Genomic DNA, 127485 nt, shown 5'->3' with positions numbered 1-127485 from the left:
CAGATGACATGGTCTTAAATATATAAAATCCTAAAGATTTCACACACACCTGTGTGTGCGCACATACACACAAACAAATGTTACAATGAATAAACAATTTCAGCAAAGTTGCAGGATACAAAATGGACATACAAAAATCAGCTTTGTTTCTGTACACTAACAATGACCACTCCAAAGAAAGTTAAGAAAGCATTCCCACTTACAATAGCATCTAAAAGGATAAAATATTTAGAAATAAGCTTAATCAAGGAGGTGAAAGACTTATATGCTGGAAACTACAAAACAATGTTAAAAGAAAACAAAAATACAAATAAATGGAAAGACATTCCATGCTTCAATATTGGAAGACTTAAAATTGTTAAAATGGCCATACTACCCAAAACTATCTACAGATTCAATGCAATCCCTAACAAAATTTCAATGGCATGTTCCACAAAAATAGAAAAAAAATCCTAAAATTCATATAAAATATCAAGGACTCTGAATACCTTAAACAATCTTGAAAAAGAACAAAGTTGTAGGCCTCACACTTTCTGATATCAAAAGATACTATAAAGTAATAGTAATTAAGATGTTGTGATACTGGCATAAAAATAGATATATAGACCAATGGAACAGAATGGAGACACGAGAAATAAGTCCTTGCACCTATGACCAAGTGATTTTCAACAAGGGTGCCAAAACTACACAATGAGAAAAAAAACTGGGCTCTTCAATAAATGGTGTTGGGAAAACTGGATATCCACATATGAAAAACAGAAGTTGGACCATTATCTTATCCTATATAAAAAAAGTAACTCAGATTGGACTAAAGGCCTAAACATAAGACCTAAAACTACAAAACTACTAGAAGAAAATAGGGGATGAGCTTCAAGTCAGTAAAAAAAAAAAAGAAAGAAAAAAGAAAATGGGGAAATCGTCAGAATATTGAATTTAGCAATGATTTCTTGGGCATGACACCAAAAGCACAGGCAGCAAAATCAAAAAGAAATGGACTATCTCAAGTGTAAAGACTTCTGCATATCAAAAGAAACTATCAACAGAATAAAAAGACAACACACAGAAAGGGAGAAAACAATTGCAAATCATATATCTGATAAGGGGTTAATATCAAGACTATACAAGGAATTTCTACAACTCAACAACAGAAAACAAATAACCTGACTAAAAAAGGCAAAGTACTTGAATAGTTATTTCTCCAAAGAAAACATATAAATAGCCGATAAGCACATACAAAGATGCCCAACATCATTAGTCATTTGGGAAATGAAAATCAAAACCACTATGAGATATACCACCTCATCGGGATAGTTACTACCAAAAGAATAGAAAATAACAAGTGTAGGTGAAGGTACAGAGAAGTTGGAACCCTTGTGTGCTGTTGGTGGGAGTATAAAATGGTACAGCTGTTAGAAAAACAATAAGATGGCTCCTCAGAAAACTAAAAATAGAAATGCCATATGGTCCAGAAATCTCACTACTGGTTATGTATCCAAAAGAATTCAGAGCAGGATCTTGAAGAGACATTTGCACACCCATTTTCATCACAGCACTATTCAAGATAGCCAACAGGTGGAAGCAACCCAAATGTCCTTCAACAGATGAATGGATAAAGAAAATATGGTATATACATACAAAGGAATATTATGTAGCCTTAAAAAAGGACATCTTGTCACATGCTACAACATGCATGAACCCCAAGGACATTATGTTAAACAAAATTGCCAGTCAGAAAAAGACAAATACTGTATGCTTCCACTCACATGAATTATCTGAAGTTCAAAATCTTAGAAAGAAGAAAGGTGGTTACCAAGGGCTGCAGAGAATGGAGAGGAGGAATTAGTATTTAGTGGGTATGGAGTTTCAGTGCTGCAGGATAAAAAGCTCTAGATATCTCTTGCATAACAGTATGAATATACAAGTACTTAACACTACTGAACTGCACACTGAAAAACAGTTAATATGGCAAATTAAATGTTATGTGCTTTTTTTTTTTACCACAATAGAACAAATGGCTCAAGATGACTTGAGAGAGGTTAGAAATGGAGCCAGATTCTGCAGGGTTTTACAGACCATGTTAAAAACTTTGGGTCTTATTCAAAATCCATGGGAAGTCAATAAATAATTTTTAGTAGGATATATTATAATCTGATTTCTAAATGCAATTTAATATAATTTCTACTAAGAGCTGCCTTGTAGAAAATGGGTCAGAGGAGTCACAACACCGTTAGGAGTCTGTGACAGTAAATGGTGACCAATGATGTCTTCTTCTCCTCTGTTTCATCTTAAGACTTTTTAATTTGCCTTTCTTCTCCTCATGAGTTTGGTTTTCTAAGTCTAGAAACTGAACATTTTCCTTTTGCAGAAGAGGGTTTAGCTCTCCTTCCTTCTTCTGCGTTAATATTAACACTAGCCAAGCGAAACTATTAACCATTTTCTAAATACCTTACACTTTTTGACACCGCTCTTCACCTGCAATGCCTGCTAGATACTTTAATTTTACCACTTTTTTCTTTTTTGGCAGCTGGCCAGTCGGGGATGTGAACCTGTGACCTTGGTAGTATAAAGAAATTTTACCATTCTTTTGTACCCACTTTAGATATCCCCTTCTCTCTTTAAAATCTCAATATTCCAAATTGCCTTTATTAATCCAGAATGGCATGTTACAGATACTGCATAGCATAAACATTTATTAATTTCAAAATTGGCTTCAAACCATTAAAAATGAAATTGTAATAAAGAGTATGACACAGAGCATCAGGAAACAAAGTATTCACCAAAAAAAAAAAAAAAAAGTTATAGTTAGCGTCTTAATAAGCTGGCTTTCTCAAACATTCTCTGCATTTACCTTGGCTGACTTTCCACCTAGGAATCTGAGGAGCTATTTTCTTTTCTGGTTCATTGACTAGAGATAATTTGGTATCAATTAAATCTCTCTCAGCCGAGCAGTTATGGGGGCTCTTCTTCTGCTCACCTTGCCTATAAAGCTTCCCCCCCCCCCCCACTTTTTTTTTTTTAGGTTTTTGTTTTTTGTTTTGGATTTTGTTTGTTCGTTTTTTGGCGGCTGGCCGGCAGTGGGATCTTAACCCTGTATTTTGAATACCATTTTCTCCTCGGATAAAGCTCAATGATTTTCAAAGCAACTTTGGTAAGCATTTTTATTGGATCCTCATAACTTTAGAAAATAATCAATGAAAGTGTTACTTCTCCTCCTATTTTATAGATGAGGAAAGAGGCTATGAGGATGAGAACTGAGACAAAGGTCTCTAGAGGCTTGGTCCAAGATTTTGGTTCTCAATTGTCCTGACTGATGGAGCCACTAGTTTCTCTCACTCTCTGAATAGGTTTTCTTTGCCAGTCACCCAACCCCGCTTTTAAATAAGCAGTACTGTAGAGGGCAACAGGAACTCTCAGAAAAACAAGCTCTTGAGGTGTTCAGATTACGGTGGGACAATCAACCAGATCATAACATGGCACAGGGAGCTGAAAATTCAAGGGAAGTAGAAAAATCGAAAGAACAAAAAAATTCTCAGCTCCTTCACTTCTTTTAAACCTGAGTACTGAGTATGTCAAGAGCTGTACGGTTTTCATATAACCCAGGCCACCATGACGAGGTAGGCTCTATTTGAGAGGAAGTTAAGTGAAGTACCCAAGGTAGGTTTTCAGCGAAAGAGGCAGGTTGAATCACCCAATTTGCATCTCGAAATTTCACAGCCTCTACAGGATCTGTCCTGCGGGTCGGGATTACATGAAATAACTAGCCTCTGCGTCTGCCAAATCTCACCGCTCAGCCGCCTAGCACCTCCCCCAGCCGGAAGCCGCTCAGCAGAAAGCTGGTCTTGTCTGCAACCTGCTGTTGGAGCCCAATCAGCCGCCGCTTCCGGGCGCCGGCCTGGGCATAGTCACGTGTCAGCCAAAGATGGCTCCTCTGCGGCGAGTAGAGCAAAGGTTGCAGTGAACTCCGGCGTGGTTGAAGAAGACTGGGGGAGGCACTGGCTGCTGGGAGATGAGCATAAGGTACTGGCCTTCTTGGTAAAGAGGTGAAGAAAATGTCCCGGTATCAGGGGAAGGACGGCGAGGTGACACGCTGAGCACCGGCAGAGCGGGAATAAGACAAGGGAGGGAGTTGGCCCCACAGTATTGACTGTCTCGTCACTTTTCACCTAGAAGGAATAACCTTATATATAAATTAAGCCAGTAGAAGAAGAAAAAATGTCTGCGATTGAATTTAATCGGGTTTACTGCCAGTTTACAGGGTGACCTTGGCCAAACTTAATTTTCAGAGGCCCCACTTTACACATAGTCCGTCTCTGAGAATTCTCCCAAGGCCTCACTTTACACATCGCCCATCTCTCGAACTCTCCCAAGAGTGACTTGAAATAGGTAATGCAAAAACCTTTTGAAATGTTTGTAGTATTTAAAGGTGGCATTGTGTTTGGTAGGGATTTATTATTAACAAGGACACAATGCCCCACGGGAGTTGCCCAGGCAGGACTTTACCGAATTAAGAGTGACTCCTGATAGACACACTATAGAAATGGCTATTTCACACAACTCGGAACCTTACCAGTGTGCAGAGCATAGAACAGAAAAGTAGTGATGGCATTGGACTGGACACTTTGAGGAAATAATTTTCGACATATATATCATACATTTTCTCTATATAAGCTCAGTTTGATTACATATATATTCCTCTACCCCATACACAAAATCATTCATAGCTCTCCTGTAGCAGCAGGTGTTGTGTCTATCATGTTATGGTAGACAAGGCTGTCAAAATTTAAGGCCTGGGAACCTAAACCTGAATTTCTAAGCCTTCGTTGTACCTATTAATTTTAAGTCTAGAGATTCGGAATTTTAGTGCACTATTTTCCAAATGACCTCATATATATAAAACAGGTACCCAATAAATGTTAGTTCTGTAAATTAATCATTAGAAAATGAGTACTGATGGTGAACCAAGAAAATCTGATTTTATAAAAACCAGGTTGTCCTTTGCTGTTATCCTTGAACTTTTGCTTTTTTTAACTGTTACCCTGAAATCTGTTGTTTAATAAGCTAAATCTTCATGCTAAAACTCTTCATTCACCATTCCCCTAAACTGACATTCACCATAAGTGCAGAGAACAACAAACTACTGGCATGTAGGCCAGATGCAGCCTACAATTAGTTCCTGTGTACTCAGCCAGCTTATTCTTATAGAATAATTCCTGTATTATTATTAAAGAGTTGTTAAAAGAAAAAAAGAATATTCAACAAAGACCATGTTACCCACAAAACCTAAAATATTTGCTTTCTGGGCCTTTAGAGAAGTTTGCTGACCTCTACACTAGGGTATTCCTAGAAGTGAAATTGCTGTGTATTTGTGCCTTCTACCTGCTAAATAATACCAAATTCTTTTCCAAAGTGGTTGTACCCACTTTGTGTATAATTTACACTTCCACCAGCAGCAAGTGAGTTTCAGCTGCCCCATATTCTTGCCAGTAATTAAAATTGTCAAATCTTAAATTATAGCTAACCTTTGGGTACCTATTGGTGTCTCACTATGGTTTTATTTTTCCCAGATTATAATGAAATTGAGTATATTTCTATGTTTATTGGCTGTTTGACTTTCCTTTTTCTGAAGTGCCTTTTCACAAGCTGATCTTTGAAGACAACACAGGCAACTACAGTTCACTTCCACAAAATATTCTTAGACTTCCCTTTGCAGTTAAAAAGCTCTCTGACTAGGTTACATCTAAGCTTAAAATCTGATACCTTCTGTTGGGTTGCTTGTTTTTTTTGTTGTTGTTGTTGTTGGTTTGTAATTCTGTATACGTTCTGGGTACTGACTACTCCGTCAGTTGTATTGCAAACATTTTCTCCCATACTAGCTTATCTTTACAGTATCAATTAATGAACAGGAGTTCTTAATTTTAATATTGTTAGTTTCATGTCTTTTATGTTTAGTGCCATCTGTGAATTGTTTAGGATGTATTTTTAAGGTCTATGAAGATGTATTTCCTAGAAGCTTTTGTGTGTTTTCTTTTCTGGTTTCTGTTTCACTTAAGATTTCTTCCTTTGTTGGTATGGTATACATGCATTGATTTTTCAGATTATAAACTCAATCCACAGCTCTTTTAAAATTAAATATGTATGGCCTTCAGAGGCTTTTAAATTTTTTATTGTTTTTCTATAAATATAATTATTAAAAAGTTATTTTTCATGTTTTAAAGGCTCAAGATGAAAAATCATGGACCAGATGATACTGTCAAAGAAAACTTAATTTTAGATATCGCAACCAAAAAAATTAATCAACTCCCAGAAGCAGAAAGGTAAGACCCCTTCTTTATTTAAAAATATCTTTTACTAGGCAAATTTTCATCACTGATTATCTCAAATTTATCTAGTTTGAGTGTAAACAACATAGATATCTAAAGGAAACTGAGCCCTTTTCTTTTCTTAATGACAAAGCCGAGGCCCAGAGAGATTAACAGTTTTGCTCAACATCACACAACAAACTGTGGAGTCAAGGCTAGAATTCATGTCTTTGGATACATGTAGTTGCATGATAATTGATTCAGCTTAGAGTACAGGAAGATATAAATATTTATGGACTCATTTAAATAACTTTAAAATAACTTTTGTCTTCTTTCTCAATTCATTTCTATCAGCATGCTTACCAGTCTAAAAGGGTACCATGGAACACACATAGCTAGACGTGGAATGTCAGAGAAGTGGGATCATGGCTAAAGATCTTTAAGATATTTATTAAATATTTATTAAAGAGAAAAAAGACAATATAGGGAACATGTTGACCTTTGAAGACAACACAGGCAACTACAGTACACTTCCATAAAATGTTCTTAGACCTCCTTGGCAGTTCAAAAAGGTCTCTCTGACTAGCTTTACATTTAAACTGAAAATCTGAGACCTTTAAAAGAATGAAAAGGAGCCAGCCTAGGGAGGGGAGGACGGAATCTCAGGTAGAACAAATGTTATGTGCCTAGACCACAGGATAGCAGATTTGTCATACTTAAAGTTACTGAAGTACTAGAGAAGTGGGCATAAGGAACAGGAAGATTTAAGCAGGGGAATGATGAGATCCTGCTAACATTTTTAAGGAAGATGCTAGCTGCTTTGTGGGAAATAGATTTAATATAGGAAAGAAAGGAAATAGGAAGACTAGTAGAAAACTGGCACAGTAATCCTGTTGAGTAGAAATGGTAGGGTGATAGCAGTTGAGATGAAAAGACAGTAGATTTTAAATATACTTTGGAGATACACTCTTACCGTCTTTAGGAATGAAAACCGCACAAATTCTACTCTTGCTGCTACTTACCATCTCAGCAAGGGAGAACCTAAACCAAAAGCAGTAATAAGAACTTGGTGAGATTTCAAAAGTTCTGTATCCCCAGCCAGTGCGTGTATACACACACATGCACACATCCTTCATTGTCTGATCTACAGAATAATTTCATGTACCATATATTTCATTGCCATTTGCTAAATTTGGTCTTATATTTCATGTGTCTAGTCATTTCCTGTGTATGTCTTGCCAAAAAGTCATGAGTTTCTAGTTGTATAGGAAATTTTTTTGGAAAACTGGCAAAGAGCTGCTAGATAATAAGTTTTCTGCTAACTGAATTAGTGACTAAAAAATTTTACTTGAGCCATAGGAAATTAAAATCTGGTTTGGAGACGAACTTTGTTATTCACATTCCATTTGCACTACTTTTATTTATTCATGTATATAAATCATATATAAATAAATGTGGCCAAATTATTTACCTGAGTATTGGTTCCTGTTACTAAAATAAGGATAACACATAGTTCACATGGTTGTCACGAAGATGAAATAACCTAATATTTTAGAGGACATGCTCAAGTTTCCAATCCCCTCAATCCCCACACACAAAAAAATAAAAAACAGGCCTTTCATATTTGTTTTCTGTAGTTGTTTGGCGAGTTCTCTAGGCCCTCATCACTCAAATATTATCTTATGTACCCTAAATTCCTGTACTGCTGCTGTCTTGTACTGCTATTACAATTTTCATAGACTTCTATTGAATCATTTACATGTCTGTCTCCTCCAATAATTGTCAACTACGAAAACCTTAAAGGCAGAAGATAACTTTTTGTTTGTGATTTAGCACCAAGTCTGCTGTATGTATTAGGATCTCAATGAATGAAATGACAGGCACCATTATGATAGCAAAGTGAAAGGTAAGAAAAGCAGTATCTTAAACAATGTAGGAAGCTTAACTAGGAGTTCCTAGAAAAGTTATTTTAAGATGAGTATGAACCACAAAAATTAGTGTGGCTAGCTTGCCTAGTTAACAGTAATAAGAAATTTGAGAGGATGACTATGTTGGAGATGGTAACACAGATGGAAAAAAAGCTAAGTGGTAGGCTGAGAAGTTTGAATTGGAGTATTTTCAATATACAGCTTAAATATTAGGTATTTTCCCCAAATTAATAGAACATGGTTTATAAAGTCACACATACCTTGCCTTTAAATCCAGTTCTGCCACTTACTATATCAAAACATCAGTTTATTCTTCATCAGTGGGTTGTTTTAAAAGTACCTACCATAGAATATTGCTTAAATGTTAGTACTCCCCCAATCTCCAAGTCCTGACACTTAATGCTGCAGGGAAGAGTGAAAGGGAACACCTTAACTCCACACTATTGAACACTTTCTGTGTCAGGTGCTACAGAAACAAGTTGAATACACCTTTGTATCCATTATCTTCAAGTTGTTTATAGATTAGTGGGGAAGCCTAAGTCAATGATTTTAAGATAGTACCACCTTCTAATGTGCTGGACTAGAGACGTAAGTATTGGGTATTGTAGGAATTCATACTCTTCAGAAGCTGTTCCCTACTACATAGTTGAGGGGGAAATTTGTATACTAATGTCCTTTGCAAAATCACAAAAATGTAGCAAAATCTAAATGTATCACTGTATCCTTAAGTATTGACCAAATTCAAAAGCCTTTTAGAATAAAAATCCATATGTAAAACATAATGATTTTTTAAGGTTTTGGTTTTATGGAGCAATGTGGGATAGATGTATCCAGTTATTCACAAATCCTGGGAAATTTTGTAACATATGCCAGAACTGGAGAGCTCACACACATAACAGAGCCAAAAAAAGTTATTTTTTCTCACCCTTTCAGGAATCTACTTGTACATGGATCAACATTTATTGGGCTTAATGCTGCTCTCTGTGGCCTAATAGCAAACAGTCTTTTTCGACGCATCTTGAATGTGACACAGGCTCGTATAGCTGCTGGCTTACCAATGGCAGTGATCCCATTTTTGACAGCACATGTATCTTACAATGGCTTTATAAGTTTACCTTTGAGTACAGGTAAATTATATTTCAGTATCACCAGAGTTTGCCTTGGTATATATTATTTGCAACTTTAGTTAATACTTTATTAATATCAAGGAGCTATATGCTGTATTTCAGTGTTTGAGTACGATTGAGTTTTGCTAGCCTCTCTATATAATACAGCAACTGACTCATATTAGCATGGTCTCCCAACCAAATAAGGTACAAATACATACACAGAAGCTCTACACACTTTCCTTTATCTAACTCTTATCTTTCCCAGTGCTCATGTAGAGGAAGAAATACTTGGAAACCTTATAACTTTTTAAGGCTAACTCCCTTATTTTTATGGGAATAAGACTATTTAGTAAATCTCCCAGAGCACTAAATGCATATACAAGATTTTGATTTCCTTTTGAAAATGTACTACGTGTGCTGAGTGCTTTGAGCACAGCTAATTACAAATGATCTATTAATGAGTTCAAATAAAAATATCGTGACCATGGGGCCTGAGGTGGGCAGGCCATCTGAATTCTTTACTGTTAAGTGCTGCTCTAAGTTTGTTTAAATTCAATGAGTATTTCGTTTGAATTCCATGACCAATTTGGAAAGAATTTTTTAGATCAAGGGAAACCTATTGCCCAATGAACCGAACAGACTGAGTGGAAATGAAAGTACTTCAAAAACTTCATGGAAAGATTCATATTATCTTTTAATTCTATTTTTCCACAAACTTTTCTGAAGTACCTTTCTGTTAGCCCAGGTCTGCTGATACAAAAGAAGTACAGAAAGCTAGCAGCAGCCCAAACCCTGAGATTATATCTAAGTTCAGAACAAATTACAAAATTTTTTCCTAAATGGTTTTATCAGTTATTCCTGGCTATTTTAGCTTAACTGTATATGTAATTGTACCTTTCAGCATGCCTTGCAGAACTGCATTTGCTGTATTATTGCCTAAAAATTAGATACATGTGACACATGTAAAGGGACCTTGCATTCTTTAAATCATGTTTGCTTGATTACCATGACCTTCATTTCCAAAATTTATTTCCTAGGTTATCTGAATTGTGAAACCTGTACAGTAACACGAGCTGGATTGGTTGGTCTCACTTTTGGTGGTCTGTACCCTGTTTTCTTGGCTCTACCTATCAATGGTGGCCTAGCAGCCAGGTAGGATTCTTTGTTTTCTCGTCATCATTAAAAAACTTTAATATATGTGATTACCTAGAAAACTCAAAACTTCAACAGCAAATATGTTTCCTAAGGCATTTAGACCAAAGGCAATGTTACTTTGATTAGAAGTTATTGACTTGTTTTTCCTTATAAGTAATCAAATTTTACTTCTCAAGAATTTGAAAGCAGTTCTAGACCTTAGTCACACTGTGCCTCTTGGTGTGTAGTTTGGGTTAGTAACCTTAATTTTTGTTGAATGCTCACTACAAAGGTGTCAACAGTACTATGCCTAGCATGAAAGCTATATTATTACATAGTTTTCTCAGAAAAGGAAAATTCCATCAGAGATATCTAGCTGTAAGCCTGCTACTCCAAAGTAATCCTGGTTATTCCTGTTAAAACTGTTACATCAGCAGTCTATGCTATATGAGCCTCCAGAGGCCAACTGGGGAAAGAGGAAAAGAAAACAGGACATTTTTTGACTAGAAGACACTGAAGAAAGCCGCATTACTTGATCTTTATCTAGTTTTTATCTTAAAACTTCTAGGACCAATATATATTGTACACAGGTTTTCCACTTGATACAATAATCTTTTCTAATGAAATATCTCAATGTTTTCTAACAGGTATAAATCATCCCCGCTACCAGAGAAAGGAAACATCCTAACTTACTGGATTAGAATTTCTAAGCCTGTCTTTAGAAAGATGTTATTTCCCATTTTGCTCCAGACTGTGTTTGCAGCATACCTTGGGTCTAAACAATATAAAGTACTTATAAAGGCCCTTCAGTTACCTGAACCTGGCCTAAAGATTCACTGACTTAAATATGTACACCAAAATAAAATGTGAATATAAAAATAACCTGTGTCTAATGTTATGAATAAACATGGACTTGTAATTTCCCACATGAGGTACAGTTCGGGGAACAACAACAAAAGGCTACACAGGGCAATAAAGGCTGAATCCCGGTACAGGCTACCTACTAAAACAAGAGCATAACTTCCCTAGTTTGCACAATATTGTCTCTTCTACCTTGCTCACTCTGCTCCTTTACATTAGGCACTGAGTTTGGTCTATAACACAAGAGGAAAAAATAACCATACAGCAATTTTCACTGAAGACTTCTCAGAACCAAGCAAGAATGATGAAAAAAAGTATCAGTACACTATAGCAAATGTTACTTACACTTCATTTCTCAAAGTGTTTCCATAGGTATTATTAATCCATAGTCTTAGAACATATCTTAACAACATTCCTCACAAAGACATCAATCCCGATCTTCCTAACAGATAGTCATTAAGGTTCAGCTTGAACTATTATATGAGCTGTTGTGCTCAGCTTGAGCTACATATTTCAAGTGTCACCTTATCTATGATCCTCAGAAATTATATTTTTAGGTTTAGGCAATCTTTGAAGCTTCCATTATGGGATAGTTCTTTAGAAACGCACAAACATAAGCCTCTTTTTTTTTAGCTGTGTGGTGCTAAGCAAGTTTAACTAACCTCTGTGACCTTCAGTTTCCACATCAGTAACCTCACTCAAGGTTGGTATTATATATAAGTTGCCTAACAGCACCTGCTATATCAGGCACTCAAATGGTAGCCATCTTCTTCCTATTGCTCCTGGTTTTCCTTTTTGAAATATCCTAGTCAATTCATTTCCTAAGAAAGATCATTAAAATTTTTGAAGGGATCTATTGTGTTCCCCTTCCTGAATTTCTTCTCATCCTAGTTCATTAAACCATTTTCTTCTGTGACAGTATCTGAATCATTATCCAAAAGAACTTTCTGTGATGATGGAAATGTATATATCGCACTGTCAATGTTAGCCACTAGCCATGTGACCTGAAATGTGGCTCAATGCAACTGAATAACTAAATTTTTTATTTTAATCAATTTAAATGTGGCTAATGGCTACAATACTGGACACCACAGGTCTAGACCAACACTTTATTAGGCAAGCCAGTCATCACAAAAAAATACCCAGCAAAACCCTAAATGCCATCCTATACCACATTCCACATTCGTGAGCACCTTAACTATTCCTTCCAAGTATAGTGACATATCTGTTAAGTAATCTTAAAATTATGAAAAAGGACAATTCAGAAAAGGCAGCTTTGCAAGTGAAATAAGCTTTCAGCCTCTGTTTAAGAATAAAGCGGTGCTGCCAAAATTCAAGTGAAATTAGTATATTTTTCAGAAAGCAAAGATGGTTTGTTCTTGCAACAGTCACATAAAATGTATTCTCTACCAAATTTGTATAAGAAATGATCCAATTATGATGCAAAAGAATCTATATGCACAAAAGAGACTGAAAGGAAATATGCCAAAATGTTTACTGCTGATATTCTCTGGACTATATACAGAGTTATGGATAATTTTCTTTTCTTCTTGATTCTTTCTGGATTTTCCAAGTTTCCTATAATGAATATGCTTTAATTTTTACAGCTAAGGAGAGAAATAAATATATATACGTAAAATTTAAAAGGCAAAAAAATTAGGTGTTTATTTTACAAGCTAAAATATCAAGATTAAAAGTTCTATGACCCAAAATTATCCATTTTATCTGTATTCCGTCACTTTTTTTTTTTTTGACGGCTGGTCAGTACAGGCATTCTACCACTTACTTAAAGCAAAGTTCTATATATCACAGTGAAAGAAACAATGAATTCCCGACTTCAAAAATAAGAAACCCAAATTACTGAATAGACTCCTTAAGAATACAGAATGGTTTAATCAACTTAGATCATTCAAACCCCACTGATATAACTAAGTTGTTTGACAATTTAGTACAGATTGTTTCCTTACTTATCCTTAAACATTCTCAGAGTATTTACTCCCTAGCATATCGTCTATAAATGGGTATGAGTTTACAATGCTTTCTGTAACCAAAAAGGATTTCTTTCTAATATCTGTCCTCTGCCACATATTTCTTAAATCATCTCTTCAATTAGTAGAAATGGGTAAAATAAGCTTTGTAAAGCATTTTAAGTCTGTTAATACAAAACCACTTTACCAAATTTTCGTTCAGAGGGAAGATACATGTGAACTTGCTGTGATCAGCTTTACAATTTAAGGAAACAGTCATTCGTAGCTAAGACCTAAAAAACACTGCCAGTCAGAAAAATAGTTTTTAATATTTCAGTGCAGTCATAGCAGACAAACTATTTAAATCTGTCTTTTACAATCCACTTTGCATATCTGGCTTTTTAAAAAGTGTATTATATTATACTTCACTTATTAATATATTTCATAACCCCCAAACTAGAGTACACTAAGAGCCAGAGGAGTCTAGGAAATTGACCTCAGTGGGTATACAGAAAAGATACAGAATTTGGAGGCACATTCTAAAGAAGTTGGGCTACCAATAAAATTTAAATCAGTATATTAACAGAACTACACAAATGTTTAAAACACAATCAGTGACTAGATTTTTAAATCAGTTCATTATGAAAATAGAGCAAAATATTTTCAACAAGTAATTTTGGGTCAACAAAATTAAGACAACGGGGAGTGACTGAGAGAGTGTTGAGGCTACATATAAATGTATTCAAATTTAAATATATGAAAAATACCATGCTAATCAAACAAAATACTCTGCAAGTTTCTAATGGAAGACTTCCCCTTTCTGATCACTGGCTTAGATGGTAACTAAATGAAAAAAAACAGAAAAACAGTAAAAATATAAACATTTAGGAGGTTCTCAAAGCTTTGCATTCATAGTGAGTCTGGCAAGAAAAAAACACTTGTTAATATCTTAATACCTATTCAACTTCAAAAGTCATCAGATTATTTAGCTTAAAAATTTTACTAAATTAGTGAGACCTTAAACTACACCTTCAAAATGCTGAACTAGGTAAGCATATTAAAGACAATTACTCATTATCAATGAATAATCCACTCTGTATTCATCAAAGTAGTAGTTATGGTCACCAAATTGTGTTGGTGCCTACACCTCTGGTTGTGAAATTATAACCATCCGTACTGTAGGAGCATCAGCTACTTACATATAAGCTAATGGGAATGCTCTTTGCCGCCTGGCTTCACAGGCACTGTATACACTTAGATTATAAGAAACGGGATTTAATAAGTTTTGAATAGTACCATACAATAACCAGCTGTATAGTTATGATGAAATAAGAGCCTACCCCTTCCCTCTTCTATCTACCCATTTCCACAAATGAGTCAAACAGTAAGATAAAATGACTCACTCTAGACCAGGTGAAAGAGTGTATTAACATAACCCAAAGAAAATGAAATAAAACAATCCAGAGTTTTTGTGTTTTTTCACACTTGTAATAAACCAGAAAAATATTTCTATTAAGTAAAACCATATACCACGAAAAAAGCCACTCCCATCATCCAGAATACTAAAGCCCTTACATAACACTAGAGAAATTTTAATATAAAACAGTAGAAACTAGTATACCATTCATTAGAAACTTCAAAATATTCAAAAAAACAGTGTCAAGTACTCAGAAAGCTCAAGAAGCCAAAACCTCAGAATCCACACATCCTGGTATTATCCTAAATTGCAATTAACTACGCACACATTTAATCATAATCAATTTTTTCAAAGATATACAGACAAATCAATGCATCTATTTAAAAAGACTACTCTTTATAATTAAGGACTTTACATTAACTTTTATACTCTACTCAGTAGGGTCTGTCTATACTCCAAATTAGCTCTCATGTTCCAAGAAATAAATACAAAACTCATGATATGCCTTGTGATCACTGATGGCCTGTTTATGTAATTCTAGTTGACTAAATGTAAATCCATAGAATGTGCTCTCGATTATGTAAAGAATCTAATATTTCTTGATGAACTACTATAATTCTCTTCTCCAATGGTTACAATTTTTAAAAGGTATGCAAAGAACTGAGTATCACTCCCATGAAAGACAAAAAATTTGTTCCAAAATTAACTTAGTCTCATGTATTTCTATTAAGTCTTTCAAGGATTCCAGAGAATCTTTTCATATCTCCATTTCTGGAAAGTGAAATCAGTACAGAAGTAATTTGGGAACTTGAAAATGGCAATCATTTTTTTCAGCAGATGCCAAATTTTTGATCGACATGGCTCCCACAATTACTTTGTTACCATCAGTCCAGTCAGTTAACAGGTTGTAGGAAAAGATTCGTTTTTGCAGACACTGCTAAGCTGTTTAAAGAGAAGAGAAAGAGATTAATTTAGTGATGATAAAATGTACAAATATTTTAAATATTTTGAACACTTTTTGTTGGATTATATAAGAAGTGTGACTACATTTTAACAAATGTGGACTTTTTAGTTAGGTCTGGTCAAGGAAGTGCAGAAACAGTAAGTCAATATGATAGAAACAGCAGGTCAATATCATGTGTTAGTTCAATTAATGTATGAATTCTTGCCACCATCAGAAGACAAATATTAAAAAGCTACATCTTTACTCTATTTCTGTATCATTTTATCATAGAACCACAATTAGAAAAGAAAACCAAAAAGGTCCCCCAAATACTAAATTGTTTTCAACCATTGCAATAAAGAGTCAAACCTAAAAAATTTCAAAACAATCCATTTTATATTCCAGAAATCTCCTTTATCCAAATACTAATCATTTCAGAACACAATTTTCTAAAAATAGTGAGACAACAGTTTCATATTAATAATTTTTTTTAATTAACATGTAGTGAATAGGACACTTTAAGATACTGTTTTCTACATACTGAAATAAACAGATCTGTTGTAAATTCAGAAACCCAAACATTTACAGTAAAATGTGCTTACACATAAGTATGACCAAATTTATTTAAAGCCCCTATTAGGTCCTAAATACATGCAATTACCATGTAAAAACAAGACCATGAAGTCGATGTAAAAATGACAAAATCACTAAGTCACCAAAACTAGAAAAAAAATAATGAAATGGAAACTAAGAAAAGACAGTTAATAAAACATAAGAACCTAACAAAGCAGCTTTAAAAAATAGTCCATACTAATCTTTCCATTTTCAAAAGTTCTTAAGTAATTCCAAAAATTGCCATTTATAAAATGACATTCTAAAAATCTACACTTGGAATTTCAAAGCATTCCAATTCAGAAAGCTTTGACTACTGTTTCTCCCCCGCCCAAACTTTGCAGGAAAAGCACTGACGTTAGGAAGAAAATATTCCAAGGAAATAGTATAATTTTTAGAAAAACGAACTTACTGCTTCCAGAACCTTTTGATTAAGACCCACAGTCAGCATTAACAACAATCATTTTTCCTATTTCATCCATTATTTTCCAATGTCATGTTAAAGATGAATAAATTCTTTGAGCCCATAACTGAAAGATCAACAAACCTGGTTTTATTATGACACCATATTTTTGTCATTGGTACTGCACAAAATTATATACAAAGAAATATATACAAAATGTTCAAGTATTAGTTAAATTTCAATTCAAGGCTTCTGTTTCAAAAAGCTACATTTAACATATTTCATGAAGATAGCACAAATTAGTCATTTCAAATAATTTTTCCAACTACTTTTGGTTTTTATATATATATATATCTATATATATAATTCAGTAGGCACTAAAAATCCATGCAGCTGCATTGTGAGGGGCTTGCTCCTGCCCTTAGGTATAAGCAGGTTCATCACTCCAGGTTGTGAGTTTGGCTACTACCCATTCATGCTCAAGTGCAGTAGATGATTATACAAAATATGCTGTGATGCACTGGAAACCAGAGACCAATTTAGGTCTCAAATCGTATCATCTAGCAACAAAACATTTACAGTTGTGCAAGAACAAGGATTCCATTTTCATAACCAAACAACAACAAAATAAAACATTTTATGTGTGAAATAACTTACATCTTTGGACTGCTGGAAAACTTTTTAATTATGAACGTTTTAAAAATAAAAGACAGCAGAAGCCCTGATATTACCTCTTTTTCCTCATTTCTTATACTACCTTTTAAAATAAAGCAGGAAATGTGGCCAGCAGCTGGTCCCGTATCTTCTGCCCCAACAGCTGTATCCACTTTAGCACAAAGAAAAACAAGGATGCTAAATACGTATATACTTTATCAAACAGTGATGTTTCACAAAGAATTTCTTAATGCCTCTTACACTGAAGGACACCATAATTCAATTTACACAACTGGACAATAAAGTAACTTCAAGGGAAGAGTATGTCCCATATTTAGAAAAATAGTGTCAATCATGTCATTTAAGTGGCCAGAACCTCTCAATTTTAAAAATTATTTTTAAATTTGACAAATACTTTAGACATATGAACAAAAAGATTCTTTGTGAAGCCTCACTTTACACGTTTTCATTCACATATCACAACCTTCAATATCTAATCATACACAAATTTAACCTAAATTTTTAATACAACAAAAATAAAGATGTTCAACAATTTATTCATACTCAGTGATAGGATAATAATCACTGTGCTGGTCCTTAAAGAAACATTTCATTAACCATTCTTATTTTTCCTCCAATTAACTAAAACACAGGAGTCTGACATGCATGTTAATTTCCAACTTCTCTAATAGTGAGATTTATTAAAATCTGTTACTCTGAATAGACTGTATTTCTATATCTTCTACTGAAAACTAAAAGGCATTCTTGAATATCTAAGAGATTTCTGTCATCTCCAGCAAAATAACTACCACATTTGTGCATGCCCCAAATACTTATTGTCAACCTCTGAAAAGTTGCTCTAAAATTGGAATTCCAATTTGCACCTTGTACAACTCGGAACTTCCATTCAACTTCACCTGTTTCACTGTCTCCAAACTGTATCTCTATAAGCAGGTTTCAGTGTACAGTTGGAACCGATGTCATCCAAGGCCATGTCCACACTGGGGACAGAAGAGCTAGGTACACGCAAGTCTGAACAAGGGGACACATTAACAGCTATTTCAACCAGAAGCAGCATCTTAAATACATTACTGACCAGCACAAGTCTGTTTCCAGGGTGGACAGGGCCCAAATTAGATTCCCCTCCCACCTTCCAAAAGAGATTTAAAAAAAAAAAATCACACACACACAAATTGAGATGTTGCCCATTAAAGTAGACTAAGCAGCAGAGCATGAGCGTTACGTGAAGAGATGGATCCTTACCAGGTTGTGAGGCGGGAACGACTGTTCTGTAACCCCTACAACGGAGCCTGGCAGGAAGGAAATCACCTAAAAAAGAAACTGTCAGAGAGATTTAATAGTCACATGTTATCATTAGGAGTTGGTTACAGTGTCACATTCATGCTTTTAGCTAAACACTTAAAGATTCAATATTACTTTTTTTCCTCCTCTGAAATGTGTCCAGTGAAGATGTCCCACTAAGGTTTTACATGGTGTAAGGGAGTTGAAAGGGGTAAACGCGGATAAAGAGCAGATTACTTGACCCTACATTTTAAGAGAGGACGACGCCTTCCGGGCGCACGCCGAGCAGAACTCCACCGACACCTTATCCTTGTCCACATGAAGACACACTCCTCCCGCTGAGTCGTCCTCTTCTATCAGGTCCTGCTGCTGCTTTCCCACCGGCAGAGCGTAGTCATGGTCACCGGCGGGCGAGTCTCTGAAGAGCGAGGTGGTCAGCCGCAGTCCCACGCCGCTCAGCCGGCTCAGCAAGCGAGCCAGTCCAGTCTCGTTCGCTAAGACTGCCCGTAGGTAGCGACTCTCCTCCTGCAGTGCTTGTACGCGTTTGCCCAGCTCCCGATTCTCGGCCCGCAACTCCTGGTTCTCGGCTGCAAGACCCCGGACTCGACTCTCCAGCCCCATCACGTATTCCTTCTTCTTCAGCCGATTAAGACGGGCAGCGGCCGCCGCCGCCTTCCGGGGACTCTTTGTCGCCGCCTGGTTGTTGTCGTTGCCGCTGCCGCCACCGCCGCCTCCTCCCGGGGACTTTCTCCGCCTCTTTTCGCCGCTGCCACTGTCACTGCCGCTGCTGCAGCCTCCGATACCGTTTAACAGCCTCTGCAGCAGGTCTGAAAAACGCTGCATCTCAGCAGCCGCGGCCTCGTCGTCGTCGTCCCCTCTCCACAGGCCGCCGCTATCTGAGCCTCCGCCGGACGAGGAGAGAGGCCCGGGCGAGCTGAGCCCGGGCTCCAGGTGCCAGTCCGGTTGCCGGGGGTCCAGCAGATCCGCCAGTTCCAGCCCGGACAGAAAGTCCATGTCTTCCGTCTCTTCCCCGGGGACGCTGGCGACAGCCTCCTCCTCCATCTCCTCGGGCGAGGGCGCGCGCACGGCCACGCCGCCGCGGCTCCCCCTCCCGGCCTCCAACTCTCCCTCGTCGCCGGGCGGCTGCTGGCGGCCGGGAAATCCGGCCGCCGCCGTCTCCTCCTCCCCCGCCGCTGCCCGGGTCAGGTCCGGGGACAGCGAGCAGGTCGCGGCCGGCGCCGGGCTCTCGCTGCGGGTTGGGGAGTCGCTGCCCGAGGCTGCCAGCAGCTTGGTCAAGCTATGCCTCATGGAGCCCAGCGGCGGGCCGATGTAGGCCCCAGCCCCTCAGACTGGGCCTCGCGGGCCTCAAGGACCCCAGGCCCCAGCGCGGGTAGCCGGGACGCTAGCCGACACGAAATGGAGGGAAGGATCCAAGTCGCCTCCCGCCTTAGTTGGCTGGTCGACCCCCCGCACCGGGGCGGGGGGGCGGGTGGGAGACTAAAGCGGCGAGGCCCAGCGATGACTCGACCGCGCCACCCAGACAACGGCCGGGCCGGAAGTCACTCGTTCTCGGCCCAACCCCTCCCACCGCGTTTTGCGCGCCACCGGCTGTACTGTCGCGAGATTTCAGGTTGCTTTGGCGTGGTAATAATTCCAGCTTTCTAGTGATGTCATAGGAACAGCGGCAAAAATCATAACAAACCCAGGTTTATGCCCCTTCATTCGGTGGTACTACCCAATACCAAGAGTAGACAATTCATCGTTTACCATACTGCTTTATCTATAAGTTTGTAAACGTTTTTTGAGTTTTTTTGCTGAATCATCCCAAAGTTGCAGACAAAACCCCACACCCCCACATACTAAAGTATGCATTTCCATTAATAAGGACATTCTCCTTCATAATCACAATACTATTATCAAGTCTTGGGAAAATTAATAATCATTTGCTAATGTTATCTAATACCCGGGCATATTCAGATGTCCTCAGTTCTCAAAATAATCTTTTATAGATGTTTTGTTTTTGGGGGCTAGGATCCAGTCAGGATTCACTTACTACCCTGGGCTGTGATAAGGTTTGGTTTTTGTTTCGTTTTTCATTTCACAAACTAGAACAGCTCCCTCCATTTTTTAGTTTTTCTTGGTATTGGTTTTTTGAAGAGACCAGGTCAGTTGTCTTGAAGAATGCACTACATTCTGGATTTGTCTCTTTCTTCATGGTGTTGTTTATCTTGTTCCTCTAGCCCCACAAGGGATTGAGATTTGAAGCAGTTTACAAACACATTAGAATTCAGTGAAAACAAAACAGTTCGTTTTTATAAAGCAAGGCTAATGAAAATATAGATAAAATGGTTATTATTGGAATAGGATGGACACAATATCCACAATGCACAGTTTTCAAGAGGGGCTAGATATAAATTAAGCTTCCTGGCAGCCCAAACTAAAAAAATTGAAATAAACTTTACTTTGTTCAGGAGTAAAGTGCATATAAATTATTTAACCACGTTTCTTGTTCTTAGGTCTTAGATAAACTTCTCTAAGGGATACTGAATAAGGTAGCAGATAGCCTCAACAATAGTTGTTTTTATATGGCTGTTTCTTAGAAATATAGAAAGCAAGTTCCAGGAAAGCAGGACACTGGTAAGTCTCAAATATCCAGAAATGTGCCAGGCGCTTCAATAAATATTTGTTAAGTGATGAATGAAGAAAATCTACAGCTTTGGCTGAAAGCATAACACCACAGCTCAACTGAATGGGAACAATTATGCAAGGGGCAGCAATGAGTATGATCTATAGTAGCTAGAAGAATAAATAAAAGACCTCCATGTCTTTCTTAACTGTCCCATCAGGAAAGGTTTTACTAAAGTAAAACAGCACATAGTTCAAAATGATATATACTCTGGCCTGCCCTGAATACAGGTGTTTTCTGTGGCTGGTAATCCCATCCAACTGCATTTTCTCCTTGGGCAAAATTCATCATGGATTGATTGATTTATTATATAGTTTTCCTAAATTATAAAATTTTGGTTTGAATATACATGGTTTAAGAACCTGTCCAGTTGGATTAAGAGAAAACCAGAAAATCGAAAGGGAAGGAAGTTTTTAAAATGTGGTCTCAGAAGAGAAAAAAGCACCTAAAGCCAAGAGTAAACCTCCCAGAAAATGTCTCTTGCTCCTTCTCGCTCTTCCTCCCTTTAATTCTCATTTTTTTTTTCACTCTTTCCTCACAGCTGTTTTGTTTTTCTCTTTCTGGTTATGATGATCATTGCAAAAGATTCAGATAATGCAGAAATGAATAATTAGAAAAATATTACCCACAATCTACCCCAAAATAACCTTTATAAAAATTTTAGTGTATACTGCCAGAGTTTTTCTATGTACAGGTATACATTGTTTTATTTTATTTCTTTGAGCTCCATTGTTTTGACATGAATGTATTGTGGACATCTTTCATACAACTAAGTGTAGATCTGTGTGTGTATATATTTTTGGCTTAACTTTATCTATAAAATGCAAATATTCTTAGGAGGGATAACAAAAAGGTACAAATACTAGTTATATTTGAGAACAGAGAAGTATAGAAAGAGCAATGCATAATTGTTCCCATTCAGTTGAGCTGTGGTGTTATGCTTTCAGCCAAAGCTTTCTATATTTCTCTAGTTATATAGAGAACAGAGTTACATTTCAATACATGTATACAATGTGTGATGATTAAATGAGGGTAATTAGCATATCCACCATCACAAAAATTTATCATTTCTTTGTGATGAGATCATTTAAGCTCCTCTCTTCTAATCATTTTGAAACATACAATAAATTGTTAATAATAGGTATTTAGCACTACTGTAGACCCCTGGAACTTATTTTTCCTGTCTAGCTGTAATTTTATATCTATTAACCAACCACTCTCTATCCCCTCCATCCCCTCCCCTTCCCAGCCTTTAGTATTTTTAATGGCTGTCAAGAATTCCATTTCATGGATTTTCCAACTTCTATTCAATCAGTTCATCATTTGTAACACTTAGGTTATATTGAATTTTTCACTATTATAAACCACACTATAAATTTGTGAAAACATCTTTTTTCGCTTTTCTTATAAATTTCCTAGGATAAAATCTTAGAAGTATAATTTCTGGTCATAATTGTTATACACACACCCAAAAAGGTATCTCTCACTGATGGTGTATAACAGTATTTACTTCCTTACCACATTTAGTGACAGTAGATTATTCTTTTTAACATGTGTCAATCCAAAAATAAAAATACCATTTTGTGTGAATTTGCATTTCTTTGATTATTGGAAGGTTGAATGTTTTTCACATGACCAATTGACTTCTAATATGAATAGCATTTTCACTTCCTTAGCCCATTTTTCTTTGAGGTGGGGAAAAATATTTTTCAGGGAAGATGTTTTTCTATTTCCTCATTGATTTACATGAACTCTTTGCATTATGAGGAAAACATCCTATTGTCTCTCATATGTTCCAACTTTTTCCCCCATTTTACCATTTACTGGGGTGAGGTGGTAAAGTTGCTTGGTAGGTTATAATTTTTACATAGTCAACCTACATTTGTTGTTTCTGGCTTTAATGTTAAGCCTAAAAAAGCCCTATTAGCCTGAATAATACTAATATTTATAGCTTAAATAATACTAATATTTACCTATACCTTTAGCACTTTCTATTTATATTTTACCAGGAGTTTTTTTGCTTTTGTTTTTGTTTTTCCCAAAGTGAGTGTTTATTTCATTTAGATCCAAGTCGAGTTTACCTGATATAAAATGTGAGGTAGGAGTATAACTTTTCAAAAAGTTATCTGCCACAATACAATTTATTGACTAATCCATACTCACTCCACTGACTTCCCACCATGTACGCCATATATTAAATTCATACATACACTTGGATCTATTTCTGGTCTTTTTTTTTTTTATATTTCATTGATCAGTCTAACAATTCTGGATGCAAAGTCACTCCATTTCTTATTGCAGTTTTATAATACATTTTAATATCTCATACAGCAAGTCTCTGTTACTTTCACTTTCTCAGATTTTTGTAGCTATACTTGAATATTTATTCCTCCACATAACTTTAGAAAATTTTCTGAGCTCAAAAAAAGCTAGAATTTTCATGGAGACTGAATTAAATTTATATATTTATTTTTCTGGTTATTTTATGCAAATTTTGCTACTGGAATAGACTATTTCTTTTTTTCTATTTTCTAAATGGTTTTTGTTGCTATATAGAAAAACTATTGATTTTTTAAATTAAATTTTCAGCTGACTGCCTCACCAGACTTTCTTAATAGTTTTTATTTTCAGTTTATTCAAATTTTCCTGGTAGACAATTATATAATCTTATTGTATATAATGAAAATTTTGTCTTCTTCTTTGCAATACTTGTTATTTTATTATCTTGACCAATAATGAAATACTTCCAGATTGATGTTAAATAATCGTGTTGATAACCAACTTCCTTTGTCTTATTCCTGACTTTAACAGGAATGCCTCTAGTGTCCAGCTGTTAATTTGAAATGGGTAAAGAAACATGCTCCTATTTGTATTTTTTTTTTTTAATTCTTTCCCTCTTTCTTTAGCCACTGGCTGGTATGGGGAACAAACCCTTGACCTTGGTGTTACAAGGCTATGTTCTAACCAACTGAGCTAACCAGCCAGTCCCTCCTATTTGTATTTTACATAGAGGTTTTAGCAACATAAATGGTTATTTATTTTTTTAATTGAGTTGTGGCATGAGTCAAGATTCAACTACACTCTAAGTCTTTGGAGGGAAGGAGCTGATAGAGCCAAGTAAGAATTCTGTGAGGTTCACTAGCTTAAGATGATTGTGAGAGAAGCTAAAACTGTATAATCCTGTACATTGGGAAAATGTTGAAGGAGATGACGAGAGGTTGACCAAATATACTGAGGATCTAGCTGAGCGTAGACTGCGTCATTCAATTCTCAACTGCAGGAAACAGAAACCAATCCAGTCTGCTTTGTACCCCATGAATATGAATAATCAATTAAAAATACATATTTTAAAAAATAGCAATTTTAACTGGAGTGAGATAAAAAACAAAAAGAAAGAAACTAATTCAGCTATTTTAAGCAGAAAGAAATTTAATACAGAGAATTAAGTGCTTACAAAGCCATTGGTAAGACTGGAGGAGTGAGCATTAGGCTAGGTGATCAAGAATGCCTCTCAGTTCACAAATAAGCCCAACTGGGAGCTGCTATTCCTGCCCTGATTGAGAAAGTGGTAAAATAGAAAGCTGGAATGCTGGCTTTAAGAACACTCTGCTTTAGTTGTGATCCTGGAGCTGTGGTTTGAATGTTTGCCCTTTCCAAATGTGGAAGCTTGATCCCCAGTGTGGCAATGTTGAGAGGTGGAGCCTTTAAGAGGTGATTGGATCGTGAGGGTCCTACCCTCATGATAATCTCATGGTTATCGTGTATGTGGACTGGTAGCTTTATAAGGAGAGCACATAAACATGCTCTTGACTATCTTGCCATATGATATCCTGTGCTATCTCAGGACTCTGCAGAGATTCCTCAGCAAGAAGGCCCTCACCAGATGTGACCCTCGACCTTGGACTTCCCAGTCTCCAACCCTGTAAGAAATAAATTTCATTTCTTTATAAATTACCCGGTTTCTGCTATTCTAAGAAACAGAAAATGGACTAATACACCAGGGATCAGGAAAACTACTGCTGCTGCCAGAACTCTCAACCCCAAGTATTAATTATCTATTTCCTAACAAGTTATCAAAAACTTAAAAAGAACAATAAACCAACAATAAACATTTGTTTGTTGTTGTGGCTTAAAACAAGAGTGAACATTTATTATCTCTCTTTTTTTTTCTTTCATTAAATTTTTTTTGGCGGCTAGCTGGTACGAGTATCCAAACCCTTGACCTTGGTGTATTTCACATTTTCTGATGGTCAGAAATTTGTAAGCGGCTTGACTAGGTAGTTCTGACTCTGGAATTCTCATGGGGTTTAGTTAGATTTTGGCATTGGCTGAAGTTTTCTGAAGGCTTGACTGGAGCTAGATGATCCCTTTTCAAGGTGGCTCACTCACAGGACTGACAGGTTGATCCTGGGCTGTGGCTTCAGTTCCTCCTCCACATGGGCATCTCCATGGGGCTGTATGAACATCTACACTACTTGGTGGCTGTCTTCACCCAGAGCAAATGATCCAAGAGTCCAAGGAAGAAGCCAATATCTTTTATGACCTAGCCTCAGAAGTCATATGTAGTCACTTGTGTAGTATTCTGTTGGTCACAGAAGTCAGACCTTATTCATGGTGGGAGGAGACTACTCAAGGATGTGAATACTAGGAGAAAAGGATTACTAGGGAGTTTCTTGGAGGCTAGCTACCACATCCTCTAGAGTTAGTGAATGAACATTGGGATGCTGGGGCAGAAAAAATCCAGTGTCTCCAAGAATGTGGTTGACAGCAGCAACAGCCAAAGGAGGGAGAAAAATGACCCTGCCTCATTTGCACCTTTCAAATATAGCCACAGAGTTATCTGGCAAATGTAGTTTGCTTTTGCGTTTTGTTTTACCTTTTAAGTTTCTGCAATACAGGAAAGCACACTAAAAGGGGGATAAAAATAGATGATAAGTACCAGTCTATCAGATCTTCAATAAAGACCATGACTTTATGGTACTCCTGCACCAATACATATTCACTGGATTTTCTATAACAGAGAATTGGAGCAGAGATTGGTATCAGGGTTTTTCTGAGTGGATAAATCAGGATAAGTGTACTATAGAGGCCGGAGTATTCACTTTAGTGTAGTTTGCCAATTTACCCACGAAGTGTAATTTGTAAAGGATAGTGAGAACACGAGTAGATCTATGACTGGATGAAAAATGAAGAATCAGGAGGGTGACAGTGTCTAGGGCACTGTTGGATTATGTTTACAAGTGCCACACATTTGCATGGATTATGCACAATTCCCAGTGAGCTAGCTGTATTTCCATTCCTTTATCCCTCTCTCAAGAAAGCATTTCTGAATGCAGTTGAATAAGAGTTATACTGTGGTGGACTAATTTATTTTAAAATAAAAATCAACCAGCTTTTGTAACTACTAAAATAGTGACAGATTACTGGTATATCTCCTAACTAATCAAACCACACAGTTGCTACCACTGAAGTTGAGAATTGCTGCTTTGATGGGGGAAAGGAAGATCAGGTGTAGAAGTTTGAGCATGAAAGATTTGGAAGGGTAGGAGGAGAGCTTTTCATGTTCTGAGAGCAATTACTTCACGTCTCTCGAGTGGAAGTTGTTTTATCTCTCACCCCAGGGGCACTTGAGAGCCAGAACTTGGCTGTGGTGTTCTTCTTTCCCATTGCCAATTCCAAATCATTTCTCCTCCTCTCTCCTTCAGAAACCACAGCCCTTTTAAAAATTTTAACCTTTTAAATATTGAAAATTTTCAATTATATGCAAACGTGGAGAGAATAGTATACTGAATCCCTATATATCCATCATCCAGATTTAATAATTATCAAGATTTTTGCCATATTTGCTTCATCCCCCTGCCTTTTTCTTTGCTAAAATATTACAAAGTAAATCCTAGACATCGAGTCATTTCATCCCTACACGTGTTAGTGCACACCTTTAACTATAAGGTCATTTTTCTATAACCACCATTATAACTAATAAAATTATTATGGATTTCTTGATACATATTATGGAACTTGATACCCAGTTCATGTTCAGTTGTCTCAGAAATGTCTACCTCCAGATGACTTGACTCAATTGGGATCCAAACAATTCTATACATTACATTTGGTTGTTATGTCTCTTAAATTTCTTTTAATCTAGGAAATCACCCCACCTCCACTTTTCCCCAAGGCCACTTGTTTGAAACCAGGTCAGTTGTCCTGTTGAATGTCCCATATTCTAGATCTGTTTGTTTTCTTGTGGTGTCATTTTACTTTTCCCATTATCCTCCACGTTTCCTGCAAACAGGAAGTTAGTTCTTAGGGCTTAGTTATCTTAAGGTTGAGCTTTTTTTTTTTCTTTGTTCTCTGGCCATTACAGGATCCAAACCTTGGTGTTAGAACACCGTGCTCTAACCAACTAAGTAACTGGCCAGCCTCGGGTTCAACATCATTGGCAGGAATACTTCTTAGAAAGTGCTAGTCTGTGGGCTGCATCACATCGGGAGGCACATACTATCCAGCTGTCCTGTTTTTAGTGACACTAAGATTGATCAATTGTTGCTTTGCCGCCCGTGGATTTGTCACCCCTTTTCCCCTGCATGATGGAGCCACAAAGGATTACTCAAAGCCCATCTCTTCCGAGCAGTGAGAAGCCCTGAAGTGGTTAATCTCCTGGAACCCTCAAGAGTGAGGCATTCCTTCCATTTAAGAAATTAACCATGAATTGGGGTTTTCTTCCTGCATTTATTTTCCAGACCAGGAAGTTACAGGAAGAGAACAGGAAGTTATAGGTGGGGTTATAGTTTAACAATATAGGCTGGTAACATTCAGTAAAACAAGCCAGATGACATTCCATAAGGCAATTTAAGTGATCCATCAACAAAAGCCTGATCTTAGCAAACATTCCTTCTACCTACAGAGGCTTCCCAGTATCTTTACATATCAATCAGTAACTTGTCTGTCTTTGAACCAGCAGCCTTGCTGTGTTACAATTCTTTATCTTACAACAGAGACTATATAGCCTGGGGAAATTTTTTCGTTTTTTGCAAGGTCAACATTTTATATGTACTTTTAAGAAGTTAGACTAAACCTGAAAGTACAAGAAACTAGGCCCTGTGAAATATATTTGCTGTATGGTATACTCCACAATCAATGTTTTCAAATGGTGACAGTCTAATTCCTCCACGGTAATATTCTACTGATGGTTTTATATAATGATCAGTGCCTAAACTAATTATTTCAGTAGAGGTTACAAAGTAATGATTTCTAAATCTCTGATTCCTTTACTTTTATTTTCTGAAATTCTTCTGTGAAAAGCAACTTTATCTCATCATTTATGGGCCTTTATGTTACCCTGAAATACAGGTGTCCAGCAGGAATCTCAGATTCTTCTGCCCCTTCCTGTGCAGGTCATGAGTCAGGTAATCGAAAGAAGATACTGGCAGCTTCATGCAAGGTAGACATACTTTGTTCTTCAGATATGAGCTTCACAGATATACTTTATTCTTAGATATAAGCTCAGGCTCTACTCCACTGACCCTCTATGCTCTGCCCTCCTTCCATGCTCCACTGACCAGCAGTTCAGAGCAGTTACCTTTATATTCTTAGTACACAATAGTGACTGCAAGCCAAGCATTGCATAATTACAACTATCATGCTGAATCAGTAATGGGCACATATGCGCAGTTACGCTACTTTATAATTTGTTTCTAGTGAATGTGCTAAATCTTGCTCATTTGTAACAGATGTGAGGTGAGTGAGCCTGACTAAACTTTTCTACTTTCTTTACAACAGGGAACAGGAAAAGTAGAACAAATGCCTAGTTAATTCCCTTTAATAGCCAATTTTCAGGGTAAGGAGTTAGTGACCAATGAGTCTGTGTTTGTTTTGGTTATTGTTATTGTTAGGCTTTCTTTCTTTCTGTGACATATCATAATGAACTCATACATTTAAAAATATTCAATGTGTTTCATTCAGTTGTGATTATTACTTATCTTTGGCCTCTGAGAGCCCCTCCAATTTAGCTCTCTTGTCTTTTTGACAGAACCCCATTAGTCTTTGATAGTTTATTTGCTTTCTGACACAGCTAGAGGTATCAGGTTCATTTTGTACTTTCCCTCTCTAGATCTGGAATCAGTCTCTCCTCCAAGGAATCTTTCTTTAATTTAGTGGAAAATAGTTTTTAGAGTTCACAAATAGGGCTCTAGGAATGCTCATTGCACTAGATTGTCATCGCTTTTAGGCCTTCAAGTTGACAGAGCTAGAATATATGTATTTTTTAAAAGAAAAATTGTCATGCATTTAGGCTATTTTAATTCAAATTTAACATTAAATGGTCTTTACTGAACTTATAAAATATCTGCATTTAAGCACTGAAAACTTTGTCCCTACCAACATTAACATAATTATTTTTTTGCTTTAGCCTCAATATATATAGTTTTAACATAATACCAATTTATAACTAACAATAAGACTGATAAATGAAATTTACTAAGATTTCTTCACAATTCTATTTGTTTTTGGAATATATTTCATTAAGGATATTTATTGAAAATACTGTTTTCTGAAGTCATTTGGACCATTCTCTTTTCTGTATGGTTATCCCAGTGTGAAATTCATGCCATGTCCTGTTCATATCTCTCACTCACAGGTTTTAGCTTTCTGGTTTCCTCTCTACTCAGTAAGACCTTATTTAAGGTTCCCCGGGCCGGCCTGTGGCTCACTCGGGAGAGTACGGTGCTGATAAAGTTCCTCAGTAAATGACAGTCAGGATTTGAATCCAGTCAGTTCTATGTCAATGCATCCTTTCACGCATTGAACTAATACCTTGGCTAGTTGCTGATCATAGATCTGAGTTTCCAAAGGGCCCATTGAAAGAGTTTGAGCAGGACTGTGGGTGGGAGATGGAAAGGATTGGGTCAGATTATGAAGGCTCAGACTTCTGACAGAGACTAAGGTAAATATGGATGTGAGCATAATCAGATTAATCTGGCCAGAGAATCTCTTGAGTCTATTGTGACTGCTTATTCTGCAGCCCTGGATGGTATGGTTGTTAGGAAGGGTAGTTTTCTTAACAAAGAACAGGAGATGCTGTGAAGGCTTCTGAATTACTATACTCTCATCTTTCTTCTCTTGGACAATGCTTACATATTATACAAATGTTAGCTTAAACCCACTTCTAGCAAAAGCTTTCTCTAACCTCTCCTACATTAGTTTGGGGACCCTGCTATGCACTCCCATGTCATCCTATTCTTTGGCATTTTTTTTCACCCATTAGAATGCAAATTCAGTGAGGATAAAGTCTCTGTTGTGCTCACAATGTATCCCAGCACTTAGCATAGTGCCTGGCCAATAATTGACTCTCAATAAATATTTGTTAAATTAATGTGATATATTAAATGAATGAGTTAATAATTAAGATTGTGAGATCAGAATGACTTGGTCTGACTTGCCTCTTCCATCTTTTGTTTGTCTATTAGTGCAAAATCAAAAAACAACACCCAAGGCCCAAAATCTTGAGTATGTGAGAAAATAGGCTCTCTAAAATCTAAAATTTATATAGATGTGAAAATCCATGAAAGAAGCCAATTCATCCAAATCTTTACATTTAGGAGAGAAATAGTAATCATTTCTACTACTATTCTAATCTGTAGGGTAGAAAAAGATACTGTCATTAGCCATATGTCATTGAACATTTGTCAGAGCAGCAGCTTCCAGCTGAAATGGCCTGACCCAGATCTGTCAGGCCATATTTAGCTTTATCTAAAATATGTCTTGCCTACCCCGATCTTGAAGAAAAATCTGCAGGCTTTGGAGTCACATACACAGAAATAGGGCTTACTGAAAAATTAAACAGATATATGAAAGATTCTTTTATTTTTGTTTTTAATTTTATTACCTTTTGAATAGGTAATATGAGAGCACTTCAAAAGTTTTGTGGAAAAATGGAATTAAAAGATAATAGGAATCTTTTCATGAGCTTTTTGAAGACCCCTCATATACACACATGGTTCAAAAGTCAAATGACATAAAATAATAAACATTGAGAAGGTTCCTTCTCACTCTTATTCCTAACCACCTCGTTCCTTATACCTCTCCACAGCACTAAAACCACTTTTATTTGTATTTTCTCCAGTGTTTATTACTGCAGCTAGAAGTAAATGTTTGCATTCATTCCCCTCTCCCTCTCCCTTTCACAAAAAAGATTGTGTTCTATACTGTTTTTTTTTTTTTTTACATGTAGCCTGAAGATATTTCTATATCAATACATAAAGAACTTTCTCTTTTTACCATTGCATTGTATTCCAAAATGTGAAGGGGCCATAGCTTATTTAACTTGGTTTTTATTGATGGTATGTGAGTTATTTCCACTCTTTTACTATTACAAAGATGTAATGAATAACCTTAAACATGAAAGGGAAGATTAGTTTAGACTAGTATAAATAAGAGTGGATTAGAGCATTAAATAGGGATAGTCTGGCAAGTAGCTAAGGCAGAATCCCTTTGTGGGACCGGGGACTAGGGATTGTGGGGGCTCTATAGTTGGTTGAATGTATAATGAATGACCAGACAAATCTAACCATGGAATGTTTTTTCTTGGATTAATTTTTCCAAGTGGGATAAACAGATTTTGGAGAGAACAGCATCACATAGGGAGACTCACCTGTATAGCCCTAGGCCCTTAAGTTTAATAAGATGTTTTTAGTGTTTGGAAAATAACATACAGTTTGTCCTTATGAAGATAGACAATGATTAGAAAAGCCTATTCTTGGCCGCTTTCCCAAATTCCAACAACTTTTTTAAGAGGCCAAGACTTGTGATTAAAGATTAAAAAAAGACTGCCTGCCTGATAAAGCTCTAACAATCTAAGTAAATGTAGTGCAGCAGACATTGTTGGTGGCCCACCCAACATCCATCCCCTTTCTTTCCTCCTGGCAGAGCCCTGCCTTTATCAGGTAGTCCCTTCCACTATGTGGCATAGACTGGCCTCGTTCTCATCACAAGGGTGGATGCCAATTGGATCCATGGTGGCAACGTGCCCTACTGAAGATGCTTGGCTGAAGTATTTTGGCCAATGACACTGGAAGACAAGCCATCTGGAGGGGCAAGATAGGCTCTTCGGAGAGCAGTTAGAATTGTGGTCCTCTTTCTTTTATTTAAACGCCAAAAGGTGTTACCTCAAATGTCTGCCCAGTTCTCTTGGTCTTACCATAGTGGGGAGCAGAGAATCATTCCCGCCCTGACCCAGCCCCAGCTACTCCACAGGTATCTGGGACGACGAGGGCTGGGTAGAGAAGCAGGCACCTGGGTAGGTTCTCCTTTGGTGTTCTTTAAATAATGGTTTAAGTCAACTATAGTGTAGTTGGGGAGACATAGATTTTCTATTAGTACTTTGTTTACTGAAAACAAATTAACTTATTTTCACTAACTGAAACAGAGTCAGTGTTCTGAAAATATCAGTCAGTTTACTTTTCAGGTAGTTCTCTTTTCAAGCTCTTTCACAATTTGGGGGGACCCGACAAGTTCTTTAGGGGCTCACTGAAGGGCTTACAATTTAGGTAACGCAAAAGATCTCACCTATCAGCTACACAGTACTACTCATGCATTATTTGGTTTTAGAATCTCTATTCTGCTGACTTTCCTTTTAGGGCTACTGCTGGTGGATGTTACAGAAAAATTCACCAGGGATTTAGGTCTGCTTTAGAAAGGGGTTTTGTTATCTTGTTTTTTAAATTTCCCCTCAAAGGCAGCAGTTTGGAGGGATCCAATTTACATTTTGTCACTTTGTTCCGGTGATACACATCACTTTATAGAGAAGCATAGCGTAATAGCCAAACTGGTTGCTGATCCCTGAATGAGGTTCTGGGTCATAGATTAAATGAAAAATGACCACTGAGAGAGCGGAATACAAAGTGCAGTGGAGCACAGAGGAAAAAAACAATGCCTTTTTGTGGCTGTTTAGAAGGTCGTTTGTATAGTGGTAGAAAGCAGGGGTTTTAGAGCCAGAAAGGAGGCCCAGTTACTTAATTGGCCGCACCCGGCACAAAATAAAAATGAGGGTCCCTTGTTAAAAAATTATGAAGAATTTCAAGACAGCAACGCTGGAGCATTATGCCAAGTGCCCTCTGTGCAGGTGGCACACCCATGAATTGATCCTGGTCAAGGACCTTGGATTCAAATATCACTCCTGCCTCTCCAAAGCTTCCTGGCTTTGGACAGGTCACCCTGAGTCTCACTTTTTTCATTTGTAAAATAGTGATAACCCAACCTCCCTTGAAAAGTTGGTATGAGGGTGAAATGAAAAGCACTTGACACATCACTGGTGCACATTCCTCCACTTTCTTCCCGTACGTTGTGGGCTCTTTTCCTATTGTTCTCTAGGTAACCATATTTGACCTTCTATTCTCATTTCCCACTTTGCTTTCAAAATCTTTCAAAAGGATATTAGAGTGAACCTTATAAAATGGCCCATATCCGACTATTCAGGATCTACAAAACGGCAATTTTATTTGGATCAACCTTATGCACACTCCTTAGCGTGGCTTTGAACAGTATCATGGTTAGACCCGGATAACTGGGCTCCTTCCCTTGCACCCGCGTTTTAGGGGACACACACCCCTACCCGCTACCCTAACTACCCCCGCGCTCCTCCAGACGCACCTTTGCTCACTTAATTAGGAGTCCCCAGGGCCAAGTCCCCTTCTAAATCATACTCCGGTACCATGGACCCCAGGATACCCTACCCAAATGGCCCTCAACCCGCTTCCAGAACTGCCCGGCCTCTGCCCAGAGGCCTTCCCTCAGGCAGGGCACAAAACGCAGGTTGCAGGTACAGCGCGGGGATGCCGTTTGGGACAGTAGGAGGAGCTTGGATGTGCAGGTTGGCAGGGGTCTGGGGGAGGGGTGGAGGAGGAAAAGTGTTGGCACGCATGCGCACTACGTCCGGTTCGGAGTAGCCTAAATCCGGGTGGCAGGAGGAGGGCTGAATCTGTGGTTTCCTATATAAGGGGCCAGCCTGGCTTTTAAGGTACTCTATATTTTGGTTTCAACCTGCACTTCCACTTTTATCTATAGACACGCTTCTCTGCACCCGTCCCCAACTACTCCAAGTATTATGGGAATTTTTTAAAACCTCTGCGCCTTCTGCATGGTGCAGTCTCCAACCCTTCTCCCTTTTATCCACCTGATGAAATTCTACTAGTTCTTTAAGAACCAACTTATTACGTCAATTCCTACGTTAATCATTCCTAGGTGTCCTCCCCACCCCTTAACCTCAGGCAGAGTTAGATGCCTCTGGTGCTGTTTCCTCCTTGTGACCTCATAACAACCCCTGTGAAAACACATCAGACTGTACTTAATTTGTTGTTTGTTTTGCCCCTAGACTAGACCGTGGGGTGGCTTTTCCAGGGCAGAAAACAAGCTTCTTTCTTTGTGCTTATTCTCAGTGCCTACCCCAGCACCTGGCACTCAGTAGTCAATAATTAAACTTTCAGTGTGGTGTAGTAGACATTAATCCCAGGTCCCCCAGTGACCAAGTGGCCTTAAGAAAATGACTGAAACCCAGTTTCCTCCTCTTTGAAACAGGAATGAACATTAGTATCCTTCTTGAACGGCCCTAAGGAGTAAATAAAACAATTCATCCAAACTGCTTCAGCACAGTGATAAATAGTATGGGCTCAATAAAAGATAAATGATTAAATTAGCTCCTATATTCTGATTCTTGATAACCTGTAAAAGGAAGTAAATAGTCCTCTGAAGGCAGCAAGTGGTTTCTATTTTGATGAGAATTTGTATTTAATAGCATAATCTCAATAGAAGTGTGAGAAAATAGGTTTAAAAATTGCCTGAGATTAGGTAACACTTGCTTGGGAATGGTTTATTAAAAAGGAACCAAGTAATATTTCTTAATAAATTCAATTTGCTATGTAACTCTTGGCACTCTTGGTACCAAATGAGTGAGAAAATACTACATTACAATCTGTTTTGAGAGGTATTCATAATAATGTTTATATATCAATAAGTAAATACAGAGAAATAAGATATAAGTTACATTTTTATAACTACTCTTAAGAACTTTGAATTAAAAACTTCACTTCTTTAAGAATTTTCATAAATATATGTAATAACTATTATATGTTTTTATAACTATTCCTACAAAATTTAGGTATTCCTAAAAAATGTCACAAGTAAACATATACACATTCATCTTGGATTTTTTTTTAAAGGAAAAAGTTAATTACAAGAAAATATGCTAATAGAAATAGAAAACTATCTCTATGAGTTACAATATGGATCATCCCCAGTCTTCTGTGACTCTTTACTCCAAACTGGGGCCTTTTATTGCATATTTAGCAATAATAAATGAGACTACTGCTATTCAGATTATTGCACACCTAAATCCTGTCTTTATTAAGGAGAAAACCAAGAAAATAGATTGTGATCTAAGATTGCAGGGAAATTAAAAATTGGTTCATTCAACTTATTTGAATCTTAGTGTTCATACAGAATGACTATAAAATTGGACTGCTTTAGTAAAGAAAATGACCTCAATCTTTGTTTTTCAAGCTAATGCAAAATAAAAATCAGACCCATTTTTCTGCAAAGTATCCATGCTATTGTTATCCTAATATATATTTGCTTACATTCTCAAGTATTAGAGACTGTGTGCCTACTTATCTACAATATTTAATTGTGCTATATATTTTTTCACAATGTCACATCTCATTGCACATATTGGTTCACTTAATTCGTAGAAGCTGCTCGTTTAAAATCTTAGGATATATGAAGATATCTGAGGTCGAGAATAAATAAGTTACAGGGTGGGGAAGATACTGATAGCAAATTTAGGAAGATTTCAAGGGCAGAGAAGGAAATCTGGTAAATCTTGTGTATTCTAGCTGGTAGAACTGAAAATTAAGTATTAGCTTTACAATAGTAACAACAACAATATAGTAAAGTAGCTCGTCTTTGAGTTGCTTTTTGTGCTTAAAAGTATAATAAATGGAATGTCTGTACTCTTGCCATAACGCTAAGGCACAAATATTTGAATTCTAAATTGGAGGAAACAGAAACTTCCTTATGGAAAGAGATGGCGGAGTTTGGCGTTGAGTTCTCTCTCCTTGCTTAGAAGATCCAGGCTGTGCTTTTTGAAGGCTTCTGACTGCAGCCTGAGTTCATCGTAGGCCTTCTGGATCCCATCTACCCTGCGCTGAAGCTCCTGGACTCTCAAGTTGCTGTCCACGGCCACTGCCTCTTGCTCAAACCGCTCTAGCACATGCCTCCTGGCTACCTCTGCTGACTCCAGCTTCTCCTCAAGCTGGCGGATCTCTGCCTGTTTGTTCTGAAGCATCTTACCCCTTTCCATGGACAGCTGCAGCAGCTCCTGTTTCTCTCGAGTGATGGTCTGCAGTCTGGCCTGCAGTTCCTGGCTCAGGCTGCTGTGTGTCTCCTGGGCCTTAGCCATCTGCTCCATGGCCTGTTTGTGCTGCTGCTTGAGGCTGTGCAGCTGGCTGTGCAGCTGCTCTGTCTCCTTGGCATGGGCACAGGCCTGCTGGCTCTGTAGCTCCAGCAGCTCCTTCTCTCGGGCTTGTGCTTGGTATGCATCCTGAGCACACTTCTGTTTAAGAGTCTCCAGCTCTTTGGTGAGGGCCTTGCTCTGGGCAGTGAGCTGCAATACTTTGGCCTCCTCATCCTTCAAAGCCTGGCTGAAGAGGCTGCTGTTCTCCAGCCTCAGCTTCTCATTCTCCTCCCTCAGTTTGATGTTCTGACCCTTGTGCTCATCTTTGAAGTGGATCATCAACTCGTGGTTGGCTGCCAGGGTCATAAAGCGTTCCTCCAGCTTCTGAACATGTTTGCTCTGAGCCTTCAGCTTCTCGGCCTCCTGCATCCTCTTCTCCTCCAGCTCTGTGTTAAGCAGCTCCAGGATCTGGCAGCGCTCCAGGGCGTCATCCGACCTCCGCTTCAGGATGCAGATGAGCTGGGACTGCTCTTGGATGCGGGAGCAAAGCATCGCCTTCTCACTCTTCTCCTCCTCAGACAGTCCCCGGAGGTTTGCCAAGGCTTCCTTCAAACCATCCAGTTCCTTAAACTCCATCTCCTCTTCCTGGTTTCTCAGTTTTTCATTTTGCTTACCTACAGGTTCTTCAGGAGGTGGGCTGTCCATCCTGAGAGCCTGCTCTCCCTGAGGCATAGGCACGCTCTCCTCCACTAACAGCTGACTTCACAGTCTTTCCCCCTCAGTTTTCAAAAGCCACCGGGTGTTGCTAGGGACTCTTGGCACTCTCCAGCAGTTGGTTTTTCCAGTAAGGAGCCCTGTAATTGGTGGACAGGTCTTCAGAATGCTGTGAAGTAACAGGGGAGTCTGGAGGAGTCCAGAGCCAATCTGGTCAGGTTATTCTTGACTTTCTAACCAATCACAGCTCTCGGCTCACAGCCCAGTACAGCAGAGAACTGAACCCCATTCGATTTTCCAGCCAGCATAAGGGAAGGAAACCTGACTCCACCTGATTTCTGGTAGGAATAAACAAATCAAGCTGGCAGTGACATGTTTCTCTTCTCTCTTTCCCCATCAGTTGTCATGAGAATAAATTACTGTCTGTGGCAACACAGTTGGTTCCTCAAAAATTTGCAGTCTATGAATACAAAATAGCAATGGTACTCTGAAAGTCAGGACCAAAAACGGCTGGGAGTCTGCACCTGTAGTGTTTGGCACAGCTCAGTTTTGATATTTAAATATTAAAACAGCAAACCCCAATGAAATTTCTTTTGTTTCCTTTAGCACTGTCCCCATTTGGGAATAGATACTCTTTATTAGATATTGAGCCCTCCCTATTTTTACCCATTAGCAAAATAAGGTTACAGAAGGAAGCTTAATGAACAATATAGATGTCATAAACATTAAAACAGGGAAAAAAAATCTAAATGAGGCTTACCATCATATGCCAAAGTCAATTCCAGATGGATTTAATAGTTAGGTGTAAAGTACAATAAAATCAAAGTATTAAAAATCGAAACTAGAAGAAAATGAAGGTAAGCCTCAGATCTCTGGGCCAGGAAGGATTTTCTTAGCTTAAGCATTATATAAGAGATCAGAAAGGAGAAGCTTAATCAATTAGGCTTCACTGAAAATCTAAAGACATGTATAATTTTAAAAATTATGTGACCTCTGAGGTCTCTCCAGCCTCTTCTTCTCTGGACTTGCCTGACATTTTACTCCCTAGATAATCCCAACTACCGAAGTTCCCCTATCCAATCAGGTCCCTGGCCCTGTCTGTAGGTGTTGCTCTGCCTTGAATGCCTTTTTCCATCTTGTCTCTTGTCCTTCTAGTAATTTACTTAGCTTTTTATACTTAGTTAAGAATCATTCCTTCTGCATAGTCTTTGCCTGGCTCTTGTATGTAGAATCAACCAATTACCTCTTTTAATGCATTCGCTATAACCTATTTGTACTTCTAGTGGAGCATGTGAAAGCTTTATTGCAATCATTGTTTACCTGCCTGCCTGACAGAGTTTGGATATGTTCTCCCTGCCAAAACTCATGTGGAAATCTGATCCTCAATGTGGCAGTGTTGAAAACTGATTGAGTCGTGGGGGCAGATCCCTCCCTCATGAATGGATTAATACTCTCCCTAGGTGGGGGGATTAATGAGTGAAATCTCGCTCTATTAGTTCCCATGAGAGCTGGTTGTTTAAAAAGACCCTGGCACCTCCTCTCGCCTCTCTCTTGCTTCCTCTCGCCATGTGATTTGCCTGTACCCGCTGGCTGCCTGCCGCTTTCCACCATGAGAAGAAGCAGCCTGAGGCCCATGCCAGATGCAGCTGTCCCAGAATCATAAGCCAAATAAACCTCTGTTCTTTATAAATTATCCAGTCTCAGGTATTTCTATTATAGCAACACAAAACAGACAAATGCACTGCCTCTCCCTATTGTGAGACCATTAAGGGCAGAGACTGTGTCTGTTCCATCCTTGATAATTAAACCAGTGCTTGGCACACTGGGGAGATAAATGTGTTTTCAATGGATGTTGAAGGCAAAAATCAAATCAAGAATAATGTCTATAGTAAATATGACAGACAATATATTTGTTTTTTTATAAAGAACTTGTATATGTCAACAAAACATTAACATCTTAAAAGAGAAATGAAAATTACATTCGCAGACAAAGGAACGGAAATGGCCAGGAATTGAACCTCAACAGTGATCCAATAAATACAAGTTAAAATTAGACATTATTTTATCTCTCAGTCAAAATTGTTTCCCCTTATTTTAAAACTAACCGAGACTGGTAAGGGTGTAGTGAAATGGGCACTATCTTGTAACATTGGGGAAAGTCAGTTGACAGTACGTATTGAGAACTTAAATCATTTTTATGCCTTTTGAACTAGTAATTGCCCTTTTGGGAGATCTTTACTCGGGAAATAATCTGAAAGAAAACATTTTGCCCAAAGCTTTTCATTTTAGTGTGGTTTATAATAACTAAAAGTTGAAAACCAAAATGCCAAAAAAAGGGAAATGTTAAGAAAATTATGGTATATTTATACAACAGAATATTGTGCAGCCATTAAACATTATCATGTTTATAGGTGATTTTTAATGGCATGGAAAATGCTTATGTTAGAAGGATTACTGAAAAAAGTAAGATATAAAAATTAAAATTCAGAATGATCTTAATGCTATGAAAACTTGAGTGTAGAGAAAAGAGTTGACTTTTCCTGTGATCATTACTTCTGGTGGTCAGGTCATGATGACAAAGAAAAGGCTTGTGTGTCATTAAAAATATTGGATGGATTATTTATTTATTTATTTATTTATTTTAAATTTTATTTTATTTTGTCAACATACAATGTGGTTGATTATCATGGCCCATTACCAAAACCTCCCTCCCTCCTCCCTCTCCCCCCTCCCTCCCAACAACCTCCTTTCTGTTTCCTTGTCGTATCAACTTCAAGGAATTGTGATTGTTGTGTCTTCTTCCCTCCCCACCCCAGTTTATTTGTGTATTTATTTATTTATTTTAAGCTCCCACAAATACGTGTGAATATGTGATATTTCTCTTTCTGTGCCTGACTTGTTTCACTTAATATAATTCTCTCTAGGTCCATCCATGTCATTGCAAATGGCACTATTTCATTCTTTTTTATAGTAGAGTAGTATTCCATTGTGTAGATATACCACATTTTCCATATCCACTCATCTGATGATGGGCATTTCGGCTGGTTCCAACTCTTGGCTATTGTAAAGAGTGCTGCGATGAACATTGGGGAACAGATATACCTTCGACTTGATGATTTCCATTCCTCTGGGTATATTCCCAGCAGTGTGATAGCTGGGTCATATGGTAGATCTATCTGTAATTGTTTGAGGAACCTCCATACCATTTTCCATAGAGGCTGCACCATTTTGCCGTCCCACCAACAGTGTATGAGAGTTCCTTTTTCTCCGCAACCTTGCCAGCATTTATCATTCACAGTCTTTTGGATATTAGCCACCCTAGCTGGGGTGAGATGGTATCTCAGTGTGGTTTTGATTTGCATTTCCCGAATGCTAAGTGATGTTGAGCATTTTTTCATGTGTCTTTTGGCCATTCGTATATCTTCCTTAGAGAAATGCCTATTTAGCTATTTTGCCCATTTTTTAATAGGGTTACTTGTTTTTTTGTTGTAAAGTTGTTTCAGTTCCTGTATATTCTGGATATTAATCCTTTGTCAGATGTATATTTTGCAAATATTTTCTCCCACTCTGTTGGTTGTCTTTTAACTCTGTTAATTGTTTATTTTGCTGTGCAGAAGCTCATTAGTATGATATAATCCCATTTGTTTATTTTTCCTTTGGTTGCCTGTGCTTTTGGGGTCGTATTCATGAAGTCTGTGTCCAGTCCTACTTCCTGAAGTGTTTCTCCTATGTTTTCTTTAAGAAGTTTTATTGTTTCAGGGTGTATATTTAAATCCTTAATCCATTTTGAGTTGATTTTATTATACGGTGAGAGGTATGGATCTAGTTTCATTCTCCTGCATATGGATATCCAGTTATCCCAGCACCATTTGCTGAAGAGGCAGTCCTTCCCCAGTGTATAGGCTTGGTGCCTTTGTCAAAGATCAGATGACTGTAGGTGTGTGGGTTGATTTCTGGATTCCCTATTCTATTCCATTGATCAGTCTGTCTGTTTTTATGCCAGTACCATGCTATTTGGGTTATTATAGCTTTGTAGTATAGTTTAAAGTAAGGTAGTGTTATGATTCCAGCTTTATTTTTTTTTTGCTCAGCATTGCTTTGGCTATGCGTGGTCTTCTGTTATTCCATATAAAAGTCTGGATAGTTCTTTCCATTCCTGAGAAAAATGTCATTGGAATTTTGATGGGGATTGCATTGACTTTGTATATCGTTTTGAGTAGTATGGACATTTTCACTATGTTGATTCTTCCAATCCAAGAGCATGGGATATCTTTCCATCTTCTTGTATCCTCTTTAATTTCTCTCAACAGTGGTTTATAGTTCTCATTGTACAGATTTTTCACATCCTTCGTGAACTCAATTCCTAAGTATTTTATTTTGTTGGTGGCTATTGTAAATGGGCATGCTTTCTTGATTTCTCGTTCTGCATGTTCACTATTGGAGAAAAGAAATGCTACTGATTTTTGTGTGCTGATTTTGTATCCTGCTACTGTGCTGAAATCATTTATCAACTCCAAGAGTTTTTTATAGAGGCTTTAGGCTGTTCGATATATAGGATCATGTCATCTGCAAACAGGGACAGTTTGACTTCATCTTTTCCAATCTGGATGCCCTTTATTTCCTTCTCTTCTCTGATTGCTCTGGCTAGCACTTCCAACACTATGTTGAATAGGTTGAGTGAGAGTGGGCATCCTTGTCTAGTTCCTGTTCTTAAAGGAAAAGCTTTCAGCTTTTCCCCATTCAGGATGATATTGGCAGTGGGTTTATTATATATGGCTTTAATTATGTTGAGATACTTTCCCTCTGTACCTAACTTATAGAGGGTCTTTGTCATGAAAGAATGTTAAATTTTATCAAATGCTTTTTCAGCATCTATAGAGATGATCATATGGTCCTTGTGTTTGATTTTATTAATATGGTGTATCACATTTATTGATTTGCATATGTTGAACCAACCTTGCATCCCTGGGATGAATCCCACTTGATCACGGTGTATAATTTTGCGTATGTGTTGCTGTATTCTGTTAGCTAATATTTTATTGAGGATTTTTGCATCTATATTCATCAAGGATGTCGGCCTGTAGTTTTCTTTTTTAGTTGTATCTTTACCTGGTTTTGGTATTAGGGTGATGTTTGCTTCATAGAATGAGTTTTGGAGAATTCCCTCTGTTTCAATCTTTTGTAATAGTTTGTAGAGAATTGGTGTCAATTCCTCTTTAAATGTTTGGTAAAATTCTGCTGTGAATCCATCTGGTCCTGGGCTTTTCTTTGTTGGGAGCCTTCTGATAACAGCTTCAATCTCTTTTATTGTTATTGGTCTGTTCAGATTTTCCACATCTTCTTGGCTCAGTTTTGGTAGCTTGTGTGTGTCCAAAACTGTATCCATTTCCTCCAGATTTTCAAATTTGTTGGCATATAGTTGTTTATAGTAGTCTTGAATGATTCCTTGTATTTCAGATGTATCAGTTGTAATATCACCTTTTTCATTTCTAATTTTTATTTGGATCTTCTCCCTTCTTTTTTTAGTTAGCCATGCTAACAGTTTGTCAATTTTATTTATCTTTTAAAAACCCAACTTTTTGATTCATTGATCTTTTGTATTGTTTTTTGGGTTTCAATTTCATTAAGTTCTGCTCTGATCTTAATGATTTCTCTCCATCTTTTAACTTTGGGTTTGGATTGTTCTTGTTTTTCTAGTTCTTTAAGGTGAAGTGTTAGGTTGTTCACTTGCCATCTTTCCATTCTTCTGAAGTAAGCATTTAATGTGATAAATTTCCCCCTTAGTATAGTACTGCTTTTGTGGTATCCCACAGGTTTTGGTATGATGTATCATTATTTTCCTTAGTTTCAATAAATTTTTTGATTTACTGTTAGATTTCTTCTTGGACTCATATGTCATTAAGTAGAATGCTGTTTAATTTTCATGTGTTTGTATAGTTTCCAGAATTTTGTTTGTTATTGATTTCTAATTTTAAGCCATTGTGATCTGAAAAAATACATGGGATAATTCCAATTTTTTCAATTTTTTGAGACTTGATTTGTGACCTAACATGTGATCTATCCTGGAGAATGATCCATGTGCTTATAAGAAGAATGAATAGTCTGAGGTTGTTGGATGGAATGTTCTGTAGATATCTGCCAAGTCCAATTGGTCTAGAATATTTTTTAGATCTTGTGTTTCTCTGCCAATTCTTTGCCTAGATCATCTATCCAATATTGACAGTGGGGTGTTCAGGTCCACTGCTATTATGGTATTAGTGTCTATTTCCTTCTTTAGGTCTAATAGAGTTTGCTTTATAAATCTGGCTGCTCCGACATTGGGTGCGTGTATATTTATGATTGTTATGTCTTCTTGATGGATCAATCCTTTTATCATTATATAGTGTCCCTTATTATCTCTTTTTATGGTGTTTAGTTTGAAGTCTGTTTTATCAGATATAAGAATAGCTACTCTGGCTTGTTTTTCATTTCCGTTTGTATGGTAAATCTTTTTCCATCCTTTCACTCTTAGTCTATGTGAGTCTTTATAGGTGAGGTGGGTCTCTTGAAGGCAGCATATAGTTGGGTCCTGCTTTTTAATCCAGTCAGCCAGTCTGTGTCTTTTGATTGGGGAATTTAATCCTTTTACATTAAGGGTTGTTATTGAAAAGTGTTGATTTAATCCTAGCATTATATTGATTTTTGTTTGGATGTCCTAAGTGTCTTTTGTTCCTTTCTTTCTGATTTACTATTTGTTTTCTGTATTTGTTGGTTCCTTGGGTTGTAGATAACCTTTTTTTTATGTTTTCTCTTCATTGTTGCCAATTTTATTTTACTAGTGGCTTTTGATTTTTCTTGGGTTTTTATGGCAGCGGTAGTTGTTTTTCAGGTACCAAACCCAGTACTCCCTTGAGAATTTCTTGTAAGGGTGGTCGTGTGGTAGTGAACTCCCACAGTTTTTGTTTGGCTGAGAAATATACTATTTGCCCTTCATTTCAGAATGATAGCCTTGTGGGGTAGAGTATTCTTGGCTGGCAATCTCTGTCTTTAATATTTTAAATATATCATCCCATTCCTTTCTGGCTTTTAGGGTTTGTGATGAAAATTCTGATGTTAGTCTGATTGGGGCTCCCTTATAGGTGATTTAACGCTTCTCTTTTGCAGATTTTAAAATTCTCTTTCTTTGAGTTTTGCCAATTTGACTATAACATGTCTTGGAGAAGACCTTTTTGGGTTGAATGCGTTTGGGATCTTTGAGCTTCTTGAATCTGAAGGTATGTGTCCAGCACCACAGGGTGCGTGGTCTCTGCAGATCTTCCACTTGTCCAGCTGGGCACCCCCAATCCGCATGCACTCGGCTGGACTGGGGATGGAATCGGGCAGCAGCAGCAAGGCCTACCTGTTGGGCTATGCATCAGCACTGCAGGGCACATGGTCTCTGTGGATCTCGTGCTTCTCCGTCTGGACGCCTTCCTGATCTGCGCGCACTCGGCCGGGCTGGGGATCTTGGATGGATTTTTTAAATGCTTCAGATTTCAGATTTCACTGAGAACAAAAGAGATCTGAAAGGAGAGTTTCAGATTTTCACTTTGGTCTCAAAGATCAGAGTCTCATGTCCCAAATCTTGAATCTCTTATCTATACTGTACAAGAAAAGCAAGGTTAACTGAGAAAATTTCCTAAACTGAAATTTTAACAGCTACTTAAATTATAGGATATTGACATTTAGTGAAAGTGAGTTCTAAAGACATAAAAATCTGAGTTACACTTATTTGTAATTTTTCCTTTTTTTTTTTTTTCTTCTTCACTTTTCCTTAAATTTCACGCTTCATATGCTGAAATGGAACTTGTAAAGTCAAGGCTCTTGATTTCTTCAGTGTCCATGTCTACACAACACCCCATTCTTCTGATAATGAACCATCTTCCCCGGGGCACAGGGTGGGCACTTTACCCAGGCTGTGCAAATCACAAGATCTTACTCCATCCACTCCTGGCCACAGTGAGGGGGACACAAGCCTGGCCACTCTTCCCCAGAGATCTCTCAAGGTGAACCTAAGAAGGAAAAGTGCTTTACCTGAGAGGTTGAGATGGTGGAGCTGCCTAAGGCCTAAGTCCCACTCCCTGAGGAAGAAGACAACATCTGAATTCCCGCTTCCAGCCTGCAAGCCTCCAAAGTAATCTAGATTCCTGCAGTGCTTCAATTCAGTGGGCTAACCCAGTCTCTTTCTAATAAATTCCCTTTTTTGGCTTATTTCCAGTTGGGTTTCTGGGAATAAAATCACTAGGGGGGAAAAAGCCATAAAACATGCAGTTCAAGGAAATGCATTCAGTTTAATAAAATATGCTTTGAAGTTTTAGCAGGGTCTTTGCTTAAAAGTCACACATATTGGCTTAAAAGCCTGTGGCTTGAGTTTGCTGAAGAATTCAGATGGCCTACATTTTATAATGCATGAAGTTCACCCTTAGCCTTTATAGCCAGATAAGATTAAATTTACTGTTTATTTTCTTTTAAAGAAAGAAATGTGGTGTGAAATCCCTATAGACTTCCTGAGGCCAGTTGGGAGTGCTCTGGACAGATGCAAGGAAGGTAAGTGATTCTATTGTCTACTCTGGTGTTTTGAAGGTGAGGGACCTGGAGATGAGAGGAGGCAGGCAGTCCTGGTTAGGTGAGGGGATACCAGAACCAATCTCATTACTGCTCTAGAATCAGCTGGATGCTGGAAGGTGGTTGAACAGGTAATTGATAGGAGGGCTGAGAAAGCAGCTTGTGCCATGAGGTGGCACAAGCCAGAACTGGGTTTGCACTTCTGCTACTATGTTCCAGGCTGACCTTGGAGGTGTGCCTCCACTTAGTTCATCTTGCCCTTCCAGAAGACAGGGCAGGAAGAGAGACTACAGCTACACTGAACACTGTCCTAAAAGACCTAGGGAGACAATGGAAAGGGCATTGTTTTCGATGATTTATTAGATGCCTGTTGTAAGATTCTATGCTTGCCTATCACCCAGGCTTGTTTTGAGAAAGGCAAGCTAGTTGGGTCCAGTGGGGGAGTAATGTTTCATATGCTGAAATTACCCCAAAAAGTCTCCATGGGAAACCTTTTAAGAATAAATGCTAACCTATCTTTCAAATTTTTCAACTATCTTTTTAAAAAAATTTTTATTTTATTTTGTCAATGTACAATGTGGTTGATTATCGTGGCACATTACCAAAACCTCCCTCCCTCTTGCCTCTCCCCCCTCCCTCCCAACAATGTCCTTTCTGTTCACTTGTCATATCAACTTTAAGGAATTGTAATTGTTGTGTTCTTCTTCCCCCGACCCCCAACTATCTTTTTTTAATGTAAATCATTTTTTTTGGCAGCTGGTTGATACAGGGATTGAACCTGGACCCTGGTGTTATCAATCAACTACTTTTTAAAAAAATAAAAATGGTACTCAACAACATAGACAAAGCTACCCACTCAGAGGAAATAATGCCCAGAGTTGCAGTAAAGACTCTAGAGAAATATTAACCCAGCAGAAGTTCATTAGCCTTGTTAGAGAATTTAGACTTTAGGATCTCTAATATAAAGCATTTCATTTAAAATAAGAATTCAGGCTAATTTTCCAATATGATTTAAATCATATGATAATTTACTCTGACTAAGGGTTTTTACAAAACACTTTATGAAAATTACACATACATAGGAAGAACAGAAAAATTGAAGAATTTACATTCTAATTAAAACTTTGTTGCAAAGCGTGTCTGTGACTACTCTTATGCTGCTTTTATATAGTAAAGTCATAAGGAAAACAATCATATATGCAAGTTTTTTTGTTAGTTTTGTTTTTTACATACTCTATTATAAAAGCAGGCTTGAGACCTGTTTTAGGATAGAACCAAGCCAAAACAAGCCAAGAACTGACTTCCACTTACAGCCAGTGGATGGCGCCAAAGTATATTTGAGACTTTTTTGTTTTAACACTTTGGAAAAGGGAAAGCAGTTTCTGAAGGTAGAAACGTGCGCAGTAAATTCAGTGTCATTGCCCTAACATGGAATTCCATATTTTATTAAAGATTACAGAGTATATAGCTTCCTTATGGTTAAATTCTTTATTATCACTGGTGTTCTTCCTTCCTCCGCTCCACCAGTAGTATCTTTCTGTTTTTTTTCCACAACCTACATATTCACAAATCCTGCAAGGGTTTTAGATAATCAAGTAGCAGGCCCTTTTCACGGTGGCACAAGATTGTGATGTAAAATATATGATGGCAAACTAGAACATTCAGCGTGTTAACAATATCCCACATTTTAGGACAGCTTTTTTCTTTGAAGCAGCAGCAATGTTCAATTTTCCTAGCTTGCTCAAATATCTTCTTTAATATTGGAGTCACAAATAAGTTACAAATTTTGTCATTATTTAATATTCCTTGGGCCTTGTAATCGAAGATGCAGCACATGCAGATTGACTTAAACATGCTGTGTAGTATTTGCTAGTGGCAATAGATAGAAAGTGAGGATCTTTGTCCATGTAGTCAAATTTTCAGGATCAGATTCGGCCTGTTTAGTAGCTTTCAGTGGAGAAGCCAGTGGACTTTGGGCTCATTTGGCAATCTTGGCAATCACAAGCATTCTGAGAGGCAGCGTTGCTTCAATCCAAGTGTTGGGGGAATTTACCATCTTCTCCCAGAGAGCAACTTCTTCTGATGTAGAGTCCATCCAATCCACGTGAGTCCCATAGCTTTTACCTAAAAAAAAAAAAAAAAATTTGTATTTAGGAAGGAACAGCTCATGGGGAAAAACAATAGGTCATTCCTTAGTTATAATCACCAGTGGAAGGCAGCTAGGAAAGAGTTTTAAAATCACCAGAAAGCAGATCTAGGACTCGATACAAGGAAGAACTGTTTAATCATCTGAGCAACTCCATTATTGGGATCACTTCCAAAATTCCCAGAGTAATGATTTCTCTTCACATTAATGTGAAAGCTAACAATTCATCAGGGGCATAGGGGAGGAATGGGTTGATTGGGTTGGGAGGATTCTGTATTGGATTGGAGGTGACACTAGATGGTCTCTAATGAAGCATGGTGAAGACTTTAGTGTCTAACAGACTCAACTTCAAATCTTGACTCTGTCACTTAGTAGTTCTGTTACCTAATTTCTTGGAATACCAGTTCCTTCGGGGAAAACATTAGTGACTACCTCATAGAATTACTGTGGGATTAAATGAAATAATACAAATAAATCATTTAATACAGTGACTAGTACTCCATAAGTGTTATTTACTACTATTATTCAAAGCACAAATTTAGCCTTGAAGGACCATAAATGTTTTTTGGGGAGAGAGTAATGATGAAGGCTTTTCTGTTCCCCCCCGCCCAACATATGCACAATACTTTAAGCTCTATAGGAACAGACACTGCACCCCGTTAATCCTCATATCTAGAGCCGCTGGCACACAGTCTGAAATTTCTTCACTCATTCATTTCATTATATTTAACTGAGACAGGATATCTGTTTTCATCAGGAAGAAGCAAAACAAATTCTTCTAGTGTCTCCAGAAGAATTTGACTCATGGAGAATTAAAAATATAAAAAAAAGTTACCTGTTCCAAAGCCAATCCGAAGACCTCCCAAAAACTGGTTGGTTAATTTGTAATGGTCCCAGACAGTGAGCTCTACACAGGCTTCCATCAGATCTTCGGGCCTGAACCCATCATAAACCATGGTGTGGTTGAAGACAGGATTGGTGGTTTTCCCTACAGCTCTCGTCTTCTGGCGACTTTTCCTACTTGTATCTGGAAGGATGGTACTACAAAAAGAGGCATTATTGTAACAGCATTTTAGTAAGATAGTGGATATTTATACTTTCAATACAATTCAGCACAGCTACTAAAGACTGGCAATGGAGAAAAGAGGAGTGTGAAGAGGAGGTGGGGTGTCATGCTGCAAAGATTCTGGACGTAGAGTCAGCCAGACTTGATTTGAATCCTGACTGTGCTACTTATTGGCTGTGCATTCTAGGAGAAGTTACTTAACCTCTCAGACACTTGCTTCTTCATCTATAAAATGGAAATGGTGATGTTCACTTTGTAAGATTTATATTAGAATTAAATAACATATGCAAAACACTATGTTCAGTGCCTGAATCTAGTACATACTTAATATGGTAGCAATTGCTTGAGGATTCCTATAAAATTTGGAAGTATGGCCTATTCCTGATTATCTGTGTAAGCCTAAGGAATTAGTATAATACAGAATTGAAAAAGAAGACAAACCTCTCTAATTTGCTAAATTTGACTTTGGAATAAATTATATGATATTTTTTCAGAATCATTTATGTTTCATTTATAATAATAATTGAATGAACTTTACCCTCCTATACCTCTTTTAAAGGCAAGAAGGTCTGAGAGTGGTCTCAGAATGGGAGAATAACCTGAGCTGAAAAATCTTGCCAGCTGACATCTATGAAGAATATGTACAGGGAAAAATCATAAATAATGTCATAGTACTTTAATATATGTCACATATATTTAAATAGCTACAACTGGTCTTCTGGTAGTATCTATATAGGTAAAATTAGAGGGAGCTAGGAGAGCATACTAATATCTGTCTAGTTATATTTACTAGATGCTACTTACTTTATGTAAGGATACTTCAAAAAATTCATGGAAAGATTTGTATTATCTTTTAATTTTGCCTGGCCAGTTGGCTCAGTTGATTAGAGCACAACTTTGTAATACCAAGGTCAAGGGTTTAGATCCCCACACTGGCCAGCTGTCAAAAAAAAAAAAGATCTTTTAATTCTATTTTTCCACAAACTTTTTGAAGTACCCTTGTATGTATAACAGAGAAAAAAGTTTGTCATTTAAAAACCCAAACCGTGTTAAGCTCTTATGGCTAACCCTTAGTAAGGGTTTGTTTGGTAAGTAATTTTTCAAATATCTGCAGTCTGATGCAAAGACCTTTTGCAAATAGGCCACAAAACAGGTGGGACAAAGGAGAGGAGGAATGCTCCCTGCTCCACAAAGGATCCAAGGGGTGTGACATCCCACTATTAAAAATTTGATAGACCCTTTTGTACTGATTATTGCCCTCACCAATAGATGTACCCCCTAGAAGACTTTACATATCTAAGTATGAGGTCTCTAGTTTCATTTGTATATATATGACTTCTTAGCTTTATGATTTTAAGATTAACAGGGAGTTCTTATTACAGATTCCTCTCATACATGTCTCCATTGTCCCAAGTAAATTAATTTAAACTATGAATGATGAGTTTCAGCTTCACAGATATGGATAACTAAAATCAACCAGCAAAGGCCAGGCTATAGTAGAACTGAGAAAGGTAGAATCATCAATGCTGTTACCATTTAACAAAAGAATTTAGATGGTTTCCCCTTAGCAATGGTAAATCAAGGCATTCCTTCACCCAGATGTGTACTTCTCCAGTTGTAGGAGGCTTTTTACCTGTAATAGAAAAAAAAGAAAAGAAAAACATTTTACTACTATTTCTATCTCGGCAATACTGCATCCAAAGATGTCAGCCTAAAATTGGTTTGGCACAGGGATACAGGTACCAGCTAGTGCTAGATGGTATTATCCTAGTTAGTTAACTCTATATGTTCTTAACTATATCTTTCATAATCTGGCTGTCCTAAGCTCAGATAGCCCTATAAAAAAATTCATATTGATTTCAAGTACAGAATATTACATCCCTCTTTTTGGATTTTGCTTGGCTCGGCAAGATCAGATATCAGGGATGTGAATCATCCATTTATAGTTATATTCAAAACATCTCAATGAAATGCATACACTTTCAAATATTGATACAAATATCAGTTGGTGCTGGTAGAAGCCATTTTAAACATATTTGAGTATAAAATAACTAAAACAGGTACTGGCTAAGGTATAGCCACTCCTCTTGTTAAAACTGGTTACAGATTTTATAAGGTTATTGTATAAACACTCATAATAGTTAATGTCATGGATAGGAAATTACTAAGAAGTTGGCTTAGTCTGAAGTTGATGTCTAGACTGAGTGCACAGGAACAAAGGGACATGGCCAGATTATTCTGAATGGGTTAAGGCCACTCAGTCAACCAAACAGTATTTGATGAGCATCTACTATGTGCTCATTCTTTCAACTAGGAATGTCCTTAGATCTACAAGGAATAAAAGAAATAATCTATGCCCTTGGGCAATGTTTACAGTTAAGCTAAAGAGAGTATTTCAAATAGAAACTATAAAAATGTAGAGTGAAATGTCAAGTTATTACTCTGGTGTTCTAGAAGATGATATGATCAGTGAGAGCTAATATAGTCAGAAAAAGCTTTATGGAGGAGATGGGACTTCATCTAAGACTTGTATAGGCTGAGAAAAAAGGAAGCCATTCCAGGGAAGAAAAACTACACAAGAAAAGAAGACCTGAGGCCCAAATGTCAAAGATGCAATTAGTAGTCTTGAGGAAAAAGCTTTATCTCCTAATGAGGTCCTGAGAGTGAAGGACCAATGAGCTCTAATTACTTAGAGACTTCCTATGAATTGTTCTAATTCCCTGTGAAAAAGGACATTAAATTCCATTCTTATCACAACACTATCAATAGGTCCAAATTCTGAACACAGTAAAGACCATTCACATTGTGCAGATACAAACTTTTTGGAGAGTGAAGTGAAAGTTAAAACAAGGACTGTAAACTGGACTGAAAAAATGAGAATTTTCTCATAGAAACAGAAAGTAGAATGGTGATTACCAGAAGCTGGGGGGAGGGGAAAGGAGAGTTATTGTTTAATGGGTATAGAGTTTCAGATTTGTAAGATGAAAAAATTCTGGTTATCTGTTTCACAACAATGTGAATATACTCAACACTATTAAGCTGTACATTTAAAAATGATTACGATGGTAAATTTTATGTTGTGTCTTTTACCACAATAAAAATATAAGAATTTTCTAGTTTACAACTGTGAACTGACTCATTTGGTTTATATAATTACTGGCTTAATAAGTTTGCTTATATTTCACCTTTGAAAATACAATAGAACCCAAATAAATCCTTGGAAAGGGAAGGTATAAGGAAAGAGAACGAATCTGGATAGAAAACCATTACATACCAGGGATTGGCTCTGGGACATACTGCAGAGCTAGCTTCATTTCACCTCTGTTTTCTACTTCAAGGGCAACTGGTGCTGTCTGAAAAATGAAGGAATGTCAGCAGGTGTGAGACACAGACTTTTTATCCTGTTTGTTGGTACTCTGTTACAGGAAAGTATCTATCCCATTTCTGGGACTGTATATCACTCACGAGTGCCCTGGAATAAAATTTACCTCTGCATCAGAGCTAGATTGTTGCTTTTATGTCTGAGAAAGCTATGATAAGTATCTTAGAAAACCTTGCAGGGTACCCAGAAAACATTTCAAACCCTTTTGTCTCAAAGATGGTGGAGAAATTAGCATGGCTTTCTTGGAGATAGGAGAGGTATCCTGGGATGCTTTAATTTTTATCAAAAAACATACATTTTGTTAGTCATTCAATCAGCATACATAACAATTTATTTGTGTTCCCTCTCTTTGAAGGAGTATGAGAAATAGTGTGGGAAGGTGGGTGGCTGGGGGATGCCAAAAATTACATTTTCAAAGCTGCCTTAACCTTATTATTTTAGACCAAATGCAAAGAAGACTGTCAGAATAAGAAAGACTGGACAATAATTTTAAAATGTGTATCTGTTATTTTCAACTATAAGAGAGATGGTTTTACTTTCAAATTCTGGTTCCTTAGAGCTTTATTTCTAAAACATGGGTATGCATCAGAAATGTAATGGGAGCTAGTTAAAAATGAGATGCTTTTGACATCTTCTGAAGAATTCAGATCCAGCATGTTTTGGGTAGGAATAGAAATAAGTTCTTCAAGTGATTTTGATGTAACATTTGGGAACCATTTCTTTAGTGGAACTATTTTATTGTGTAGATACAAAATAATGGTTTGTATTGATTGTTTATATTTATTACTTCCAGCTATGATGGACTAGCTTGGACCACACCAACCCTCACACTGAGAACAACAGTAACAAAAGAGCAAGATTTAAAAAATTGATTTAAAGGTGCTAAAGAATTATTAAGACAGAACTCAAGTGGACAAGATCTTGTAAGCCTGACATTCTTCTCTGCTTTTAACTTTGAGGCATTAACTGATTTTTAAGTAGTGCCAAACTGAAAGCATAAAAAGCCTAGCAGAAAGAAACTGACAAGCTGAGCAGGGCTTTTAGCAGTCTCATGGGGCTGGAGAGACAAAAATTGGAGTCCATGGCCTGCCGAGGAGGAATAACACTAGAAAAAAGCCCTTGACCAGTGGTTCTCAAAGTATGATCCCTAGGTCAGCAGCATCAGTATTGCCTGGGACCTGTTAAAAATGCACATTCTTGGGCCTACATCTTAGTTAATCAGAAACCTTGGGAATAGGGTCCAAAATTTGTGTTTTAACATCAGGTGAATTAGATGCATGCTAAAATTTGAGAACTACTTCCCTAGGCTTTTGACTGGAACCCATTAAGGGCCATAGCCTAGGAGTAGGGGCAAACAAAAACTATACCACACCACATGAAAACCGAACCTGAGCTTCAAATCAGTTCATTCCCAGACTAGATTAAAATGGTCTGTCCTTAGTCAGAAGCAAAAGTAAAACCTTTCAAATTACCCCTAGAATTTTTTCATACACAATGTCCTACATGTGATAAAAAATGAACAGGCATGCCAAGACAAAGGACCAAGTGACAAAACAGATTTTTTAAAAAGTAGATAACAGAGACTCACAAATGTTTAAGATACTGGAATTTTCAAATACATACTTTAAATAACTTTGGTTGCTATATTTACAAAGATAAAGTTAAGATAGAGAATTTTAGGAGAGAAATGGAATCAAAACAGAGTCAAATGAAAATCTGAATCTGAAAAATTTTTATATTGTAGATGACTTTAAACTATAGATGGTTTTAACAGCAGATTAGACACAGCAGATAAAATTACTGAACAGAAAGATGCCAGCAAAATATAGCTTAAAGCACAGAGAAAAAATAATATAAAATATAGAAAAGAGCATAAGATATATATGGGACAGAGTGAAAAGGTATAACATACAAGTAATTGGAAGTTCCAGAAGGAGAGGAGAAAAATAATGGGGCAAAAGCAATATTTGAAAAAATACTTGCTGAGAAATTTTCAAAGATGATGAAAGACACCAAGACACAGATTCCAGATGCTCAGTGACCCTAAAATGGGATAAATAGCAAAACAAAAAACAAAAAAAAACCCCTACACTTAGGTCATTATAGTAAAACTTATAAAAATCAAAAACAAAGAAAAAAATTCCAAAATCTGAGAAAGACAAAAAAAAAAAAAAAAAAAATCACCTTCACAGGAGCAAAAATAAGATTAATAGCTGACTTTGCAACAGAAATGACAAAGTCAAAATGCAATGGAATGACATCTTCAAAGTGCTGACAGAAATAACTGCCAACCTAACCAAGCAAAAATATTCCTCAAAGATTAAGGTGAAAAAGATGTTGTTATACAATGAAAATCTGAAAGTATCCATTGCCTGTAGATATTCTCTAAAAGTAAAACCAAAGGGAAGTCTTTAAGCAGAAAAAATAACTCCACATAGAGATCCAGGAAGGATCTCTATAAAGAGTAGTAGAAAGATAAATATGTGGTTATATCTAAATGAATAGACTGTATAACAAAATAATAATAATGTCTTATGGGACTTAAAATATATGTATAATTTAAATATGATGGAAAATAGCACAAAAAATGTGAGAACCAGTCAATGCAGTTAAAATGTTCTTGGTCCCTTTCATTGTCATGGAAATAGTAAAAGTCCTAATTTATATTAGAAACCTTTAATTCAAGGATGCATATTGTAATGTCTACAGTAACCAATAAAAAAAAGAAAAAAAACTATAACTGACATATTAATAGAGAGAAAAATGGAGTAATAGAATAACTGATAATCCCAAAGGAGGAAATTATGGAAATAATGAGAAAAAAAGGACAAATATTAAGATATTAGATTTGAACCCAAATGTCAATAATTGCATTAAGTGAAAATGGGCTAAATAGTCCAATTAAAAGACAAATATTTTCAGACTAGAAAAAAAATCAAAACTATTGCTTATAAGAAACATATTTTAACTACAAGAATTTAGAAATGTAGCTCAGTTGGTTAGAGCATGGTGTTGTAACACCAAGGTCAAGGGTTCAGATCCCCAAACTGGTCAGCTGCTAAAAAAAAAAAAAATTAGAAATGCTGAAAAATCAATGGGTAAAAACAAATTTCTAACCAAAAGGAAGCTGACAGAGCTATACTAATACAAAGTAGACTTTAAGGCAGGAAGCATTACTAGAGATAAAAAGGAAAATTATAAAATGGTCAATTCATCAGGAAAATATAACAATTCTGAATGTGTACATACTTAACAAGACAATCTCAAAATTTCTTTCCAAGTGACACATGGAACATTCATCAAAATTTGACCATATAGTAGGCTAAAAGTAAGTCTCATATTTCAAAAGGTTGAATTATTTAAATGACCTTCCTGAAGTCCCTGAAACATTTGGGTTAAATGATTTAAACATTCTCCCTGTGATCTTTTTTACCCTTTCTTCACTGAATGTACAGCTAAATAAGTCCAACCCTAGTTTAAAATAATCCCAAACTGCAGTTCAGCACTCTGAGGTAGATGCAATTAAGCTTTTTCCTGCACTCATGCCCCCAACCAACCAACCAACCGAAAAACTCTGAACTTACCTTCCGCTTCAGAGGGTACCACCTCAATTGTTTATTCTGTTTGTTGTCCCAGTCCCATGTTTCCAGATCAAGTTCTACCTCTCCTAGGAAACTATTGCGCTTAAATGTATCCCGATGCCAAACGGACAGGTTCAGCTTCTGTGTCTTTAAGATTTGCTTTTCAATTTTATACTGCAGTTCAAAGAAAATCAAAATGATGAATAACATTACTTTATGCCAAAGTTATGTCACAGAGATGAAGAAAAGTCATCTGTGTAGACCAGATTTTCTCATCTGTTAGGTTTCACATCTCAAAAATATTGCAAAGTCATCCTATTCTAAGTGTCTTGTTTCAAAGAACTAAAATCCATCTTTCACAAAAGCTGATTTTCTTCTCCCCTCTGGAAAAGCAAACTGTGGTTCAAATATCATAGCTGGTAATAGTTCTCTAAAAACAAAAGCCAATTATTCAACTTTTGCTGAATGTTTTTAGACTGGATATCAATCAAATTCAGTCTAAAAGTAAAAATCAAGTTTAATCCAATTCTCTATTTTCTACCTAAGAACAGGATTTTGTTTTGGGGGGGGGGGGTTAGACTACTTTTTCAGAGCAGTTTTAGGTTAAAAGAAAACTTGAACAGAAAGAAGACAGTTCCCACATACCATCTGCCCCCATATACACACACCTCCCCTACCAGCAACATCCCACAGGGATAAGGTCTATTTTAGGAAAAGATAAAGATGTTTTTTTCCTGCTTCATATGGTCAAGTAGAAAAGATTTGGCATCTTAACAGTTTTTCATCTCAAATGTAGTCACTCTTTGATTATATATAATCATGGAAGGGATAATAGTGCTTCTAATCTAAAAATAATCTCGATTTGGCTTTATGATCTACTACTTGAATGTCTATTTTGGTTGTAGCAGACTGCCTTTCTCTGAGTTTACCATTTAAATTAGCTGGCTTTTCCTGAGTATAGGGTTGAAATAGCTGACCCAGAAATAGCTGGGGTACTGGGATATATCATGGTCAAACAGTAATTAAAAACTTGCTTCAGAAAATCCACAGGTGGCTGATTCAGCCATGGATGACTAAGAGTTGATTTAACTGCTTCTTCTTTTCCCAGAGGATAATCAGATACTTAGAGTTTTCAGAAACAGGGAATGGACAACATTTCTTATATTTTTAGTTTTAAATGATCCGTTAGTCACGACTAAGCATGATGCAGTTGGCTGGGGGTGTGGGGGTCATCTGTCCATCCATCTATCCTTCCAATAAACATTTTTTTGGGTACTTATCCTAGACACTGTACTACAAGTCAACATTTTTAAACGTTTAATGTGTGCTAATCACTTCACACATATTAACTCTTTTAATGTTCACTACTATTGAGGTAGGTATGTAAGTACTAATATCTCCCTTTTGCATATCTGAAAACTATCATCATCCCCATTTCAAAGATCTCTGGTGCAGATATATTAAGTCTTTTGCCCAAAGGCACACAATTTGTAAACAAGATTTAGTTAGTCCCTGCCCTCAAGGAACTTAAAATTTAGTGGCAAGGTAGACAATTGAACCACTAGTTAAAGTGCTAAGTGTTAACATAGTCTATTATAGAGCAAGGTTATTGAGGCAGCAGACAGAAGGGGAACTTAGGAGTTAAGAACCATCTCTCATAGGAACAAGCATTTAAAACTGTATAGGAGGTAGTTAGGGAAAGAATGTGGGGAAGAATATTCCAGCTTGAAGGAACAGAAAGCCCCAGCAGTACAAGAAAATGTACTTCCTCCAGAGTACAGAAAGGAATACAGGGTGACTGGAACAAAGACTGAATGGGGAAAGTTGAGGCGGAGTTCAGGTTGTGAAGGGACTAGTGTGCATGTTAAGAAGAATGTACTTGACTCGGAGAGTAATGGGAGTAAAAGGTTTTAAGAAGAGAAATAATATGATCAGAATTGTGTTTTTAGGAGATCTTTCTGGGCTGGCCAGTTAGTTCAGTTGGTGAGAGCATGATGTTATAACACCCAGGTCAAGGGTTCAGATCCCAATATGGCCAGCAACCCCCCATGCCCGCAAAGATGATCTTTCTGGTTGCGACTAGCAACTTTATCAGCTGTGTATCCTTGAGCAAATAAGTTTCTCTCTCTAAGCTTCATTTGCCTCATCTGTGATATGCAGATAATGATACCTACCTGGAAGGGTATGTATGGGGAGCGAGTGAGATAATGTGTATAACACCTAAGGTATGTCTCATACAAAGCAGATTCTAAGAAAATTTTTATTCCTTTCCTTCTTCCCTTTTGGTGACTGACTACCTGTAGAGATATACTACCTAAGAAGACATGGTTATTTAAATGCACAGGTCATCATTTAGGATTTTCCTTTATAGATATTTCATAGATACCCGCAGGATCTCGTTATACACAGGATTCAAGGTTTTCTTCGCTATGAGTGTTTTCTTCTTGCCCATTTTGCCTTTGTCTGGTAACAAATAGGTCTTTACATATCTAAAAAAGAGAATTGAACAGACAAGAAGGTCAGAGAAGATAAGTGATGTTTCCACCTCTACTTTTAAAAATGTATTGAAAACTGACAGCAGAAATAATTATTTCACGACACTGAGAAAAGCAGTAAGTAATAAATATTCCCACTAACACCTTCATCTTAAATTTTTAAAGGAAGTTTTGTGGAATTGATTGTTTAATATTGTTTTGAAGATTTTTAAAGGAAATTTCCTGAGTTCCTTTTTCCTTTGGCCCTACCTAATTAATATGTGTGTGTGTTGGGGGTGGAAGTGGGGAGGGGGGTGTAAAAAACAGACCTCTAACATAGTGCTTTATATTGAAGATTTATTCAGAAAAGGCTTTGGTGCTTGGAGTATTTTTTTAAATGCTTTCGTTACTGTCTTCTGAAAAAATTAATAGTACACATCTAATCAAGCCATTTTCAATGTAAAAAAAAAAAGATATTGATCTCAGTTATTTTTATAAAAAGAATAAAAGAAAAAAGGATTGGGCTTGTCCAGAAAAATGAGAACAAGACTTCTGCATAGGGATAAGTAAGGAATCCCATTCAACTTTTACAAATAAACTGAATGTTGGGAAAATAGAATAATTTAATCAAGCCCCCTTGCCTTGGGTCCGGTTGGGGGTGGTGCAGCACATTCTTTGTAAACAAGTTGTGTGTGGATAGAGTTAGTGTGCATGCACGGTGCCTCGACATGGCTGGTGTTGACTGCTTCAGGCAGCCGCTGTGCACAACCATGCTCTTGAACCTACAGCTCCAAGGACCTTTTGGCTGATTACCTAGCTCATAGACTGTGTGTGAGGAGTCTGGGGACCCAGCCTGGCATGTGAAGGGTTTGTGACCCAGTCTGGACAACAGGCTTGAGGGGTCTGTGAGCTCCAGACCCAGCTCTAGCTCGACAATTGGCCCAGTCGAGGAGATAAAAGAGAGCTATGCTGAAATTTCAGCAAACCTGTGATTTAAAAGACGAATTAGTAATTCCCCCTAAAGTTCTTCCATAAGATATAATTTAAATATGGAAACTACCTCATTCTAGAACCTCAACTATGTTTACACAATTGAACATTATGATGTGTACTCCACATGTTCCTAATTTTGAAAAAAGTTTGAGAATGTGGTGGAAAGATACTGGGGTTCAAGCCCTCATTGCTCTTTTGCTGCTATCTGAATTTATGTATATGGGTTACTTATCTTCTCTGGCTCTTGCTTCCTTATCTATAAACTGAAGGAAGTGGACAAGGTGACCTCAAAGGTCCATTCCAAGTTGAAGCATTTTATTCTTCTCTATGATTTTTATAACTTAGTTAAGTTTGGCATGTGAATTTATAAAGTAAATAAAACAACATTTGCCTCCAACTTTTCGAACATTCCTTTTAACACAGTCACACAGATACCCTCTCTTTGATTACTCTCTTTCTTTCACAGTTCCTACAGTTGGAGAACTAAGAGAAAGTAGGTGACTCCAAAATGTACTTACGGGTCTGAACGCTGTTTTTTAACATCTGCTGCTGCTAAGTCCTTACACTGGGCCACAAAAACATGCAGCTCCTTCAGTGATTCCACATAATCAATTGCAAACTGAATATTTCCTTTAACTTCCAGATTGCCGAAGTCTCCACTATAAACACTCATCACACTGCCACTCACCTGAAAGCACCAGAAACACACAGTGTTTGTCTCTATCTCATTCTTGAACCCAGCACAAGGATCATGGATATAATCCTTGCCTGGCATTATTTCTCTAGCTTGCATATAAAAGCAGTTAATATAATACAGCACAAAGACAGATCAACACAGACAACATGACATGATATACATGACTAGTGTTTTTTTAAAAAAGCCTCTAAAAGACATAGATGAAAAGTCAACTGCAAGATGCTGGCTTATTTCAAAACAGGGTGATTTTAAGCTAGGCGGCATTCAAAGTTCCACTTTTAGGCAGGCTTAGTATTTAAAATGCTAAAGAAAAAGGATGTGAGAAACCCCAGGCACAGAAATCAAAATGACACATTGCTCGATCAAATTTCCAAGGCACTAAAAAGGAATTTTACCATGTTACTCATCTGCTGAATCTAGGAAAGTGCTTACTGAGCCATGCCCTTTTAGAGGTCAGGAAGGGTAGAAAATGGATGATTGATGAAGGAGATTTAAAGCCTTCCCAAGGGTATGCATTAGATTATTATCAGCAGAAACTCAATTTAAATAGATTCTAAAAAAGGTTTCAGAAATGCAAGGCTTATAGAAATTTAAGCACAGCCTTACCATTTGTTTAGCATGCCTGATGAGACATATGTTTGTGTATGTACATCGGAGAAATATTTGAGTAAGTGTACGTGGATATATTTACATATATATATATCCACAAACATACTACACGCACACACAACTGCCTCACTTTATGCAGGAAGTTCTACGTAAAGTCAAATTCTCTTAAATCAAATCTGAGCAGCTACACTTGGGGAGCTTTCTTTTAAAAACCTCTTCTGAATCCTTCTGTGAGACAAAGAATCACTTCTCCTATTCTTTTACATGAATCAGTATATTTATTCATCAGGCTTACTAAAAGAGAGGTACAATTCTATGCTTGCTAACAGTATATAAATCATACCTGATATTCTGATGTAAGCAGATTTTATAATAGTTACCCTGTTTGTTGCATGGAAAAAGTTAGTGGTTCATATTGTTGACAATTCAGATTTATTTCTGAAGTACTTACATCAAAAAAAAAAGTACACAAACATTTATTTATAATGGATATGAACCCTTTTTTGTTTAAAAAAAAAAAAAGGAAGATTTAGCTAACCAGAAGCTAATTATGGATTAGAGAAAATGCTTGTGCCCTTGAAGTCTGAGAACTACAACTGGAGGCCGTTTTACAATGAGCAGGAGCATGGCAGAAGGAGATTCAGAGAAGCAGAGAGATATTAACACGGAGCCTTTGTTTACATACAGAAGACAAGGACGTCATGCCAGAGGAGCTGCTAAGATTGGTTAAAGAGCTCGGGCTCTTCTTATGTCTGCTGAGCTGGTAACTGCTTTCTGATGTTGTATCTGTTTCTCTGTCATCACTCTACAAAACATCATATAATATGCACAGGATTTAAATTCAGAATGAGTAAAGGTCAGAATCTCTGTTTAGGCAAAGATGATATCTTGGTATTCCACTGATTTATGACATTTCCCAAGGTCAATGGATGCTAATGCTAATTGCCAGGGAATGGGATTCAGGATGGAGTGGGTGGTCTGCACTGGACCTACCTCACCTAGGTAGGAGGGCAGTGCTTAGCTACTGAAATAACAAAGTGATTTTTTCAGCTACAAGGTGGCCCCAAGGTGCTACAGAAGACAGCACGATTGTGAGCTTTCTTGTTACTGTTTTAATATTATATATTTATGTTGCCTGGAGAATTTAATTGAAATATACATGAGAAATTAACTTCACCCAGACGTTAAAAAGTCTAAGATCTGTCAAAACATAAAATGTCATGCTTAATTTCTCTCATTATGAACATAACCTTAACTTCCCTAAAATCAAATCTTGTACTTAAGACACTATTAAAACTAGGGAAAAAAAAATACTATTCTGATGTTTCAACTAAAGTTTATATGCATTTTTTTTTAATTTAAACAATCCCTTATGTATTTCTATACTGCTATTGTGCTTATCCTTTTCTTGCTATAGGGAAGTATATTAAATTATACATTTTATTCACATTAGATTTTAACATATTTCTAAAAAAAAAAAAAAATAGCTATAAGATACTTATTTTGAATATGCTCCAGGAAATATTTACCTGGGACAAGAGAGAAAAGTGGCAATAACAAATTTTACTATATTTAGATCTAAAGTTTGTTGAATAGTAGCTTAAAAAATTCATGATCCAGAATGGTCTCCTTTTGGGGTTAGGTAGCTTATGGAGCAGATCAGTGGCTCCTGAAGTTAGGGGAACACCCAGAGGAGTAGTTAGTTCATGCCAACATATTCTAGGACCATGCAATTATGCATCAGTATAATGTATGCCAATTCTAATGCAGATTAATAAAGGCGTTAAAGAAAAACAAAATTAGTAACTTGCATGGATGAGAAAAAATACTTTCTCAAGGATTAAAGAAAAATCCATACCTTTTAAATGTCTGTTGTCATTCTCTCTCCCACATGCTTACAGTCCATTTCCCTCTATTGAAGTACATACTATATGTTCTACCTAGTATATCAGATCAAAATGGGGGATCCTATCTTGTTGACCTGGAACAGTGTTTTTCACATAGTTGGCACTCAACAGATATGACTGATGCTAAGTCTCAAATGGACAGTGGACAAAGGAGCAAGGCCTGATTTCATCTCTACTTCCTTTAATATCCAGTTTGAATCCACATATACCATGTGAAATGATACAGCTTAATTGGGGTATCTCTAATACACAAACTCAAATGATTTGAATTCTCCAGTGCGGAGTTAAGAGACAGCAGGTTAAAACCGAAGGGAGGAGAAATTAAAAACCAGGAACTGATATTGTTTCTCAAATTATTACATCGTTCATTCATATGAACACCCAAGACCAAAGCAGATTTATAAAGGTATAAAAACACAGAAACTCCATGGGGTTCCTACCATTGGCACCCACCTAATGATTTAGTTCCAAATGATCTTTGCAAAGGAAACTATAATGTAGGCCCTTAAACATATGCAAGGGCTGAATATTTGCAGATATAGTTCATCTAAGGCCCAAGAATGGATAGAAGGGTGTCCAGGACAATGGGGAGGAACGTAATTTATGTGTTGCCCAGAACTTTCCTCACATTCGTCTACTAAGCAAATGCTTGGGGATGAAGCCTTTTATTTCACCATCAGAGATTGTACCAAAACCACAAATAGAAGCAGCTAACATTTACTGGATACTTACTATGTGACAAGCACCGTGCTATGTGTTTTCCCTGTATTATCCACTGATTCTCCACAACTGAATGTGGTAGGTGCTGTGAAACCAGATTCAGGGAAGCTAAAGAATTTGTCCATGATCACACAGAAAATTAGTATCACAGCCAGGACTGGGAATGTCTGACTCCAAAACTCAGGCTCTTAACTACTGACTGCAAGAACACGGGATCTTAATTAAATCAAAGGACCTACGATAAAGTCCTAGAAGTACTTTTTAGTAGCTGTTGGATTTGGGGAAAGTTACTGAACTCTTCTTCTCAAAACGGTTCAGTAACTTTTATTCTTTTACAAAATGGAGAAAATAGTACCTATCATGTATAGTTAGTAAGAGTTGGATATCCAGAATGAATATTAACTGCCCGGCATATATTAGGTACTCAGTGAATAGTATATAATAGTCATGTTTTTCCTTAAGACAATATGGTATACTTGAGACAGCATGGCAGTTGGATCTGGGCTCCAGTGCTGATTCAATTCTTTCTAACCATGTGAGGTTACTTCATTTCTCTTAGTCTCAGTTTGCTCACCTGTAATATCTAGGGATAATGATGGTGCCTACCTCTCAGGGTTGTTAAGAGGGTTAAGTGAGATAATATATACAAAGTGCCTGGCACCCAGTAGATACTCCTTAAAGTTTGCTGTGTCACTGTTACTTTATTATTTTAACAAATGCTTTCAAGCTAGTCATGCTACCTAGAGTAAGCTTTCACAAATCAACTCTACTCTAAATTACAAAGGAGTAGTTTATCCATGTCAACATATTTCTGCCTGGATTTCTTATTTTGTACCTACTTTGAAACAAAAGTCACATTCCCAAATCTATGCAATTTGACTTCACTGACCAAAACCAGTTACTGTTTGAGTGAAGTGAGATGCAGTTTGCCTCATTCCAGGATCAACACCACCACCTCTACTGACTTGGAAGGCAAGGATCAATCCTGCTGACCTCTTTAGTCTCTGCCACAGCGGAATAAAAACTCACAAACCTTGGCATAGCAAATCCACCTGTCTGGCTCCGTTTTTATCAAGGTACAAAAGACAAACTTGCCTCATCTTGGAGAAATGCTGGAACAGACTTGCTCATCCTTTTGAGTTTGTCGGGGTGGGAAAACTGATTATCAGGTTGTGAAGGCACTGTGGAAACTAAACAGCAGCATTTCCATTTCAAAATTATTCTTAGAATTGTCAAACAACATTAGGCATAAGTTGAAAACACACTTTTCTCTCCTCTATGAACAGACACATTTTTGTAAAAAGGTCACATGCACAGGATCATGAGGTAAGTAACATGCAGTTTTTATACATTATATAGAGAAAGAACTAGCAAGGAGTTGAACCAAATAAAGAATAAAAATTAATTTAAAAAATACTAGTTTTTACTGAAATGGAACTAGACTTGAATTATATTAAAGAATACTGTATGTCAATTGGTTTTAACTTATTGGTTCACATCAGAGCTTTGAACCATGAGATCTATAATTTACTGGTTCATCTCCTCAAGATACATATATCACAAACATGCTGCAGGCTGAAAAACTATTTCATCTGGACAGTAAGGATCTTTGCACACAACTTGATAAAAGTATCCTGGCTACTGAGGGTCTAAGAGCGGGTTTGTCTACTTAATGATCATGGGGATTACTTTTCTGATAGTGTTTATCACTCAAAATTATGGAAGAGTATAATTAAAAATTTACTATTTTTTGAAAATAGAAATTATTTAGATACCTGTTAACTCAGAAAATTTTCAATATCCCAAGGCCAATTTTGAATGGTTCAAGTTAGGATAATCTAAGAATTTAATATAATTAATTCTTATGAAATCATATTTAATAACATATGCCTTATTATCCTATTAAATATGCCTTTTTTTTCTGATATAGTAAATATATGTGTAGAAGGCACAATTTCAGGATAAATTCTAATCCTAATTTGCATATCTCAATTTTGAAAACTATTTTCTTCTTTAAGTATCACAATGTCAAGCTTTTCTTATGGTGAACCTCAGCTCTTACAATGAATGAGTTAATATTTTTCAAGGCACTTAGAACACTGCCAGGCACACAGTAGGCTCTATGTAAGTATTTTCTAAATAAACATATATTATCTGATATTGAATATTTATAGTGTGAAAATGATACAAACATATTGGATTGGCTTTATCATTAAAAGAGATATTAGGAAAATAAAACGTCAAATTATATTTGTATATATAACTCAAAAGACTCAAAATCAGTCCTAACCATTAGCTAAATTCATCTTTAGTTAAAAGAAACCTAACAAAGGAAAAGTGAAAATTGAGCTACAAATACAAAATATATGCTTGTTCACATAGCAGTTCTCATCAGCCTTAGGCTCACAAAAGTTCATTGTACATCAAAATACATTTATGGTGTCTCACTAGAACACCTACTCTCACTAAACAATTGTGTGTGTGCGTGCAGCGCATGTGTGTACGTACTGTGTAGTGGGGTGTTATATTGGTAGCAGTGTAAGACTAGGTCCCGTAGTATTGCCCAATGAGAATGCAAAAATCTTTTTGTTATAACATTGCTATCTATTATTTTCAAAGTAGATTTGTTGGACCAAATTCCATTTACCCACTACTCAAATGTAGTGAATTTTACATTTTTGGCTTTCGTTATTTATGTTTTGATCCTGTATTTGATTTTGTCTTGTGGTAATAATATACTCTTTACTAGTGAAAGGGCACTGAGAGTTTTTTTGAAAATATCACTAAGAAGGGAAAAATTAATTTACTCAGAGATCAGTAAATGATTAGCCTGTTTGCCTTGACCAATAACTAAGCCAATTAAGAGATCATGGATGAAGATAAAGATACATAAGCATATATGTCTATGTATGTTTTGCTTTCACTCCTCAGGTTAAACGTTGAACAAAACACAGCAAGATAAAGTAAGATGCACCAAGGTAAATATATACCAGCTCAAAAACAACTCGAAAAGCCTCTTTACCCAACACTCCTTAAGGACAGAAGTCTTGTTTCCTCTGCAGCAGCCAGACTGAGAGCACATACTCACAAGGGCCAGAGCCTGGACTGTCTTCTTTCCTAGGCAGTTCTTAAGAATTTGTCAAGTCATGTGCCAAAGCTCAGCACCTTCACTGCTGTCAGGAGAATCTCATGAGCAAAATTTCATATTTCATACTAGATGTTACTGACTTCTAGCATCAGCACATTGTTTATCTAATGGCTCCTTTATTTAGCTTCCTTCCTCATTAAGGCCTTTTAGCACATCCAAAGACTGTTGGAAAATTGTTATTAAAAATATTGTGGACTCCTCAACCAGCCAGCTGCTCCCCCAGGAAAAAAAAAAAAAAAGGAAAAATATTGTGGACCTGAGGGCAGGCATAGGTATTATCATTTTCCTGTCTTCTGTGCCCAGGTTGATAAAACTGACTGAAACGGGGCAGCTAAGTCAAACATACATATCTGCATACTTTGCTAGCCCCATAGCACGTTTTTAATGGATTATTTGTCCTTAAGACAGTAGTCATAGCTAAGTAGAGTTATCTTAAGATTTAATAGAAAAGAGTAAACAAACATTATCTTTGCTTGGTGGTGGACATTAATTAGTCACCACAAGTACACATTTATTTTTTAGATCCAGATGTTCACTTGCTTTATACATTGAATACATACTATTTGAGTCCAGTTTTAAACCTCAAAGTTTAAACTCTGGACGTAATAAAATTTGCATTTATAGTTACCTATAGAGGCACATACAACCATTCTACATACTGTCAAAATACAGTTCTTTCTTAGATCCAGATAAGTTATAAATTGCTTCACGTCTACAGTCTCGTCTAGAAGGCACAAGAGATCCTATTCTTAAGACTATACTGCAACTTAAAAGCCAAATGAAATTAGAAGGTGCCAATTTGATTTTAAGCAAAGACTCAAAGAGCAGAGAGACTGACAAAAGTACAATAACACTCAGCAATAACATGTATATATATTAAAATATATAGCTCTCAGTGGAACCACAAATTATTCTTTCAACACAAACAGTAGTAAAATATTTTTAATAAAACCCTTAACAGAATGAAATAGTTTTGCAAGCTGCAGGAGTTTAGTACCCATAATAAGTGCTGCATTATTAATGGGGTTAGTTATTTCAGTATATTTAACACCACATAGCGTGGAACATTTAGGCATTAGTAAAAAAAGATCCTACTACTCACTTCCTGGTACGCATTCATTTGTATCTGGTTCCTGATCTGCTTTTTGATCTACTCAGAAGAGCAACACTGAGAATAAATACCATTTTACCAGAAGGATTAAAGAAACATGAAAGTAAAGCTCAAATGTCAGTTTCACAACTGAGACTGCACAATACATCTGACAGGTTTTCTGCTTGCTTTCACCCATTCCCCAGTATAACTCTTCATTAGCCTCTTTGAGGTCAGCTAAAAATCTAAGATCCAGCATAGGAGATATGTAGCATCTTTTCTTTAATTCACGAAACCACAGTATGAAAAATGAAAAGGATCCCTGGAGTAAGAGTAATGAAGCTGAGATTCTATTCCAGCCCTGCAGCTAACAGACTAGCTACCGGATCATAAGAAAAGCTCAGAGAAATTAGGTGACTTTTCTATCTGCAAAATGAAGATAAAAATCCCTGTCCCACCTACTTGAATGAGATTGTTGTACATACAAAATTTGAGAAAGACAAAAACTATTACATAAAAGTAAGGAATGACCTTAGAGGAGCTCTATTGCTGCATTTTATATGGGAAAGCTCAGGGAGAATACCTTTTTATGATTACAGTAAAGGCAATTTAGCAAAAAATTTAACAAATATAAATTTGCATAAATTCTGAACTATAAAAATCAGACTCATTTCCATCCCTCCTCCCACCAAGGCACTATTACCCTGTTCATTTTATAACAGAACCAAGTAATATCTAATCCATTGACAAGCTTCAAGATTTTCTGGCTCCTTAACATTCAGAATCAATTAATTTCACCCTCAGTCTATATTTAGTTATTTAGGGACCCTTTCCTTTGAACTTAAGGCTTTATCACACGTGCCCAGAGAGATGTAAATGCTGAGACTTGAGATTCAAACACAGGAGTAACTTATCCCAGGAACCCACTTCACTCTTTCTGCCTTCACAAGGAGTTCTGCAAGTCAGAGTAGCAAAAATCAGCTCATACCCACAGAAATACAATTTCCTATTTATAGAAACCCTTGCTTCCCAAGGGTCTCTGATGAGATCCTCACAATAGTATCACCAGCAGAAGCCTTAAGAATACAAACAGTATTAAATGCACCAAGTAAGAACCATTTTATGATAACATAGGCACTATTCACCACATAGTTGTAAATGACGTTCTTCTATTTATCCAACAGCTGCGTCCCAGTGACTGCCCAAATCACCCCAGAACTTAACACACAGACAGACATGCAAATACATAAAGATATTTACCATCTTCAGCACTACGTACTAATTCTTCTGGCAGATTATTTACTTTTGCTTGATCTGTTCAGGAGAAATTAACAAATGGTTAACATGGCTGACCCTTGGAGAGAAAAGAACAATGAGATTGTCCCTGGAAGCCCCCGGAGTTGGAAGCAATTAGTCAAGATGCAGTGAGGGGTGCAACCAAGATGTCTTCCCCCAAATACTTTCTCTTTAGATTAGCTACTTGAGCCAGTGCCACAGCCGGAGCTCCCATTTCAGTCCCGATGCAGCTCACATCAGCACACTGCTGCACACTGACTCCCAAGGGTTAGAGGGTTAGCTCAGAGCAAGCGATCGCCTGGCAGCAGGAGAAAGCATGGGGCTGCAACAGCCTCTCTATTCTTCTGAAAAGGGTAAGATGCTAGCCATGACTAACACCTTCCCAAACCCATGGTCATTAACAAATATTTGTGTGTGTGCATCATCGTTTGCATATGCCTCTGGGAGGCTTGCTTGGGAAGTCAACTGAAGAGATCTAACTGGGGACCAGCTGCTAAGTGGAATCTTGGCAGGCTACTGTGAGAGTGGGTATCGGTATTTGGAAGGGAGCGTGCAGGAATACCCGTCAGCTGATGGTGATTTTTTTTTTTAACCCTATACATTCCTGAGTAGTTTAAGGCTGCACCATGGAAATAGCCTCATGCTTTACACGCAAGAGGTTTGCTAAACCGGACAATTGTTGTCGAGTGTTTTTCTTCCTCAGGGCCCAACCCCAACATAAGGAAGAACAATCAGTGCTGCCCAACAAAAGATTGGACTCGCCTTCTCTGGAAGCATTCAGGCGGATGTGGGGGCTGGCCACCTGTTGAAAAGGCTTTAGAGGGAATTTCTGCATTGAGGGGAGGTTGAAATGGGTGACCTTCAAGGTCCCTTCCAATCCTCAGACTCCAAGATCCTTGAAAGGGTTAGGACTAGGACTGCATTCCAAATCAGAAATACTGTCTTTAGAGCTCTGGGAATTCCTGAATTTTAGGAATTGGTTGATAAAGTGGCTTTCTTTTTTCTTTTCCTTTTTAACCTCTGACTTTTTAGTATCAAATTGAGATGCATAAAAAATATCCTAAACATGACAATGGTCAATTATCAATTATATGAGTTTGGCAGGGGTTAACTTTCACTTAATTTTTCTCATGCAAGGGGATGCATCTTAGCTTAAAAACAGTAAAAACAAAACCCCTAGAAGTCATGGTTTCTAAGTCCGTTTGTCTGACCCAAAGTCTCAATATACATTGTTTTCTGTTAATACTCAAGAAATTCTTCACCAATTAAAGAAGCCACCAGTGAGGAATGGTGCCCCTAAAGTGTTGCACGTAAGGTAGCCTTTGGGCTTATAGTTCCAGTATCCAAAAGAAATGTGTGAACAGAAAAGAAGAGATAAAAAAGAAAGGAACGTCCTTGAAGCCAGGGACTAATTAAACTCCAACATATCATGTGAAATTCTTCAGACAGCCAACGGTGTCATACATAACATGTCCATTTCATTAATGCTCTTGACAGTAGTCTTTTAATTTTGAGTTCAAGGTCTGCTATGTGATACTAAGCAAGTTATTTTACCTCTCTGAGCTTCATTTTCCTCATCTGTAAAATGGGGATAACAACAATTCATCTCTCACAGGGTTGTTTGTGCTGGCTAAATGAGATAATATATGTAAAGCTCTTAACCAAGTTTTGGCATATGATACTCAATAAATGTTAGCTATTGCTAGTAGTTCCACTGGTACTACTAGTTACCACAATCTGTTAAAACTCGTTGTACTTGAATAAACACTCAAACTAGCATTCTTTGATTTAGGGAAACCTAGTGTTCTAGTAACCAAACCTCGTGCTTAATTTTAAAAGCAAAGTTCCAGCCACTTTAGGGCAAGCCTCTTCAGCGCACTTGGGAAAGGTTATTCTCATCTGTTAACCCCCATTCGGGGTTTCAGTGCACAACAGCAGGCAGTGAGGCCACAGAAGAGCACATAAGCATTTTAAAGCTTAGACAGGACATAAACAGTGGGGCAAACTTTATTCTCACTTGATGAATCTGATGAAATGTCTTCTAGACTTTTGGAAGGCATTTGCCTAGCAGCACTCCTTTCCAAAGTTTTCAAAACAGGACTGAGTTCTTCTGAACCTGTCATAAGACAAAACTGATGAACACTGCACAATACACACACACAAAAAAAACCCTCTTAATAACCAATGGATATTGAAATGTAGGTTGAAAAGAGACATTTATGCCATAAGCCTCCTTTCTTTTACACTAAGAAGCACTTACTTCACAGAAGAAAATAAAATTTCTCCATTATTAATATACCCTTTAAAAAATAGTTTTTCTGGTCAAGAAATATTTGCAAACATAAACCATATAGAAACAAGATTAACACATTAATAGAAATATGATCTCTTAGTTGTTTACACCTCTATTTTAGGCAAATGATTTCTTCTATGCCAAATGTCAAATCTTCCTACTTAACATTCTTGCTTTTGAAAACAGCCACAAAATTATTTTAGGAGCATTAAAAAAATTAGCTGAAAACTATGGAAGACAGAATTCAGATGTTTAACATCTGTGTATAATTGGGTACGAAGACGGGTAGGTTCTCCAGATTAATGGATGTTGGCTTTCTGGGGTTCATGATCTAGTAAAATTTCCAACAAAATGTTGGGAAATAACATAGGGTAGTTAACTTTTTATTTTACTAAGGTATCTTAAAGTGTGTGTGTAGGAGGGCGGGGGGCGGGGCAGAAATCCTATCATTTACCAATGCCTTTATTTTATAAAAGGAAAGGCATTTTAGAACCAAAAGCGGGGTGGGGGGAACAAGGCCATAATCTCAGAATAAGGACAGTCCTTATATTAAATACATCTAAATTTACAAAAAAAAATTCTCTAAATAGTCCTTAATTTTTCTGTTTTGACAGTAAAAACTCCATCATGGATAATCCCTGGTCTGAGTATTGACATTTATCACTGTTGTATGCTCAGAGCCTGGAACAGTGGCTGGCAATAGGCACTTCAGAAATATTTGCTGAATTAGTAATGAATGAGTCAATTAATAAATCAATGAATTTAAGAATCACTTCTCTAGACAATAATTTCCTGAAATTCATTCCAGCTCTGGCCCAATGTTAATAGGCATTCCACAGCAAACAGATTGTAAAATGAATTGAATTTGGGATGTTGTTTGCTCAAATTTAAAAGGTTTCTTAATGCAGTCCTTCTCAGGGACTTTAATATGCTAATAATGTGCACAGTCTCCCAGCATTTCCAAAACTGGAATCTTTTTTCCCCCCGAAGGAGCATATTGAGGTACTGGTTGGTTAAGTGTTCAGCCACAAGCCAAACATGTCAGATTGCTCACCAAAATTGTGTTACCCTTGTAGTTAGGCTCCTCCCCAACTTTCACCCCACCTCTACCACAGTTTGTTTTAAAATAATAGTTTGGGTTAGCAAATATAAAACCATGATTGCATCATTTTATACTTCTTATTTGGCTTATAATGTTAAAATATCTTCTCTGGGCTCTAAGTGATTATTTAATATTATTTCTTTTTTAGAGAGACTTTTGCCATTCAATCAGTTATGCAGGTATACTATAAGAGCAGCTATACACATTGGGTGATAGTCTCTAAGCACAAATTTTCAAGCCCTCCTCCTCCTACGGATCAATTTACCCTAGTAACTCACAAGGCAGTTTAGTAAGAGTCTACCTCACCACAAGTTTAATTTGTTGGCTTTTTTCTTGTATATGTCTGGTTTCAGAAACTGGTATTTCATTTTCCTTTTTTCTACCAGCAACATTTATTAAAGGGGCTTGACCTTTAATTAGAATTAAAGGTGGATTCTCTGGTCAGTGTTCAAGAAGAGACCCTACAGCTACTTAACTGAAGAACCTAAGCCTCACAAGTCAGCCATTCAGTAAAGACTGAAGGGAGCTAGAAAATGATAATTATTAAACTACAAAGAAGGTGATCAACATCAATTGTGCAGCTTTGGTTAAAATGTCCCACCAAGAGAGCATCCTCTATCATTGCATCATTCTAATCAGGTAACTTCTCAATCCTATTTGCTCCGGGATTTCTCTGCTAAAATGCCTAAGTGTTGATCAGAATAGTGAACTGAGACAAGCCCTGTGTTGCATAGCCTGGCTGACAGCAGTACCCACAAGTCCACTTAGATAAATGCAGTGATATATTAAGATCTTCGTCAACGTAGCCAAGGCTGGAGCCAAAGAAATGCAGCAGGCCAGGCGCTGCCCTTAAGTGGAATTGGGCGAAGTCATCTGGCCAGAGTCATACTCTAGAAGGGGAAGATTGTACAGATAACTGGAAATGAGAGGGACAAAATGGCAACAAAAACACCAAAGCACACGGTATCCGAGGGAAGGAAAGCTCCAGCCTTGCACTGTGTCCCTGGTATTTAGCTACCACAGTGGTACAATATAGCTCCTAAATGGGAAATCTGTGCCCATGTGTAGCATCTTCTTGCCACAAATCTTACAAGAGACTTCTATGAGCATTGCCAATTGAGAAATAAATTTTCATTATTTCCAGGAGGAAAATTGGCTTAAGTATTTTAAAGCTGCTTCCTAAACCCAAAAAAGTTACTTTAAAAATATTCTTGAAACCTAACAATTCTATAGGTACATTAATGAGAATTAAGATCAGACTCTGAAACAGAGCCTTGAAGTAAAGCTGTTTCTATGTAACTCATTTGTTTAAAGAATATGAATGAAATGTTTTTATGAAGAAAGGCTCAGGAAAACTGAAGTGATAAGAATTTGTCATTATTTGGGAATATCAAATTAATCCCAATTTTTTTTAAAAAAATCAACCTTATATCAGCATTCCATAAAGCAGACTCATTATGGGTTAAAAATTTCAAAATGCTCACTGGAGGTATTTCTCCAGCTTTCTGCATTAGAACTGGTATTTCCATCTGAAATATCAGAGTCAGAGAAACCTTCTTTTTCTTCCTCTTTCACTTGTTTTTTATATGGTGATGCCAGAATCAATTCAACTTTACTTATTTTTGTAGGGTTTTCTTTGTTTGTCAGCAGAGGAATGGGTTGCCTATTTCTGGACACACTAATTGCTTCAGAAGTCTCTTCAAAACCAGGTTCCTGAAAACCCCCTGGTGCCCCTGCAACCTCACTTTCACTGTCCCTGTCTTCTGGGGGTTTTATAGTTGTAGTGGTCCCTATTTTATGGTTCACATAAAGTTGTGGGGTTCCAGGGATCTCAAATCCACTTTCAGAATTACAAAGATCAACTGATAAATCAGTCACAGCTTTGTCTCCTCCCAATACTTTATCACACTGGTTAACTTTAAATTCCAAACCATTATTTTTAACCTTCATTTCAGAGGCCTCTGAGGCTGCCCCGTCAAAATGGGGCACTGTCCCCAAGAACCTGGCCTGCTCTGACTGTGACACAGGCTCCTTCTCAGGAGTTTCTTCCTTCACTGACACCTGCAGCTGATAAGGAGGAGCTTCAAATGTTTCTTTAAGGAGTTTCTTAAAACCAGTATCAAAAGCACTCTCAGTTTTTGATGGAGCATCGGCCTTTTCTACTGTTTCTTTTATTTCCTCAAGATGAAATTCAGAAGCAGCTTGCCTGGGCTCCTCATTACTACCTATTAACTTTGATGGAGGAAGAGTCCCTACGTCACTTTCATGTTCTGCAGGGGAGGTTTCAGTTGTTTCCTTCAGTAGTTTTTCTAAGCCAGCACTGAATGCAAGGAACTCTGATTTGGGTTGAATAACTGTTCTCCCAATTTCTGCCACTTCCTGAGGTAGCGCTTTGCCCTGCTGAGCAACAGTATGGACAGATGAGCTAAGGGTCTGTTCTGAAGGAGACATTTGGGCAGTTAAATGAGATCCAACTTCACGAGTTTTATCAAGAACCACATTGAAGGAATAAAAATCCTTTCTGTCTGGAACTATGGTGTCCACTGTAGCCCAGGGTGAGATCACTCCCAGAGGATTTGCGGGGCTACCTGCTGCCTGAACTCCTTCAGGAAATTCTGCTTTCACCTGTCCAGGACCTTCCTCTCTCCCAGCTGGATAACTCAACCAAGCTTCTCTACACAGTTTCTGTAATGCAGCATTTACATCATTCAGTGCAGGTTTGGGTGGACAACTGACTTTCTCTACAGTCTCTGAAATTTCCCTTTGAGAAAGTACCACCCTATCCTGGACAGCCAGATGAGCATCCTGGGAAAAAGGCATATCTTGGGGAGAATTGCTCACATTCCCAGATGAACCCTTTCTGTGAAGATGGGAAGACTGATCCAGTGGGTGAGAACCTTCTGCAGCCATCTGAAGCAAGTTCTCTGTACTGAGCTGGTACTCACCACTTTCAGCTTTCTGGGTGAGAGCTGTATTTCCCAAAGTTCCATCCCCCTCTGGAAAAGGGGCTATTGTCTCTTTGTGATAGGCTGAGGCATTGTGACTCTGTTCTATCCCTTTTTCAAAAAATCTACCATCTTCAGGCTCAGAGTTGGTTCTAGTGGAAACGGGTTCCAACTTGCTGTGCAAGGGAGAGGGTGAAGTTCCAGTTGCTTCCTTCAGGAGTTTGTCTAGACTAGCAGACAAAGTGTTCTGGTTGACTTTTGGAGGAGCTACTATTTTGTCCACATGCTCATTAGTGATCTCCTTAGGTCCTTTGATTTCTTCCTCAGTATCAATAAAATCTATCTTTTGAGACCATTTCCTATTTTCAGAAACGCCTGGTTCAATCACTCTTTTCCCATGAACTTTTCCACTAAAAAATTGGATTGCTGGTGATGAAGCTTCTGAAAGCAGCTTCTGTAAACTGTCATTAAAAGTGTCTCTGTAGTCATTAGACAAAACACTTGTTTTCACTATAAATTCTTGAATCTCTTGGTCTGAGTAATCCTTTTCTTCCGTGAACACTGGAGTAACAAACCATTCCATATTCTTTTCCACATCTTCATTTGATGATTCATTTCCTGGCAACCGATGAGCTGAATTCCTGGGTGGTCTCAAGGAGAATGTGGTTTCATCTGGTAGCACCTGAAATATGCACTTTGAATTTAATTTCTCCATTTCCTCTCTTGCCATAACTTTTTTTTGGCTTAGAAGTGCCTCTACTTCATGAGTTTTTTGGGATGGTTTAATGTCACTGAATTCCTTGTATTTCTGGCTATTAAAAGGCACAGAATTTTTCTGGCTTGTTGTGGTAGTATTCTTCTCATCATTATACTTACTGTTTGAATTAGCTCCTAAGTCCCAAAATGTTCTCACCTTCTCAAACTGAGAGTGACTGTAGACCTGTTCTGTATTGGGTTCATCCATTCTTTCCTTGAGGGACATAACTTTAAAGTTGGCATTTGATTCACCAATTAGAGATCTGTCTTTCTCCCAAGGGGTATGTATTTCATTCCCAACATTTGAGGGATGTTGCAGTGCTGGTAAAGTAATGTCTCTTCTAGAATGCAAATTGTCTGCCACTGGCAATCTTTTTACAGGCTCATTTATCTTATTTTGAAATACTTTAACTGATTGGTCAGCTGAAGGATAGTTTTTGGATAGACCTAATATTTGGGGACTGGTCTCTGTAGGTCTATTTGAGGAATAATAACTGGAGAGATGGGGTGCTTGATCGTCCTCATCTAGGACCACTAGTTTGGCAGTGACTAGATTATATTCCCTCTGGCCTGTAGATAAACCATCCCTGGACACACTCTGTGACTTCACTGGCTGATATACTTTAGCAGAAATTTGTTCCGAGCTGCATGAAGGTGTGGGTTCTTTATGAGTTAACTTAGCAGCAACTTTCTCTCCTTCCCAAAAGGATATCCTGTCACGCACTCTTTTGTATTTCTCTCTTTGCACTTGGTTCTTGGGAACCTCACCAGCTTCTTGTAGTTGGACCTCAGGTTTCTTCCAAGGAGACCCACAGTTGGCAGCCCCAGGTGGTGACTGAATATTCTCTGGCTCTAAGGAAGCTTTCAAGATGTAAGTATTTCTTCCTTTGCTCTTTCTGTCTGTTTTCATGTCATCTTTCAAACTTTGTTCTTTGATGATTATTGAAGAGTCAGAATTTACGTCTGAGTTTCTTCTATTTTTTTCATGAACATGAAGCTTCAGTTCTTCTTCACCCAAACTGCCAGTATTCCTAGTGTCACATGGCACTTGGTCTTCTGAATCAGATCCTTTGAGAACACTGTAGGAACAGTGACTAATTGGGGGAAGTTCCCCATTTCTTTCTCTTATGCTTTTTGAACCTTGTCTGTAGTCCATATTTTCACTCCCTTGACTTGGGCTACCATAGCTTTCAAATGGCTGCAATATACCTGGGCTTTCTTTTGGGGTGTCTTGTTGGAACAAATTCATAGATTTGGATTTGATATTCACATCATTATCTTGGAAATTTGTAGAAAGCAGCATATCTCCTTCTCCCTGGAACGTTGAATCAGATCTCACAGGCTTCAGTTCAACTTTGGTAGATGATAGGGCCTTTGAGCCATTTTCTTTTAGACTGGTATCATCTGTCACCAAGGCAATAGCAACCTGTGATTTTGAGTCTGTTTTTTCTTTGGGCTCTATTCTTCCGGGATGTGGGAGGAATGAGTTACCGTCATCTGAATGAGAACTTCGGTTAAACCAGTCTAGGACTTTAGATATGGAATCATCAGTTGTCTTCCTCATCTCAGTGGCATTTGGACCAGAGCGTGAGGATATCTCAGCTTTTAGAGCAGTGAGAGGAGGGGGCTTACCTTGCTGATGGTCTCTAGAACTTCGATCTGGCACCTGAGATGGCTCAGGCTCAAGACAATGAGACAGTTCATCTGCAACATAGAAATGCTTTTCTAAATAAGAAAAAAGAATGCTTAAAGAATTATTATTCAATTGTTCACATTATCTTTTTTAAAAGGCACTTTGTATTTGCCTTTCTGTACCACCAGTTTACACCAGCATTTTTCAGGAGTTATAGTGTAAGTCGTCCTACTTAAGGTATTCTACCAAAGGTGCCCTATGACTGTAAAGGAAGGTAAATGTACATCCCTGGAAGTACATGGTGTAGACCTAATTGGGAAATTTCTTTGAAATTCCTGGTTCATTTAACAAATTCATGTGAATTTTGCATTCTGCTCCATGTTATATTTTAAATATTAGTTTTCTCCTACTCGCAAATCTTTGCATAAAACTGACACTACAGCAAGATCCGCCATGCTGATTTTGGGACTTCACCCATCCCCTGGCACACTGTCATAAACCCTAGAGGAGGCTTATATTCAAGTTTCAGAAGCACAGACTTAAGTGATTTCAGGAGTTAGAAAAACAACTTTCAAGTAAGACTAAAAAAGGAATTTCCTCCAGAACATTTGAATGGGACAACAAGCATGTTTGCATTCCTGGACCTTACTTCTGATACACTGAACTAGAATTTCTGAAGATGGGACCAGGGAATCTTTCCTAACATCTATCCTAGCGATCATTTTGTACACTGGAGCTTGAGAACCATGATCCCAACAGACCCCTCCGTTATGCCCCATATCCTTTCTACCATTTGTAAGTTAGAAGTTATTTCTGTGAGCCAAATAAAATGAGGATTGTTGGAGAATGGAACCTCTACCTGTTCCCTGATGTTTGCTAACCAGTGGCTAGGAGGCTAGAGAAGGATGTTTAAGTTCTTTCTAAGCTGTCAAGAAAGCACAGACAGTCTTCTCTGTGTCTTAATCACAGGGAGCATAGTACATTTGGATGAGGGAACTCAGGCATTTAGTTAAGACCCTTTAGTTGAGGCTCAGATGTTTTAGCAGTTTTCCTTTTCCTTAAACTGCTAAGCTATGTGATACATGTACAAGTATGTTTCTAAAAACTGTCTGAGCTGAAATTTTAAGTCAGCTACATTTCAAATGAACTGGAGGACATGTCAGTTAATAAAATTAAATCTTTAATTTTAATTATCAACTCTAAATGTGAAAACAACAAACGTTTTCTACAATAATTGGCACATAGTAGATATTGGCTTTCTTCCTCAAGTACATGTTGTACTATTAACTATATGCCAATAACTGTGAAGTTCCTTTGAGAAATCTTTAAGAATTCTGTGTTAGTCTATTTACAGACTATTTAATGATGATGAAAAAAATGTCTGTGATATACTGTTAATGAAAGAAGAAGTCTGGGCAGTATAAACACAATTTACAAATTACATTCATGCCTAAAAATTATTAGAAGGTTCTACAACTAAACATTAGCAATAGTTAATGCTGAGTGATGACATCACGGATGAGATATTCTTTATTCTGTGTGTTTTTCTTCCTAAATGTTTTACAGTGAAAGTTACTACTTTTAAAATAAGAAGAGTTATTTTAAATATTCAATGCCAGGTAATTGTTTCCTCTGAGGAATTCTTTCATTTTGTTTTCTCCAGTGTGATCAGTGACTGTCCTGAAGCTCAGAGCTAAAGTCAAACCTTTATGATTCACACACTTACAGTTTACCACTTTTTTTGGTCCTGGTTTTATTTTTATATTCCAGTATTTACTTGTATATATTTTTGTGGTAAGCAAAAAGGGAAAAAGCAGGACATTAATGAGCAAGTGGAACTTTGTTTACAAGCACTATCTGAGACCAGCAGGGCTGTCAATCAAAATGGGTTTAGCTGATGATGTCTTCCTCCTAAATGTAATGATCAGTTGGGATTTAAAAATTAGAAAGCACAAATAAGTAAACACAAAATCATAAAGAGAGTCTGTAAAAAAGCAGGTGCAGTTTCAAAAACAGGAAAAGCTTATTAAATTCTTTCTATTAATTATAATAAAGGGAAATATTACCAAAGAGTTTTTCATTTTTTGAATAAAAATTTAGATAAACATCATGAAATTATCTCTTAATGTTTAGCCAAATGTTAGTAATGTCCTTTCATATGAGTTCTTTAATTTCTTGAAGAAGCACTTGTTAATTTTTAATTTTTTACAAAATGTTCTGTTGTGTTCAAAAGATTTAAAATGTCTGGCGGGGTGGGGGGCAGGGAGGTGCTTTGTCTTTTAAGAAGTGGATTGACTTGAACACGTATGAAACTCTACGGCTGAGCAAAAATGACTCAGGATTAACCTAATATTGACTAAAAAGGGTGAGGGAGAGCAACTGAGTTAGAAACTTGGTTGTTGCTACTGTAAATTTTCCTGACTATAAAGAAATAATCATAGGGTTGGATGCAGAATTATTGAAAATGGGAGAGAATACACAGCATGATTTTTCCCATTGTTTCTGGGTTTTTGGGGGGGTTTTTTTGGCAGCTGGTCAGTTCAGGGATCTGAATGTGATCTTGGTGTTATAAGGCTGTGCTCTAACCAACTGAGCTAATTGGCCAGCCCTTGTTTCTGTTTTGTAAAACATAAAAATTCGGAAGTAATATAGGTTTGAGAAAGTAGTTGGAGGCATCCCCTGGGAGTTGTAAGACCTTCAAGAGAGGGCTAGAAAGCAGGAGAATCAATACCCTCGGTGCCTCTCAACTCACACCAGCTGAAGCAGAAAGTTCCTTCAGAGCTTTTAAAGTCTAAGAACAAATGGCTGAAGGCCCTGGGCAGGTCAAAGTCTGAGGCTTTTTCATAGCAAGTACTCAAAATTCTAGTTGCCCATCCTTCAAGGCTAAGAAAGTGAAGATTCTCTTGAGATCACAAGACAACCCAAAATTTGGTGAAGTGATAATTGATAAACATGCATTAGGTGAGTAATAATATATTTACTCTATAAAAAGCATTTCTTTAATTTTATACACACACATACACCTTGATTTAACTCAAAACACTGTCATTTGTTTAGTTAAATGACTGATAGTTACTTTTTTTAGAGTAAATCATAATGGGCCAGAAACTGTGCTGTCCTGGTTCTTTTAGTCATTGGTGATTGAAGGAAACCTCTAAACCCATTAAGAGGTATAAATTTCCCCAGTGGCATCTGTCTGAATTCTGGCTGGAATGCCACAGAGACAAAATTGGGCTCCTACAGGGTTGGATGGCCTAGCCATTCCAAGCCCATTGGGTCAGTTTTTATAACCTGATAGTGACAACTCTCTTACCAGCAGGGCTTTTAGACAATTCTGATTCAAGTCTTGTTAATTCTGATAATTTAGCTTTGTGTTCATTGATGGTGGGAAAATTCTCAGTGGACTGTGGTCTTGCAGTTAGAACTTCTGAGTGAGAATGGAGTCCATCAGTTGGAAAAGAACCAGAAGTCATTGGCTGATGTATTTCATTTTCTGATACACTTGGGCTTGAGGCTGACTGAGGAAAAGGCAAAGGCTTTCTATATTGGGAAGGCTTAGGGTCATTCCGAAACTCATCTATGTCCCCTACATCTTCCGTTGCATTCTTCAACCTGTCAGAGTCTAAAACATTAAATTCTCCCACTTCCCGACCATGAATTAGCCCAGGACTCTGTGGAAGTTCATCCTTTACTGCAGAGAATCTCACATGCTTTAGTGGCTCCAGTGAGTTCAGAGGAGAGTCACCTTCCAAATGCTCCTTCTCAGAAATTCTCTCATGAATAGTTAGGCCAGGTGACACAATTTTGCTTTTTGGTTCAAAGCTGTGATTCAAACGAAAAGTTTCTGAGTCTGTGCTACTGGAACTGGAGTTGCGCTTGAGGATCCCTCTCGGAGCCCCTTTTGCACTGAGGGGGTATGTCCTTTGTCCAGGAAAAGACTGATTAACATCTTGCTTTAGATCATTTGATTTGTAGATCATTTTCCTGGCTTTGGGGATTGGAGCCTTGATTTGGGACCCATTCACAGGGCCTGGCAAAGTCTGCTTTGCTTTCTCTAACTTCTGGCTTGAAACATTTGGGACAGATGGCTTTTCTTTTGACTCAGACAATTCACCTGAAAATTAAAACACATTAGGTGATATACTAAATGGGAAGTAACTCTACAATTTAAAATATGCATCATAAACTTAACCTATATTTAGTAAAAGTATTAAAATATTAAAAACAGTAAAGTAGGTAGCATTAAGTGCAGAGCTAATGCAAAAGCCTTTAAAAATTCATGCATCAGAACACAGAATATTTCTAGGACAGTGAAATTACTCTGAATGGATTAAAAAAATGTGGCATATATACACAGTGGAATACTACTTCAGTCATGAAAAAGAATGAGATCCTGTCATTTGTGGTAACCTGGATGAGCCTAGAAGACATTATGTGAAGTGAAATAAGTCAGCACAGAAAGATAAATACCGCATCTTCTCACTCACATGTGGGAGCTAAAAGAAAAAAAAAAAGAACTTTTACAAGTAGTGAGTAGAACTGTGGTTACTAGAGGCTGGGGAGGGGAGAAGGGAAAGGTTGGTTAATGAACACAAAATTACAGCTAGATAGGAAAAATATGTTCTATTGGTGTACAGTAGTCCCAGGCAACTATAATTAACAATAATTTATAGTATGTTCTCAAATGACTAGAATAGAGGAACTCAAATGTTCTCATCACTAAGAAAAAATAAATTTTTGCAATGATGAATTTGCTAACTACTCTGATTTGATCACTACACATTGTACACATGTACTGTTTTGTTTTTGTTTTTGTTTTTTTGGCAGCTGGCCGGTGCAGGGATCTGAACCCTTGACCTTGGTGTTATCAGAACCACACTCTAATCAACTGAGCTAACCAGTCAACCCCTCTATACATATATTGAAATATAACGCTGTACCCCATAAATATGTACACCAATACATTTTAATTCAAAAATTTTTTTTAAATACTAAAATACGTGAAGTACAAAATGAAGCATAGCTCAATATAACAGAATGCTTTAGAATAATTTAAAGACAATAAATAACTTGACCTTTAAAAAAAGAGTTAAGAACAACATGTTCTAGTGATTTTTTTTTTCCCTTCAAAATATTTTATGGAGTAAAAGTACGCCCAGTGAAAAATATACTAATATTAGCAGGCTAATTGAAAACCCTAGCTCCACTGTTCAATTGTTAATTTTTTTACTCCTTGACCAATCTTTAAAGCTTATGCAATCTTCTTACAGCTGCTTTTGAAGAGATTGAATTGTCTAGTATTTCCTCCAAACAATAGGTACAAACAGTAAAATTCCATAAGAGGCACCCTTAAATTAATTAAGCCACAAACCTGATCAAATGCTCCTGGGCAATGGGGCTGATGATTACAGATTAGAGTATCATAACATTGTCAAGTGGACTTCTTCTTGAGGCAACCTCTTTTCATTTTAAAGAGAGAACCATGTCAGCACATGATAGGCATCCAATAAACACTGTTAAGTGAAAGACTCAATGCCTCTGGTCAAAAATTTCCTAGTTCACTGACAAGGGAACCCAAGGCATGGCAGTCACATAAGAAGTGGCAGCTCCAAGACTGGAATGTATAAACTTCCAGTTTCTAAAATTTCTGCATCTTCTCCCTCGTGGAGGAAACCAATGGGAATAATGGAACAAGAAAAGCATCAGGACTTTTCACTTTCTCTTGGAAGTTACTTTAGTGAAAGGAACTCTGAGAATTTCCCTTAGTCCACAGATAACAAAGATAAAAATATCTAAGTCCATAAAAATAATATTTACCCTCTTTTGAAGTCTGAAATAAGCCAGCTCTTCCATTTTTTGACTGTTCATTTTTTGTTTGTTGCAATAAATGATCTTCTGGCAACTTGGAGCTATTAAATGGATTTTTCCTTTGCTGGGGAAAAATATTGTTTATTAAACTTATTTTAAATGTCCTAACAGCAACTCAGTGTTAGCAAATACTTATTATGTCCAATATTTGATAGTTTTATCCAGTAAACTCTATTATCTGGCATGTTTGAAAAATGGTTATACTGATTAATGTGGTTAGCACAAGATTACCATATATGCCATACAAAAAAGTTGTACAAAAGATATTCAATGCCAGAGTCCTACAAGTTAGAGTAGAAACACGCATTCAAATTTTCAACTAAAAAATAAATTAATTCCTTAAAAAAAGAAAAAAGAAAGAAATGGGCATTCAAATAAAAATCCCACATTTTACAGATGAGAAAATTTGGCCCTGGGAATATCAAAGACCTGGTAAAGGTCAAGGCAAAGCTGGGTTTCTAACCAGGTCAAGATTCCCATCAGTACTCTATCACATCAGACTCTCATTGTGCTAGTTTACAGCTATACAAAATATAAATGTAATTGATCTTTCCTAAGGACTCAGAAGATACAGTCATTGTTACAATCATCAATTCTAATGATAGAAAATCAGTAAATAGAGATTTTTTTTTTATTAATGTAAGAGTGAATATCAATGTTCACAGTCTAAACTTTCACAAATTGGCAATTCCCTCCCAGAAGTTGACCTCTAACAGAGATTCTGGAAGCTATGAGTAGGAATAAGAACTGACATGGAACTAACGAGCCACATTCCATATGCTTAAAAGAAACAGCACCAAATAGCTTCAGACCTCTCTAGAACAAGAATTCTGGGTCTTCAGCAATGTGGTAACATGGTAGTCATCGATTTTTCCCACAACAAGAGTGACTTCTTACACTAAATAGTAGAAAATGATCTATATCAGCTACCAAAAAAAGTCCTATAAAATTATCTTTATTTCATGGTGCTTTGATAAAATTTTTAAAAATAGCATTCCCACCAAAAATGAGATTTTTGAAGTCTGGGCTCAATCTACCTTAGCGGGAAACACAGGTGATTTCCGTGTATTTTCCTCGGACATATCAATCACAGTGGAAGCTGGATTTACCACAGTGGAACTGCAAAAGAAATAATAATTCAGGGAATAAAACCTTACCCTTTGAGGAAGCATAAATCAAGCCTGTGAAGCCAAAAGCTATCAAGGCAGGATAGGAGAAGAAGTATGTAGAATCAAACAGCCAGGAAGGGAGAAGGAGTTAGTTGGGACTAGAGATGACTAAGCAGTGAAGAAAAGGCAAAGGCAGACAGGAATGAAAGACAAGCAGGAGACAGCACAGTACCAGGCACACAGGAGGTCCACAATTTAAATGTGTAGAAATAAATTTGTCTCAATCAGAAGCTAATATCAGATGCAGACTGGAATGTAAGCAATTGATTTCACTGCTGAAATAAAGCCCCAAAGAGACTCAGGGCTTGGTTCCATAAGGCAGGGCCACAACGGCAGGAAGGAAATAACTGAAGCAAAGGCTCGGGTGAGACAAGTGACTTGGCAAAGGCAGAGAAAAAACAGCAGATCAGAGAGATGATGTGCAGGAAGGCTGGTGCATTTAGGCACCTTACTGGGACTTTTAACCCAACTATCCAGGCTGGCCAGGTGAGTTTTTATTCAAATACAGAGAGATAAAGACAATTAGAGCATCAAGAGATGGTGAGAGGGTAGATGCCTGGAGCTGGCTTAGAGGAGTGAAGTGGATTCTCTAGACAATGATTCCCTATCCCAGGGACAGGATGACCCATTGTGAGATTAAGGCAAGAGTGAATGGAGAAGTGAGTTGAGCACACTCCCTCCAGAACAACCACTCCCTTAGCTGAGTAAGAAAGGCAAAAGAGAGTCAAAAAGGCCCTGGAGGGGGAGAAAACAACCTGCTCAGACTTCCTGCTCCAGTGGCCTCGCCTCAGGCATAAGAGGTGATGTCACTATTGGCTGAAACTGCTGTTAAACACTACCAGTTCTCATAGTGGCATCACAGAGTCAAGAGCTTTGGAAAATACCTGGGAGGCTACAGGCTTTCCCTCCTGCAGCAAAGCCACAGGCCTGGGGAGGGGAATAATTTGCCCCAAAGTCATAGAATCTTGCCCAAGATTACTGCCACAAAAGTCATGAGCTAAATGGTCCTGAAGCTTCATTTCCTTTCCTTACCTCTGTGCTTCAATTGCTATTTTTGTATAGAGTTAGTCCCAGGAGAAGGCTGAACTCTTGAGGAAGCCATTCCTCCTTCATTACCCTCCTCATTGTGCCTTCCAGAAAGAAATTACAGCAAGTGAGGCAGTTGTATATAAAATACAGCCTGATCATGTGGTGGCAAGAAAGGGGGAAGGGAGAGGAAGGGCAGGGAGCAGAGTAGAAACTTACAATGGAGCCAGAATTAAAGCTAATAGACACACTACAGGAGTTCTCTATTCCTACAATTGGCAGTCACAAACTTGAATCTAGTTATCTAGAAGCCAAAGTGAAAAAAGAAACTTGCTCACTGATAGAATTCAGTGTCCATACAATAAAAACAGCCAATAGCTCAAAACTAGAAAGTAATTTCTCCTGAGTGTCATTTTAAGAAGCCAGTGGGTGATATGAGCAGATGTTACACTCAATTTCTCCTATTTTGTATCATCTCCTTTAATAAATAAAACGGTCACACAATCATAGAACCTGAGCCAAGTGCTGATGGCTGGGGGTCTCCAACACCCCTCTTCTGCTATTTTTCTTTCCCCTTCCCTCTCACCAAGCCCAAGGGATAAGCAAAGCCTCTACATTCCTCTCCCTCTGCTCCCTGGAAATCCAGTTCCTGTGCCTCCAGGCCCCCGGCTCCAACTTCCCATATGGCACATCATATTGTCCCTCCTTCCTAGACATGAAACTGTTAAATCAAACTAAAAATTTTGGCCTGAGAAAGCCTCCGTATGCATGAATGGCAACCTAACTTGGCACATAAGCACATGGGCAAACTGAAAACCTAACTTAGAAGTGTGCTTCTGTGACTATAGCTGAATCTCAGCCAACTGCAGGCAGTCAACTGTTCTGTACCATCACTTCCCTTTTCCGGTCTATAAATCTAACCGACCACGTGTTTCAGCCATAGTCCCTCTTCATCTGTTCTGGCTAGAGACTGCCCAGTTCGTGAATCATTTCTAAATTTTTTTTTTTCTCTTCTTGCTCAAATTAAACTTGTTAAATTTAGATTGCCTAAAGTTTTTCTTTTAACAAAACCAATTTGTCCCTTACTGACACTATCCAGCTATGTATTTCATATCTACTATGAAACCTCAATCTTATATATCTACATACCATATTATTGTTACATATCATAAATGAGACACATATTATGTTATTTCTTAGCATAGATAAGATACACATCTTATCTCTCATAGTAAACTGGAAGATCACTCAAGAGCATCTTGACCATCTGCATAGCCCCCTGCAGGGCCTTGCACAGTGCCTGCTACATGACTGGTGAATGACTAAATAAATGACGGCCAAATGAGCTGTGCCAGGGAAGACAGCAGAAGACAGGTGGCCGGGTTATTTATTTTTTTTAATCCATGTTGCTTGCCAAACTACAATGAGGCAAATTATTTAGGAATTAAACAAAATGTCTTTGTCCCTGCTAGTCAGAAAGCAAAAAAGAGGAAGAAACAAAGCAGTCAGAATACATGGTCAGACACTAAAATACCAGAAACATGCAGTGTTCGTTGAGCTACCTTGTGGTTCAGACAGGGGGAAAATGGGATGAAGGTGGGATACTTTAGTTAGCTACAGTTCACAGTCTGCTTAATTAAAAACACTACAACAAAAGTCCTCTGCCTTAAACTCTGTCTGAATATACAGCTACTTCCTAAGAGCTTTGCTTCTCTCAAGGAATACCACAATGTTTTGCTTGCCTGTCTTTCATGAGGCAATCATCATTACAGCAAAAATCTTATTCTCAATTGATTCTCGCAACATCTTTATGAGGCATGTATCACTCGCCCCATTTTACTTGTGAGAAAACTGAAATGTATAGAGGTTAAGTAACCTGCTTGATGTCACAAAATTAATGAACGTTCTAGGGATTTGAACCTAGGTGTGCCTGACTCCAAAGACAATCATGGTCATGGCTAGGCTATAATGCCTCTGATTTCTTACATTATTAAAGCAGTGGCTTGTGGCAAGAGGACGAGACAGGTTAGGGTGATTCTTCCTTCCTAGTAACTCTCACAGCTATTTCTTCTTTTCCAGCTCTACTGACACCACCTTTATTTCTGTCAACTGTATTAGCCTCACATCTGGCCTCCTGCCTTCCAAGTTCCACCCCACTAGTCCATTCAGCATTCCACCACAAAGCTGGAATGGTCCGAAACACAATTTTGATCATGTCCTTCTGTTCGTTTCCTTTCCCTGTATCCCAAAGGTCTGTGGAATGAAGTCTGAACTCCTCAGCAGGGCACTGGAAACCTGATATCACCATCCATCCCAACATACCTTCCCACTCTGCCTTCTGTTGAGCCTTCAGGCCAAAGTGGTCTATCTACTTCCTGTCCCAGAAACTCACCTGACTCTGCTGTTTCCACTCAGCTTACCCCCCAGCCCCTCTCTGTAAGTGTTCTTTCTGCTCTCTTTGTCTAGATCATCACCATCATTTTCAAGCCCTGTCCAAATCTCATCTCCTGTATCAGCTCAGCTAGGAGTGAGTCTTCCTTATCTCAATTATTACAGCACATTTTATTGGCACTTTGGATTAGGAATTTGCTCCCTGCCTGGCACTATTTGTTATCATGTGGTCAGATCTTCATATATAAATGCATTATTTTTTGTAAGAGAATACAGTCTCTTTTAGCAAGATACTGTCTTTTGTTTCTTAGAATTCCCCTCTGAGGGTAGTAGACTGTGTCCTGAATATAAAAGATACTCAATACATTCCACATGATGAGATTTTTGAACTGTGAAGCAAGCCAAATCCCACACCCCGTTTTCTATAGCTTTTTTCGCTCGGGCATTCTTCAAAAAGGACCTGCGATATTAGAAGCTGCACTGAGACAAAATTAGTTTACTTCATTAAGAATATTATTAAAATATTAGACTATGATATTGGCCTTAGGGTTCCCCTCCTAAAAGCGTCTGCATTTTAATGTAAGTCTTTGAAGCCTTAACTAAAAATAATAATTAAGGTTTATATAAGGTTAGGTACCATGGAAGGACCACTTGGGGAAGAGGTAGGGCTTTACAGCAGTCTTAAAAATCACACCACAGAGGCAGCTGGACACCTCGTCTGCCTTCTATATTCAGCCATAAAGTGCTCCCAAGCACATGCAGTAACTTTAAAAGGTTTTTGAACCTAAGCCAGCCATTCTCTCTAAAACAGTTAAAAAATAATCACAGATTATCTTATACCTTCTTCAGAGGTATTGTTCAGCTTAAATATTAAGTTTGTAAAACCAGAAATAAATTTTGCAAGTGATGTTTTTCCCATTTTTGTTGTTGTTGTTGTTGTTTCGCTCTCTTCCTTTGGACTCTATTAAAATGCAGACACTTTTAGGACTATGAGCTCCTCGGGGGCTCATGCTGTGTCTCATCCCCAGTGCCCAGCACTGCGCTGGCATGTGTAGGCACTCAATGAAGCTTGAACAAACAAACAAACAAAATGAAGAAATGGCTCAGGGATGGAGTGAGGGAAGCAAGTTAGAAAATATGCTATGCCAAGCCCTTAAAATCAGCATTTTTTTTTTAAGGAAAATGTCACTTGGGGGCATACATAGGTCTCCAGTGCCACCATAGTTCACACTACAGATGTGTTGAGCACAAACATTCCCATCCATGCATGAGGCATTTTGATGTCACAGTAAAACTATTCCTACCGCAATTGATTTGAGTAAATCCGAGATTCATAGGATTAAGAAAGATTCTTTTAAGAGCTCAATATAAATGATTCTGTGAGCCAGGTCCCCAAGAAATGGAATCTATACATTACTGAATTTGCTCTCAATCCTAGGAAAAAATATCAAATGCACTGTCCCATAGATTGGCTCATCTCTAAACTCCTTTGGGAACAAGCTAGGTACCTTACACTAATCTTATCACTGGGGGTAAGGGCAAATGGCTAATCCTTCTGAGAGAGGGAGATGGATATATACAAACAAAATCCTTCCTGGAAAAAGAACATTACTAGGAAACAACAACAACAACAAAACCACTTCAGAGCTAAAGATGTGGTTTTAATTGATTGGTTCCCATTCAAAAGAGGGTAAGAGGGAGACAGGTGTCAGAAGTGAGTATCACTAAAGCACAGGGAATGAAGCTCAAAGAGTATCATTTTTGGTTGACTACATTGACTTACAAAATAGAGTTTTAATTCTACCAAAAACAAAGTTGAGTGGGGACGCACAGGTTTGCTTGCAAGGAAATTCATTGTTCTCTCTCCATTTCATAGGTAAGTGCCCAGAGGAAAACCTGCCAATGTCATGGAATGAAACACCACAGTGAGAGGTTTAGCCTATTCTCCCTGAACTCATTTTGGAGACATTCTCTAGACATGTTTTTGATTTGTGGACGTTACAAACCTCTGCAGCAGCCGAACTCCTTCCTACCTCCATGCCTTCTAGTTCTCCATCATGAATGCTCCTCTCTCATAGTCATGCAAATTTGAGAGGGCCCTCAAATTCTCCTCCGTCTTTCTATAATCAACAGTGCTCCTGGTGATACTTCTGAAGTAAGAGATTCTTAGTAAAGCAAAGCAATGAAATCCGGATGCTATTAATCCTCTTCTTACCTTCTTTTATTTTTTTCTCCCTTCCCTTTTTCTACTTACTCCCTGGGGTCCAAACCATTTCACTGAATCATTCATTTATTCACTCATCTGTTTATTCACTAATCACCTCACTCACCATTTATTCTTTATGTAGTAATTTGTTATCTCAATTGTTCTCATTCAATCACTCAGTTTCTCACTCTCCATCTGTTCTTCATTTTTCAAGCATTAATTTTTATTATATCTTACAAAAGGTACCAAACTGTGATAATTAGAAATAATAATTAACTATAGTTACTAGAGGTGGAAAAGGGGGAGAGGAAGGATGATAGAGAGTAACTGGGTAAGGGACACAAAAAGTAAGTACGATTTGTAATGATGAACATGCCAATAATACTGATTTGATCATCACATACTGTACACAAATACTGATAGTCAACTCTGTACCCCACAAATATGTATAAATAAAAGTAATAATAAAAAAAGATAATATAGTCATTTTAGGCCATTGTGAAAAAAAAAAGCAACAACAAAAAACTGGTCCTTTATTACAAACAGTTTATGAAGTGCTGGTCCAGCGAACACTGCCCATCTGAAAGTCAGATCTTCAGAACCAGACCTGTGTTTGGTGCTTTCCCTTTGTCACTCCAGAGGGAACCTTATTTTCTGCTCCTCTGCTCATAAACCTCTCTGCTTCCTCATGCTACAGGTGCAAACAAAGGTGAGTTCAGAAAGAATGCAGTCAGCTGCTAATGCTTGACTCCATGCTGGGTACCCACAGTATTTCAATTCTTCATGGGTAGGACACCACAGAATTGTGCCCACAAGAGAAAGAAGGACCTTGCCACAGAGCCTATTAGAAAAACTCCTTCAGAAAGTGCAATACCCAGTCTCTGTTGCCTCACACTCTCCAACTCCTGACTCCTGGCTAAGAAAATATTAACAGGTATTGAGTCATTCTATTGAAATTCCTAAGTCTAAAAGTACAAGCCCCAAGATACACTTGACACACCCAGTTCACAAAGGTTACAGTATAGGTGAGAAACACTGCAGGAACATGATACCAAGTAAAGCAGTAGTTCCTGACACAGAAAGTAGGAAAGTAAAAAACAGCTCCTTCTACAGTTCTGGATGATTACCACCCATGCCACATACTATAGGGCTGGCCTTTAATGCGCAAAGCATGCTGGATACATCTAACATCTTTATTCTTGCCTTCTTGACTATACTTCATTGATTTAATAACAACATAATTATAATGCCACCTGGATATTCCCAATTTTCTTTTTTCCTGCAAAATACACCTTATTTAATCTCACAACATCCTGGTTTACAGATGAGACTCAAAAGACTTGTCTGAGGCCACACAAGGACTGCAGAAAACAATGAAGATGCAAATCATGGAAGTTACATATTAGCCTCAAATTGAGGAACAGCAGGAGGATACCCAATAGCCCCACATGGTCATGACGAAAATCGGTTGGCATAAGGGTAGTAGCACCTCTATCCTTCAAGTCCTTTGAGAGGGAATGAGTTCCTGGAAGAAGGATGGGAAGTTTGACCCACACAAAATTGTGCAATGAGCTAAGTTTGTCTCTGACACCCCAGATGTTCTCCTTTCCCCTTCTGTGGCACTTGCTCAATCTTCTCTCAGCTAGTCAGTGCTCTGGTGCTCCCCAAACCCATCAAACTCTTAAGAGCTACTCTTAGCTCCTTAGTGGTGAATCTAAATAACTGTCTTCTTTCTCCCAGGGTTTCTAATATTTTAGATCTCATCTTTCCTTATGGAAGGAAGGTCTTCATCCCACCAGGGCCATTACAGGCAGCTGGTAAATGGGGAGTCACCAAGGGGAAAGAGCTAGGTGTTCCTCACACCTTTTCCTGGGCTTCCTAAAATACCTGTGTGTATTTGAGAACCTATCCTTCCATTTATTGAGCACCTACTATGTGCTATGGACTGTGCTAAGAATTCTAATTCACTACCTAATTGAATTCTCAATAATCCTGCTAGCAAACTGCTATTATTCCCATTTTATAGCTGAGGAAATAAAAGCCCAAGAAGTTAAGTCAATACTACTGCAAGGTCACAGTACCAACTAGTGGCTCTCAACTGAGGTGTTTTAACCTCTAGCCAACATGGCCTCTACAGATATAACAGAACATTACAAAGAGTCCCAGAGGGAAAACACTACAGCCTACCGTTCATGAGAAATAAAACCATCCCTCTCCAACTGAGAAATGGATAAATAATGGGTACCCTAATAGAGTCAGTATTCCATTATCCATGTGACATAACTTTATTCATATTTGACTTTGAAATGCTTATTGGTACTTATATTATATACCTTCCCCCTCACCTGTAAACTACATATTGTTTGTTTGCAGCTGGCCACTACTGGGATCTGTGACATTGGTGTTATAAGGCTGTGCTCTAACCAACTGAGCTAACTGGCCAGCCCTGTAAACTATACTGTAAATACCCCAGCTCCCCAGGTGCCTCAGCCTCAGTCCCTAATGCAGTGGCTGTCCCACCAGCAAATTCATCGATTTTATCCCAGTTGGGGACTCTGAATTGAACTTTCTTCACTGAGGAGCTAGAGATAAAATGCAACTGCCCCTCCCACCAAACAGTAACAACTATATACCCTCAAGGGTCTGACACCAACAGGAAGATGTTTCAACACCTAGAAGCTAATCAACATGGCTCAAAAGTTTTGTGGCAACATAGCCCCACAACTGGCTATTTCTTAGGAAAGATGTACAAATGCACATTTTGATCAGCCAGATGGCAACATGTATGGAAAACACCAAAAAAACAGGATTGAAGCTTTTAGTAAAATCTGCATCTTTAAGAGGCATTTATTGAATATCTACCATGTGCCAGGTATTCTGTGCACATTACCATGAATCTTACCATAGCCTTTTGGGTATACATTATCATTCTTATCTATAGTTAAGAAAATAGTCTCGGAGAGGTTAAATAACTTGCCGCAGTCAAATGACTAATAAATGGCAAATTCAGAATTTGAATTCATGTCTGTCTGGTTCCTGTTCTTGAGCTTCCTCCATTGCACCAGGCTGTTACAATGTGATTCCTTAAATGACTTATTCCCCTACATTCATTTTAGAATACCTCTTTATTCTACTCTAACGAGAAATCCTTAGTACAAATAAAAAATAACTGATATGGATTGTGTCCCCCAAGTTTTATGTATTAATAGCTTGATCCCCACTGTGACTGTTAAGAGGATGGGAAATCCTATTACAGTAATTGCAAGGTGAGGCCCTGAAGAGGTGATTAGATTCCGAGGACCATGCCTAGTGAATGAATTAAAAATGGTGGTCATGAGCATAGTTCTGAGGGCTTTAAAAGGAGAGCACATGAGAAGCTATCTCTCTCTCTGCTCTATCATTTTCTGCCATGTGAGACCCCTGCATTGCCTTAAAGCCACCACCAAAGAAAACTATCATCAGATGTGTTCCCTGGACTTTGGATTTCCCAGCCTCTAAAACTGTAAGCAATAAATTTTGTCTTCTTACAAATTATCTAGTTCCATGTATTTTGTTACAAGCAACAGAAATGGACTAATACAGAAAATTGGAGCCAGAGAAGTGGGGTGTTGTTTATGACAAATACTTGAAAATATGGAAGTGGCTTTGGAAATGGGTGTTAAGGAAAGGCTGGAAGAATTTGAAGGAGCAAGCTAGAAAAAGCCTAGCTGCCGGTGGGAGTTTAGAAGACAAGAAAACCAGGGATAATTTGGAACTTCTTAGAAATTGGTTAAATGATGGTGATGAGAATGCTGATAGAAATATGGGCAGTAAAGGTATTCTGAGAAGATCTCAGATGTAAATGAGAAGGAGCTTTTTGGAAACTGTTGCAAAGATCACCCTTGCTATGAACTGGCAAGGAACTTGGCTGCATTGTGTCCATGTTCTAGGACTTTGTGGAAGTTGGAACTTAGAACTGTGAACCAGAGTATTTGGCAGAAGAAATTTCTAAGCGGCAAAACATTCAGGAAGCCACAGGGCTACTTGCAACAGCCTATGGTCAGTTATGAGGACAAAGGCATGATGTAAAGCCATAAGTTAGAAGGAAATCAGACTGTAAAGATTTAGAAAATTTGCAGCCTGGCCATGTTGTACAGAAGCAGACAGCATTTTCAGGAGAAAAATGCAATGGTATAATAGAAGATTAGTACAGAAGAAAGGGATTATGAACAGAAGGGAAAAAAGACCTTGAAAGCATTTCAGAGATCTTGGAAGCTGCATCTTCCATTACTGGTCCAGAGGCCTAGGGAGACGGAATGGTCTTGGGGAACAGGCCTGAGGCAACCTCCGTGAGCTCATTGCCCAGGGCCACCTTGGGAAGCTGCTTCCAGCACTAGCACCCCAGGTGCTTTGACTGCTCCATCTGTGACTAAATTGGCCCCAGGTGTGGCTGGGCCCACAGCTTTGAAAGATACAAGCCAGAAGCTTTGGTGGCATCCACGTGGTGTTAAGTTTGCAGGCTCGCAGAATGTCAGAGCTGTGGAGGCATGGGAGTTTCCATCCCAAATTCAAAGGAAGTATGGAAAAGGCTGGCGGACCAGGAAAAGATCTGCTGCAGGGGTGGATTGACCACACAGAGCCTTCGCCAGAGCAATGCTGAGCAGAAATGTGGGGCTGGAGGTGCAGCAGAGAAACCCCATCAGTGCCATGCCTAGTGGAGCTGTGAGAGTGGGACCACCATGAACACCCCAGACCTGTGGAGCTACGAGCACGCAATGCCAGCCTTCAAGAGCTGAGGCATGGCCTAAGACCACGAAAACCATAGGAATGGAGCTGCCTAAGGACTTGGGGACCCAACCCCAACACCAGCATGCAGAGGACGTCAAATATGGTGTCAAGGTACATGATTCACCATGAATGCCTGCTCTGCTGCTTGGGACCTGTTACGCCTTTCTTTTGGCCTATTTCTCCCTTTTCGAATGGGAATATGTACCCTATGCCTGTCCAACCATTGTATCTTGGTAGTAGATAACTTGTTTTGATTTTATAGATGGGACTTTGAGACTTTGGACTTTTAAGTTGAAACAAGTTAAGACTCTGGGGAATGAATGTATTTACCTATAAGAAGGATATAAACTTTGGGGCCAGAGGCAGTATGATATGGACTATGTCCCAAAGTTTTATATATTAGGAGCTTGACCCTCACTGTGACTGTTAAGAGGATGGGAAATCCTATTATGGTAATTGCAAGATGGGGCCCTGAAGAGGTGATTAGATTCTGAGGACCATGCCTAGTGAATGGATTAAAAATGGTGGTCATGAGCGTAGTTCTGAGGGCTTTAAAATGAGAGCTCATGAGAAGCTATCTCTCTCTCTGCTCTGTCATTTTCTGCCATGTGAGACCCCTGCATTGCCTTAAAGCCACCCAAAGAAGACCCTCACCAGATGTGTTCCCTGGACTTTGGATTTCCCAGCCTCTGAAACTATAAGCAATAAATTTTGTTTTCTTTATAAATTACCCAGTTCCATGTATTTTGTTATAAGCAACAGAAATAGACTAATACAACAGCTATTGCTGGGAGAAATTACCACTTAACATCTTAATTTTATTTAAGATTCAGATTTGTTAAAAATTTGGAAGTTGGGGAAGAGTAACACTCAGGCTTTGTCCCCATCAGGATCCAGAATTCTCCTATACACTGTCCCCTTCCCCATGCCCATAATACCAGTCCTGCATTTTGCCTGACACTTTGCCCACTTAGCACACAAAGCCATAATATCTACATACTGAAGTTCTCCCCACAGGCTCAATCTTACCTTGGGCTTGCAGGTGCTGCATCTTCTTCTGGCTCTTCTGTAACACCAGCTAGCTCTGGGGCAAGGAAAGCATCTTTGTTGACATTATTCACCCAGCTTTCCTTTGCACCATTTGCTCTTTCCTTGCTCTGCTCAGCTGAAACAGGAAACAATAAAGACAGGAAGGTTATCTCTCACCTCCATGACCTACAACTCTCTTATCTCTCTTATCACTGAAGGCTTGAAACTGGAGGTCGTCCAAGTGCCAAGGTAATCACTGAGTCTAAGTACTCAGGATCAGAATTACATCTGTGAGAGAAATCAGCTGATTTCCATGACATTTAGCTCCCCCCAAGCAGAGTCTCCTGAGAACATGGGTGTACCTTTAAATGTGCAGGTGTAATGAGTGCTTATAATTTTATGTTGCCTCGGCATCCATTTTTAAATACAAGTTTAACTTTCTCATACCAGAAGGAGAGCTCAGTCACCCTTGAGCTACCAATACTACCAACTGAGTTACCAATACTATATCCCATCAGAATGGCTCCAGCTGGTGGCCAGAGATAAAAACTTAGAGGCATGTCTCCCACCTAGCAGGCTGGGCTCCCTGCTCTCCCACCACTTCCTTTCAAGAGACCACTCACACAGTCACCCATGAACTTAAAGTGACCATGCCTCAGTCACAGTGTGATCTTCTGGAACTAGTGCCTGTTTACTATCCTGTTTGGATAATGGGTCCCTTCTCTCTCTCTCCTTGCCTGTGCTCCCCAAAATGTGTGTTCAGTCTCCAGGTGTGGTGTGTAAGTACCCCCACAGTATCTGTAAGTACTGAAAAACTTTTAAACTTTCACATTGTGGTTGTGTCATTGAATTGGTGGTGCCCACAATCTGATCCCTAACCCATGCAGATGGATTCCCTGCTAGTGTTCTTTTGTTCAGGCCTCTGGTGGCTGCTGGGGACACTAGCTACCAGTTAAATTGATGAAGGAACTCAAAGAGTTTCATTCAAAACAGGAGGTAACTCCAGAGACCGCTAAAACAAAATTCTGAACACCTCTAGGTTCGTCTGACTTGAATTGGGGTCAGGACCGAATGTACATAGCCTGGGGATGCTCAGGGCAGGAAGTCCTCACCGGGACAGAAGCACCATCATTACCAGGCATTGACTGGACATCTACAACATGCCCAACATGATGCTTGGCTCTGGAATACAAAGGGGAACAAACAACTCTAGTCTAGAATGTCCCTCTCCACTGCCTCTTCCACCTACCCCCAAACTCTACACATCCAAATTCTACATAGTCCTCAATAACCAGCTCAGATGTCAGAGCTCCCTTTTTAGGAAATAGCCTATTTTGCCTCTGAAAACCCAGGACTCTTTCTTTACCCGAACTTCTCTGATAATATGCATCAAGTAAGTGATGACTAACTTGCCAGGCACCAATGCTGAGCTCTTTGCATGCATTTTTCTGAGGTGGGAACTATTTTCTAAGCTTACAGATTTGGAAATTGAGGATCAAAGAGTTGAAGAAACTTGCCTAAGACCACATAGCCAGTTAGTGCCAAGAATACATATATTAGTGTTAAGAAGTTGAAGCAGTACTGGGGCTCTCAAATTCCAAATACATACCAGGGTGGAATCCTCCATAGGTCCCTTTACACATAAGTCTAGTTTCTTCAACTGCAAAATGGAGTCGACAGTACTAACCAGTACCCGTCACAATTTCTGAAGGTCTGAGTGGTTTTAAAAAGCTAGAGAGCAGCAAGCAATACATTGTACATACTAAGCAGGCAGCTCTTATCTTCAAGGAGTGTGGCGCTGAGTCAGAAAGACTTCGAAATCCCAGCTCCACCATTTGCCAACTATACGATCTTGAGCAAGTTACTTCTCTGAGCTTTGTATACCCCATATATAGAATGGTGAAAATAATACCTACCTTATAAGATTGCTTCTACAATTAGAAATAATAAGGAGTAGATGCCTATCATCTATTAGATGCTTAGAAGGTGACAGCTCTTTTCCTTATTGAGTATAGCCTAGCCATAGACAAGGGCCTACACAAATTAATCCAGAGTTAGAGGGAAGGCACGCAGTAAGACTTTAATAAATGCAACAGAATTCTAAATAAGCCCTCAAAATATTGCTTTTATAGTCCCTTAAATAATGTACTTCATTGATTAAAGAAGTGTAAGATGTCAAGATCATTGAACAGGGAGGCTGATCTCTTTCTGTCTAAACCCATTATCCATCCAAATCCAGGGCAAGAGGATTTTGAGCCTGAGGGCCACACATTACGCAAAGCATACCTCAAAATGATTTCCCTCAGCAGATTTGAGTAAAGATTCTGATACCCTTCCCTTCTCCCAACTCCTCCTTCAAAATGCTGGCTGTAAGTATAACAACCAAATCAACTCACCTGCTACATGGAGCCTCTTCTTTCGCATGGATGCTCTGATGATATCTGCACCATGGATTTTGTCTCTGTGCCTTTTTGCCTTGGCTTCATAAAACCATTGGCCACTCATATTCTTCAGCTGCTGATCATCTTTAATTTTTTCAGGCAAATGTCTACAAAAGGAAAAGAGCTTTACTTTGCTGAGAATTCACAGTAAATAAATGAGTTCATTGTGACACTGCATAAAAAAAAATTTGTAAACATACTGCCAAAATGAAGCTCTCAAGATTTTAGAAGATCCCACAAGCCTCCCAGATGACTAACAAATGTGTGTTCCCCTTTGACTACAAAGTCAGAAAAGCCAAGGCCAACATTTTTTAAAAATTCAAAGGTTCTATCCATGATCCCCAGAAGATGCCTGAAGTTTCTCAAGAGCAGATTCACTTTTTGGCTGCAGTTTTCTCTTTCCTCTGTTCAGATGCAAATACTCTAGGGAGGGATGATATACTAAGCTTCCCTAAGCCTCAGTTTCCTTATGTAAAAAGGAGTTAATAATACTAACCCACTAACCCACTTCATGGAGTTGCTATGAGGATTAAATAAGCTAATGCATGTAAACAGCCCTCTCTGCACATGCCTGGCACCTCATAAACCTTCGATGAGTAACTGGTGAGGTAGTTATCAGTTCATCAGTCCTCTCTACTTCAGTGTAATGAGTTTATCAGAGACTTCCCTGGAAGCCTGTTGGGGAGAGGGGAATGACGCCCCTGCTGCTTAGTGTTAGGAAAAGGAGCACAAAAAAGGCAGGCTGGAATCAGGGAAGACCAGATTTGAAGAGGCGGGTGTGCAGGCAAATTCCATTTGTGCAGATACTGCTTTTAAGCGTTCCACAATCATCTATGCTCACTGAAAAGTTAAAACCTAAAGAACAAACCAAATACTGCCCTCCTAAAACTTCTCTAATTTACACTGGTTGGAAAAACATTGTTCTAATTGACAAGTCTTCTAACCTCTGCATCTCTCTCTCTATCTCAATAAAATGAGAATCCCAAACTCTATTTTTTTCTTACTCATAAAGATGTATTTAAAATAAAGTAGAATAAAAGCCCTAAGGAAACTTTGAACTCTTGGAAGATAACATGCTACATAAATTCAAGAGGGTTTTATGATTGTCATTCAAGCTAATATGCACACTTCCTAAAGTAGCAAATCTAAGTGTTTTATCCAGAGAATGTGAATGGGCCATGGTGGTAGCAGAGCTGTGTGAGGGTTGCACACAGGTATACCTGGAAGTGGGGAAAACAGGGGCAGCAGTTACCCCAGATCTAGCAAGGCTGTCTCCTTTCTTCCAAGTGTGCCTGGGAAGTATGCTTCCACCCAAACTCTGCTGGAATCTCCTCTCCTCTACCAATTACCTAAGAAGAAGTGCCCCTATCCCAAACATGTCCACTCAAAACCCCTGGGCACACATTGTCACAACAGCCCATCTCCAAATCCTGATAGAGACAGCATCATCACTTCATGGTTCTGAGTCACCAGAGAGATCATGGTTCCTATTAAATGTTTCCAGTGGTTTCTCATTGCTTAAGGCTTTCAGCAGAGCACACAGTCCCTGCTAGGCTGCTGGTGGAGCTTTTCTTTCTCCTCCCAAAATAATCAAGCTTAAACTCAGAAGAGAGTTCTTCCACATCTCCCTGGTCAGACTGTAAGCTCCTGGGGGCAGGGCCTACACTCAATACATCTTTGCTTAGTATCTGGAAAATAGTGGGTATTTATGCAGTGCTTGCAGAGTGAAGGAATATCATTCAAGGCCCTTACCACCTGGCTTCAGGTTACCTTTTCAGATTCATTTTCCAGCATTTACTCTCATACCCCACTTACCAGCATATTTGACTTCTCACTGTTCTCCAAATTGCTCTTTTGTGACCTCTGTAGACAGAGGCAGGAAGCTGTGGCAGAAAGGCTGTGGGCTTTGGAGGCTCCAGCATTAGGTCCAAATTCCAGCTCCAACCTTTTCTAGATGTGACCTTGGGCAGATTACCGAACCCCTCTAAGCTTCAGTCTCCTTGTTTGTAAAGATAGAAAAAAATGAGACCTACCCTGCAGGATTTCTGGAATGACTAACTGAGGTTTTTACCTAACAGTGCCTAACAGAGCCTGGATCTTGGTAAGAAGCAATAAATGTGAAGTCTCTTGAGATGTCTTTCCCTCCTTTCTCTGTCCAGCACGTTGCTCCTCATCCTTCAGATGCAGCTCAAGCGTCAGCTCGCTGGTGGAGCCTTTCCTGATTCACGAGGGCACCGTTAGTTTGCCTTTTCCATGCTTCTCCGGCACCTCTACTGCAGCACTTACCACACCATGTTCCAAGGATCTGTTTGCACATCTGTTTCACCCACTAATTTGTGGATTCTGCAAACTCCTTGAGGGTGAGAACTACATCTTAATCACCTTTGTAAGGCCGGCACCTAGCACAGAGCTGATACCCAACAACTGTTTGTTGAGTGAATAAATCAATGAACAAATAAATGCTCAGCAGCCACCCCAATCTGAGTCAGGCACGAGATAAAGACGATCCTGTCACTGCTGAGGTTAAGTGAACCACACCCCATCACAATGGCAGTGCCTTCTCCTGATGAGGCAGGACATTCACATTTCTCACCAGAACAGGAAAAAAATGTCACAAAATATGGTATCAGTCAGCATTACTGTTGAAGGAGACCACAAACCCTCGTAGCATAGTAACTCCTAATTTCTCTTCATGTTACTATTTATTTTTGTTGTTCAACTGAAAGGCACTTTGCAGAGGTCTTTGCACAACTCTTGATCTGCTTCTGCCTAAATGGCTGTCCGTAAGCCCCTAATCAATGCACAATGAGAACAGGCCATGTATGTCAGACTCGCTGAAACACACAATCCCTGAAAAGGCTGGTAGCCATTATAGTAAAGAAAGGGTTTCTGGCTCATTTTTTTATGGGTTTTTTGGGGGGTTTTTTGGTTTGTTTTTTTGGTGGCTAGCTGGCATGGGGATCTGAGCCCTTGACCTTGGTGTTACCAGCACCATGCTCTAACCAAGTGAGCTAACCAGCCAGCCCTCATCTGTTTTAAAGCGGCAAAAGAATGGTAAATTCTTTCAAATTTAATAAATACTGCTTACATTATTTCCTAACATGACTTAATTGTCAAAGTCTCTTACTGCTCTAGGGCAGAAACCCTCCCCACGACTCTCCCAATAAAACAAATTCAGATTTCTTTCTCAAAAAAATCTCATATTTATGGTCAATAATGTTCTGTGCGTTATATTAACATCTGTGCATAAAAAGTCATACTCACATGCTTAAATATTGCTTATTTCATTCTTCACATATGTTCATAAAACAAGCTTACATAAGCCTTTAAATAAATGTGGTCTCAAGAACTGATTTGGAAAAAAGATCAGTTTCTCTTTTTTTACCTAAGTCACGACAATATTCTGTAGATGAATCCATGTGTATGACATCAAAGTCCAAGTTTTGTAAAGATGTGGCAGTTTTAAAAATCCCACTATCTAGTGGTGCCATTAAAATCTCCTCTACCAGCCCATGATCTCTCATTTTTCCTGAACTCTAATTGCACCAAATTAGTATTTGATTCTCTAATTGTTATGCCATCTAGTTGAAATGGGAAAAGGGTAAATTTCCTGGGACTGACACTTTTTGCCCTTTACCATCCTCTCTACACATATATATGTGCTTAGTAGAAAGCTGAATATAGAGAACATGCTCCATAAGCACCGGTGGGCTGGTGGACAGGAGCGAAGGCAGAAGAGCACTCAGCCCAGAGAAGATGCCATCCTGGCAGCCTCCCAGGCAGAACATCCTGGTCATTCCTCCATTCCTTTTGCTAACACTTACACCGCATCTGCTTTGTACTGAACCATGCACTTGGCACTTAACATGCATCGCATCATTTAATCCTTACAATTTCACCATGATGTACAAAGAATTTAGTCAATCGCAAAAGATTGCCTCCTCTGTATGTTAAGGCCATATATAAACCTGTCTAGTTATTTATTCACTCACTCCTTCATTAATTCACTAAAATGTCCCAGGCATATGCTCAGAATCATGCATAAAAAATTCAACCTACAGCACTAATTGCCAGGGTCAACTCCTTTCGGCAGCACACAGAGTGTGAGCACTTGCAGAGGAGAGCCCGGGAAGCAGAGACGCCCTCAGGCTGGCTTTAACACTTTCCCTCAGCCTCCCGCTTTTTCCCCTTGCACTCACATATGTACACCCCGGCTTCCAGCTACTCAACACAATTAGTCAAAGGCCCAGATCACAGGCAGGACCTGGTTGGTATTACCTAGTCAACTGTGGATAGTAAGAATCACCAGGCTGGCCAGAGAGGTTGATCCTCCAGCCTTTCTCTTTTTTAATCCCCCAGTATATTCTGTGCAAGATGTTTAGACTGTGTGATTAGAAAGTACTCTTAGATGTTTGCTTTGAACATGAGAGATGGAAGGGGCCTTGGATAGTTAGAAATGGCTTCACTTTCTAGATGAAATGATTGAGGCCCACAGAAGTTAAGAGGCTTCCCCAAGGTCACATAGAGCTGGGACCGGAAGCCAGCCAAACTCTCAGCCAACTCTCTTTCCATGACCCCACTCTGCCTCAAAGAGCCAAATATAGTTTTGGTGTCTAAGATGGTGGTCACCCTTCCCTCTATCTACTAAGGGACTCGAAGTTTGATGGAATATCTGAAAACCAACATGTAAAAATGAAATAAACTGCAAATGTTCTTTACAGTGGAAAGTGAGAATAAACATGTGTCTCTTGTATTGTGGACACATTGTAGATCCCCACAACCTGCTGAGAGAGGCAGCCCAGTGTATGAGAAGTGCACAGGCTTTGGAGTGGGACCAGCAAGGCTCCAGTCCTGCAGGGCACTTACTCTCTTCAACCCTATTTGCTCATTTGCTAAGTGAGTTCAGCTACACTCTTCTGAGGATGAAATGGGATAACATCTGTGAAGCTCCATGTACAGTGCAGTCCCTTCACAAATGTTGGTTCTTTTCCGCTTTGCTTTGGCAGAAAATATGACCAGAGGTCCTAGAAATCAGTTCTTCAATGATAACTGCCTTCACTCAAAAGAAACTAGGTCTTAAGGAGGCAGCTGAGAGTCATAAGATGTGGTGGCGGTTGAGATGGTATCTACTGCAAAAAATACCCATCACCGTAGATGTGGCAGTGTGTATGTGGGGGTGGCAGAGGTGGTGCTGATGTGTGCAGTGACTTCCTGCTGGCAGCATGACGCAAAGACAGGAAACACCACCTCTAGACTGTGTCATTTTCAAACCATAAAAGACTAAAATTACATATGTGTATGCATGGTGGTATTTCCTTAAAGTGGTGGGGGTGGTAAAGGAAAGAGGGAGAGGGAGAGACGGAGAGCAAGGGTGGGAGAGAGAGAAAAAAATCCATCCCAATGTCTGCTTCACTGCTGGTCTGTGAAAGGTCTCCACCTGGGAGTTAGGGAAGCAAGCTGAGTAGAGATCCCGTTTAACCGGACCCAGCACTTGTGGCTACAGGCAGAGAGGCAGCATGAAAGACAGTTGTGGTGGCAACAGTGACCTGCAATTGTTATCCTCTCAACTGTACCCCTGAGACACACAGTGGATATTTCCTTGAGTTCAAGTCCATGTTCAAGCATTAACAGGTTGAGTGATTTAGGAACTGGACACTTCCCTTCTATGACACTCACTTTTCCCATCCATAAAATCAGAATGGGGATAACACATAAACTGAACCATCTCCAAAGTGTCTTGAATAAGCTTGGATGTAAACAATTCAAAGCACTGAATACATTAGGAATGGCAAACAGATTTCAATGTGAATGCTAAATCTCATCTACAGCCATACTGAAAAGGATTCTGAAGCCATGTCTGGCCTTGTGGGCCACAGTGCTATAACCCACTCATCATGTCCTCATGGCCACTGGAGGGTTATACTCCAAAGTCCACAAAGAACTGGCACTTGAAACAACAGTCTGAATTTCAATGGCAGGTTTGCCTTTCAAATGATGTTTTGCTTAAACTAATATTATAATTATATAATGTATCTATAAGCCACATACCAACTAGAAAGTGGACCGGGTCATAGTAATATCATGTTAGGGAAACAAAATGGAGATTTTAAACTTCAAATTGATAATACATTAAATGGATAAAGGTCATTAGATGATAAAGTCCTTGAGGGCCATGTTTTCAATCACCCTAGAATTCCCTTCACATCATTGCCTAGAGCAGTTCCTTGTAATTAATATGTGCTCAATTAAACTTCACTGCATTAAATAATTGAGAGTTTTAGATGTAATTTCCTTCTAAGGAATCAGACTACTAAACAGTGTTCTGTCCTTTTTTAGAGGCGTAGGTGGAATGGTAAATAAGGGAATTAAAATGTATCCATCACCTATTATATGCTAGGAAGATTAAGAATTATTTAAATTAATCCTGACTTTAATCTTTTGAGTTTAGTATTATGGTCATCCGCAGTCTCTGAGGCTCAAAGACGTTAAGTAATTTGTCCAATGAACCACAGTTGATTAGTGGTAGGGGTGGAATTTAAATACATGGTAATCTTGACTCCAACGTCCATGCGGAAGTGCTCTTTCCCTGTGTCATGATAGAACCCTTACTGTTCCTTTCTGAGAGAAGAGTAGCAACAAGTAGCCTGGGGCAGAGAGAGCAGTACTGGACCAAGAGCTTTCCTTATCATGGCTTTGGGACTGACTAGCTGTGTGACCCTCAGAAAGTCATTTCCTCTCTCTGGGCTTTACCTTATTTATTTGTAAAATGACTGATAATGGACCAAAAAATCTCCTTTCCAGAGCTGTCAGGCTATAACTCTAATGGAAGAAGCAAACTGCTGAGGGATAGCGAAGGGGATGATAAGCAGAAGCCCATGGAGTAGCATTTTCAGAGACCAGAGACCCAGTTCCGGTTCCACCAGCCCAGCAGCAGAACAGCCTCAAAACCATCCCCACAAGTCCCTTCAGTCCCAAAGCAAAGAGGGGGTCAGAGCAACTCTGCCTCTTTCAGTATCCACAGGCCACGGCCCCGTGCCCATCTGCCCTCCCTTGGTGCACAATGTCACTCCTCTCCTGCTCCTGGGTCCTGGAACTGCCCAAGGCCAAGTCCACATGAGGTCCTTGATACCTAATTAGAAAGTCCCCCAGAGAAGTAGTGGTGATAGGGCTTAACTTACACCAGATTTTTCACCACCCCAAAACTTCTTCAAAGCATTTAAATGCAGTCTTCAAAATCTTCAAGGAAAGATTTGTATTATCTTTTAATTTCATTTTTTCACAAACTTTTTAAAGTACCCTTATATTTACAAAAGCAAAAAACGGGCACAGCACCAACTACAGCTGCTGGGGCACTCTCAGAAACAGCAGAGGAAAGTCTGCAAAACTACTATGAAGGGACTCACAGCACTTTTTCTGTAGTGCTGGAGCTTTTTCTGTAGCTGTAGACTGGCTGGGGCCAGAGGGAACACACATACACCCCTCACATGGCTCAGTCCCAGGCAGAACGTTGCATTTGTGAGGATATTTTCATCAACCAACACAAGTGACCAAGAAACACTGCACTATACTCAGACAGAATCACAGAACTACAGCGAAGACGCAGCAGCCTGGAACCCCAGGTGCCAAGAAAATATAGAGGAGAGGGAGGGAGGGTGTTGTAACCTGGCTGGCTAGAGAGGCAGAACCGCAGACCATAAGTCACACCTTGTCAGGGGGAGACTCAAAGGTACCCCCACCTCTCTAACATTCAGTCCCATGTCCTGAGGTAGGAAGAGGGGCTGGCTCAGTGGAGTACCAGCTCCTCTGCTTTCTTCCCAAGTCTCTCTATATGGTCTTCTGAGAAGATAAAGGAACTCCCACTTCCCATCATGCTGAAAGAATCAATTTATATTTTCTCTATGTTGTCCCCTCCCCTTATTCCTAAACGGGTGGAACAATCTCTGCCTTGCCAAATCTCAGGGTTGCTGTGAGAAACATAAGAGGATAATGTTCATGAAAGGGCTTTATAAACTGTGAATGGGTAAAGGATTAATGCTACCAAGTAGCTCGGATGGTTGTATTAGTGTCAATCCTCCATTTCTCTTGGGGACACTGCTCAAGGCACACCACTTGCCAACAATGGAGAACGGTGCCCCGTCCAGGTGCACGGAGCACTGCAAGTGACTTGTAGGGAAAAGCATGATCCCTACCACCTACAGCCACCACCTGTCACTATCACAGCTCAGTGTCCTACTTTGCACCATGACAGCCACTCTTTCTCCATTGCCAGGTCCCAGGATGGCCTGTCTCATACTGTTTTCTCAGGGAGAGGAGGTGGAGTTGGTGAAGAGCACCTGAAGACCAGGATTTGATTCTCACTCTGACACATATGAGTTGTGTGATCTTGGGCAAGTCACCTGACTTGTCTCAAGGTCAATTTCCTCACACATCACATAGGATAATTATATCCCACCCAACCCCCAACCGCACAACAGTATGTGGGCTCAGAAGAAATAATGGGCATGTTAAGCCCTTTGCAACTTGTTAAGCATTGTTTATATACAAGCTATCATTAGCAGCCATAATCAGACATTCTGTAGTGCTTGAAGTGAATTTTAGCATGTTCTTTTATAAAGCATCCATGTTCAACCAGGGTCAGAATATGAGAAATGGTGCAAATAAATCCATTCTTCATAGTCTTTGTGTTGTAGAAAGTAAGAATATGGCTTATGCTCCATTTTGGTAATTCCTGGGATGGGGACCATAAAATGAATACCACTAACTTACATTCAGGAAGCCTTTTGCTGCCTTCAAAGCCCATGATTACACAGTCAGTAAAAGGCAAGGCCTGATCTAAGCCCAGTTCTTCCGCATCCTGGTCTAGTGCTCTTTCTACCACAAAGGTGAATGAAAGTGGGAGGAATGTTGACATGGAACATTTGGGTTCCGCCCAACAAGGATAGTGTGTCAAAGTTGCCACTCCTCTTTATGTGACTCAAGTCAAATGAAAAATTGGCTCAGAGAGTACTTTTAATTTTGCTATTAAAACCAATTCCAACATTTCTAAAAGTATGCAGGAATGTAAGCTACTTCTCAATCTATTTTAGAAATTTTAAGAAATTCTAATTTGCTTCAAAACTCAGTTAAAAACAAGGTAGATTCAGTTTTTTAAAAGTGGAGTAAATACACACACCACATATGCAGATGTAGATGTATGTATGTGATCGTATATATTTCATTTTTCACTTGGTGTTTAATAAGTTAAGAGAGTTTAGTTAACTGGTTTTTAATCAAGACCTTATTTCTGGAAGGAGTCCAGTGGGATAGATTAAGAGACACCAAGGAAGAAAAAGGTTCTGTCCTGGAAGTAAACCTAAAATTGGAACCCATAAGTTAAGGCTCCAAGTCAGAACTACCACTTATGGTTGGAAAAAAAAAAAAAAAAAAGGATCCTATCTTTTTACAGACCGCCCCTTCCTTCCCTCACACCTCTCTGGCCCCTTACCTGACTCTCTCCTCTTCGGCCCTCTTCAGGGCAGCATCCCGCTGCAGAACCTTCAGGATGGCCTCTTGTTCCTCATCGGTCAGGAAGCTTAAGTCAATCATTTTGAAAAGTGTACACAAAAGTAATAGCAACAAATTGTGGCTTAAAATTCTCAGGGTTAAACAGCTAAGAGTGCAGCCAGGAAGATTAGAAGATGCAAAATGAAATGAAATAATATCTCGTTCCGTTCTGCAGCAAAAGTCTTGTTCAGGCTAAGCAAAAGTTTTGGGTGGCCGACAGCAAAATCCTAAGCGCCCTTTCCCATGAGGAAGTCGTGGTCTGTGGGATGACGTTGAGAAGAGGCTCTCAGAACGATGCTGCATTCCTTGCCAGACAGGTCACTTGCTCCTCCAGTGGCACTCCTAGCACATGCTGTCTTTGGCCCAGTCTAAGATACAGTTCGTTCTCTCTCCACCCTTGTCAACTCAATGAGAAGCAGCAGCACCAGAGCATCACCTACCTGAGGAATCAAGAGACAGCAAACACCAGGCAGTGAGAGACAGTTCTTATAAGCGTTGTCCATTATTACAAGATTTTTAAATGACCATGTGAGATGGTCTCTGAGATCGGGGAAACCAGTTCTGCAGGCTTCCTGAGCAAATGGTAAATGGGTCATGAAACATGCCTCAACCCAATTTCAGACCGCCAAGATGGAGAGCACGCAAAAATGCCTGTCAATGTTTAATAAGCCACCTGAGAAAAGGATGGTTGCAAAAAGGAACAGGTTCTTTTTCTGAAAACTCCTGGAATGCTTAGGCTAAAAAGTCATGCTAAGACCAGAAGGATGTGATTCCAGTTGTCAAGTAACTATGGATAAGAAAACAGAAATAGAAATGTGAAGTGCACACCTCTTCACAAGTAGGAACATTCTACTGGAGTACATCTGTGCTCTGAAATGACAGGGGGACTTGTTTCAGGTAGAGGTGCTTTGCAGAGTGGGAATTGTTACTCTTCACCCTGTCCCACCACCCAGCTTTGCTGGGCCTGGAGGAACCTACTAAGCTTGTCTTCCTTCATTTCAGAGGGGAAAGAACAGTCACTCATGTGTGTATATAAACTGGGGGAAAGGAAGAGGCAAAATTTCAAAACACCCCACCACCCAATGTGAGCTTTTTTGAGCAGCACCGTGGGCGAGAATCCTATTTTCTTTGAGTCATCTTAAATACATGTGTAATGGGAAGGAGGTGAGACCTGAAGAATGCCACAGCCAGATGGGACTTCAGAGACTGTCTATGCATGGTTGAGGCCCTTTTAACAAGTGCAGGGCTGCACATACCATAGATACTAAAAACCATGTGTTTAGTACATTTTAAAATAGCCACAATTAAGAATAAAATAGAGTGTGTACACTAGTGAGTGGATTTTATGAATAAATTCCTTGCCAAATAGAACTACTGGGAAGTGCTCCCTCCCCCACTTGCAAGCTATAAGCCATCAGGCAAGTTGCCTGCCAGTGCTGAGGCTCACCTGTTTTCTTACCTGTGCTTCCTTGATATTAGGACATGCCTCATAGGTAGTAAGGATTAAATGAAATAGTGAATATAAAACAGTGCATATCTTGCATCCCGTACCAAAAATAACTACCAAAAATATATCTAGCTTCCTTTCTGAGTTCACACTTTTGTTCCATCCAGCTGAGTAAGATTATACTTAGTTATATATTTTCCTTTTCTCTTACGTATTATGTCTCTTTCTGATCTCCATTAAGTACAAACTTTGTAATCTGATGACCTTTATTTTCCTGTAGTTCTTTGTATATTGCCCAAGTGACTACTTAAATAAATATGAAGAAACTACTTCATTTTCTTTTTAAAATTCGAAAGCACTTACATATGTTACTACCTGCTTGTTCATCCTGAAAACTACTAATCCTTTAAGATGGTCACCACCTCCTCGAAGCCTTCCCCAACTTCCATAGCCAGAGTTAAATGCTGCAATAGATTCAATTATTCCTAACTCTTCACTTCTTCCCTGTAACAGAACTATACGACCAAGGTCCCACTAGAGTAAGCAGAGTATTCACCCTCCTTATGTTGGGCTCTGACTTGCTTTGGCTAAGGGAATGTTAGCACATGTGACCCAAGCATAGGCTGTGAATGTGCTTGTGTTGCTTGAGTTGGCTTCTTGTACTCCTGTCATGTGCCACTAGAAGAGCTTCCCCCAGGTACCCATTGCCTCTTCAATCTGGGTCCCAGAAAGAGAGATACAAGAAAAGACCTGAACCTGATCCACCTGCAGCAGGGCACCCCAGCTGACCTAGACATGAAAGCAACAAATACTTATTTGTTGTTGGAAGCCACTGAGGTTTGGGGGTTGTCATGCAACATTTCTGCAGCAGGAACTTGACCAATACAAAAGCTTTCTCCTCCATACACACGGCTGTAACTGACCTCTCTTAGTTTCTCCTACTTGACTGTCAGTCTCTGAATGTGAATAAATAAAATGAATAAATGAATGAATGAACCTAATCCAAATATGCAACACCATCAAGAGATGGCTACATCAATTTTTTCTTTTCTTTCATGCACAGTAACTTCCTTAGACCTCAAAGGCTGGCAAGAAATAGATTTAGGCCACATTCTGGAACCTGCGTCCCTAGTGAGGCCTTACACTGCCATCTGGTTCAATGGGAGATTGTTTTTAAGTTCAAGGCATAGGGGGACAGGAAGAGAACAAAGGAGAAAACAACTGAAGTTGTCTAGCAGTAGTAATCAGCAGGGTTGCTAAGGGGGAAATGTTGGTTTCCACACCTTCAAGCATAACTACAAAGTACGATTCTGTGTAAAAGCTTCTAAGGGTTAACAGTCCTCTGACAAAGGACAATGTTCTCACTTTACAGATAAAGGAATGAAAAGTTAGAACCCTTTTCCCCTAATTGGGTTGCCAAGAGTCAGCACTCAGTTAGATCACAGGAGAGCCCTTAGAGGGCAATCAAGACTCTTCAGTGCTAGGCACTCGCCCAACTCCCAATATTCTGGATGCTGTCTAGCATGAAAGCTAATCGAACATTTCATTCATTTATTTTGACAACTATTTTTTGAGAGCCTGTCACTTTTCTAAGCCTTGGAGATGTAGCAACAATGAGTAAGACATAAAAACACTTCCTACCTTCATGCAGCTTACATGCCAATAGGAAGAAACAATAATCAAACTAAATAACAAAAAATAAAGTAATTTTTTAAAATTTAAATTACATAACACGTTGGAAGGTAATAAGAGCTATAGAGGAAAACAAAATAGAGAAAAGAGGAGAATAAAAATTTGTGAGGAGTTGGGTTTTAAAGACAGTAGTTAGGGTAGGTCTCATGGAGAAGGTGACATTTGAACGAAAAGTTTAGAGATCAGGAAACAAGCTATGCAGATATCTGAGGGTCCTGAGGTGGGAGTTGTCTGGCCTGGTCAAGAAACAGCTAGCAGGCCAGTGCTGGCACATCAGAGTGCAACAGGAGAACAGAAAGGAAATGGGTCAGACTTATTAGGCTTTGTAAGGACTGTAAAATTTCTAGCTTTTACTCTGAAATGGAGCAGCATTAAGGAAGGGCAGACAAAAAGAAACAGGAATAAATGTTTACTGGGTACCTCCTACATGCCTGGCACTCTACGTACATCATCTCATAGGATCCTCAAAAAAACACCCTAAGGTAGGTTTTATTATTTGTGTTTTTCAGATGAGGAGAGTGAGGCTCAGGGAGATGTTCATCACCAAGTTTGCGTGGTCGGACTGGCATTGGCCAATGGTTTTGTCAGAATAAGCCATCCTGATGTTGACATCTCATTTAATTCTCCCCTCCACACAGATTCCTCAAACCAAGGAGGCAGAACAAAACTCCTCTGTCTGTGGACCCTCATTCTCTGCTTAAGCATAAAAGAATCACTGGCCCACAGCTGGCAGTCAGCACAGGGCAACTTCAGTGCTAACTTGTGAGGGATGAATTTTGTCTACAGTGTCCTGCATTCTCACCAGAGCCCCACAATAATCTCCAAAAGGAAGGGAGACTGGGAGTGAATACACCCATTATTCATAGGGATTACTGATGTGTTCACAGAAGGAGTAGCTCCTGAGGCAAGCAAAAAGTTCTCCTTGGGTTCAGCCTCCCCACTCATCCTCCACAAGCTGCTGAGTGATTTTTCTAAAACTCAGATCTGACCAAGCCACATTCCCAGGCTTAAACCCTTCACCAATTTCCCACTGCCCACTGGCTAAAGCTCAAAATCCTTAATGTGATCTGTAGGACTCTACATGAACCAGCACCTGCTTTCCTCTCCAAGCTCTCTTCCTCAGGCTCCAGCCATTCTGAACTTTTCCAGGTCTTTTTGCCTTCAAGGCTTTGCATATTGTTTTTTTTTTTTTTTTTTTTTTCCCCTTGGTAACACCCTTTCTCAGGTTAATTCCTTTTGGCTCTCAAGTCATATGTCACTTACTGCACAGAAGCCTTCCCTAACCCCTCCAGGCCAGCTTAGGTGCCCCTCCATTAGCACCTGACTTCCTTGGTCACAGTGCTCATCACACTATCTCAAATCCCTACCTACTTATGTTTGTCCCCCACCAGTTTTCAAGCAAGGCCTGGGTCTCTGAGTGCTTTGTATCCCCAACACCTGCCACTGTCCCGTGCATCTACTAGGCCATCTCATGTTCATGGGGAAAAAAAAAAAAAATGAACACAGGTGGAAAGGGATTGAGCTTTCATTTCCCCTTGACATGAACCTGGCTTTAGGGCTCCTAATTGAAAAACTAGGTCCATATTATTCATTGGGTTCCAGTTCCAGGTCTTTCACATGACCATGTGGTTTGAATAAGTCACATGACTTCTCTAAGTCTCCCTTATCTCCCGTGTATGATGAGTACATTCCCTTCCTTATGGAGATTACTTTGAGGCTCTGGTGATAATGCCAGACACTGTGGAAGACACAGAAGGCATAATGAGCAGCAGCAGGAGCAGCAGCAGGAACAGCAGCACAAAAGGGAAATTTGAGGGCTCCAAATGCAGACTGTGCTTAATTCACATTTTCCATGTGTCAGCCCTGCCATGCCACATCTATAAAAGCTAATACTCTCCTTCTTGCCAATTGTCCAAAAGTTAAGCTGAAGAGAAAAACCAAGGCCCCAAGCACATGGTGCTTGTCTTTAATTGTAACAAAGAGAAGAGCTGGGCTACAAGCTCTAATCCCAATCATTTTCCCTGACCAAGCCCAGGTTAAAGCCTAGTTAACAGAATTTCTTTCCCAATAGGTTCTGTTGCAAGGAAGGGCTCAGATAGCACCATCTGCTTTCCCAGACAGCTGTTGTTGTACCAAAGCCTACAGAGCCCAAAGAAGGGGAGGAAAACTCACGTTAAGTAGTGACTCTCACATGAGGAGGTTTTCAGAAAAGAAGCGAATTGTTCTGACAGTCCCATGACATCAAGAAAGAAGGCTTGAAAGAAAAATTGGGGCAGCAGAAGGAGAGCAGGAACAAATATGCTTGAGTTGAGGAGAATGGTGATGGACAAAAAAAGCCCTGTTCAATGAATAGGCTCGTCCCCCGAGCCTTGGTTACAAAAACCGCTGGGCATAAAACTAAACGCCTTGCAAAACTCCTAGATCACAGAGGCATCAAAGGATGAATGGAATAGTCCACAGATGGTTCAGGAGAAGCCGCATGTTGAGTGTAACAATCAGAGTCTTTGCTTAGCTCCCTCCCAGCAGTAAGATCTCCCCCTGCATCGTCAGACCACGCAGCACTCATGGCCAGAACAGCGAGCTGTCCTGCGGGCTGCTCCACTTCTCAGACTAACTTTGCACTGTGGCTGGATGTACCTGTTAAGTCCCACCCATTGGCTCCATTTTACCCTACCTTCTGAAACCACATTTTGCTGTTACACAAAAGGGAGAGTAAACCAAAAGGGCAGATTTCATGCTCTCCCCGAGTCTTCTTTGTTGAGGGCAGGATAAACTCCCTTCTTCCCTCAACTGCTCCTCACATGATGTTTTCTAAGCCTCTCACAATCTTTAGCATTTTTCTCTGGACTGAAAAATGAGCAGGTGGTGCTAAGTGCTTTGCGTGTATGATCTCAGTTCACCATCTGACCACCCACGAAGGCAAGTATTCTCCACATCATGTAGATGAGAACGCCAAGACTCAAGAAGGTAAATAACTTGTGGAAGGTTGCTCAATTCAAATGTGATATGAACCCAAGGTTTAAGATTCTAAAGCCACTGTTTTTAATCTTTCACTGCATCTCCACTCCCCTACTTCTCAGAGAGACTACATGGCTGGTTACGTGCAACGATGAGGCTGGAACCCAGGTTTCCAGATTGTCAACCCAGTTTTCTTTCCACCTGCTGCTCCTCCCTCTGTACATTCTACTTTCTTTTTTGTCATTTCCAAGGGCAACCTGCACTAGCCCTCAAAGCATGGCATGCTCTTGTATGCACCACTTGTCAGGAATTGGAAAATGATTAGGCCCTTTGGGTTAGTCTTATGGATAGACACAGAAAAGAGGACAAGCATGGGATAGAGGGGAAAAGGCACCTGTGTCAACATGCAGGGTTTATTCATTCCCATAAGCTTTCTAGAATGGCATAGATCCCTGGAATCAGAAACTGTTACTAAAGGAACCTACTTCATATGTTAAAACTCAATTGGGATGGTTTGTTATATGGTTACATAGAAATGTGTTTATATGAAAAGTAACCTTGCCCACACATTGTTGGGAAACAATGCTGTATGAATATTTCCTTGTTTCAGTGTGGTTAGGGCTTTCAGCATGCTATTTAAAAAGAAAAAATATGTAAATCACTCGACCTAATGTGTTGCCTAAAGTGGGCTTTTGAGAGGAATGAATAATTTTCTTGTGACTAGGTTCAAGGTAGTCTCCCCACAAAAAATATTAGTTGAAAGAATAAATAGAATGAATCTATGAAGAAGTAAACAAATGAATGGATATAGATGGAACAAGAAAGAATGTTAGTTTGTTATCCCATAATTGGCTTCTCTTTTGTTTTTCATAGAGAAACACCTGAAAATTCAAAACTGAAAGGCACCTCAAGGTACAAAGCCTTCACTTCTGTGAGGATTCTTCCAAAAGGAAGCTACTTTTCCACTTCATTCATCTCCTCCAGCTCCGGCTGATGTAGCAGACTGCTAACGTCTCCCAGAAAATAGCTTGGTGATCTCAAACCAAGAATGAGGGGTGTGTGGGGGGGTACAAAGACTACTTTCACATGACAATTCCCCCCAGTCTTTAATCTCATATTCAAACCCAACAATAATGTCCCTGGATTTCAGAAAAGCTCAGCTTCTGCCATTCCTAGACCTCACATTTAAACTTATGATATCCACAAGGGAGTTCTGGTCAAGATGGCAGAACAGATGGTCCCCAAATCACTCTCTCCCACAAATCAACCAATTTACAACTATAAAAATGTAACAACAGCCAAGCTGGGGCTTCTGGAGCTCGGGGGAAGAGGAGAAGAGACCTACAGAGTTCATGAAGGCAGGAGAAACCACGATGAGAGAAAGAAAAAACTGCTCAGAGTGTTTCAGGCCGCAGCCACTTTAAGGCTGGAGCTGCTGAGTACATGGAGAAGGAGCCAGCAGAAGCCACAGCTGTGCCCTTCAGATGGAGTTGCCTGGAGGCAACAGGGGAGAAGAGGGCCTTGGTGACCCCCCAGGACAGCAAGACCACTAATAGTGTTCCCATGGACCCAAGCAGGAGCAAGGAGCCAGAATAGCTGAAAAAGGGGAGCCATTCAGAAGCCAGTGAGTCATTGCAAGGGACTGGGACTGGCACAGGGCCTGTCCCAGGGGAAGTGTTTGGGCCATGGATGGTGTGGGAGACAGGCCCACCGGGAGAACACTGGCACACAGCAAGGGCAGCTGATCTGCACCCCAATCAGCACAGAACCACTCAGAGGAGACTGGTCAGGAATGCAGAATTGCATGGGGTGCAGTTTGATAAAAAAAAAAAAAAAAACTCAGGTCCAGATCAGAGTTTCTACACAACCCAGGTACACTGAGTCTCTGGAGAGCTGGAAGTACCTTTAAGGTCAACCATTGAACCCTGAGCTGCACAAAAAGCCTTCCCTAGGGAAACACCAGCAAAGCAGCAATTTAGCTCAACCACACAGCTCAAGTACTGGTTCCCACAGGAAGTTCCCCCATTTTAGAAGTAACCAAAGGATAAAAAATTATATCACCAGTGCCTTGGGATCTGCCAGGGGACGTGGGGCATAGAACCGGTAACCGGATCCCCTGCCCACAAGTGGCCACATCGCCAGTACCTTGGGGCTCCACCCAGGGGCCCAGGGCATGGGGCTATAGACCAGACCCCAATCCCACAAGCAGGCACACTGCCAGTGCCTCGTGCCCCCACCTGGGGGCCCAGGGCATGAAGCCGGGGACTGGACACCCCCTCTCCCACAGCCAGGCACACCACCAGCACCTCAGGGCCCTGCCCCAGGGGCCTAAGGCATAGAGCGGGGGACCAGACCCCCTACCCACACCACCAGCACCAAGGAGCATGCCAAAAACATCACCTCCATGTGGGTGGCCCACCACAGGCACCACAGTAACCACAGCTGCCGCAAAAGTGGCTAGACATCACAACCACCACACAGATGGTCCACCAGCCACTGGAGTGCATTGACAAAAGGGGAGTCACCAGCAGAGACCAAAGAAAAGAATAGGATGTCTCTCTCCACAAAGCCCATTCCAGAGTGACAAAAGAAGCAGCTGCTCTATGATAATATTGGGGGACATGAACACACCTCTCAGCATGGGACAGATCATCAAGGCAACAAATCAACAGAGTAACCATTACTCTTTCAGAGGGAGGGTTATCAGGGTTATCAGTGGTGGGAGGGGCGAGGGAAAGGGGCATAGGGAGAAATTGGACAAGGCGCATAAAGAATAAGTACAATTTGTAACAATATACATACTAGTAATATTGATTTGATGCACATATGTCAATACTGAATCCCAAAAATATGTATAATCAATTATGATTCAATTAAATAAATAAATAAATAAAAATTTAAAGATAGATAAATAAGCAAATAAACTTAGGGTACCCACAGGAATCAAACATTTCAACCAAGCCCCCAACCAAGAGCAGGATAATGGGCCATGTGAGGAGATACCATCACATACAACCAATCCTCGTACAAGTACTATGTTAACTACTAATAAAGGAGGAACAAATCAAGTGTCAGGGGGCCACAGGGATTCAGGAAGGAGATAAAATGAGGTGAGACTTGAAGGCTGAAGTAGAGGACGGGGTGGGCATTCTAGGCAAGAGCACTGGGCCATGAAACCATAAAGGCATTCAAAAAGACGACTGGGTACTAAAGTAAGAGTATAAATGGGAAACAGTGGCTGGCGTCAGACCCCGAGGACCCTGAAATGTGAAGGGAGTGAACTGAAACCTGAATTTTTTACATTTTTCAATCTTGATAAATGTGTTATATCCACCTTTTTAATCTATATTTTCTTGGTATATTAGGATTCCAACACATTAAAACAGTAAAGGAAGAAAGGAGCTGGGGAAATGCACAACTAAAAGTTTAAAGTCCACACCTGGGCTGAGAAATAAAACAAAATTTAGAAAAAGGATGGCAATCTACAAAAGGGATGTCTTACCTTCGACAACATATCAAGAAGGAGCTTTAAAACACAGTAGAACAGGGCTCATCTGACATTGCACAGAGCTGCTGTAAAAGCCAACACATCCGTGGGCACATTACACAACTCAAGAAGCACCAGGAGCCTTACCTAAGTTCGAAATGCCAGAGAGAAACTTCCTCTCTCCTTGGAATGGCAGCATCTACCACAGGCCCAGATCTCAATTCTAGAAAAGGGTAAGGTGTATGTTCCAAAAGTTCGAATAATGTACAAAGTCCCTGCCCTGAGAGTTTATATCTGGAACAGAGAGCAGACACTGAACAAGCCCAAGAAGTACTACAAAACAGAAGAGCAGGGGCTATAGACTTTTAACCTAGGGGTACTTAATGTAGTCTTGAGGGGCCAGGGAAGGCTTGCTTGAAGAAATGTCTCTATCAACTGCAAACTCTATAGTAACATCTAAACTGGGAGAGCTATCACTTTAATTAAATTCATGATTGCTTCAATAAAACAGTGGTATCCAAACCTGGCTTATCAGCAACAGATTCCCAGACATTGCTCAAGGCCAACTAAACCAAAAGCTTGAAGGCTGACATCCAGGAATCTGAATTTTCTAAAATGTTCCCACATAATATGTATGTTTGGCCAGGTTTGGGAATCATATTTACAAAGGATTTCCAGGAGGTCAGAAATGGCTGATGACTGGCTAAAGAGCACAGCAATTAGTCAAAATTAAACATGTTCATTTGTATAGCAATTGTTTTTCAGCTGTGACAAGAGCAAACACAAAAAACAACAGTTGAATCATAGAGTCATAACCAGTTCTTTGTACAGATGAAGAAACTGAGACTAAGAGGGATTAGACCAATTGCTTAAGGTCACACACCTGCCTCATGTTAGAGCTAAGACACACAGAAGAGACCTACTTTAACTCCTACGACATAAACAATTTCAGTATAACTAAGGATTGCTGCTAAATGGGTTGGGCTGCATTTCACAGCACTCTTGATACCAGCCCACTGATAACAGCAGGAATTATAGATGAATTCTAGATTTAATTATTTTCTAAGTCTCACATTTAGAAGGGAGTAGAGGAACCAGCTGATTTATTAACTAGGCTGGAATTAAACCCACAGTCATAAAGTTAACTGAACTGTAGCCATCACCAGCTCAGACTTTAAAAGGACTACATAAAACCTCATTTTTGGTACAATCATGTATATTCCTACCCAGTCTGGGAGTAAGGGATTCTCCCCAAAGGTACTAACTCAGGGATTTCCAAAACTGGCTACACGTTAACGTCATCTGAAAAGCTTTTTTAAAAAACACAGATACCCAGATCTCTTCATCCTTCCCTTTTCCCCCAACCATCCTAATTTAACTTGTCTGGGGTGAGACCCCTACCTGGGATATTGTTTTGAAAGGTGCCCAGGTAATTGTAATGTGCAGCCAGACCACTGACCTAACCGGTCCTCTCCCCCTTCTGGCTCCTGCTCAAATCCAGGACCTAGAGGTTAAGCAAGAAAGGTACCCAGGGCACAAAACATAAGGAGACAAGGTCACTGAGCTCAGCTTCCTGCACCTGCAGCACCCTGAGAATGAGTGAGGCACCCAGGGCACAAAATTTAAGGAGATACTCAGGGTGCTGCAAGTGCAGCATCAGCACCTGTATGACATTATCTCCAAAGATTTTGTGCCCTAGGCACCTTACCTGCCTCACTCTAGCCCAGACCTGCTCAGATCCATCCGGTCAGGCCATTCATCATCCCATCAAAGATACATCAAGTTCCCACTCTGTGCAAGGTCTTCCTTGATCCTCATCATCCTCTAAGGAGACACTTATTCTGAAACTGATACAGGTAAATAATCTCTACCACATCCATTCTCTATACCCCTGACATAAGAGGTTGTTGTGATGTAGTAGCATGCACTGGTTTTGGAGTCAAAAGACAATCGGAAGGGTACTGATCTTTTATTAACTCTTTTGTAGTTCCCCTAAGGACTCTGGTTTGTTTCTTCATCTGTACCATGTGGGCAGCAAAACCTGCCTTACAGGGTTACTGTGAAGATGGCATTAGGATGTAATCAAAATGGCCTGGGACATAGTAAGCACTCCATAAACACGTGCTGACAATAAATCTCCGAGATCTCACTAACTCAATCACCTTTCAATGCTGCATTGAGGTTGAAATATTACTGCTGCTGCCTTTTCTATTTATCTCATGAGACTGTCTCCCATCCTCTAACCTCCCACCCCCTTTTAAGAATGAGTCAAACTACTGGTTTCTGCAAGCACAGCCCCCTCCACCCATGCCACAGAGGCCTTTGAGGAGATTAAAAAATCTTCTAAATTTGGGATGGGGTATTGGTAGTAGAGAGGTTGGGTGGGAGGATCCCATTCTTAAATTACCAAGAATTCGTTTAAATCTTCCCAACCTGGGAAGATTTTCTCAGTTTTAGAAAACCAAAAGCCAAGAGTTTGACATCTCAGTCTCTGGTTCTGCATTAACAGCCCTACTCTAATCCTGCTTCCTCCAGCAGTGGGCACAAAGGCTTTGGCATCCTGTGTCCCCAGCACGTAGCATGGTGCCTGGCACATAGCAAGTGTCTCCTTTATTGAATAAATGAAGGACAGAGAAAAGAAGTTAAAGAGAAAAGCAAGGCAATTCAAAGGAGTAGAGAAAAAGCCAAGAAAGATTACAAAGGTGGCATAAAACAGTTTGACAAATTAACTTTTAGAAATGTATTTGTTAACTGGGGTAGGCAGAATAAAAGTCCTCCAAAGATGTCCACATCCTCATCCCTGAAACCTGTGAATATGCTACCTTACATGCTAAAAAGAACTTTGTAGATGTAATTAAGGATCTTGAGATTGGCAGATTACCCTAGATTATCTAGGTAGGCCCAACGTAATCACAAGGGTCCTTATAAGAAGGAAGCAGGACAATCAGAAGGAGAGGAGATAGGATGCAAACAGGTTGGAATGATGTGCTTTCAAGATGGAAGAAGAGGGCTGGCCAGTTAAGTTCAGTTGATTAGAGCATGGTGTTATAACACCAAGGTCAGGGGTTCAAATCCCCATACTGGCCAGCTGCCAAAAACAGCTATAAAGATGGAAGAAGGGGCCATGAGCCAAGGAATGCAGGAAGCTTCTGGCAGCTGGAAAAGGCCAGGAAACAGATTATTCCCTACAGCCTCTAAAAGGAGCTCAGCTCTTCCAACCTCTTGACTTTGGCCTGTAAGACCCGTTTCAGACTTCTGACTTCTAGAACTGTAAGATAATAAATTTGTGTTGTTTTAAACCACTATATTTGTTACAGCAGTAATGGGAAACTAATACACAGCCTGAGGACAGATAATGTTTCTTATCTCTTAATCCCCAACTTGCCACCTGGAACCCTGATAACTAAATCCATTCTACATAACTCTGATGAGATGGCGCCATGGACGCTTTTCTTCTTCTTGTCCTATAGCCAATCACTGCCCCATTCAGTTGACTGAACCTCCACAATCTCCCTCCAGTTCAACCCTTTCTCTCCTTTTCTACCACTCACATAAAGGGTTTTAATTGTGCCTGAACATTCCTGGTGCTCCCTCACTTTTGTCTACCATACACAATCCAGCCGGATTCATATTCCAAAGCACCACTTTGTTTATGCCATACCTTGACTTAATGTTTCCTAGCACTTCCCTGATGGCAGGGTGAATTCAAATTCCTTATTCTAGTATTGATGTCCTCCTCATTCCAAGCTCCCTATCCAACCTTCTTTCCCACAGGTCCCTTCCTACTCCTTAAGCTCCAGCCAAACCACTCTTCATGTACACATATATCACCTCCACACCACTATCGCCAGACCTTTGTTCACACTGTTCTCTCCATCTAGAATCTTTCCCTTATTTCTTGTGCACATCCAGACCTTACCTATTACTCATGTCCTAGCTTAAATGACACTTGCTCCTGCCATCCATTTCCCCTCATGAATACCCTACCACAAGCTGGCAATTTTACCTCCTTCACTGAGCCTCATAACACTTACCTATACATTTCTCATCTGCAGCAGGAAAGAGCACAGGACCTAGACAGACTAGATACAATAGACTCAGATACAATGTGTCCTTCTTGTATGAGTTACCTAGCTTCTCTGAGCCTCAGGCATCTCATCTGTAAAACGGGGATCATATCTATCTTACTGGGTTGTTGAGAAGATTAAAGCTTATATATAGGTGTCCAACACAGTAATTACTCAATAATTAGTACATTAACATTACTGTAACTTCTATACACAAATTCCCACTTATAGACTCTTTAAGGGAAGGATTTATGTCCACTTCATTTGTCAGCCACATAGTATACTGCACACAGTAGTTAATAAACTTTTAAACACGAGGATACTTCAAAAAGTTCATAGAAAGATTTGTATCATCATTTAACTATATTTTTCCACAAATTTTTTGAAGTACCCTCATACTGAATAAGCCACTGAAGTGTTGGGAGCATCTCTCCAGGCTTCCTGTCCTGTGTAGACTAAGGATGGCCTCATCTTTAGACATTTCAGAGAGAAGGGGAGAAGTACACTGAATCTCTTCTGATCATTGGTGTTATATAAAATTCTTAAGATGGAAACTTTGCAAAACCCACTCTCTTTGGCTGACGACTCTAAACTACTATTTATCCCAACCAACAGTAATAAATGAGTATTGTTTCATTAGCATAAATTATACATTGTTATTTTAATGTCACTGAGTTCTAGCTCAGACAATTGTCATTCCAGAGCAGGTGAGACAAAGTTCACTTTTACTCTATCACCTCAAGAAATCCCATGCTGTGGATTCTCCCTCACTCCTCAGTTGTGTATGCCACAGAATTACCTTTAAAGGCATTATTTAAACTACTTCTATGCTAAAGGAAAAACTTAGCCCTTTTTTTTCTCAAGATAGTTTGCAGTGTCACGAATGGGAAAGAGCATAAGATTTAAAGTCACAAGTACTGGTTTGGAATCTGTTCACCTACTTACTAGCTTGGTGACTATGAACATACCACTTACCTACCTAAGCCTCAGTGTGCTCATCTCTAAAATTGGGACTAACTACTGCCTACCTCCCTTGCTGAATCATTACAGGGAGCCAATGAGACCATGTAAGGAAAAACATTTTGTAAACTGGAAAAGGCTGTACAATTATATTTACCTATTCACCTTCTAACACAGCATGAACTCCAAGCAGACGTCCGTAAGTTTGGATAAGAGGAAGGGTTCATAGTGTACTCTAGAAGAAATAAAGAATGCTTTCACTTCACCTACCTTGATATAGTCCCTGAGATACAATAGGAAGTAGTGTTCCCCTTGCAGATACCAAATAGCCACAGGCAAGCTCCCTTCAGTGGAATCTTACGGAATATCTGACTTGATATCTGTAAGGTGCTATGAGGTGATATTCCTGAGTAAAAGCTACTGTTACATGGTATCATGTAATTAGTCAGCACCACGTCTGCCTGGGCAACATGCGAGACTCCCTCAAGGTAGCTGTCATATTCCAGGAAGACCTTCACTACATGTGAGAAGGTGAGAGAAATGACCAACCATATCTAAAACTGCATTTAATATTCATATTAAATATCAAAATGGGCAGCAACCATCCCAGTTCCAGTTTAGTCTTCTCCAAACTCTAGTCCCCTTACTTTCCCAGGCCAGCCTGACTCAGACTCAGTATAATGCCTCACAGAAGGATAAAAGCCCTAATGAGCAAATCTCATGAAATATTCCACTGGTCTTTTGGAGAAAAACAGCTGGAGTTGACCTTAGGAATTCCACTAATTCCCCCTACCACACAGCCTAAAAATAGCCAAAGAGCAATTCTAGCTAGTGATGGCCTTTCCTTTAAAGGAAATAACATGCAAAAAGGCATGCTGGGGTCATTAGCCCAAACCATGCAGTCCCCATGATAAATCCTTGGCCAAACGTTCCTATGAGAATCTGCCTTCACAAGGTCAACACTGAAATGTCATTGTGAAGGTTCCCCCCACCCTACTCCCCACTGTATAAAGACATACTTTATCAGCCACTAATTACCTTCGTGGCCGTAAGAACTCACCCCCACCCCTTGGCCTCAGTTTCCACATCTGTAAAATAAAGTGCTAGATTCTGACCTGTAAGGTCTTCTCCCAGTGTAAGACTCCCTGGGAGGTACATTCAATAGCTCCGCACTGCCTTCAGCATAAAATTCAAACCCCTCAGCGTAATATTGGTTCCTGCAGATCTGCCCCCTGCCTTCCTCTACATTTCCTCCTATACAATACCTTGAAGTTCCTTAAACTTTCCTTACATACCACCGTGCCTTTGAAACATTCGGCTCCCTCTGCCAGCAAGGTCCTTCCCCAGCTTCTTAAACTCCTAGTACTCTTTCAAGATATAGTCCAGGTGTCACCTGTTTTGGTAAGATGATTCTAGGCCCTTCCTAACAAGTTGGGTTAGACGACTCCTATGTGGTCTCACAGGACTCTGCATTATATAGCAACTGTCTATATACTCATCTTCTCACTTACAAGCCTGAGCTCTCCTTGGAGGCAAAGACACCATGTCTACCTCCTCTGTATTCCCACCACCCTACCTGTGCCCACCACTCAATGCTTGGTAATATTGTCCCAAATGCCTCCAAAGTACCACATTCATTTTATAGTGTTATTCCACTAGACCAAAAATTTATTTATTTATTTCAAGAAATGTTCTCTCTATTCAAAAAGTAAGACTGTAAACTATCTCCAAGCCTTTACCTTATTAGGAGAAAATATATATAGCTGTTCAGAATTGTGACATAATCTTTGCAGAGATGAAAAATATACATTACATTTGTCTCTGGGAAACCTCTCTTTACACCAACTGAACCACAGTTCTTAAAAGGCGATTCAAATTTAGAAATGATGTCCAACTTGGTGGTTTTTTTCTTTTACCAAGAGGAAGGAAAAACTCCAAAAGGAATAACTTATACTCTAAGCTTTCTGAAAAGCTTTTCAACCAAGCCCTGGAAAATCAGATGAAAAGCAGCAAGAAAGAATGTGACTTTGTATAGAAAATCAAAATGCCTTATCAACTACTAATAACATTAAAAGGTATGTGCACGTATTATAGAAGATTTTAAAAACTAAGTTAATTAATAGAATTAATTGGTAGGACTTGGACTAGATCAAAGAGTGGAGGAAACAAATAATCTCCCTCCAGTACCCTTTTCGATCTTTACACACATCATCTCTACACCATAAAGCAAACCAGCAAAGTAGGCACTATTGTTTGCATTTTATAGATGAGGAAACTGAAGTTCATGGAGGTTAACAGACTTCCCTAAACCCATACTGCTTCTAAGCAAGAGTCAGGATGTGAACCCAGGTCTGTCTAGCTCCAAAGTTCTGTCCTACACACCAGGAAGAGCAATAGTAAAGGTAGAAGAAGGGGCCAGTTACACAGTGCCCTGCAAAGGAACCCAAAGATGCGAAGAGAAGCTGGGGGTTCCCTCAAACCTCTGCACACCCAAAACACTAAGCATTGAGGTACAGAATGTTGTTGTTGTTGTTGTTGTTGTTTGTCTTTTTTGTGACCGGTAAGGGGATCACAACCCTTGGCCTGGCGTCGCCCGCACCTGCGCCCAGCCAGTGAGCGAACCAGCCATCCCTATATAGGATCCGAACCTGCGGCGGGAGCGCCACTGCACTCCCAGCGCTGCACTCTCCCAAGTGCGCCACGGGGTTGGCCCCAGAACGTTGTTAAACTGATGTGTAATGCAACCAGTTACAAAGGGACTTTAACTCTTTAGGTGACCCAATTTAGCAGCATATACAAATAAACTCTCAAAGTGTAGAGAGCAGGCAGGAAGTATGATGCTGCAGCATCAGCAAATCTATTTTTCCAAAACCCTTCTGAACAACAAAAATCCTCATACTGATGTGAAAAAGAGCTTTGTAGTATTAGTCAAACCTTAGAACACCTCTAAAGGCAGGTACAAATGATGGTTGACACTCCATTAGTCAAGGTCAACCAGTGCCCTGCCTAAAGAAGCAGTGGAAGATCTGGATTCTGGTTCTTCCTCTGCCAATAATGACTGAAACTCTTGCTGTCACTCACCTCTCTGGGTGACCTCATCTGTAAAATGAGGCATTTGGAATCTGATCGTTCAGGTACCTTCCAATTTTTTTTCCCCTCATTGGCATAAAATTAAATAACAAAATGAGTGTCAACACCACCAGCAAACTAGATAAGGGAGACAAAGATGTACAGGCAGACTATCGGAGAAAAATAAGTCATCCTGCTGTCCAGCGCAAAATGCCTTTTAGAAACTAAACATTGTTCATAAGATATAGCTATAGTGAAGGAGAGAATAATAATTAGGAAAATAGGATATAAAAACTGATCGAAGTCTTCCTTCCCTTCTTTCTGTCCTTCCTTTCCCCCTCCCCCCCTCCCTTCTTCACTGTTTGGGATTAGGCTAGGCACAAAAGATACCACTATTAAGTAGCAAGACTTGGTTCCTGTTGATAAGATGATTTTGGCTCCCAGCAATAAGAGTTCCTATTTGTCCAATGCTGGGGTTTAGACTGTACTTTAGCACACGTACTCTTCACAACTACATTAGGGGGTAGGGAGAACAGGTAGGAAAAAGCATTATCGTAATCCCCCTTTTATAGATATGAAAACTGAGGTTCATTCAGCAAGGAAGAGTGGCTTATCTAAGGTAACACAGGTGCTAAGTGACAGCGGGGAAGAGAACACTTTTGCAAAGGAGGAAAAGAACTAAAGACAATGGTGTATATTTAAGTGTCACTTGTGTAATTAGAGGGGAAGTGAAGAGATCAGGGCAAGAACTAGGAAGAGCTGAGACTTGAGTTGAGCTTTGGATTTACATAAATCACATGCCAACTCACTGAATTCAATGCAGAGAACAGTACAGTACTACTTTGGAGAGGGTGGAGTACAGAAAAACAAAAGGATGTCTATATTTATACAGACACAACAGTGCACTGTCTTTCATTTAAGAAGTGGACATTCTTTAGCTGCCATCAGTAATCAGCATGTGTGTGCTCTGCGTATTTTTCCCAGGAGCAGGATTGGGTGGCCCTGAACCTTACTTTTCCCTTGGCACTCACAGTGGGGATCAGGAAGAGGATTCACATGGGTTCAAGGATATGTGATCTATACCACCGAGCTAAGGTGAAAACCCCTGACCTTAACTCTCCTGACCATGACTGTAACTATGTAAGCTAACTGGCCTTCTCAGTCAAGGTGTTCCTCTCCATGGGTGTGACAAATCACATGCTTGTACAGCATGCTGTCTCCTCAGACTGCATTCACTGCTACCAAGGCTCAAGAATGTAATTAATGAGCAACCTGGACCTGCTTCTGAGGCAGGAAATAAGAGGAGGGGGAAAGATTTTGACATGATGATAGAGACTCAAAATTACAGAAGGACTTAATAAAACAGCCCAGGCTCTGTATTGTAGATAGAATTGGACTTAAGAAAAAAACGAACAAACAGGAATTGGGACTGTGGAATCAGATGGAGATCCTTAAGAAAGGAGACCTCAGACA

At 39.0% G+C, this 127485-nt stretch overlaps 4 protein-coding genes across 35 annotated transcripts; 1 reads left to right on the top strand and 3 right to left on the bottom strand.

Annotated features, from left to right (window-relative positions):
* The first annotated feature begins 3884 nt into the window (after positions 1 to 3884).
* Positions 3885 to 11352, top strand: TMEM126A (transmembrane protein 126A). The gene is made up of 5 exons (XM_063095596.1): positions 3885 to 4017; positions 6216 to 6314; positions 9161 to 9354; positions 10374 to 10488; positions 11118 to 11352. The coding sequence occupies exons 1-5, from the start codon at positions 4007 to 4009 to the stop codon at positions 11308 to 11310; spliced, it is 612 nt and encodes a 203-aa protein (XP_062951666.1). The 5' UTR covers positions 3885 to 4006; the 3' UTR covers positions 11311 to 11352.
* A 2256-nt stretch (positions 11353 to 13608) lies between these two features.
* On the bottom strand, positions 13609 to 20173 carry CREBZF (CREB/ATF bZIP transcription factor). Of its 4 annotated transcripts, XM_063095367.1 has the most exons (5): positions 18877 to 20173; positions 18591 to 18668; positions 17431 to 17499; positions 16683 to 16800; positions 13609 to 15657 (listed from the first exon to the last, which is right to left on the bottom strand). In XM_063095367.1, the coding sequence occupies exons 1-2, from the start codon at positions 19935 to 19937 to the stop codon at positions 18653 to 18655; spliced, it is 1077 nt and encodes a 358-aa protein (XP_062951437.1). In that variant the 5' UTR covers positions 19938 to 20173; the 3' UTR covers positions 13609 to 15657; positions 16683 to 16800; positions 17431 to 17499; positions 18591 to 18652. The 4 variants fall into 4 exon arrangements, with proteins under 4 accessions (XP_062951437.1, XP_062951435.1, XP_062951438.1 ...); XM_063095365.1 differs by having other exon boundaries at positions 16683 to 17499; XM_063095368.1 differs by lacking the exon at positions 16683 to 16800.
* Positions 20174 to 36376: 16203 nt separating this feature from the next.
* Positions 36377 to 37489, bottom strand: CCDC89 (coiled-coil domain containing 89). The gene has a single exon (XM_063092587.1). The coding sequence runs from the start codon at positions 37487 to 37489 to the stop codon at positions 36377 to 36379; it is 1113 nt and encodes a 370-aa protein (XP_062948657.1).
* A 9967-nt stretch (positions 37490 to 47456) lies between these two features.
* SYTL2 (synaptotagmin like 2) lies at positions 47457 to 108374 on the bottom strand. Of its 29 annotated transcripts, none has more exons than XM_063092419.1 (20): positions 108274 to 108374; positions 98745 to 98896; positions 96349 to 96484; positions 84798 to 84879; positions 83710 to 83824; positions 81206 to 82006; positions 76656 to 77963; positions 74043 to 76577; positions 71181 to 71279; positions 69128 to 69181; positions 67880 to 67927; positions 64725 to 64819; positions 61688 to 61807; positions 60215 to 60384; positions 58616 to 58718; positions 56233 to 56403; positions 52541 to 52619; positions 50800 to 50899; positions 49036 to 49241; positions 47457 to 48178 (listed from the first exon to the last, which is right to left on the bottom strand). In XM_063092419.1, exons 1-20 carry the CDS (start codon positions 108372 to 108374, stop codon positions 48033 to 48035), a joined length of 6621 nt encoding a protein of 2206 aa, XP_062948489.1. In that variant the 3' UTR covers positions 47457 to 48032. The 29 variants fall into 29 exon arrangements, with proteins under 29 accessions (XP_062948489.1, XP_062948495.1, XP_062948494.1 ...); XM_063092425.1 differs by having other exon boundaries at positions 71181 to 71263; positions 74765 to 74783; positions 77892 to 77963; XM_063092424.1 differs by having other exon boundaries at positions 71181 to 71263; positions 74765 to 74783; positions 77892 to 77963; positions 83710 to 83849; positions 84811 to 84879.
* Between the last annotated feature and the right edge of the window lie 19111 nt (positions 108375 to 127485).

Source organism: Cynocephalus volans, chromosome 4 (genome assembly GCF_027409185.1).
Source record: "Cynocephalus volans isolate mCynVol1 chromosome 4, mCynVol1.pri, whole genome shotgun sequence".
Taxonomy (NCBI): Eukaryota; Metazoa; Chordata; class Mammalia; order Dermoptera; family Cynocephalidae; genus Cynocephalus; species Cynocephalus volans.
Note: the sequence above shows the minus strand (reverse complement) of the source record. Positions and strands in the feature narration are given on the sequence as shown.

Bases quoted from the DNA above. Each gene is read 5' to 3' on its own strand.
- CREBZF (XM_063095365.1), bottom strand. From the start codon at position 19,937: ATGAGGCATAGCTTGACCAAGCTGCTGGCAGCCTCGGGCAGCGACTCC.
- SYTL2 (XM_063092413.1), bottom strand. From the start codon at position 108,374: ATGATTGACTTAAGCTTCCTGACCGATGAGGAACAAGAGGCCATCCTG. The intron at 98,897-108,273 runs GTAAGGGGCCAG...TTCCTTTTGTAG, and splicing joins GCCGAAGAGGAGAGAGTCAG to ACATTTGCCTGAAAAAATTA. The intron at 71,280-74,042 runs GTGAGCATTTTG...GTCTTATGACAG, and splicing joins AAGCTGGAGAAATACCTCCA to GTTCAGAAGAACTCAGTCCT.
- CCDC89 (XM_063092587.1), bottom strand. From the start codon at position 37,489: ATGCCTCAGGGAGAGCAGGCTCTCAGGATGGACAGCCCACCTCCTGAA.
- TMEM126A (XM_063095596.1), top strand. The intron at 9,355-10,373 runs GTAAATTATATT...TTTATTTCCTAG, and splicing joins AAGTTTACCTTTGAGTACAG to GTTATCTGAATTGTGAAACC. The intron at 10,489-11,117 runs GTAGGATTCTTT...GTTTTCTAACAG, and splicing joins AATGGTGGCCTAGCAGCCAG to GTATAAATCATCCCCGCTAC.